General features: G+C 44.4%; 1 protein-coding gene and 1 pseudogene across 7 annotated transcripts; one reads left to right on the top strand and one right to left on the bottom strand.

Annotated features, from left to right (window-relative positions):
• The first annotated feature begins 28250 nt into the window (after positions 1-28250).
• On the top strand, positions 28251-120151 carry ADCY4 (adenylate cyclase 4). Of its 7 annotated transcripts, none has more exons than XM_088469928.1 (26): positions 28251-28304; positions 51646-52012; positions 80233-80430; positions 80515-80679; positions 84223-84372; positions 85024-85169; positions 85314-85425; positions 85537-85664; positions 87336-87494; positions 87580-87712; positions 91380-91559; positions 91997-92040; positions 94874-94951; positions 95033-95102; positions 95988-96085; positions 103079-103163; positions 105100-105237; positions 106450-106536; positions 109389-109573; positions 109789-109873; positions 114151-114309; positions 114454-114600; positions 116588-116695; positions 117317-117431; positions 117529-117653; positions 119305-120151. In XM_088469928.1, the coding sequence occupies exons 2-26, from the start codon at positions 51830-51832 to the stop codon at positions 119455-119457; spliced, it is 3231 nt and encodes a 1076-aa protein (XP_088326054.1). In that variant the 5' UTR covers positions 28251-28304; positions 51646-51829; the 3' UTR covers positions 119458-120151. The 7 variants fall into 7 exon arrangements, with proteins under 7 accessions (XP_088326054.1, XP_088326057.1, XP_088326058.1 ...); XM_088469931.1 differs by lacking the exon at positions 28251-28304 and adding an exon at positions 28644-28663; XM_088469932.1 differs by lacking the exon at positions 28251-28304 and adding an exon at positions 28940-29097.
• A 4289-nt stretch (positions 120152-124440) lies between these two features.
• Positions 124441-124560, bottom strand: LOC148526532 (5S ribosomal RNA; annotated as a pseudogene).
• Between the last annotated feature and the right edge of the window lie 19619 nt (positions 124561-144179).

The following is a 144179-nucleotide window of genomic DNA, read 5'->3' as shown; positions in this document are numbered from 1 at the left end:
ATATATATATATACACACACACATACACATATATCTATATATATATATATATATAGAGAGAGAGAGAGAGATACATACATCTACACATGTCCATATGCTCGGCACTCCAAGTAAGGGAACAAGCGTTCCAGTGCCCTCCAGGATTGGAGCAGCCCAGTACACAAATATCCAAGGTTGGAGACACTCACAAGATTTAGCAGCAGAGATTAAGTGGTCCTTTATTCCTACGTTTTGGGCTCTTATCCCGTCATCAGGGACATACAGCAACTAATAAAACACACATACCCCACATTTTACGGACTTAAGGAGAGTATTCCTATCTGTACTTTTTGAGACTAGAGTGGTAACTATCCTATTGTTTTGAACAGATATATTAACATCCAAAAATTGGATATTCTCACTGCTGATATTATAGGTAAGTTTCACCACACTTCAGGACTGATTGTGTCGGTCCAATAGAGCTTGCCAATCTGCTTCCGTACCCCGCCAGAAGATAAGCAAATCGTCTATATAGCTATAGTACAGGAAAATATCCTTCAGTAGCCTACCCTCATTGAATAGAAGACCATGCTCCACACTGTGCATAAAGGCATTGGCGTACGATGGGGCCACATTGGACCCCATCGCACAACCTTCTCCTTGTACATAATATTTACCATCGAAGAATAAATAATTCCTCTCCAATGTGAGACGCAACAGTGTTAGAAATAGTTCTATGGGAGGACCCACATAGTGTATATTATTAGTGATCAGTTGTCTAACCGCCTCCACACCTGCATCACGTAGAATGCAGGTGTAGAGGCTAGTCACATCTGCACTGCACAAAATCATATTAGATGGCATGGGCCCCATAGCCCCGAAGGACACCAGTAATGTCGTGGTATCCTTCAGGTACGAAGGTATTTTTTGGATACAAGGATTAACTATAGTGTCCAAATATACAGATAGGCTGATAGAGAGACCCCCGGGCAGATATAATCGGCCGCCCCGGTGTCCCTTAATCGCTTGTGTATTTTGGGCAACGTATAATACAGTGGGACCCACGGATGTGCTACAATTAAAGCAGAGTGCAATTCCTTGGTAATACTCCTCTGTTGAACTGCCTCCAATAAGATTTGATCCAATTCTCGTTTATACAATGTGGTAGGATATTTCTGTAGCAATGTATAAACCGTGGTGTCCTGTAGCACCACCACAGCCCCTCCTTTGTCCGCAGAACGGATAATGATGTCATTTCTTTGTGCTAAATCGTGTAGCGCCATTCTCTCCTCCCTGGTTAAGTTTCCTTTGGTATAATTTCCATGGCTACCCTCCTCTTCCAACAAACGAGTGTAAGTTCTAATGGTAGCATTCTGTGTGGTAGGGTCAATATTGGAATGTGATTGCAATTTTCTAAGTTGTAGAGGAATCCCAGATACAGTTTTCATATTCGTGGAGGATTTTCTAAAGTGTACCTTCAGCTGCAATGTACGGTTGAATCGATATATGTCCACTTTCCATTGGGAAGGATCTATCCCCTCCGTTGGCATGAAAAATAGACCCTTAGATAGTACACGTTGTCCCATTGCCGTTAAGGGACAAGAAGAAATGTTAATCACAGACTCCTCTACTTACGTGGCAGTTTTTTGTTGGCATTGCCTTTGGTTTTGCCGCGCCCTCCTCGTTGGCCGATGGTAGGGCTGTACATAGTGGAGCGGGTTTTTCAGCCTAAAGGGAGTGCACTGTCAGCAGAGGTAGAGGGTAATGATTCAGTCTTGCTTGCAGATGTACTGGTACCTTCTATTGTTCTGAACTGATATCTGTCCCGGCTTGGTCACTGAGCAGTGAAGCGATCATTGTGTATCTGGGCGCTGCTTAGCCAAGGGCAAACCCTCCTCTGCTCATAATGGAGCTGGACCTTCTGCAATTTATTTTTCTTAAACATTATCAGTTTCCTTTTGTATTGCTCCATTTGCAAATTTAATTTATCACCCCAGTTATTTTTGGGGTCCTGAATCAATACAGGTTTATGAACTTGTTCAAATGTTGCCATTTTCTCTCTGACAATGTTCAGCTCTTTGGTAGACTCTTCTATTACTAACAAGATCCATTGAACATTTGTTCAATATTGGAATCCATTTCTGGCAGAAAGCCATGTTGTAGCACCCAATTGTAGGCATATTCTAAAGCCACGTGGAAGTTGTTTATTTATATAATAATCAGACAAACTGATTCTATGATACAAATAATCACATTCTCTCTGTCTCATTTTTAACAATTGGCCATAAAGAAATTCAGCTGAGTGAGCCGGGGCATCGTCATCGAACCCCTGTGTATATAATATGCTTTCAGCCTCAACATCTGAGTAGCTGTGTTGTTTTTTAGGGTCAATCTGTGCAAAGTCTAGTGCTCTGAATCCATATCACAATCTCACTCAGTATGAATCCACTGGTTCTAAAGAGACAGTGAGTAGTGGATAAAGGTGATCCCACAAACAAAGTTTAAAAACAAAAACACACTAATATCCGTGTTGATTAAATGGTAGTCCCATATGTCGGCACATATGCATGGATAATGCTGACAGTAGAGAGAAATTATCTTTTGAAAGAGTGCCTTGGTGTTGATTTGATAAATGATGTGGGTATTTATATGTGGGGTATGTAGGGGTCATTCAGACTCGCTCGCGAGCGCAGGATGCTCGCAAGCGGGTTGATGGTGCCGAATTGCGCATGCGCACGGTGGAGGGAGCTCCTTCGTGCGATTGCCGTCGTTATGGGTCTCGCACCAGAGGGGGCGTGCTGTTGATGGTGAGTGACAGCACTGCCAGATGGAGGCATTCCCATGGGAACGCCTACCATCTGAGCCCGGCCCCACTGACATCACTAGTGATGTCAGTGGGAGTGACTTTGGCTCTGATAGAGCCAAAATCACTCCAGGGCTAGCGGTCACCGAGACCCTATCGCAGGGTCTCATCGCAAGCCCGATGGTCGCGATGGTCTTGACCATCGCGACCATCATCATGGACGCTCGCTATAGCTGTGGGTGGTAACCCACAGCTATGCGAGCGTCCATGAGGCCGCTCCAAGTTGAGGGAGGAGGGCCCTGATTCAGAACAAGCACTCTGGTCAGAGCGTCCGGCTCTGAATCAGGCCCTGTGTGTTTTATTTGTTGCTGTATGTCCCTGATGACAGGATAAGATCCCGAAACATAGGAATAAAGGACCGCTTTAATCTCTGCTGCTAAGTCTCGTGAGTGAATCCGACCTTGGATATTGTACATATTAGAGATGTGCGCCAACCCCCGTGTTTTGGTTTTGGATCTGGATCTCCCCTGGTTTTGGATCTGGATTGGGTTTGCCAAAACCTCACCTCCGTGTTTTGTTTTCGTGTTTTGGTTTTGGAGCTGAAATCGCATAAAATGGGCCTTTTTTTGTTCCTACAGTATTAATAGCCTCAATAACATTTATTTCCACTTGTTTCCAGTCAATTGTGACCACCTCACAATATTGATTTGCTCGTCTAGTTTAGGCCCAAAATTTGCACCAAGATAGCTGGCTGACTAAGCTATGCTGCAGCAGTGGGCGGCACAAACACATGGCAGTTCAACTTCAAACATGGCACATCAGGAAACACTTTTATTATTCAAGAGAGGCCTGAGGGAGTTGGAGTATGTATGTTTATTGAAGGTAGGGCAGGGACAGGAAGGGTTGATTGGTAGTAAATGTAATTTTGTTTTTTGATTCCAAAGAATATTTATGAGGGAGAAGGGGAGGGGAGGAGGCATTTACAAAAAAATGTGATACAGTACATTTACATCAGTCCTTGCCACAGAAGAATCATTGAGCATGGCTGCTGCTGCTGGGAGTTGATTTTTTTCATTGCAGAAGGGGACCAGGAAGAGTGCTTTCCAAAAATAAACAATTGACTTAAATAATGCTTTGCAAATCTTCTATAAAGGCATTTCCCAATCTGTACAGGGACAGAAAAAAAAACAGTTAGTGGCCTTCAAACTGCCGTTGTTCCCACTGTCCACTTAACCATATAAGATATTGTGAACTAGCGGAAAAGAGCAGCAAATGCAACATTTCAGACTTAAGGTTTAAGTATTACGTTGTGTCTTTCTTGGGAATTCTTTCTTGAGCGCCATGCCTGCTTGCTGGGAGTTTTTTTTATTCATACCAGAAGGGGACCAGGAAGCGTACTTTCCAAAAATAAATAAACAATTGACTTAAATAATCCTTTGTAAACCTTCTGTTCTGTAACGGAAATTTCCCAACCTGTACAGGGACATTAAAAAAAAAACAGAGTTAGTTAATGGCCTTCAAATTGCCATTGTTCCCACTGTCCACTTCTTAGAAGGTGTGAATGTTAGAATGTAGAAGGCCAAAAATTGGGTGGACCACACATGGCTGATTGATCAACCATGGCGACTGGATTAGTGTCATAAGGAAGAGGAGGCTGCAAACTGGGTGTCATGTTATGAGTTGGCCATATGGGGTATGTTGCTGTTAAGGGATCAGGTTGGTTATCATCAGTGGACACATTATTATAGTTGTTGCTATTTTGGGTTGCCATCTCCTGAAGAATGTTTACCAACAGACAGAGACTACCTACCTATCAGCTCTGTTCTCTGGAGGGAAGCCAAATAGGTGGGAGATCCTGTTCCAACATCTGAAGCTCTTATCTCTCCACATCATCTATTATAGAAGAACAAAAATGGCATCGGGGACATCTAGCTCCTCTTTCTGTACCCTGCTCACCCTTTTTGGACAGGAAGTCCAGGATGGATGTTTTGGAAGAAGAAGGCCTAGCAACAGATGGGAATGGTCATCATCAAGACCTGGTCCCCCCAGTGGGTGTAGTCTGGGAAGTATTGGTTGGCATGCAGGCAGCGGACTAACAAAGGCCTCCATGTTGTCTGTGCTCACTATTCCATATTTCAGCTTGTGATTCAGGTAGGAATAAAGTCGGCTACAGAACACAGTGACAGACTCACTGGATGTCTTAGTGCATTCAGGTCAAATACGATCCATGAATTCCCAGACAGATTCAGGACAGATGAATCCTTTGCCAGGAATTGCCAAAGATTATTACAAGCAAAGGTGGGTGTTATAACCAGACACTTTGAGGGCTGTAACTTTGAACTCCTTTATAGGAAACATGTGAATGAAACCTTTCCACACTGCAGAACATGATGGAGAAATCCCTTGAAGTTCAGCACCTAGAGCATCTTTTTTCATGTTCTCTGAGGCCTCTCCTGACTTTTGTTTACATTTTTGAATAGAACAGTTTTAGAATTTAGGATGTCTATAGGTTTGTAAATAAATATAGGCTTTAGTTTTTTAGAGCATATAACTTTATAAGCTGTTAGGAAAACATTTCTGCTATGTTTAAGATTGAAAAAAAAAAAACTTTTTGTAACCCAATAACTTAAAAAAAGTTTTCATTGCAATATTCATGCAGCCCCTTGACAGGAGCACAGCACACTTGCGCAGCTACACCGATGACAGGTGTGGATAACATGCACACAATAAAAATTGTTTATTTTTTATTTGGGGCAGCAGCCCCTCAACAGACAGGAGCACAGCACCCCTGCGCACCTACGCCGATGACAGTGACAGGCAGATGTGGCTGACACTCACACAAAAAAAAATTGGCAGAAAAAGACAATATATTTTTATTTTTCTTCAGCTCCAGAACTTGGGCCCAGAGCACAGATTAATCACAACTGCAGTCGGGCAGCACTACCTTGCGTTGCCGACTTGCTAGATCTTGTGCGGCTAAGCCTAACACGCACAGACACACAATTATTAGAAAAAAAGACAATTGATTTTAATTTTTTTTATGCTCCAGAACTTGGGCTCAGAGCACAGATTGATCACGACAGGAGTCGGGCAGCACTAGCTTGCAACTTGCGTTGCTGGCTGGATCTTGTGCAGTACTACGGTTAAGCCTAACACAAACGCACACACAGAAAAATATAAAAGACACTGATTGATTTTTTATTTTTTTTAGCACGACTGGAGTCGGGCAGCACTAGCTTGCAACTTGCGTTGCTGGCTGCATCTTGTGTGGTACTGCGGTTAAGCCTAACACGCACGCGCACACACACAGAAAAATATAAAAAACACTGATTGATTTTTTTTTTGACTATATATATTTATTTATTTTTTGGGGGCCCAGATGGACACAGCACCAGCCCAGATGTATCTACAGTTCTCAATCTGCACCAGCCCAGATGGACACAGCAAACATGAATAACACCAGCCCAGGACACAGCAGACAGCACAGATGGATCAGCAACAGCCCATATGGACACAGCAGACAGCACAGTGACAGCTGTCACAGGCACCAGCCCAGAATGGTTCAGCAGTCACCAACCCAGGACACAGCAGACAGCACCAGCACCTCTCCCAGCCCTACACTACCCACCCTCCCTGTTCAGTCTCCATAGCCGGAGTGAAATGGCGTCCGTCGTTTGGTCTCTTATATACTACATTGATCATAGAGACGAAAGCTCGCAAACCGCGATATTTCAGACTCTATCGCTTTGCCTCGGTTTCGATATCCGAGTCAGGCAGGAAACTCCGAGCCTGCTTGGATCCAACTCGGTTCTGCTAAATTCGGGTGGGTTCGGATCTCTGGAAACCGAACCCGCTCATCCCTAATATATATATATACAGTCAGGTCCATAAATATTGGGACATTGACAGAATTTTCATATTTTGTCCTCTATTCACCACCACAATGGCTTTGAAATGAAACAAACAAGATGTGATTTAACTGTAGACTTTCAGATTTAATTTGAGGGTAATTACATCCAAATCAGGTGAACGGTGTAGGAATTACAACGGTTTCTATATGTGCCTCCCACTTTTTAAGGGGCCAAAAGTAATGGGACAAACTAAACAATCCTAAATCTAACTTTCACTTTTTAATACTTTGTTGCAAATCCTTTGCAGGCATTTACAGCCTGAAGACTGGAAAGCATAGACATCACCAGTTGCTGGGTTTCATCCCTGGTGATGCTCTGCCAGGCCTCTACTGCAAATGTCTTCAGTTCCTGCTTGTTCTTGGGGCATTTTCCCTTCATCAAGTGAAATGCATGCTCAATCAGATTCAGGTCAGGGGATTGACTTGGCCATAGCATAACATTCCACTTTTTAGCCTTAAAAAACTCTTTAGTTGCTTTTGCAGTATGCTTCTGGTCATTGTCCATCTGCACTGTGAAGCGCCGTCCAATGAGTTCTGAAGCATTTGACTGAATATGAGCATATAATATTGCCCAAAACACTTCAGAATTCATTCTGCTGCTTTTGTCAGCAGTCACATCATCAATAAATACAAGGGAACCAGTTCCATTGGCAGTCATACATGCCCACGCAATGACACTACCACCACCATGCTTCACTTATGAGGTGGTATGTTTTGGATCATGAGCAGTTCCTTTCCTTCTCTTCTCTTCCCATCACTCTGGTACAAGTTGATCTTTGTCTCATCTGTCAATAGGATGTTGTTCCAGAACTGTAATGGCTTTTTTAGATGTTGTTTGGCAAACTAATCTGGTCTTCCTGTTTTTGTGGCTCACCAATGGTTTGCATCTTGTGGTGAACCCTCTATATTCACTCTTGTGAAGTCTTCTCTTGATTGTTGACTTTGACATCTATACATCTACCTCCTGGAGAGTGTTCTTGATTTGGCCAACTGTTGTGAATGGGTTTTTCTCCACCAGGGAAATAATTATTTTGTCATCCACCACAGTTGTTTTCCGTGGTCTTCCGGGTCTTTTGGTGTTGCTGAGCTCCCCGATGCGTTCTTTCTTTTTAAGAATGTTCCAAACAGTTGATTTGGCCACACCTAATGTTTTTGCAATCTCTCTTATGGGTTTGTTTTAATTTTTCAGCCTAATGATGGATTGCTTCACTGATAGTGACAGTTCTTTGGATCTCATATTGAGAGTTGACAGCAACTGATTCCAAATGCAAATGTCACACCTAGAATCAACTCCAGACCTTTTACCTGCTTAATTGATAATGAAATAATGAGGGAATAGCCCACACCTGTCCATGAAATAGCTTTTGAGTTGATAGTCCCATTACTTTTGGCCCCTTAAAAAGTGGGAGGCACATATTGAAACTGTTGTAATTCCTACACCGTTCACCCGATTTGGATGCAATTACCCTTAAATTAAATCTGAAAGTCTGCAGTTAAAGCACATCTTGTTTGTTTCATTTCAAAACCATTGTGGTGGTGAATAGAGGCCAAAATCTGAAAACTCTGTCAATGTCCCAATATTTATGGACCTGACTGTGATATATATATATATATATATATATATATATATATATTCCACCATATGGATGGCACTCCCATCAATCAAGGTAAAAAGGGGCCAGGGTGCTCAGCTACTGTATTGTCCACAGCACAAATATCCTCCAATGAGCGGCACTCCTCTGGACTAAGGACAAACTAACATTACCATTGTCTCCTGTAGTTTGTCCTTAGTCCAGAGGAGTGCCGCTCATTGGAGGATATATATATATATATATATATATAATATATATATATATATCAATCATATGGTTGCAAGCCCCAGCACTCCAGCTCCAGAGGTAGTAACTTGCTCTGGTGCCCTCCTAGAGGGTCAGCACCCTCACAGTATACAGATGCACAGAGGGAGGCGGCCCTCAGAGACTTTCTAATAGATAGTGAACCCTATCAGGGTAATTTATTGGTCAACGTTTCGGGGACCGTATCCCCTTCCGCAGGACAACAACAATAACAGAACTGGTGTAAAAAAACAGTATTAAATAGAAAATCCAAATGACACTTACCCCTTTCTCCCAATGAAAAACGCTGCAGCCAGGTCCCATCTGCTGTCCTCTGTCCTACAGCTGTGACGACTCCATCGCGCCCGAAGTGATGTCATCGGACCCAAATGCAGCATGGCCCTAGCTGTCAATGCTGGCATCGGCAAGGGGTCGGGGTCGAGGGTGGGGCCCAGAGATATCTGTGTAACGGGCCCCAAGATTTCTGTTGCCGGCCCTGCCTGTCAGAAGCCCAGCACAAGCTGCTCTGGGCCAAGCTGCAGTGGGAACAGGGAGACTGCAGTAACAGTTTGCTCTGCCTGTGTGGGGGAGCGACTATGATGATCTCACCCCCCTGGATTTTCCCTATACTCCTGGCTGAGGGTCTCAACGCCCCCCCCTACTTAGCACACAGTGTCACTGCAATAGAGTTGGAGAGGGTCTGCCCCCTCTGGGACTCTCCTGGAGCAGGTATAAAGAAAGTGGATTGATGGCAGTTTCCATGTCTAATTGGGGGTATTTATTTAAGCAGAAGTTTTGGTGTCTAAACTTAATCTGTTTCTAACTGACAATCATGGCGTGATCTATTTGCCGACAGTTTCTATTGAATTGAAGCTACAGTATTCATATTCATTTACTTGTGCTAGCCTATGGGGTAAAATTTACTAATTGTTGCTTTTCGTTCTAAAACCAAACTGACGGCAAATAGTAGTAAAAAAAAAAAAACATCGAGAAACATGGATTCCGCCTATTTTTCGGACTACTGCAAAATCGCTACAATCCAGCACAATTCAGCCCATTCTTGTTGTTCAAGTTTCATTTTGTAAAAACTGCTAAAGAGCCTGATTCAGAGATGGACGCAAATGCCATCACTGCTGTGATCCTGTAAGCAGCGGCTGTGCAAAAATATGCAAATGTCACTGTAATTTGTATTAAGTCGCCCACCGGCGGCATCGAGGATGTGCTGCTTGTATACAAGGACACAACCATCGATTATAATCAGACTATCAGACTTCTGAGTAACCCTATGGTCACCACGAATGGTCGATAGAAACAAGACGCCTTTACCTTAACAACTGCATATGGGCAGGGCTGGATTAATGGGGGGGGGCGACAGGGGCGGTCGTCCCTGGGCCCCCACACCAGGGCCGTAGCTAGGGTAGTGTGGCTGGTGCCATCGCACAGGGCACCACATGTCAGTGGGCGCTGTTGGGGCCTGCAAAATTTTTGTTTATTAACATTCTTGCTTGTAGTTCCTCTTATTTCATCCCCAGCATCTCCTGGCCTCTCCTGTCTCTTCCCTGGCCCTTCCCCATGAAGCCATGACCCTTTTTTGGGTGTATTATGTCCCTTTGAAAAATGAGGGGGGTGTCAATGCTCTTTCTGGCACCGGGCACCAAAAAGTCTAGTTATGGCTCTGCCCCACACGTAAAGGGCCCCCACACCCATCGAGGTTTAAGTGGGCTGGAGGAGATGGAACCAGGTCCACCTCCTCCGGACCATTTCAGCACGGCGCTGCAGGGAAGCTCTATTTGCCAGGGGGTGGGGCACTAATACAGGGGCATTACTACTGGGGGCATTTGTACAGAGGGCACTACTACAGGGGGCATTACTACTGGGGGGCATTACTACAAGAGGCATTACTACTGGGGCACTACAACAGGGGGCATTACTACTGGGTACATGACTACAGGGGCCACTACTAATGGGGGTAATGCATAGGGGCACTGCATAAGGTGCACCACTCCTGGGGGCACTACTACTGCATAAGGTCCCCATTGTGCATACCCCCAGTTCATCCATATTTAATAGGGCCCTAACATGTTTGTGGCCCAGTAGCCCCCACAGACCTTAATCCGGCCCTACATATGGGATCACAATAGCAGACTATGACACGCTCCAAAACAGTGGCAACACACCTGCGTTTCAGTTGCACCCCCCTCATTACTGCCCATAAATGGTCCCTGACTGTTAATCACTTTGCAAATAAATCCTCTCTGCAACCGGTCACAAGACGATTGCAGCATATGTGCAGTTAAAAAAAACATTGGCCCTCATTCAGAGCCGCTCGTTAGCGGCAGTACGCTCGTTCCGAGCGATGTTTGCACATCTGCGCATGCGTACGCTTTTTAGTACGCATGCGCGAACCAGTCAGTGCGGCCGCAAATCCTTTGTACGCTATATAGCGAGTGCCTGCTATTTTGAGTGACAGAATGAGGCGTATGTGGGTGGTAACAGGGGAAGGTGCTTGAAAATGGGGAGTGGAGATCCGAACGCAGGCGTGCTTAAAGGTCAAAACGGGCGTTTTATGGGTGTGTATATTTAAAACAGCAGCGTCATTGACCACGTCACTGGGTTATTTTATAGCCAGAACTGCACGCAAATTTGTGGTAGCAAACACCAACCACAAGAATAGCGAGCAGTTCATACGCTGGTCGATGTACTCGATTAATCTAATAAATAGCGGACATGACGTAGGATGCGTGCGGCCAGGGGGCGTTTTTAACAAATAAACGAGCGTATGTTTTGCTCGTTCGTTCAGACTTAGAGGTGTGAACAGACTGCAATGTGCGTACGGATCATTTGAATAGCCACCCCTTGTTTTTAAACGAACGACCGCAAATAGCGTCCGGCTCTGAATGAGGGCCATTGTCCATTTGTGAAAACATTGGCAATAAGTCCATCTCTGAAGCAGACCTTAAGTCCCATGCATAGAAAATAATATAATACCATCCTGACATTTCTTTCCTGATTATGCTGCTCATGCTTATGTTCCATCCCTGAAGCTACATGATTACAGCAATGAGTCATGAGTGACCTCTCTGAAGCTCAAGAGAGTTGACAACTTCTTTGAGGTCAGATTATGAAGTTAAGAAACACTTTCATTTGAAGTTTCCAACTAGCATTAAAATTAGTTCAATTCACCCTTTCACTTCCAGTGGTTATGCATCCAGTTATTTCCCAAGACTTTGTGTGACAACAGTATAGGCCTCATTTCTGTGAACCATACTTGCCTACTCTCCAGGAATGGCCAGGAGGCTCCAGGAAACCGTCAACACAGAAAAGAGGGCAAGTCTCCCGCACCCCCCCAGTCACTCGTAACTCCCCGCAGTGGCATAACTTGTGAGTGGTGGGCCCAGGTGCAAAAATTTGCTTTGGGCCCCCCTCCTCCGCCATACTTGCCTACCCTCCCAATTTGGTTGGGAGCCTTCCGAAAATCGTGTGCCGTTCCTGACCTTCCGGGAAGGCAGGCCACCCACCCCTCCTATCCCACCGCAATAACCCCTGCTACCCCCGCAGCAGGGGGGAGCGGTGATGTGATTCGCGTCACTTTGGCCCCGCCCACTGCTTCACAATGCCTTTATTATCGACATTGTGTAGTGGGGGCGGGGCCAAACTCACGCGATTGTGTGGCCCCCGCCACGCCCACAAGTGCATGTCACCCGCCTGGCCACTCCCCCTTGTTCTGGCCATGCCCCCCCTCCGGCCACTCCCCCTTGTTCTGGCCATGCCTCCCCCCAAACCTGCCGATCTGGCTGCTCCCTCCCAGAAGGAGCAGCCAGAAAGTCGGCAGGTATGTCCTCCGCCCTACTACAAGTTCAAAGTGCTGTGGGTGACAGAGAGAGATAGAGGGTGACAGGGAGAGGTAAGAGGTAGACAAAAAAAGGCAAGAAGGTGACAAGGAGAAGCAGTGGGTGACAGGGAGAGATAACAGGCAGTGGGTGACAGGGAAAGGGAAGAGGCAGAGGGTGACAGGGAGAGGTGACAGGGAAAGGGAAGAGGCAGTGGGTGACAGGGAAAGGTGACAGGCCATGGGTTACAGGAATAAGCAGTGTGTGACAGGGAGAGGTGACAGGCAGTGGGTGACAGGGAGAGGGAAGAGGCAGTGGGTGACAGAGGAGAGGGTGAGAGGTGACAGGGAGAAGTAGTGGGTGACAGAGGGGGAGAGGGTGACAGGTATAGTTGACAGGAAATGGGTGAAAGGGAGAGGGGATAGGCAGTGGGTGACAGGGAGAGAGTGATAGGGAGAAGTGACAGGCAGTAGTGACAGGGAAAAGCAGTGGGTGAGAGGGAGAGGATGACAGGGAGAGGGGAGAGGCAGTGCATGACAGGGAGATGCAGTGGGTGACAGTGAGATGCAGTGGGTGACCGACACATTATACCACACTGTAGTGCCCCACACATTATGCTACACTGTAGTAACCCCCACATTATGCCACCTGTAGTGCCCACACGTTATGCCACCTGTAGTGTCCACACATTGCCATCTGTAGTGCCCACACATTATGCTACACTGTAGTCTCCACCCTTTATGCCACCTGTAGTGTCCACACATTATGCCATCTGTAGTGCCCACACATTATGCTACACTGTAGTCCCCACACATTATGGCACCTGTTAGTGCCCACACAGTGTACTCACAAGCCGCATCCACAGGCAGCCGGCAGAGCAGGGTAATGTCTAAATCCCCTTCCCGGAGAGGACCCTGCCGTCATAAGCCAGTGTCCAGCGTCATTCCCTACCATCTAGAGGGGGAATATAACCATGTGGCGAGCGTAGCGAGACCAAGCCCAAAACGTGGCAAGCGCAGCTAGCCCAAAGCGCGGCGAGTGCAGCGAGCCCACGAGGGGACAACTTTCTTCTTTAGGTGGCCTTAATGGGCATGGAACTGCACTTCCACCCTCACTCACGTCACTTTCAGGTTCCTAGCATGAAGGGGAAATTAGCTCTACCGGCAGAGCAGCAGTCACAGCCTCACAATGAGTCTCACCCATGAGGCTGCTCTGCTGCTGGATCAAAGAAGCATGTGATAGGCTCCCCTAATCAGAGCTCAGCCCATGCTCCTCTGACCCCACAGTAGAGACTACTAGGATTTATTACCAGTAGTGCACTGCAGTGCTGAGCCCCTGCGTGTAGCTGCTGGCCAGGTCAGTCACAGCCTTAATGACTGCCCGGCTAGCAGCTGCACTGCAGCCTGCCATACAGGCAGTGTGGACCCCTATATTGCGGCGGACCTGCACCACCGGTAGTACCGCCCTTGACCCCCGGCCTTGGGGTCCGTTGACACAATTTGCACTGTACTGCATCATAGTAGCCCTGTCTGCCGCTAAACTATGCCTGTGATCATTGCACTGTATAGCAGGGATGGTCCATGATGCACAGCCCTCCCATGTGGCCACCGCGCCCCCCCTAAGCTGATCTGCTCCCGTAGGAGGCGGCAGAAAAGTCGGCAAGTATGCTGTGAACACAACTCTATTTACACACTAAGGAGGAAATTTACTAAAGGTCGACTTTAATCAATTAATAAATCGACCAACATTGACGTGTTGTTTCCGGGGCTAAATCGTACATTTACTAACACTTAAAAATCAATATAAACAATAGTGTTAGTAAATAAGTGATTTAACCCTTGAATGGTGATCAATTTGGATCGATCTTTAAAGTCGATTAAAATGCTCCTTTAGTAAATTTACCCCCAAATAGTTGCTTGTCAGACACATTTTAGACCAGCTTGTGCAAACACCCCCATCACACACACACACACCAAAATAAAAAATAGCTAAACTAGTGTGCACATTGGTGAGCCCTCCTCAGTACAGTGCTAGCACAATGCAGCTGCTACATCAGCAGGGGGTCCCCATTTGATGAGTGGAAATCCTTGGCTGGAGGAAACGCTGGGAAAATCCCAAGATCCTTCTCCGTCATGGGCTTGTTGAAAGGGTTGTACCGTTAACCCTAGTACAGCTGCTTCCTTTTCTGGATTAGGGTGTTGGACAGAAAAAATTCCAGATCCCACTCCTGACAGTTGGTTGGCTTTAATGTGCTACCCAAAGTCAAGGACTTTTACTGAAAATGAAAAAGTAGCTAAGAAAAAAAAAATAGGATTATTCAAAATGAATAAAAACAGAGAAACAGGCATATGGCTGGGGACGATGACAATTGGACACTTGTCCTGACAGCTGCTAGCATGGGAGAAGCAGCTCAGTAAATTCTATTGATCTGACCTGCTAGGGAAAGTAGCTTGGTAGAACTGATGGCATGGATAGCACAAATCACAAGATAAATGCTGGTGGGTTGGTTGAGAGTATAATATTTGTTTTGTTGCTGAATAGAGAAGCAGTTTGACAGACATGGGGCATTGATTCAGAGACATACGTACATCTCTAATGGCGGGGGCACTGTGCATGCGTATGACCGGTGCTGTGTGCATGTGCAGAACAGGTCCAGTGAGATCACACGCAGTTCCCCATGGGGAGGGGGGGTGTAGCTGTCTGTGTTTACAGAAAACCGGGATGTGTCTGCCCCATTTACTGAGAGTGCTGAGACCAGTGTCTGCGTTTTCCGATGCAGTATTACTGGCCTGGCAAGCGGGTAGGAGGTGGTCATTCTTAGGATGCAGACATAAGATCTGAGATGCCGGTATTAGCATATTTTTGCATATCACCTGCATCCAAAGACAAAGCTGCTGTGCAAAAGCCAACTCTGAATCAGGCACATAATACACTATTAGGATTTCTATTGTGACAAATATCCTTGATGAACTATCTTAACACTATGTTTAAATAGCATAATAGTACTGTACTATTTCTACCTTTGGTATATTTACCCCCAAATGTGTCTCACTGATGAGTTCTTTTGCAGGATTTAGCAAGCATCTGTTTTTAATGGGTTTGGAACCGATGACATACACAGCAGATTGATTGGGAAATATTACCAGGGTTTTAACCATGAACCTGCAAAGGTTGATTTGGCCTTCTAAACCTGATCCTGCAGCAGTCTTCAAGTACTGTATGGATCCCTTGGATCCTTGCGGGCTTATATATATTTTTTGTTAAAAAATAACTGTGTGAGCCCCCCCCCCCTCCTCCCAAATTGGTCAGCAGCACTAAGGTTTGTAGGTCTAGGCTGCTAGTGGAAAAATCAGGGGCCCAAGATTGTAAATTCTCCACTAACCAGCACAAGGCTTTATCAGGCAGGACAGGTGCCATAATAGCCGAGGAAATATAATAGGGGGAGTCCAATTAGCCGTGGCTAATTACCCGCTCCGGGAAATTCAATCACCGGGGTTTACTCCCTATGTTGTTCAACAGAGGTTGACTTTTGGAAAGGTCCACTAGAAAAGGCTCTCGCAGGACGTTAGTGTGCTAGGAAACCCCAATGATTTCCTGCAGTGTACGCAGGCGCACGTTAACCCCAGGATTAGCGCGTTGTGAAACTGCTATTTAATTGTATAGCATTTCCCCCCAATGAGTGTATTCTGACTTTGCACAGTGATCTCTACCACATTTTTATAAATATTCTTCCCACACCCGTACTCAATGGCATAAAACCTGAGACAATTACTTTGAATGTAAATGTAATACCAGCAGTTCCCCTTTGGCGAGCTATGGGTATCTCCAGGGAGGGGAAATGCGATACGAAGTGGAAATTGAAAGCTGTTGAATGAAAGGGCACTCTGTACTGGGAAAAGCAGGGCACCCGAGAATAGGGTGTAGAAATGTAATACGGGGTGCAGCAGTTTTTAAGCAATATCTACCTGTTAAGCTGCATACACACACACAACGATTTAGTTAATGAACGATTTTAGTAAACGATTTTTTCCCTTGAAAAAATTAACTAAAATCGTCTACTAAAGTTGTTCATTTACTAAATGTAATGAACGATTTTTTAGAACTACAAACGAATTTTGCATATTAACTTACTGAAAATCGTTCAGTTGACAAGTCTGACTGAACTACAAATTACAAACTACAAACGTGAACGCGCAGGAACGATAATCGTTCATCGTTAGACTCAGAAAGTGAACGATTTTTTCAAACAATTATCGTTAAACGATATCGTTTAACGATAATCGTTCAAAACATAGTGTGTGTATGCACCTTAAGAAACAATGCAGTTGTTTTGTAACCTCTTATTATCATTTTTAAAACTGAAACTGTTAACAACTGAGCATTTTTTAATGTTTCTACAATAGGGTGCTGGCCAATTTAGAGTCACTTTCATGGCAGCTCCAAATTAGCAAATCACTTTCAGATGTATGAATACATACCTATTGCATGTCTGTTTAAAGAAGTCAGTTTTTGGAATAAGTTCATTTTATACATGCGTCATAAAATAAACACCAGACACCTTTATCCAGTTCTATAATAATAATAAACGTGCCAATATATTCCCCAGTATTGTACAGTACAGCAGAATAGCAAATATACACACTGATAGAGCACAAAGTAGGTAGGTAACCAACAATGAATCTGCCAGACAGCTGATATATTTAAACATGTTGTTTGTAAATAATCAGGATACTCAAGGGTATGTAAATGGAACAATAGTAAATATACAATGTATTAAATATGTTTTTTCATGGACCACTTAATGCAGTGAAGGTAAGGAGGCAGTCTGATAGAGTGAGGTAAAAGTATTAAATGTAGGTTGACAATTGGAATTGGTACAGTTCCAGTAAAACAGGGAAGATATTATTTAGCAAAAGTTGATAGTATTCACCAGGGCCGTAACTAGGGTAGTGCGGCCGGTGCCATGGCACAGGGCACGGCAGGGGGCACTGTTCAGGACTGACAATTTTCTGTTTATTATCATCCTCACTTGTAGCTTCCCCAGCATCTCCTGGCCTCCTCTATCTCTTCCCTGGCCCTTCCCCATTAGGCTATGACCCTTTTTTGGATGCGTTATGTCCCTATTTTCTGGCACAGGGCACCAAAAAGTCTAGTTACGGCTCTGGTATTTACTGGTGAAATCATCCGGGCCAGAGGCCTGATATGGTATTAATATGTTCTGACATAGTTATGTCCATGTCTAAGTAATCTCTCTGTTCTTAGTTCAAATTTGGGAGATGGGATTCGTCTGATAATTGCTCCTGAAGAACAGGGTAAACAGATGAGGCACAATATAAAGGTCTCATAGTACTGCTGAAATTGGTCAGTAACTGCAGAATGTTGTGTAAATATGGTCCCAGAGCGAGGATCTCTTATGGCATTAATGTATGTTCTCTTTCCAGACTTTAAACACATTAGCAAGCAATTTGCCCGGTTTGTTTCTCCAATAAAAATATTGTTCTTTAAATGATCTAGTTTGTATTTGGTTTGGGACAAAAGAAAATATTCAAATAAGCGACGGGCCTGTATGTGTAGTTCACAATATTTGCCACTCAGATGATCGGCATAGGATCTAAAGGTCAAAGCCACAGATTCCTGAAGATATTGATAGCAGTCTGCATCCTTTCTCTTTCTCCTAGAGACAAGTAATTATGTGAGCCCACATAACCGCCTTTGATGCCTCCCATTAGAGTATTGGATTTTCCCAATGGTCTATGGCCCTCATTCAGAGCCACTCGCTAGCGGCAGTACGCTCGTTCCGAGCGATGTTCGCACATCTGCGCATGCGTACGGTTTTTAGTACGCATGCGCGAACCAGTCAGTGCGGCCGAAAATCGTTGGTACGCAATATAGCGAGGGCCTGCTATTTTGAGTGACAGAATGAGGCGTATGTGGGTGGTAACAGGGGAAGGTGCTTGAAAACGGGGAGTGGAGATCCGGACGCAGGCGTGCTTAAAGGTCAAAACGGGCGTTTTAAGGGAGTGCATAATTAATACAGCAGCGTCATTGACCACGTCACTTGGTTTTTTTTAACTCAGAACTGCTCGCAAAATAGCGGTTGAAAACACCAACCACAAGAATAGCGAGCAGTTTATACGCTGGTCGATGTACTCGATTAATCTAATAAATAGCGGACATGACGTATGGTGCGTGCAGCCAGGGGGCGTTTTTATCAAATAAACGAGCGTATGTTTTGCTCGCTCGTTCAGACTTAGAGGTGGGAACAGACTGCAATTTGGGAACGGATCATTTGAATAGCCACCCCTTGTTTTTGAACGAACGACCACAAATAGCGAACGGCTCTGAATCAGGCCCTATATTACCAATTAAATATTCATTCTATTTGAGACTACAAAAATTGCAAAAATAATTAGCACCACAGGCAAGAGGCAGTCATGGGTGGAGGCATGATCTAGATAGTTATGTCACCCAAGGTCGCATCTTGTACATAAGTAAGCAATGTGTTCACTGCTAGTATATAACCAATTTGGGACAATGGGCCTCATTCAGACCCACTCGCAAGCGGCTGTCCGCTCGCAAGTGGGTCGATGGTGTGCACTGCGCATGCGCACGACGGAGGGAGCTCCGTCGTGCGCATGCGCCAGACGCGACAAGCGAAGGACTTTCCTTCGCTCGTTGTGTCTGATCAAAGGGGGCGTGCTGTCGATGTTGATTGACAGCACGCCCCCTTTGGTGGGCGTGCCGGGGGCGTGCCTCCCAGACGGGGGCGTTCCCAAGGGAACGCCTACTGTCAGAAGCCGGCCCACTGACATCACTAGTGATGTCAATGGGAGTGATTTTGACTCTGATAGAGCCAAAATCACTCCGGGCCTTGCGGTTGAGAAACTCAACCGCAGGCTCCGGCTCGCAGTGGCGATGGTCGCGATGGTCTGCGGCCATCAACCTGCACGCTCGTATAGGCTGTGGGTGGTGACCCACAGCTATACGAGTGTCCAGGAGGACGCTCCATAATTATGGAGGTGGGCCCTGATTCAGAGCGAGCGCTCTGGTCAGAGCGTCCGGCTCTGAATCAGGGCCAATGTCCTATGATCTGCGGAGAGATGGACCTATCAGAAGGGTTAATCAAGTGCCATGGGTCAGTCAGATATTGAAATTATTTAAGTAATTTAATTTTTTGCTAAAGGAGGTCAAAAGGTCTGGCGTGGTGGAGGATACTTATCTAATAGAGCATCATCTACCGCAGTAAAGTCTCCGCCCAAGATTAGACCCAGTATAACCCTGTGGGCCAGAAATCGGGACGGTTCCACGAAAAAGTCAGGAAGGAAATTTGGAGCATATATATATTCAACAACGTATATTGTATTTGGTGAATGAGGACATCAAGAAGGATAAATTGTCTTCCAGGGTCTAAATGCTGATCCAAAATAGTTTATTGTAGGTCACAGCTTAGTAAAATCGCCACTTCCCATTATTTTGTGTGGAAAGGGGCAGAGATGCAGTCATTAATTCAAGTGTCTCTTAAAGTGGAGTCGTCTCCAGACCTCCAATATGTCTCCCGCAAAAATATTACTTGAGCTCTAGTTTTTTTAAGACATGTAGTAATTCTCTTTCGCTTCACAGGAGTGTATAGAAAAGGGTCCTAGACTAGCTTAAAACATAAGGTCTCTAGACAACAAATGTTAGACAGGGACAAAAGGTAGACACAACCAAAAGCTTGACATGGATAAAGATCGACAGGTACAAAAGGTTAACAGTGTCAAGAGGTCGACACAAGAATGATCGACACGAAAATGGTCAACACATTTTTTTATTTCTAGCCCTAATCTTCACCCTAACCCTCCCCTTGGTGCCTAACCCTCCCTCCTGGTGCCTAACCCTAACCATCCCTTCTAGTGCCTAACCCTCCGGTAAGTGCCTAACCCACCCTCCTGGTGCCTAACCCGAACCGTCCGGGTAAGTGCCTAAGAGCTCCTTCTAGTGCCTAACCCTAACCCTCCGGTAAGTGCCTAACCCTAAAAAAAAAAAAGTGTCTACCATTTTGCGTCGACATTTTGTCCTTGTCGACATGTTGTACCTGTCGACCTATATACAGCCATGGTCACAAGTTTTGAGAATGACACAAGTATTGGTTTTCACAAAGTTTGCTGCTTCAGTGTTTTTAGACCTTTTTGTCAGCTGTTACTATGGTATACTGAAGTAAAATTACAAGCATTTCATAAGCATCAAAGGCTTTTATTGACAATTACATTAAGTTTATGGTCTCAGGATGCTTTACTGTTAGCATGACACAGGACAAAGACTTTTGGAGGATGGCCTGGTTTCAAGAAAGGCAGCAAAGAAGCCACTTCTCTCCAGGAAAAAGATCAGGAATAGACTGATTTTCTTGAAAAGGTACAGGGATTGGACTGCTGATGACTGGGGTAAAGTAATTTTTTCTGATGAATCCCCTTTCAGATTGTTTGGGGCATTTGGAATAATGCTTGTCCGGAGAAGGAAAGGTGAGCGCTACCATCAGTCCTGTGTAATGCCAACAGTAAAGCATCCTGAGACCATTCATGTATGGGGGTTGCTTCTCAGCCAAGGGAGTGGTATCACCCACAATTTTGCCTAAGAACACAGCCATGAATAAAGAATGGTACTAAAACATCCTCCAAGAGCAACTTCTCCCAACCATCCAACAACAGGTTGGTGATGAACAATGCCTTTTCCAGCATGATGCAGTACCTTGTCATAAGGTAAAAGTGATAACTAAGTGGCTCGGGGAACAAAACATCAAAATTTTGGGTCCCTGGCCACGAAACTCCCCAGACCTTAATCCCATTGAGAACTTGTGGTCAATCCTCAAGAGGCGGGCGGACAAACAAAAACCCACAAATTCTGACAAGCTACAAACATTGATTAGGCAAGAATGGGTTGCCATCAGTCAGTAAGTGGTTCAGAAGTTGATTGACAGCATGCCGGGGCGATTTGCAGAGGTCTTGAAAAAGAAGGGTCAACACTGCAAATATTGACTCTTTGCATAAACTTATTGTAATTGTCAATAAAACCTTTGACATTTATGAAATGCTTGTAATTTTACTTCAGTATACCATAGTAACATCTGACAAAAAGGTCTAAAAACACTGAACCAGCAAACTTTGTGAAAACCAATACTTGGTGTCATTCTCAAAACTTTTGGCCATGGCTGTACATGTTGACCTTTTCTGGGTCAACATTTTGTTCCTGTTGACCATCTGTCCCTGTCGACCTATTGCCTGTCCATGTCTAAGTTATTTCTGTTCTTAGGTCAATTTTGGAGGTGGTCTTCGTCTGATAATCGCTCCTGAAGAGCAGGGTAAACAGATGAGGCACAATATAAGGTCTCATAGTACTGTTGAAATTGGTCAGTAACTGCAGAATGTTGTGTAAATTGTCTATGGAATTACTGTTTATCTATTGACTGGAACCCAGGTAACACAACCCAGAAGACTGGGAGGTGTATACCGATTTGCTGCTGAAGGAATGGTAATATTTAATGAAATGAAGTATGATGCTTGGTAATATCATCAAAGAGGTTATTGAAACTTGATTTTGAGGAGATATTGACTTATGCAATATATATAGTATTCTTTCAATACACAGTCAGGTGGATATACTTTATATCAATGTAATAATATTCTAAAAAGTATTAATAACTTTATATGCATAATGTATTGTAATGCTATTTTCTTTATTGTGAAATAAAAAGATATTAGACAGCATAGAGAACTTAAAACCAAAAGAGAGAGAGAGAAGTGTGTAATAAAATAAATGTGTCCAAGTGCCTATGTCTGGCGTACCCAACTGCCAAAGGAAAACTTCACATTATAATCTCAGCCTGTGGGCTGACAAACTGATGAACCATAATGTTTATGTTGGGAATAGAGAATAATTCCATGGTAATGTACATTCTATGACTGTCTTTTAAACTTTGGAATTGAAAAAAAAGGTAACAATCTGTTGTATGCATTATAATGCAGGTCAGTTTATACTCATGACCCTCACTTGAGTGGGCCGACGATTTCAGTGATATAGAAACACCAATGAGCAGTAAGATAAAACCACAGCAATTTCCTTAGTAAGCAGTTGTACAACAACTTGGGAAAGGCTGCACACTGTATTTCTGCTTACACTGAAATATATCACAAACCCTGGATTTGAATTTAGCCCAAGTACATATTTTTTTTCACAGCCATTTCAACAGGTCTAGATATTTGGCTCCATAGAGGCTCCTGACGAGTATATTATTGCACTGCTGCAGTACATTTATAGTATACATACCAATTTAATGGTCTTGCTTTATTAATTATACCAAAGTACGCAGAGTCAAAACATAAAATGTTGTACTAGGTAATTTGGGATCTTTGAGGGCTACTGTATAGAAAGCATACCTTATACAAGCAAAGCATTCAGTATATCACACATCCTGCATATAAGTTACAACTTTGTTATCTTAGCTCTTACCAGAAGCTATGAGAATTGATCTGGTACACAAATGCTGGGTACACACTGAGATGACCTATCGGTCAGCAGACTGATCCACTGTCAGAGCGGCCGATTGGAAAGATATACACACACTTACCAATCGGCCGCTCGATATGTCTGGGCTGATATCACAACTTCCCGCCCATTTCAGATGTCAGTGTCAGCAGTCCCTGCAGCAAGTGTACAGGCAGTCGGCGGGTTTGTCCATACACACATGCAGATGCACCGATATAGCATTCAGATATCTTTCAGATAAATCGGCATTGGCTGTGCTGCAAGGCTGACCTAATACAGATATGCACAGCTGCATCCTTGCCTGTAGTGCAGCAAGTCGTGCCATTCGTGTTGCGAGATGGACTCCCACAATCGGAGACGCGCATTTGCGTCTTTATGGGATTGAATGGAAGATGCACTCCCACGATCGGAGACACACATTCGCGTCTCCATAGGATTGAATGGAGATGCACTCCCGCAATTGGGGAGGTGCCATGGTGTATCGTGGCGCATAGCGCGATGCGCGTGTAAGTTTGTGGCGCGATCAGCCACAATGAACCTGGGTGCATCTGTATGTCTGTGATACGACATCGTTCACAGATATATCGGGTGTATACACCCATCCAATGCACTTGCGATATATCGTTCCTTGACTGAATGAACAATATATCGACAAGTGTGTACTGAGCACAACTGTCTAAAATTGCTGAAGGAATATATTTATAAGATTTCCAGCACATGCAGCAACCAAGAATATATTTTCAATGTGGTTTACCTGCTAGATAGCTCATTATACTGTCACAGCTAGAGAATTGTGAACAACATAATACATCCTCAATGCTACTACATATCTGCCTATAATCCTTCTATAGAATTCCATTACGTATCACTCTGTGATTGCTAGCTCTCCTCCTGAAGTTCAAATGCATCACTACCTGTCAGTAGGGCTCCCAGGATCTCATTCAGACCCGCTCGCTAGTGCTGTGCGCTTGCAAACGGCGCGTGCGTGAACTACTCTGTGCGATCGCAGCCCGCTCGCTCGCCCAGCAAAGACAGCCCAGTGAAATGAGTGACAGGAGAGTCCGTTTGTGCATGGTAACAGGGGCAGGACACTAATAACGGGGGTGTGGAGGTGCGAACGCAGGCGTGCCTCTGTGTTTCAACGCTGTTTTTAAGGTGTACATAATTAACAGGCAGCATCATAGTACACGTCACATGCCTGTTTTTTACACTGAAGTCCTCGCAGTGCTTTCGGCAGGGTAAGGAAACCGATGGTGCTCGATGTACCAATGTTTTAATATACTTCCTGGAGATGACGTGCGCTAGTGGGCGTGTCAACATATGCTTATGGGTGTCTGCGATCGCTCGCACAGCCAAAGTAGGTGTGCTTATGCCTTGACGAGCGATCGCTTCCCATGTCGTCACTTTGAAAAATTTGCCTACACTGGATGCGAGAGATCGCATCTAGCGAGCGGCTCTGTACTACATTACACTCAATCCACTATAATATTGATCAGGCACACATGTAGTACAGAAACTAAACTTAGAGGGTAACCACCATATTGTGTATTACTGTATTCATAAAACAGGTCCGATATCAAAAGCTCTAGTAGAGCAAAGGTTAATGAGTGCTGGCAGGGGAAGCGGCAATGATGCACAACAGGCGTGTACTGATCACACACAATGACAGGAAGGACATAGGAGTCCACAAGCCCCCACTCCCTACTGCAACATCATCTAGAGTGGAGGAGGGAGGGGGACAGCCTCTGAAATCTACAGGTTATTGCATATAATAATATCACTTTTGAACAGTAAAAATAGAACTTAAAAAATGTAGATTACTTTAATTTCCCTTATAACACACAATACATGTAAGACCGTAGTCTCTCCTATTAGCAACAAACCAGTTCAACACACCATTAGACATGAGAGATACCTTTAGTTCATCTTACTTTCCCATAAATACAGGCGATGAAATGCAACACAAATGCCATTGTCAATTCTGGTACCGAAGGAGTAAACTGCTCCGTTGAATGAAGGACTAATCACATTTACATGCACGGTTCAGAGACAGACCCTGAATAAGGGGTTTCTTTCTATCACCATAGCTCTGGCACATTATAAATGATGCCAATTATCCCTATATTGTTCTGCTGATACCAAACTTGGCACACTAATAGCAGCTTGCGCAATCAGCGTCCATGCCCTCCCCATCGCAGACCGTTGTGTGATGTTCTCTTAAACAGGATAGAACCCCTCCACCCTGAAACATACTTTAATGCTTATGAAAGAAGGGCACAGGTCAGCTACCACCTTGAGAGGGGTGTGTGAATCAGATGGGGAAATACCCTAAGTGTTGTAGATTAGAACCTTCACAGCTACTCAAAAAATTCCTAAGTTAATTGTACTAGTTTTCTACAACTCAAAAGTGCCTCCAGCCCACCAAGGCTTTTACGTAAGGCACAGATAAGTTAGCACTGGAAGCCTGTATCCATGCAGTGAATGGTAAGTCAATCAAACACACACACCACTGCAATGAAGTCTGATGTAAGCACTTATATAATCTCACAACGATTGGCATGCCCGAGAACAATACAATAGAAATGTGTGGTCATTTGTAAGCCACTTAAACATGCCAGCTACTGATCCATCTGTTCAGCCCATGCTGGACCTTCCCAGCTTGGACACCCATGTGTGGTTACATTAGATAAAGATCCTGTCAATTATGCTGGGCATACATTATACAATTATCTTCTATAAAGCACAGCCCCTGACCGTCTACGTCCACCGCTCAGGTAAGAGAGAGGAGGAAAGAGGGGGGGGGTCAGGGTCTCAAGAACGATTTTATGTTGCACCCCAACTTAGAATCGTTCCGATGCCCCTGCTACGATATACTGTATATTTATATCGCAAAATATTGATCAGACGGACATGCAATTCTGTCCATCTGATGCAGTAATTTTGGACATTTCCCCTGTTCTTTCAGGGGAGGAATAAGGAAATGTCTCCACCCAGGAGGAGGAAGCCAGATATTGCGTGGGGTTGGGTATAATATCCCAGCTGTGGAATGCTGATGGTCAAAATCCAGATGCATGTTGGTAAGTATTCTAACCCTACCACTGACCCACCCCTACCACACCTTAACCGTCCACATTGGCAGCCTAATCGTAATGTCCCCTTTGGCAGTTTATCCCTAACCGTCCCCAACCACAGCCTAACCCTAACCCACCCCTTCGTACCTAACCCTAATACTCACCATCAGGAATCTGACCGTTGGGATTCCGGTGCCGGTATTGTGACGACTGTTGGGATTCTGGAGTCAATATTGTGAACGTTGGGGTGGTCCCCTCTGGGTTACAGACTACACCCCATTGTGTGGCCTTACAGTGTGAAATATCTTAGTGTATGGCCACGAAATCAGCTGGGTTACAGGCTGTCACATAAAATGTCTGTCAGTCCGACAGGCATTTTATCTGCCAGTGTATGCCCAGCATAAGAAGTGTGTGTCCTACATTAGGTCATGGAAAGCAACTGTCTGATTTGTTGCTATGAGTGGCTGCATTTCCAAATTTTATTTAAACAGCTACACCACATACCAAGACATACTGTATAAAATCATCCCTTGAAACCGCAGTGACTAAAAAAATAAATATTTCCCCTATCTTCTGTCATCCCTTTCGTGTACCAAGAGTTAATCCCCACCCACCCACACTGTAGGCCTCTGTGAGCCCTCTTCTGTCCCTGCACTATATAGTTTTCACTGTTCCTATATTCATTAGCAGATGGAACAGACAAAGAATTCTGGGAAATATCTCAGGTCTCCATGTGTGGAGGGACTTTAATTAGTGAAAATTCCAGCAGTGAAAGAATAGAAAAGCAAACTCCCATTGCGAGGGGAATGAAACAGAAAAGGCAGGGACATAGGTGGCTAAGAGCTTTTTGTGCAGGTTAGGCTGGCGTTACAGAATTGCACATACTAGATAGACAATTAAAGCATTATGTAATGCATGTAAATTGAGTCTGGCCCATCTGTGTTAAAAGAGTAGGAGTCAGGTATAATAATAATTAAAAGAAAAAAAAAAACAACAATTATCAGCATACTTGAAAGATTCCATACTTCATATACAGTATGTAGACAGACTATACTGTTGCGGGAAATATTTTCAATATGGTACAACTTTTGAAAATGCATTATTTATTGTGGTCTTGGGGCCTGATTCACTACCAATCGCAACTGTGATTACGCACGCAATTTGCCGATAGTTGCCTTCTGCGCATGCTCGAAGTGTGCGTATCGGCCACTGCGTCATCATAGACAGGAAGTGCCGTTTGTGGGAGGTGACGGGGGGATGGTCGGCGAAATGCAAGCGTGCCAGTGCGTTCGAACGCCATTGCATGGGCGTGCATAAATTATCCACTGTGATGACTTACGCAGCTTGTGTATTCATAGCATGCAACAAAGTTAGCAATTCCTGAGTAAGGTCAGACCTTGTGCAAGTGTGCGTGAGGCTCCGATGTTACTTTATGTTACCGATGGTTTCGCAGTCATGCTGCGACGGTATAACAATCGCAATGAATTAGCATACTATCGCAGTCAGACTGCGTGCGTAATCCCTATTGCAATCGCAGTTGCGATCGGTAGTGAATCAGGCCCTTGGTTTGTTTATGCCTCACATTAACCTATAATTTATTGAGTGCAGTGTTTTTTGTTTTTTTTTTAAATTGTATTGAATAAAAAGATTCTTTATTTCGTTTACAGTATGTAGAAGAAGGACACTTGAAATGGTAGAGAATGCATTGTGACTTCACGTAACCGGAGTAGCAAAAGACACAGTAGTCACGTCTAACACGCATGTACCTTCTCATATTTACAAAACGCAAAACGTTATCTTTAAAAACACTTTGTTACTTAAGTTTGTTTACCCTAGCACCCCAAAAATTCAGAACGGTTTACTTTTTTACATTTTCTTGTGGGTGTAGAAAGTGACTTATGTTATGGTGCACAGGCTAGAAAATAAGAAGCTAACAATGAAATAATCCCCTGAGAACACTGTCCTGTTCTTTGTGTACAGGTTCCTGATGTAGCTCCAGGCCAGCATAAGTAAAACACTGCAAAGGTGAAGGAGTTAACTTCACCAAATATCCTCAGCCTTCTCTGCACTGAAATGGCTGCAATTGTAATCTCTGGTAACCCAACACGCAGTTCCTTGTTGCCTCACCACAACTGCTGACCTTTTCAAGAATTCTTTCTGTCTTACAAAGGGTTAAAAATAGATACCAGATAGGCGCTTTATTTCGTCCTCTTTAAAGCAGCTACTGGTTTTACTTCATTCCAAAGGCCTGTGGCTGTCAGGTGTAGGGCAGATGATGTTTCTAACACCCTCACGTAAAGCTCAGAACCCAGGCCACCTCTCCCTTCCTCACACACTTTCTTTCTGCGCAGGCAAAAGGTAAGTTTGTGAGCGGGGAGCCTATAGAAGGAGTGAGCGAATGGTGGGGGGGGCTGAATTTCAATGAAAGGTAAATGAAATCATAATACAAGATATAAAAATGAATAACAGACAGGAAAAAACAGGATGGAACATGAAGGAGCATGTAGAGGTGATCTGTGACTGGGTTGGGGGAATAGTGACAGACATGCACAGCGAAACTACAGTAGTTCTATGAAGAATAAAAGGAGATAGCTGGAAAGTGAGAACAGGCAGCAGAGATAAGACGGGAAGGGGGAACAGGAGAAATAGGTGGAGAGATAACAGGAAGACAGGGAGCTGTCGTCATTTTCCTTTGGGCTCATTTCCAAATGAAGCTGGTAATTAAAAATCAGCACAGATAAATTGGCTCTACCACGTGGCACTCTGCCACTACTGTCTCTTCAGCACACACTCACCCTCTCTCACACCTCTTCCATGTCCATAACATGCTCATACATCTCCAAGCCGTCTCCATTTCCTACCTGTCTCCTTTTCCACTGGCAGTCTCTCATCTATCCCAAGGGGAATATTGTGTGAAGAGAATATTTTACTTACCTGAGCGTCTCTAACCCATCCACTTACCTGTCTGAGTCTCTCTGCTTTCTTTAGCCTCAGTGGTTCTTCGTCTGCCTTTATAGTATGTCTCCTTCATTTCATGCCATCTAATTAAATCAAATGCCCCAGATAAGGAGATAATTCTGGATTCCCTTTGAGGAGCCTGCACAGCATCACACCTTAATTACCTGCAGGAACATGACCAGCCAGACATACGGTAGCTGCACTGCATTTTACAAGTGTCTTTTTTAACCATTTACCCTGCAAAACATTATTTTGTCAGTTTTACCAGCAATGAATGGGTTTTCTTACTGACATTACATTACCAGCGTCACTGGGCATTCTGGCATGATGTCCTTGTGCCCATCCCAGCAACACATCTGACTCTATATTTTGTGGACACAACATACGATAATTATTATTTGTAGCTTTGTGTTTTACTACACTAAACTAATATATATCTGCAACTTTGTCTGGGACTGGAATTAGAACAGTAAGGAAGGAGTATTGCTGGATTACCAGCATCTATGTAATGAGGTTAGTAAACTGGGAACAGAAAGGCCAGCATGACATGGTAAGGCCAGGATGACTTAGTAACAGACTTGTACTGAAATGCTGATAAAACAATACTAAGTGGAGGAGATAACAGGAAAAGAAACTACGACTGGTGCAGATAGACCACTTATAAACATGGAACAGTGAAATAGCAGAGGAAGGTGCTTGGCAGGATGAAGGTATCATTCAGCACAGCAATAGACTGTGATTTGGAGACAGGAAGAAAGGCGTCCGTCAGTACAGAAATAGCAGATTGGATGATGGAAGTGCATCAGCCGAACTGTGATTACAGTGGATTACAACTGTAATAGCAGAGTTTTCTCCAAGACTGACAAGCAGAATCAGAGCATGAAGAGTTAAAGGATACACAGGAAACCACAGGGAGGGTCAGACTTCAGACAACAAGAAACAAAGATGGAAAATACTAATAAACTCTACTAATGACAACTAATTAGCTGTGGAAGGGAAGGGGTGCTGGTAAGGCAAATAAGGGAGACAAAGAGACTGACAAGGACACACAACACAGGAGGTGAGGCACACAGACAAAATCAAAAGACATGCAGGGAGGGAAATGAGAGTTGACACCCAGAGCAATGTGAGAGAGGTTTGCAAGGAGAAGGAGGGATGAGGGTTGGGGAGGGACTGTGAGCTTTGAGTATTCAGTCTACATACAACCTGGAGGCAATCTCAGAAGAGAGGGAAGGAGAAGGGAAAATGTGAGCCTGAAAGCTGTTACATAGCTGGAGTGTGAGGGACCAAGGTGATGCTGGGAGGACAGGGTTGGCACTTCTATCTTGGTGAGAAGGTGTTGGTTGGGGAAGAGGTTTTGTGAACTAATGCTGAGGGTTCACGTCTGACTCCTGGGAGACCCATGATATTTGAGGACATACTGACTAATTTGGGGCTCTGGATTTGTCATAGTAGTGTAACAGTTCTAACTTACCACATAGGATTTGAGGAATGTTGCAGGAAGAAATTAAAGATCAGAGCTGTTTGAACAAGTGATGAGAATATATCACAGCTTATGGGGAAAGATGAATGACTTGGGTGCGCTCTGATGTTATTCAGGGAACAGATTTCTTATGGGAGATTTTGGCTTAGGAGAGATAAATATTACAGTTATATTTATGTTAATTAGATTTCTGATGTTTCAACAATGTGATGACTACTGAAATATTTAATTAGCTGTGTTCTTCTAATAGCATGGGTCTGCTACAATGCTAAGGGTTTACAGTACATAATTTTACTCTAACAATTGTTCTCTACAGTAATAATGTCATGTTATTGGAATTTTTCAATAATGCTCTAAAATATATTTGACAAATATGTACATAGTATATGCTATTGCTGAATAATAATTCAATACAGTTCTCTGTGAGTGAAATGTATTAACTTCAATACATTAATATAGAAATAATTGAGTATGATGATTTTAGGTACTTTGTTAATAGAGATCATTTATGATTTGGAGTGGCCAATGAAATAGTTATGGTTGTTTTCTGTATCCTTTTAGAGGAATTATTACATTTATTATTGTTTCTTTATATAGTGCCATTATATTAAGCAGCGTTGTACAGAGTTGCTGCCTCATTGGAGCTTACAATCTAAATTCACTACCACCCACATACATTCACACAATAGGTTCCATTTTTGACAGCAAAAACGTAACCTACCAATGCTGTATGTTTTGGAGTGTGGGAGGAAACCGGAGCACATGGAGGAAACCCACACAAACATGGGTTGGACATACAAACTACACATAGATGAGCCCTGGTTCTATCAAACTCATGACCCCAGAGTGTGAAATAGAAATGCTAACCACTGTGTTTGTTGAAATAATAGCTAGGTACAGGATTGGTATAACTAAGCATATTAAAGTATTATGTGGAGATTAAAAGTTTTGTAAAATAATTGCGTGTTTTCGACATTTATCCTATATAATACAAAAATATTAGGAAGGGACAGGTTTTTTTTTTACATTTATCGTGATGAAAGAAAATGATTCAATGCATAGAATGGCAAAGTGGCATTCTTGAGCTATGTATAGGTTTAAAAAGAATGAACAAGAATTAAATAGTGAGTAAACAGTCTGGTAATTTCTGAGGAAGCCAAGAGATAGGTTGCAGCAGGAACAAAACTGATTTTATATAGGATAATGCACTCCCTTCTGTAAATTATATAGTTCAATGAAACTCAGTCATTTTCCACCTGGGTACCACTGGAAGCCCATCTGCATTATTGGTCCCCCCTACATTGCAAAGCAATACACTTAGGGGTAAATTTACTAAAGTGAGAGTTTTTAGAAATGAGTTTTAGAAGAGATGTTGCCCATAGCAACCAATCAGATTCTACTTAACATTTAACTAGCACCTTCTAGAAGATAATAGCTAGAATTTGATTGGTTACTATGGGCAACATCTCTTCTAAAACTCACTTCTAAAAACTCTCACTTTTGTAAATGTATCCCTTATAATCAATATAATTGCTATATGAAAAAAAATATTTAAGTACGCTATGTATAAAAGCAATTCAGATGTGTACACATACATCTAGCCTCCTTGTGCATTAAACAGCTGCTCTAGTAGCGCCATGCTGTGGCGTGACTCTTTAGCACCGAGCATCTTTTCGTGCAACTTTTTGCTTTCGAATGCATCTTATTTGCAAAGTGATGCGAATGGGACACACTAGCAGCTTATGCTGATTTAAATGATAGGCGGCATGCTTATATTCTGTGCGCAACTGCGGGTGTATCTGCTTGCGAAATGCCATGTTACAGTGTCACAGCCGCTGATGCTGTAATATAGCATTTTGCATGAAGATATAACTGCTGTTGCGCACAAAACATAGGCATGCCGCATTTCATTTAAATCAGCATAAGCTGCTTGTGCATCCTCTTCACATCACTTTGGGAATACGATGCATTTTAAAGGGAAAAGTAACACGAAAAGACAATCTGCGCTACAGAGTCACACAGAACTCACGCATTGTGTAACGCGACTTGTAGCGCACGGAGGATATATGTATGTGGACAGAGCCGGATTAAGGGGGGGGCACAGGGGGCGAGTACCCCCGGGCCCCCCTCTCTCAGGGGGCCCCCCAGCCAGAGCTTCTCTGACCCAGCTCTGGCACTAGAGCGTCCAGACAACATTCTCTGCTTACTGCCTGGCCGGCTATCGTAGATGCAGAGGGTGTGCAGGCTTTCATAAAGTTCCCCTGCTCCCTGCACACAGCCATTCTGCACAAAGAGTTACACAGTCACAGCTACAGTAGCAGCTGAAGGGCTTGCAGGGACCACGCCTCCTACAAGCGTCACTGTAGAGAGACGGACCAGGCGGACTGGAGACTGAACATGAACAGTGAGGGAACACACACATCTGAAAGCAGCTGCACTCTGCTGAAAAGAATGTAAAGCAAACTAGTCTGGAGTCTGGACTATGGAGAGGTGAGCACCCACCCCACACAGTAGTGAATGTTACAGTCTGCAGCAGCGCAGGCTGATGCAGAGCTCACTGTGGCAGGGGGGCCCATGTCCCTTACACACTGCCATGAAATGTAAAATCTCATATCCCTGTGTACAAAATGTATTTCTTTTTTTGTACTAATGTTTATGCCCCATAACACTTTAAGGCATCTTGTCACATGGAAGCAGTGATAATAAGTGGATGTAGGTACAGGGAATTGCTGCTTCCTTTATTCTATACTGGCTAAAGGGAAAGTGTGTGCACCTTGAAAGGGAACCCCTTGAAAACATAACTATGGGCCTTACAAAAGTATTTACACCCATGGGCAGTTTAAGAGAGTAGTGAACAGTGTGCAGCTTCTGTGCGGGCCCCCTCCCCCCCTTCTCCAACAGCACAGTAACCCCTGCTATGTGCGAGAGTGTACTGTGCATGCTCAGGTCTCTAGGAACATGGCGTACCCACTATGTTCCTGGAGACTTCTCTATTGCTCATGCGCAAATCTCCAGGAAAATGGCTGCAGTGCATTTTCCTGGTGATTTCTGTCTTCAGGGCAGGCCGACGCAGGACTCCAGAGAGGTAAGTTTAATATAATATGGGTGTAGGGTGTGCGGTGTGGACCCACACACACAATGGGCACAGCCAGGGACCGGTGCTGACAAGAGGGGGAGGGCCCCCTGTCTTAAGTGCCCCGGGCCCCCCAAAGGCTTAATCCGGCCCTGTATGTGGATACATCTGTAAATATGCTATAAACAAGATAGAGTGTATAACACACACACACACAATAGAATGTATTGTACACACACACACACACATGAAAAATGTAACATTGACAATAAAACTAGTCCACATATACTTTCAGGGATAGACTTTTTCATTTTATCAGCCTACTGTGATACATGGGACTAGAGATCCCTAGGATACTGCTTTCCCATTGTGTCTCATTATCACCTGTATGTACAGTCAGTGCCACCTCACCATGACAGAAAATGTTTCAGGTAGACATGAACATCACAGCGAGAACCCCTTAGGTACTAGTACCCCAGGTTGAAAACTACAGATAATATAAGTCACTTTGGATTTCTTTGACCATATAAAATCATGAGAATATAGACTCTGGGTCTCATTCAGAGCCGGTCGCAAGCGCTGAGCGCGCGCAACCGGGTCGATGTTAAGGCCCTGCGCACACGCAGCGGCCGCACTGCGCGTGAGCAAGCCCCGGATCGAGAGAGAAATTCTCTCGCTTTGGAGCTCACTACAAAAGGGGCAGCTGTCGCTGTTGATCGACAGCTCGCCCCGTTTTGTAGGTGGGGCGGGGGGGTGGCTACACAAACGGAGGCGTTCCTGACGGAACGCCTGCCGTTTTGTGGGCGGCCGCACTGACATCAGCAGTGATGTCAGTGGGGAGCTTCCTGCTCAATCAGAGCAGGAAGCTCCCTGGGGCTTGAGGCTGCCGAGACCCAACCTTAGGGTCTCGTCGCAAGCCCTGATGGTCGCGATGGTCTTGACCATCAACCTGGTCGGTCGCTAAAGCTGTCGGTGGTAACTCACAGCTTAGCTAGCGACCAGGAGGCCGCACTTAAAAATAGAAGCAGCCGCCGTCATTCAGAGAGAGCGCTCGCTTCTTGCGAGCGCCTCTGAATGAGGGCCTGTGTCCTTTTATGCAGCATTTCTAAGTATCATTTAATTTAGGGAGTGCATTAGGCCTTCTAAAACACGTCTTCTTTATGAACACTAGAGTGATGACATAAGAACTCACCAATTATAAGTACAGGCATCAGAACTAATTATATAAAAAAAATAAAAACACTTGTGTTTTAGGTGTATGTGTCATTAGGTCTTCTAGGTAAGTTCTTCTACACAGAAGGTGATATTTATGACCTGTAATCTATAGCAACCAATCAGATGCTTGCTTTTATTTTGAAAATTTAAGTTATCTGAAGGTTTCACAATTTATTTTGGTCTCTTGTGGGTTTATTTATCCTTTTGTTCTGTGTGATTAAAAAAGGCTATTTAGTTTTCTTAAAGCAATACAGGCCGTATATTGACTTTAAAAAAAAAAGTTGCGGTTTTCGATCTCTGGAAAAAGTGCAGATTGTTAAATATAACTCTTAGTTTGTATTGCTATTGTTACCTCCATTATATATGTAGTGTGCGGAGTTGTATATTGTGCTTGTGGTATATTAAGTAGTCTAATAAGACAACAAAACCATAGTATTAGTAAAGAATAAGGATCTGATTTAAGATCACGAGTAGAACATTATTATTGAATTTAACTAACATATAATGTATATGGTGCGAAAGAACTAATAACATTTTGATGAAAGGAAATAATGCTACTACTAATACAATTCAAGAAATACAGAATACTAAACTAAATAACATACCCAATATACAGTAATAAACACATTAAGACCACTTAGCCAATACATTAAAGGCATTTGTTAATGAGAGTCAACGCTTGCAAACAGGTATGGGGATGGCATCTATTGGACCCCAGGTGTAAACTTTGTGTTTGACCTGCAGGGTCACTTGACTTTTATTTATGCCAGGGGTAACCTGCTTAAAATTATCAAGAGATAGTTTTTAAGTTTTAAATAATAAAGGGGAATAATGTGACCATGTGGCTAAATCAGAGGTGGACGCTAAAGGCACAGCTGCTGTGTCTTATACGCAGCGGTGGTGTGAAATTATGCAAAAGTTGCAGGAGGCGTCTCCCAGAAAACGGGGTCACCCCTAAACGCCAGCAGCATGTCAATCATTTGGGGCACTGCGAGCGATATGCATAGACAGATCTGCACATGCTCAGTTCGGCTCCTGCACATATGCAGATCTGCAAACATCGGAGATTTACGTAAATATAGAATTTACATAAATCTCTGAATCAGGCCCCATGTCTTTTAACTAAAGCTGCCCAGCATACTTTCTGTTTTATCCCTTACAGAATGCAGGCATTAATAATACTGCTTATAAGCCTGCCACTGTAATTCTCTAACTTGTATTAATCTGGGAGTAATAGAAATCCAGACCTTGGGCCTGATTCAGCATGGATCGCTATTGAAACAGCGTACGCAGGTCGGTCGATGGTGCATACTGCGTATGCAGCGCAGTGCTTATGCGTGAATTAGCATTGCGATCACTCAAGCAGGATGAAAGCCATCGCCGAGTGAGTGTTAGGCTGTGAGCCACACCAACTGTCCTTCCAAACGCTGACCTACATCGCCGGCCAGGACTCACTGGCAGTCGGTGTGGCTCCCCTATTTGAATTTTGGACTGCGCTGCTGCCCCACCTCTGGAGCCGCCACTGATTGGGATATCCAACTCGCTGCGAGTAGCAGCAGTGGATACAAAGGCACCAGAGCAAATCAACATTGCTCCGGTGCGGAGACATCTGATCCGAAAATCAGCTCTCTCTGCGATCTCTAAGGGTGCCCACACACATACCGACTTGCTCCCAATCAGCCAATGTACACGATTTCCCCTGAACTCTCCCCAGGCAGTCGTGGTCATGATTTGGACTTAAAAATGTCCAATCTGACTTAAGATCTATCTTGCAGCCAGTGCATTGTATCCCAGATTGGCTAATCTGACCTACAGCACGGCAGATCTGAAGATGCGAGGTACGCCGAACGGGGACGAGCATCGGCATCGTGATCAAGAGTAGAAACTCACGATTTGCCCATTTTTTACATGATCTGTCGTCACGATTAGTCTAAATCGGCCAAATTGGATGAAAAGTCGGTATGTGTGTGGGCACCTTAACACTGCTGCTTCTCGCAGCAGTGTAAACTAGTACTACGGAGTCTGACTCGGCAGTGCTATGGCGCATGCATGAGCCAACCTCTGACGGAAGGAGCCGGAAGGTGGCGGAGGGATCCGAATGTATCCCTCTTCGCAACCCTGGTCTCATTACCATAGAAAGGAGATGCAGTCCGGGAACAAACGCGTAAGTTTCCGCAGTCAAACTCCGAAAATATATTATTTTCGAAGTTTGATGAATTCAGGTTCCCATACTAGTGTATGGGGATGGTGGGCCTCACTGGGGCTGAAAGGTAAGTTGGAGATATCTGAGATCTCCTGCTTTACTTTTATCATGATTAGACCTGACGCAATTTACACAAGTAGGTAAAAATATTAATGTTCACCTTGTTTTTGTAGAAATTAAGATGTCTATTCGTCATCGGAGGCCATGTGGCTCCTGATGATGAAGTATCCACCTCACCACGGGGGATACTTACCACCGGAGGAATTCATCACTGTTCTGGTGCGGGGACGACTACTCCGAAAAGCAGCTGTCTCTGCGATTAGTAGCAGAAGTACAGAAGTAGCAGCATTACGTACCTTCGTCGTGGCTGGCTTCTGCGCATGTGTGACTTGAGGTCATGCTTGCGCAAACCTGCTGGGGAGCAGAGGCGTCACTTACCTTCGTGACACCAGGTGCGGCAGCTGGGCTGGTCGGAGGTCTTCCGCAAGCCGCGTGCAAAACGAGGGCGTGGCTTAGTGGAATGGGCTTGGCATCGCCCCACGAAGTGACGCCACCTTATATGTGCTAATCTTAGGGGAGTTACCGGCCCCCGTTCTCAGCACACAGTGGGCTTACCCAGCGCTCCTGCAGCTACTGAGGCAGCCCACAGTCTCTCCCATGCCTCTCTCTCCACATTTTGGCTTCTTGGTGACACCATCAGACGGGGTGACACCAAAGTAGCAGAGCATCTCTGCTATTTTGGGGTCACCCCCTTGGATAGTGTCACCCAGTGCGGCCCGCACCCCCCTAGTGACGCCGATGCTGGGGAAGCAGGAGGCGACGGAGGGATCTGCTCGAATCCCTTTTCATATCCCCAGAACGCAATCCCATAGGAAGGAGTAGGGCTCCGAGAACAAGCGCCATCTGAAGATGGTGTTTTTCTCGGCGGCAAACTCCGAAAACTTTGTTAAGCTGAATATCAGGTGGTCCTATGAGACCCCTGATGATGAATGGCCCGTTACCTTAAATATGCAGAAAATAGCATTTCCGCATGTGTAACGGGCCATTTTAGTTATGATGAATAGGCCCCTAAGTGATTATTAATGGACCCCTCATTCTTTATCTCCCATCATCAATTAAGGAAGCGAAACACATTTTCTTTTTTTCAATTGTACACGTGTTCTCACTCCTGCTAGTCAGTAGGCCCAACCGCTTTACTTACCGCATCATAGTTGTTTGCAGGATTACTAAAACATATTTTGTATAACACTTTAAATAATTAAAGTACAGGAAAACCCACTAAAAATTCATTAATGAGGCACTGCTGTGGTTAAATGCTGACTTTTTTACAGTGATCTTGAGTTGCAGAAACGCAAAACTGTCAGTCTTACCTTAGAAAAGTCCTGTAATACTCTCAGTTGTAAATACTTTGATTGTGAAGTTTTAATAGCTTGGTAATGAAGCTCTAATTCAACAATGCCAGTGCCATATCATTGCTTGTTATCTGAATAACAAGACACGACAATTCAATTCTGTTATTAAAATGGTTCAGTAACGATGGTCTTGTACGGAAATGGTAACGTGACAGCCGCACTGCTGAGGATGCACTGGTTCTAGTAACAATGATGAACATGCCTGTAGCACTGCTTTGCAGAAGTCGCTCAGTGACAGGGAAGTGAAGGCGCCCAGATCTCATTAGTGGTATATTATAACTGGACAGACCCTGGATATATCCTTACACGCAACAAGAAACAGACAGGACCTTTGAAACACTTGCAGGGCTGAATACTGATGACCAGGCACCAATAGGGCAACATGTAATATTCCTAAGCAGGTGCACAGAAAATGAAAAATACTGGCACATTTGGGTCACATAATACAGATCTGAAAAAGGAAATTGAATGTAATTACAGAATGGCAGCACATCCCTGAAACGTCAAAGTGGCACAATTGGGGTCATAACATGTTATCTGTAGTTTGTTATTATTACTAAACATGTGTACTTGAAATGTCAAGATTTGCATGTAGTGTAACACACCAAGGGGTAAATTTACTAAGGGCCTGATTCAGAGATGGACGCTAATGCGAACAAAGCTGCGTTTTCGCACTATACGCAGCAGCGAATACATGCTAATAGTTCCAAAGATCACCTGAGCATAGGGACGCCCACTGCTTCATTCTCATCTGCATACAACGTTGCTTACTTGTGTAAATATCGGTAACATCGACGCACATTGAGCAGCCATCTTGCCCTTGTGGAAGGTCTGACCAGCCACAAACACTGCAGCTCTCCTGACACGCCGAGGGCTCTCATGCTGCATAGAAGACCGCAATGGCTAATTTATGCACGCCCATGTAGCGTCATTTAAATGGTCCGACACGCCTGCGTTTTATTAACCACCCGGTTAACTCCTCTAAATGCTGACTTCCTGTGACTCACGTTCTGTACAGATCCCCTGTGCGTGCAAAATTGCAAATCAATCGCAGCACGTGCGCATGCACAATGGCAAACAAATGCATTAGCATTCATCGCTGAATCAGGCCCTAAGCCTCTGCTGACAATTGGGTTTAACTAGAAATTTAAAAATGTCACTGAAATTCAAAGGAAAAATTGGGGTGTTTTATTTTTAATATCAATGCCTTTTTAAATTCCGTGGATAAAGCCGCCGCTGTAAATTTACCCCAAATGTACAATAAAAGTTACCCAATTCCTAATAATACCTTGGTTACAAGGTGGGAAATATACATAGAATTCCACAGATAAAATGGCCATAATTACGCCTGATCTATTGGTAGCCAATGTGGTGGTAGATGGTAGCAGTGTGCAAATGGACGATAGTCCACAGGGATTTGGTTTATTAACCAGTTAGAAACAGGCACAGAATAATACAGTAATAGTAAGGATTCTCCAGTTGCAGCCAGGAGCATTTGTAGGATTGTTGGCTTTGCCAGGTGTGGTATAAACACACTGTATATAGCTTATAGTCAGTGGAGGCAGCTGCATCCCTCCCCGTGGTCACAACCAGTGCGGATTGGATTGGGGACGTGGCATCGGGGCAGGGTGCGTAGTGGCGTGGCCTCACGGGTAAGGGGCAAGGCCCCACAGCCCGAAACCCTGTTTTAGTCACTCTGGGGATCCTGGAGATGCGGACTGCCCCCGGGGACCAGTCTGTGTGCAGTGCTGGCTCCCTCACTGTGTCAGGAGCAGAGTAATGCACGTAATGCTACAGTGGAGCACCCGGCTCCTGTCACTGAGGAGGAGTCGGCACTTTGGTGTTACCCTTCGGCAGGTGACACCCAGGTGCGGCCCGCAACCCTTTTGTGACACCACTGGCCGCGGGGACTGTAATATATGCAGTATCCGATCAATTGGTCGACACTAAAAAGGTCAACATATGCTGAATGTCAACAGTCAAAATGTTAACATGTTCATTAGGTCAACCATCATTCTGTAGACATGTATTTAGGTTTATAAAAAGAAAAAAAGAGAACTAATGGCGCTAATCTACTAGGTGACAGTAAAACTACAATAGAACTGCCGCTCTCAAAAAAGGGTGTTGTGCCCTTTAATAACACAATATAGAAAGAAATGCGGCCTTCAGCCTCACCAGAGAGCGCTGTTCAATTGATTGAGATTCAATTTATATATTAACAATTTTGATAATATTAAAAATAGTTCATATATCAACATAAAAAATTGCCGGCAATGATACATAAAACAATAAAATCAATATAATATCTATCCCACACTTTTAGCAACTATTGTTCCAGGTCGTTGCTAAAAGGACCAGGGTTTCTATAGATCCCACACTTAAAACATACAATGATCTGTGTGATTGAATGTACTCTATTCCAATAATAGACGTTTATAGAAACCCTGGTGGGGGGGGGGGGAATTGAAAGATCTACAGTATTTAGATAGATAGACCGTCAATAGGTCAACACCAACGGGGGGGAGGTTCTATATATAGTGTGTGTGTATATTATATATATAGTATATACACACACATACATTTACAGTGAGGTGCATAAATACTGCAGACTTTCAGATTTAATTTGAGGGTAATTACATCCAAATCAGGTGAACGGTGTAGGAATTACAACGGTTTCTATATGTGCCTCCCACTTTTTAAGCGGCCAAAAGTAATGGGACTATCAACTCAAAAGCTATTTCATGGACAGGTGTGGGCTATTCCCTCGTTATTTCATTATCCATTAAGCAGGTAAAAGGTCTGGAGTTGATTCTAGGTGTGACATTTGCATTTGGAATCAGTTGCTGTCGACTCTCAATATGAGATCCAAAGAGCTGTCACTATCAGTGAAGCAAGCCATCATTAGGCTGAAAAATCAAAACAAACCCATCAGAGAGATAGCAAAAACATTAGGTGTGGCCAAATCAACTGTTTGGAACATTCTTAAAAAGAAAGAACGCACCAGAGAGCTCAGCAACACCAAAAGACCCGAAAGACCACGGAAAACAACTGTGGTGGATGACAGAAGAATTAGGGCCTGATTCAGAGCCACTCGTAAGCGGCAGTTCGTTCGCTCCGAGCGATGTTTGCCCAACTGCGCATGCGTACGGATCGTTATACGCATGCGCGAACCAGTCAGTGCGGACTAAATTCGTGTGCTCGCAAAATAGCTAATGCCTGATCATTTGAGTGACAGAATGAGGCATATGTGGGTGGTAACAGGGGAAGGTGCTTGAAAACGGGGAGTGGAAATCAGAACGCAGGCGTGCTTAAAGGTCAAAACGGGCGTTTTATGGGTGTGCATAATTAAAACAGCAGCGTCACTGACCACGTCACTGGTTTATTTTATAGCCAGAACTGCTCGCAAAATTGTGGTAGCAAAAACCGACCACAAGAATAGCGAGCAGTTCATACCCTGTTCGATGTACTCGATTAATCTAATAAATAGCGGACATGACGTAGGATGCGAGCGGCCAGGGGGCGTAGTTTCCCAAAAAACAACGGCAAGTTTTGTTCGCTCGTTCAGACCTAGAGGCGTCAACAGACCGCAAACAGCGAACGGTTCATTTGAATAGCCACCCCTATTTTCTGGACGAGCGAGTGCTAATTGCGTCCGGCTCTGAATCAGGCCCTTAATTCCCTAGTGAAAAAAAACCCCAACAACAGTTGGCCAAATCAAGAACACTCTCCAGGAGGTAGGTGTATATGTGTCAAAGTCAACAATCAAGAGAAGACTTCACAAGAGTGAATATAGAGGGTTCACCACAAGATGTAAACCATTGGTGAGCCACAAAAACAGGAAGACAGATTAGAGTTTGCCAAACAACATCTAAAAAAAGCCACTACAGTTCTGGAACAACATCCTATGGACAGATGAGACAAAGATCAACTTGTACCAGAGTGATGGGAAGAGAAGAGTATGGAGAAGGAAAGGAACTGCTCATGATCCAAAACATACCACCTCAGCAGTGAAGCGTGGTGGTGGTAGTGTCATGGCGTGGGAATGTATGGCTGCCAATGGAACTGGTTCCCTTGTATTTATTGATAATGTGACTGCTGACAAAAGCAGCAGAATGAATTCTGAAGTGTTTTGGGCAATATTATATGCTCATATTCAGTCAAATGCTTCAGAACTCATTGGACGGCGCTTCACAGTGCAGATGGACAATGACCCGAAGCATACTGCAAAAGCAACCAAAGAGTTTTTTAAGGCTAAAAAGTGGAATGTTATGCAATGGCCAAGTCAATCCCCTGGCCTGAGGGCCTGATTCAGACCCGCTCACGAGCGCTGAGCGCTCGCAAGCTGGTCGATGTTGGCCAAGTGCGCATGCGCACGAGGGAGCCGGCTCCGTTGTGCACAAGCGCGAGACCCGCATAGTGACGGGCAAGCCGTCGCTATGGGTCTGGCTACAAAGGGGGCATGCTGTCGATGTTGAGTGACAGCACGCCCCCTTTGGTGGGCGTGCCAGGGGTGTTGCTGCCCAGACGGAGGCGTTCCCATGGGAACGCCTACCGTCTGGGGCCGGCCCCACTGACATCACAAATGATGTCAGTGGGAGTGCTCTTGGCTCTGATAGAGCCAAAAGCACTCCAGGGCTTGCAGCAGACGAGACCCTACCACAAGGGTCTCGTCGCAAGCTCGATGGTCTTGACCATCGCGACCATCTTTTTGGCCGCTCGCTATAGCTGTGGGTGGTCACCCACAGCTATGCGAGCGGCCAGGAGGCCGCTCTAAAAAAAGAGAGGGAGGGCACTGATTCAGAGCGAGCGCTCTGAAAGAGCGTCCGGCTCTGAATCAGGCCCTGAATCCGATTGAGCATGCATTTCACTTGATGAAGACAAAAGTGAAGGGAAAATGCCCCAAGAACAAGCAGGAACTGAAGACATTTGCAGTAGAGGCCTGGCAGAACATCTCCAGGGATGAAACCCAGCGTCTGGTGATGTCTATGCGTTCCAGACTTCAGGCTGTAATTGCCTGCAAAGGATTTGCAACAAAGTATTAAAAAGTCAAAGTTAGATTTAGGATTGTTTAGTTTGTTCCATTACTTTTGGCCCCTTAAAAAGTGGGAGGCACATATAGAAACCGTTGTAATCCCTACACCGTTCACCTGATTTGGATGTAATTACCCTCAAATTAAATCTGAAAGTCTGCAGTTAAAGCACATCTTGTTTGTTTCATTTCAAAGCCATTGTGGTGGTGAATAGAGGCCAAAATATGAAAATTCTGTCAATGTTCCAATATTTATTCACCTGACTGTATATACTTACATATACGTACTGTACTTATAGATATACACATACATTACACACACACATACATACACACACACTTAACCTTGCAGCATCTGCAGACTGCATGTTGTGGATGGATGGGGACAAGACCTGGCAGGCTGGCACCATGTTATTAAGCTCCGCAAAATGCCGCTATTCGCGTGTCCATCAGAAAACAGCGGGGCCAAATGACACCATTTTAATGCAATCGCATCATATTGGCTGCGCGGGTGCCCCTAGGTGTGGGGGCCCCGGGAAGACCACCCCTGTTGCGCCCCCTTTAATCTGGCCCTGGTTAAATGATCAACGCACAAATGATTAAAACAGAAGAGGTCGACCATTTGACTTCTGCTCTGCGGGAGGTTTCTGTCCTCCCTGAGCTCGCCTTAGGACACCTGCGTTATGGTTTGACAGGTGTACCTCCCCAGTCAAACTCCCCACATGGGTTTTTGTTATTTTATCCATAATCCTTACCCTAACTCTCCCCCTAGTGCCTAACCATAGCTGCCCCCTTCCGCAGCCTAAGCCTCTGCCAAGTTCCTAAACCTCTATGTCGACCTGGTTTGAGTCAACAATTTGTGTTGACCTTTTGAACATGTAGTCATTTTAACTGTCGACCATTTGACCTTGACAACCTATCTAGACACTGTAGATCAGTGACCAACCTCGGTCCTCAAGGCACACGAACAGTCCTGTTTTTTTCTTTTTTAAATTGCAGTTTATAACAAAAAAATAGCTGAGTAATACTGGGTCGGGACAGTATTTGTTAATTACCCCTTTGCCGACCCAAACACTGCCAGTATGCTCATGCACAGTGGAACTGAAAGCCTAGACTATGTAAAAAGTTTCAATATCTTTAAAGTTTACACATGGAAAAATATGTTTTTCCTGATATGGCGATTACAGGAAAAGTATTGCGGGGGTGCTTGTACTAACGCAATTCTTATTACATGTTTCTCCAGAGGCATGTTACTGGTAAAACGCTGAAAATCTTAATGCAAATAGGGGTTTATGAAAGGCAGTAGCAACACTCTTTGATGTATAGGTCAAAGCGATTAAAAATAACCCTATAATCAATAAAAATACCTGTTTTCACTTTGTCATAAATATGCAGGCTAGTCTTTAAATATGTATAAACCACTTGGTGATCTTTATAGCTACCTAGGTCTGTTGTATACAGCTGCTTGCTACCTCTAGGACCTAGATTCATTAGCAGGGTTCACACTGGGCGATATGTCCGTTGTTCAATCGGATGGCTGATATATCACGAGCACAACGGCGGGTGTGTACCCCCGATATATCTGGGAACAACATCGTTAACAGACATATCGCGTCAGCTGTACAGTACAGCTGGTGGCCGATATATCTGCAGATATATCGGCACATCTGGCTCTGTGTATGGGCGGTCGCCGACCACCCGTACACAAGCTGCAGAGGCCTGGCGGTGATTGACATCTTAACTCGGCAAGCAAAATCAAATGCCCGCCCAGTTGTGACGTCAGCAGAACGATTGGTGTATGCACTTACCAATCATTAGTCGGCCAGTGTGTACTCAGCTTTATTGTGCAGTACATGTACCATAAGGGGTTCCTCAGACAAATCAAGGGTAGTTCAAGCTGCTAAATATAACATTCCATTAGTAGTAATTAATAAAACATAAACTAATCAGTTTTTTTTTTTTTACTTTATAAGGAGTGGCTTGGTAAAAATGTACTCAGCTGAAGGGGTGCTTTAATAGCTGTGTACACATAAAGGAATACTTTGCATAACTTAGTGAGCACCCTTCAGGACAAATTGGTAAATATTTAGGGCCTGAATCAGAGGTGCATGTTATTGCAGCCCTGTCTTTTGTTGCAGCCTATGGGATTCTATAGAGACTCCCACAGGCTGCAGCGCTAATCAGTGAGGTGCGGTCAGGTGAGGGAGAGCCTTTCCTGTCATACTTAGGTATACTCCAGAGTTTTGACTATAAAATGTATAAGAAAAATGTAAAGAAAATATAAGTATCTTCTTTCTATTATTCTAATCATTTTTATAGTCAAAACTCTGGAGTAAAAAGTGTATGGCAGGTGAGGCACTGCCTCCCCATCTACCTTTTCTGGACATACCTGATCAAAACACACCAAATTTCCAGCACTATATACTGCTGCACCTTTGTATAATGCCCGCATGAACCCTTGGGTTCATATATGTATCTGTAAATCTAGCTCTGATATTAGCCAGTGCTTCCCCTGCCATTTACCAGACCGCACGTCACTGGCGCTAATCCGCCGCTGTGCACATTAAGACGCACCATCGAACAAAGCACCAGCCCTGAGAAGTCGCAGAATTTCTGTCTGAATATTGCTGCCAGAATCAGTGCAACTGTGGCAAATGATACAGTCGCTTACCCAGAAACGCACCCTCCCCAAAAATGCTTATGTCTGCATCCAAATTCACTCTGCGGCTTTCTGTGGTAATTATTGCGACGCATGCGCAATGCGTCTCAGACGCAAAAAGACGGTTGAGAAGCCCTGATCTAGGAATTTGGCTTTTCAGCACCTCTAGGACAGCAGCAGCAGTGAGGCAGCCTGGGAGGGTGCCGCACTGTAACTGTCAGAGCACATCAACCGCTAGAGCTGGAGCCGGGGGTATACGCTGCACTGCCTGACTGACAAACATTTCATTGACTAGATAGAAAGTTAGAAACACGGAGCTGCGAGCAGCCTAATGAGGAGAGCCAGGATTGTACAAGTCAGGGAACAGAGAGCATTTGATCCCTAGCAGCTTTATCTCAGCAGCAGCCCTCCCTCATTATACCTCCCCAGCTCCTCTCCAAACACGCCGAGACTACTCAGATCAAAGTTCCCTTCCGTCCTTGTATCTCCAGGTACTCGCCTGGGACCAGCCCCCCTCCCAACGAAGCGAGTCACCGCCTGTGCCCCCGCTTCCTCCCAGTCACACACGGCAGCAGTGCCCCGGCTAAGACATGGCAGGCAGGCAGTCACTGGTCTGACCCTGTGCTGTGCTGGGCGCTGAGGACGGTGTGTGGGGCGGGATCGCCGGGCGCCTCTCGCTGCTGATCCTCGAACTTTAGTCTCATCACGCAGTAAACTCTCCGCCCGGTTAAAGCTCAATTAGAGGAGCCAAAGGGCAATACCATTACCTGGTGCAACCACACAGCATGGGCGAGAGCGACTGCCTGTGCTGCTGGCCACACTGAGGGGAGGAAAGAAGAGACTCCGGATGGAGGCGAGTATTTGGGAGCAGGGGTACAGCTAAATCCTATCATTGGATCATTTCCAGGGACACGTTTGGGGTTTATGTAATTGTGAATAAGAGTACGGTAAGAGCTCTCTCTATCTGCTCAGTATTTATTACCCTATATAAAATGCATTCATATAATGAGGGTATAACATGTCCATGTGGGCGCAGATCCTGCTTCTGCTCAGGTGGCTCAATCAAATAATAGTGATTAGCTCATTTGTCTGCTAGTGCTGCATTACTGAGCTCATTTTGTCAACCTTTGAACTGGACTAGTGGTTCCCAACTCCAGTTGTCAAGTACCTCTAACAGGTCATGTTTCTGGATTTCTTTAAACGTGCTGTTGAGCTAATCTATTTTGCAGAGCTACTGGTACTTATCCTACCTGCTTCCATGGACAGAAATCCTGAAAACATGATCTGTTGGGGCAACTTCAGTGCAGAGATTGAAAAACACTGGACTAGACTCTAGTTCAGAATTTCTTAATTTATTTCTAATCTCAAACCCCTTTTTTGTTGTTAACCACAAACTACCAATAGTAGTATACAATTCTATCATACCCCTTTTACACCGGAGCTAAAACCCGGGTTTTTGAAGGGTTAACCCGGGCAGCTCCCTGGAGTAAAAGGGGAGAGAGTTGGATAGCCGGGGTCGAGTGACCCGGCAATCCAACCCAGGTAACTAGCAGGGTTTAACACTGGCATAGCCCGTGAAACCCTGCTGGGAGAACAGCGCACTCCGGGTCACGATGACCTGGAGTCCGCTGCTAGCTGGCCGATTGGTCCGGCTTCAGTGGCACTTGGAGATGACGTAATCTCCAAGCGACCACTTTCACTCCGCAAAAGCCGGGTCTATGCAGACCCGACTGCGGTGTGAGCGGCGCTGACTCTGGAATATCCCGAGTCGGCGCCGGCAAAATTCCGGGACTGATCCGGATAGGAACTTTGTTCCAACTCCGGGTCAGACCCGGAATTTAGGTGGAAAAGGGGTATTAGTCATGCTTTAATATTTTTTTAATGTTAAATTCCCATGCGGATGTTGTATAAATATTTCATATACATAATGCAATATTCTGTTATTTTGTTCTCGTTTTACAAGGCTAAAAAATACTTTGCGTCTGTCAGAGGTACTATTGTCTAGATTAGCCCGCACGTGGCTTCCCCAGTGCTGGTCTATTTTTGCAGTGGAAATCTTTAATTGCTTATTTCCTAGAATTCAAATTTATTTCCATCTAATGTCTTGGCAGGTAATGGTCAACTATAAATATTTAATGCTGTGGAAATGGCAACTAATGGAGATATAGGCCATAGACAAAGTGAAGGATAATTAGGGGATTGTTATGGGTTCAGGGAAACCCACCTCTTGCTAACCTAGATGGATATATACACACACGGTCACACGGGGGGACAATCAGGTAATGATCGTTATCTGGCCATCCTGCATGTGTTGGATGATCGTTATCGAGCATCCAACACATGCATTAACCCATTAACGACTATAACGACTTGCGATTAATGATCGCGGGTCCCTATAGTAAACAGGCTAACCTGGTCGATATCGACCAGGTTGGCCTGCATGCACGGACGATGGTCCATAACGACCATTCGTTCCCGCGCATCGACCATCGTTTGGGGGGCAGAAACTGTCAGATTTTAACGATAGGATCGTTACAGTTAAAATCTGAAAGGTTATCTGACCGTGTGTACGCTGCATTAGAGATATCTAGGACATCCCTTGTTTAGAGTTGCGCAATTCAGCCGTGGATCATTTACATTTTCCAAAATATATACAATTTTGGATCATTTAAACAATTTGTTTTTAATCAAACAGATTCACACTTGCTATAATCAAAATAATTTTTTAATATATAAATAAATAGTGTTTTATAATATAAATGTTTAAAAACAGAGCAGAATATTTAGAACTACAAGTTCAGATCAGGGGCCTATAGAAGATTGTACTGTGAACATGTTCAGAGCGTTTTACCGTGAAATTGAATCTCTAAAGCTGGGCATACACTGTTTAACATTTTATTTGAGAAGCTGAAACTCAACAGATATCGTGGCCATACACGATCAGATATTTCACTGCGTATGGACAAGATATCTGCGTTCCTCCATGGCTGGATTTATTGGTCAGATCATCCCTAGGGCCAGTAGTAATGGCCAGTCCCCACGACCCAATTTTATTATTTGCATTGTTTGGATACAAGCCCTCATTTGGCGATTGTCAGTTTAATATAGTAATAAAACAAGCCATGAGCTATTACATTTTGTTCTATTTTTTAATTATTTATACATATTTACCAAGGAGGACCGTTTACAGGGGCAGTCTGCGCATATCCTGTGCATGAATACTATACTAAAGATGGTGTACAGTACTGTAAAGTAAACATAATTTGTAGTTACTGATACATTTTGGACTGATATTAATAAAGCAAGCATTCTAGTGACTGTCTGCCCCCCCAGCATGTGGTGCACCTAGGCACATTGCTAAGTTCCTTGTGGGAAATTCACCACTGGTTCCTCTCCTGGAGAAGAAACATTTCCCCATTACATGTCTGTGAAGGAACAGGAGAAATGTCGGGCGGCAGGGTATACACTGCCCGAGGAGGTTGACCAACTCTCGGACGTGCTGGGTGATTTCAGCATGTCTGACAGACCGGTAATTATTGCTCAATCGTGGCAATACACTGTATAGTTATCGGCCCAATGATCATAGGCATTATTGGAACGTGTATGCCCAGCATAACTGGTTTGACATTTTTGTGCATATCTTCTCACTATGAAGTGAGTGTTTAAAAGGAAGAGTTGTGTACAGAGAGGTTTCTTGTCCTTGATTTGTTATTATATTTGACAAGACCCTGTAATGTGTGTATTTAATCCAAGTACCACCTACTGTGTATAAATTACAGCCAAGTAACCCCATATCTTTTTAAATGTTGTGTTGTATATGTTTTTATCGGTGCAATAAAGTTATTGGACAGGTGGAAAAACAGCCCTTGAGTCTGTATAAAGTAGCTTTATGGGTACACATACCTCCCTTTATAATTGGTGACCAATGCAATAAATCATTTGTAGGAACTTAATCTTGCCTCTTGTTTGATCTAAGTGTATCATAAGGCTGTTCTTGGAAAATGGTTCCATGTTACAGATTTCTAAGGTTATACACTGTGCAATTATGGGCCTGATCAGCCAATTATTGACTGATTGGGCCCTTAATTGAGCAGTAGATGACTGCACCAAGCAGCAATTATCACTCTGACGGGCATGAGAAATCTTCTAGCAAGCCTAATAGATGTAATAATTACTGCCTGGATCTGGCAGTGAATAGTCCTCTTACCATCAGACAGACAGTGTAGGGCAATGCCAGATAATTGGTCTGGCTGTCTGATGGTGCGTTTGATCTCACAGTATGGCCAGTATTAGAAATAAACCAAGATGCTGCAAAAGTCATGGAAGTTGAATCTCCCTGTGTCTGGACAATCTTCAAGCTCAGCAATTCTGCAACATGGCCGTTTTGTGCCGAACTTGTGACTTTGCAGTTATCAGAATTTAGATTTGCTAATAAATCTGATATGACAAGGGTCAGTTCATTTTGCTCTGTGGTGTGACGGAAGCACAATAGTGGAAAAAACCCCAGGGGAACAAAGAAATGGTGCCAGGAATCCGAATGGAACAGAAGCCCACAAAAATGATGGTGTGTGGGGTATAGGCAATCAATAGAATACCATCTAGTTTTTTTGTTGCCACTTATAAAAACCTGTTGATTTCATTTTGTATCCCCTGGCAATGTTTATTGGTCAGGTGTCACCCACGTGTCATGAAGGGGATGAAGAGAAACAGAAAGGAAAGAGGACAGTGTTGGAATGGGCTACAAGCCAGTAAATTAGGCAACAATTTTTAGACATAAGTGATCAGATGTGTCCTCACTCGTCTTTGCTGCAGTTGCGACAAACAGCCCCTCAACGCGCTTGGTCCAGTGAGACAATGCTAGCACCAGGTGTCTTTTTTTTTTTTTTTTCTGTGTGTTTTTTATTTTTTTATTTTCAGAAATGCGATGAGACTAGGACTGCGATTCAATTGTTTTAGACGCCCCTGCTGGGAATCTATACGAATAGGCGCCCGACTGAGCAATTCAATAAGTTTTCTGTGTGTGCGCTCAATAGTATTTAACGTAGGTATAAGCACCTGGTTTAGCTGTGTGGTTAGGGCACCCAAACAGCTGTATGGGCGCCCAAAAATATAGACTTTGGACACATTTTTTCTCGCACCCCAGGAAGCTACTAGAAGAAATGTGTCCCCTGCAACTTTAGGCGTCTGAACTGAGCAACAATTGAGTTGCTCAGTCAGGCACCTATTCATATAGACATCCCGAAGGGGGGTGTCTAAACCAATTGAATCGCCCCCTAGGATGCAACAGGAGACTGTGCTGAGTAATTTGATATGTAACACTGGTATATCTGTGTACAACGGAGTCTCTGAATCAGCATGGGATGGGCTACGATGCAGCGGTCGCAGCTTTTTTCCACAAGTTCCGTATACAGACTCAGTTGCAGACAGATATACAAGTGTCATCAGCACGGACTCCTGGTGCGTCCTAGTCGCATCACATTGAGACTCATTTTCGGCAAAAAAGATGCCATACGCTAGCGAAGTTGCACGGGACCTGGTGGCTCACTCATGCCAGTCATCTTCTGCTGTATTGAGTCTAGATGAGCAAGGACATGTCTGTATTTAGAAGATAAAACAGAGGAGAAATGTGAATGCCTTTTTAAATCTCTAATTTTCTTTCCCTTTTAGATCCTGTTTTGTTGTGAGACTACTTCATTCGGAATCTTCCCAACATCATGTTGTGTCTATGGAGGCCTTACAGCTGTGTTACTGGACTTTTGTGATGGACCCTGAATTATGTTCCATGCTTTTATACCTGTACTCTCGAGCACCAACTTGTTCCAGGAGCAAAAGACACAGATAGTCAATACAGATGCCAGAGAACAGCAGGGCTCACTTGGGCCCTAATCTCCAGCGATGTACAAGTGAAAAGGAAGGTCTCTTCTATGAGACATACTACCGTCTACGTCAGCAGTATCCAGTAATCCTGCTTCTGTTGCTCATCGTTCTGGCAATATGCTGTGCGCTCATAGCTGTCACCTTCTGCACCAGCCGGGTGAGTGGAGCATTGCCACTTTATTTTACATCCATAGACTTGCGCTATGCAATGCTTTGATCTGCCGAAGCCGATTTAGAGATATACTTATTTTGTTACCCATGTAGGTGAACTTCAGTTAGGGGGTATTTTTGAAAAGATTATGCTGGGCTCACGGCCTTGAACCTTTTAGGGACACTTCGTTTTTAACACATGCACAAAAATGTTTATTACATTTGTTGTGGATGGTCATATGTCTCTTATGCATGTCTAGCATTCGACATGTCCTAAATTGTTAAATTGCACAATCCCTGCATAGTGATTTCTTACAGAAAATTGTTAATGTGAAAATATAGCATCCAAAGATAATTGATTTGTTGCAAAGCAGTTGAAGATTAGTTTGGATTCTGTACTTTTTTGAAGACCTATACCAGGTCAGTGGTCTTATTGTTGTTACAAAGCTATTTCCATAATTGTGTAGGGTTTATATTTATTTTAAACATTCCAGAACACTATAAACTCTACTGAGGTGAATCAGGAGATGGAAACGCCGTCATCTATTTTATTTTTTATCTTAACCCATTCACTGTTAAAAGAATGGTGGGACTCTTCCTTCAGATGTACATTTAAATTTCTAAGGACAAGCTCCACTCGACCTTAGCACTGTAGGAGATTGAATGAAGCTAAAAGTAGATATGCCTCTATTCCTTCTTCTTGCTGTTGCTGCATATTGGATGGGGCTGATCTTGAGGACTAATTATTCTTACACATTTTATGCTTTTCGTTCATAAATTTTTCAAGTGCAGATTTAATCATGAAAATGTATGTATATAATTCTGAATTTTCTTCTTTTTTGAAAATAAGTATTTATTGGTCATAGTTAGAAGCACCTACTTGCTTTTAGATTACACTCTTACAATTGTGAATGAAAATGCTTTTCTTTTTGCACATTTCCAGATGATTTCCTTTGTTGTGTTAGATTTTTAATTTTTTTTTTAAACCTAAGTCTTCTGAAACCCCCCCCCAAAGATATATTGTGTGTTATGTGCGGGTATTATACAAATAAATGGCTGATATTGAGGTTGGAATATGACAATTGCAAAAACTGCCAAAATAGCCTAAGCATAGGGGTGAGTAAGTCCTCAGCAGTGAAGAGGTAAATACACTGTAATCATTCTCACTCGGTACTGGTACATTTGACACTTGTCACTGTGCTGCTACCAGAGGATGGCTTTGCTCTAACCAATTAGCTAATGGTTTACCTATAGTCAAATCAGCTGGAGTCAGACAACTTGACCTGTGTTCACTGGATGCTGGCTGCAGCATGAGCTGGCTTCAAAGTAATGATTAATAGAAACTGAGATGCATTTATTCGCTGTGGGTGCACAAGCTTGTGTTTGGCAGATGGCACTGGCCGTATGAACATTATCCTGTAACATACTGGGTTATTAGTATATGCTGGTTGTTAGACCGCTTCCAATGTGTACCACCTCACAGTTGACCTTTTGTGCACAACTTGTTGATTATTTGTGAAAAAAATGTTGGTTACTGTACATACAGTATTGGATACATTTGTCGGCGTATCATTAAAGATAAGACCGGGAAAGATTTACCATTTCTGATTATATAATTAGATTGGTTGATACATTTGCTTTGTAAAGCATAAGTCAGCCAGGCTGGTGATCTGGTGCATGTGTGCGGATCATCAGTGGGCGGTTATTTACCTGCTGATGTCAGCAACCACTGTACATAACTTTGCTTTTACAGCTGGCTGGGTCTGTTGCCAAAATGACTATTGGATGCCTTTATGAAGACATGACTGGCAGCTAATATGTGCTATTTAAAAAGTAAGTCATTGTCTGCAATGTCAAACACAGTGTAGGACCTTTCTAATAACAATACCAGGTGCTCCGAAAGTCGAAACTGCGGGTATCACACATACCTGCGGAAATGAGTAAGCCTTGTTGCTATAATTTTTAGAGCATATGAAAAGTCAAGTATAAATATTATGCTAACATGCTAAAGCACACACTGCTATAGTTAAAGGAGCACTCCCAGTTTTAAAACTTTTATAAACTTCTGCTTAGTGGAGCCAAGAGTACCGCATGCTGAAGCATTTTTTCTGGTAGAGTTATATCAAACCTTGGAGAGAGATAAAGTGGAGAGCAATAAAGTACCAACTACTCAGCTCCTAGCTGTCATTTCTTCTTCGGGGTCCATGGGGTCCACAGCCATTACGTTGGGGTTATGAATCCCGGTCACCAAACAGTTAATACAAACGAGCTCTCTGCTTCCAGGATGCATTGGGTTTCCTCCTCATATACCCCACCTCCTGCCTCAGGTAGCCAGTTCTTCCTGTTTGGTGTGTTCACCACATAGACAGTGGGACTGCTGGAGCAGTCCTGCAGACGAGTACAAAAAAAAAAAAAAGAGAGTTTTACTCTATCTCAGCGGGTGGTCTGAGCTGTCCTGGAAGCAGCCTTGCGTCTGATTGGAGGCGCATCGGCCACGCGCTGCAACTACCTCCTCTGGCGCCGCACCGCTATCCTTGGCAGGGGCTTTCTGGCCCTGGACTGCAACCGGATCAAGGGGATGGCAGGTAAGCAGGTGGTCGCGGCAGTCCGGCCTCCGGCGGTGAGACTGGCTGGAGGCGCGCTGCAGTCAGGAGGCATGCGGCTTGTTCTCCTAGCCTAGACCGCCGGGATTTGATGTTCCTGACCAGCCGGGGCTTGTGGCGGCGGCCAGGTCAGTTTACCGGGCAGGTCCAAGCAGCATAGGGGAGGTATGCTTCCCCGGCGGCCCCTCCCCCAATCCACACGCTAGTTCAGTCCTCTGGCGCAGTTGATTGTGGATTGTTCCTCCCAGCCTCCATATAGGGCAGCCAGAGTGTATGTCGGTTGCTCTCTGAACGCTGCTCCTACAAGAGGGACGCTGGGCAGTCTCCCTGTATACCTTGCCTACTGCTGGTCTAGGTTTTTACAGGGCTCTATCCTACCTAAGCTGAGGCTGATTATGGTAGTGAGAGCTTATATGCATATGGCTCGCAGAGTATTTATGCATGACATGTGATTGTTGTTTATGGATACTGTTTCTTCTGTAAAAGAACTGTAATTCCTGTATACTGTCACTGTCTCTCCCCTTCCCTTGCTACAGGTGTGTGGGTTGAGAGTAGAAAGCAGCACATATACCCTCAGAACCAGTGGCATAGTGTTATGTCTAAGGAGTCTGAGGGTCAGGTGGCGGGAGCCCCGTTGCTGATATCCTGTGTAGCCTGCAAGGCAGGTTTGTCCCCACAGGACTTTCTACAGAATGGGCTTTGTGGGAACTGTTTCAGACAGCCACCACACCAATTAAGTTTGCCTGTTTCAGGCCCTGAACCTCCTTGGGCATCATTGTCTCAGGTTATGGCTCAGCTGGCGGCACGGCTGGCTGCCCCGGTACCACCGGTTTGGGGTTTGCAGATGCATCCTATGCCCATGATGTGGCCGCCTTGGATGGACCCTGGTGCTGGTAAGGTTATGGCATCATCCTCAGGGGTTTTTCAGCCTCAGGCTGTCAAGCCAAAGCAGCCTAAATCTAGGCGCCATGTACCGCCTTACATGGGTGAGTACTCGAGTGCCTCCTCCGAGGAGGAACAGGCACAGGACTTTTCGCAGGAGTCTAGCTCCGAGGAGGGTGATGATCATTTCCCAGTAGCCGATGTCCCTTTTCTGATAAGGGCTGTAAAATCGGTGTTAAATATCGAGGAAGGGGATCTTCCGCTTAGGAAAGCCCCCCTGTTCAAGCGCCAAAAAGTGGTTAAGGCAGATTTCCCAAAGTCTGAACATTTATCAGAACTTATGGAGGAAGCCTGGGTCCGTCCGGATAAGATAAGCCATTCTTCTAAAAGAATGGCGCTTCTATATCCTTTTCCAGCAGAGGACTGTGCCAAGTGGGAGAATCCACCATCAGTTGATGCGCATGTGGTACAGCTGATTAAACGTACCACTTTGCTAATCCCAGCAGTTTCACTGAAGGAAACCACGGATAGGAGACTGGAGTCTTGTCTCAAATCAATTTTTTCGCTGGCAGGAACGGCCACCCGCCCAGCTATGGCCACTGCCTGGGTAGCAAGAGCTATTGAGGAGTGGGCCAAAACTGTAACGGAGTCTTTACCAGATGCCTCTAAGGAGCAACTGGATATGATCTCCTTTATTAGAGAAGGAGCCTCTTATTTGGGTGATGCCGCCTTGGATGCAGGGATCCTTTCCTCTAACGTTTCAGCTGAGTCCGTGGTGGCACGTAGGATCCTCTGGTTGAAGGATTGGAGAGCAGATGTCTGGTCCAAAAAGGCCCTAGAATTTCTTCCATTCACAAGAGGTGTTCTCTTTGGTCCAGAACTGGACAAAATTGTATCCTCCATGGCAGCCTCAAAGACGGCAGGTTTACCCTCAGCAACCTTGTCTAAATTGCGGAGGGCGTCCTTTCGGGGGTTTCGGCCGCAGGTCAAGGCCAAAGGTCAGCCCTCAGCGAGATTTCCACCAAGAAAGGCAGGACCCAGGAAGCCCTGGCAGAACAAACTTCCTTGATCTAGGGTCCAGGATAAACCAGTGGCCTGATGGGACGGGCCTCCCCCTGGGGGATCCCAGGGTGGGGGGCCGACTGCTTCGGTTCTCAGAGCCCTGGCACCTCATGACGGAGGATGCCTGGGTTCGGGGAGTTGTTTCCCGAGGGTACGCTCTGACGTTTTGGAGGACTCCTCCTCAAAGGTTCTTTTGTGTAAACCCGCAGGTGGGTTCAGAAAGAGCTTTGGCCCTTCAGAAGGCTATACTTGCCTTACTAGCATCAGAAGTAGTGATTCCGGTGCCAGAGAACCAGTTCCGAGAGGGGTTTTACTCCAATCTTTTCTTGGTTCTGAAACCGAATAGGTCATACTGGCCTATTCTAAATCTGAGAGAGCTCAACAAATTTGTTCAAGCCCCCGGGTTCAGGATGGAAACATTGCGATCAATTGTGTTGGCAATGGAACAGAGGGACTATATGGTGTCCCTAGACATACAAGATGCCTACCTCCACATACCAATCACACAGGCTCATCAAAAATGTCTTCGTTTTGCGGTAGGGGAGGAACATTTTCAGTTCCAGGCCCTGCCGTTTGGCCTGTCCACAGCCCCTCGGGTATTCACCAAGGTGATGGCAGTGATGATGGCATGCCTCAGGCGCCAAGGCGTCAGGATTTTGCCTTACTTTGATGACCTCCTGTTGCTGGGGCAGTCCCCACAGCAGTTACAGGATCATTTGAGGCTGACAGTATCATGTCTGTACAGTCACGGCTGGATCATAAACTGGCAAAAGTCGTCACCCTGTCCGGTACAACAGATGTGTCATTTGGGAGCGAGATTGGACTCAATCAGTGGTGCAGAGAATATATCTGCCGGAGGAGAAGATCCTTGCTCTACAATCACGAATACGCAGGTTGCTTCGCAACAGGCAAATATCCGTTCTAGTAGCCATGCAGGTCCTGGGGTCGATGGTGGCCACCTTCAGGATGGTGGAATACGCTCAATTCCACTACAGACCACTGCAGCAATTCATTCTGTCTCGCTGGAACAAGGATCATCGCACGATCAGGTCCCAGCTGCTGCATCTCTCTCCAGAGGTACGGTTGTCCCTGACCTGGTGGTTGCAGACAAAGCATCTCAGGCAGGGTCGCCCCTTTTGGGTGTCGGATTGGACATTAGTCAAAACCGACGCCAGTCTTCAAGGTTAGGGGGCGATGACGGGGTCACACACTTTTCAAGGAAAGTGGTCAGTGACGGAAAGCCGGCTACCGATAAATATCCTGGAACTAAGAGCTATATTCAAAGCTTTCGTGCAGGCTCAGGAAATCTTAAAGGGCAGGTCGGTACAGATACAGTCGGACAATCGCATCGCGGTCGCCTACCTAAATCATCAAGGGGGCACGAGGAGTCGGGCCGCCTTGGCAGAGGTATCAAGAATCCTGGTATGGAAAAGACTCATCTGCCCACGATATCTGCCGTGTTCATTCCAGGAATCCTGAATTGGGAGGCCGATTTTCTCAGTCGTCAAGAGATAAATGCAGGGGAATGGGCCCTACATCCACAGGTTTTTCGGAACCTTGTGGACAGGTGGGGTCTACCAGAAATAGATCTGTTGGCATCAAGAAGGAACAACAAGGTCCCAGGTACGGATCCTGGACAAGAGATCCGAGAGCCGAGTTTGTAGACGCACTGACAGTAAAGTGGCGTTACAAGCTGGTATATCTGTTTCCCCCGTTTGCTCTTCTGCCCAGAGTGGTCAGAAAGATCAAACAAGAGGGCAGCACCGTCATATTAATAGATCCGGCGTGGCCGAGACGGCACTGGTTCACAGATCTACAGTCTCTCTCCATAGACACTCCATGGCCTCTGCCATTGAGACCGGATCTGTTGCTACAGGGTCCCTGCTGGTACCCGGATCTTCATCGGCTATCTTTGACGGCATGGCTCTTGAGGCCTCCGTCTTGAGGGAAAAGGGGTTTTCCGAGTCTGTTATACGGACGATGCTGAAGGCATGGAAACCATCCTCAGCCCGTATATATTATAGGGTTTGGCATACTTTCTTTCAGTGGTGTGAACTGAAAGGGTATGATCCACATAAATTCCTGATATCCAGAGTGCTGGATTTTCTTCAAAGCGGTCTGGAAAAAGGGCTACGCCTGGCCTCTTTAAGGGTACAGGTGTCCGCTCTTTCAGTCTGGTTCCAACATAAAATTGCTCTGAGACCGGATATAAATACCTTTATTCAGGGGGTGTTGAGGATTCAGCCTCCCTTCGTTTCCCCAGTTGTTCCGTGGGACTTGACTCTAGTTCTGAAGGTTTTACAGGCTCCTCCGTTCGAGCCTTTAAATTCAATAGACATCAAGTGGCTAACAGGCTCCTCCGTTCGAGCCTTTAAATTCAATAGACATCAAGTGACTAACAGCAAAGACGGTATTCCTCCTTGCTATGGCATCTGCACGTAGAGTGTCGGATTTAGCTGCGCTTTCCTTCCGGGAGCCGTTCTTGATATTTCATCAAGATAGAGCAGTACTACGTACTAAGGAGGGTTACCTTCCGAAAGTGGTGTCTAAATTTCATATTAATGAAGAAATAGTAATTCCAGCATTTCCGGGCACAAGTCTCTCACAAGGTGAGGCTTCCCTGGATGTGGTCCGTGCGTTGAGAATTTATGTTAAACGCACGAGCAAATGGAGGAAGTCCGATTCACTTTTTGTGCTTTATGGTTGTCATAAGCGTGGCTGGCCAGCCTATAAACAGACACTGGCCAGGTGGATTCGCATGGCAATTTCATTGGCTTATACACAGGCTGGTATGCGTGTGCCGGATTCAGTGACGGCACATTCTACTAGGGCGGTAGGTCCATCATGGGCGGCCCGCCGGGGTGCTTCTGCTGAGCAATTATGTAAAGCAGCCACATGGTCTTCCATCCATACCTTTGTAAAATTTTATGCCTTTGACACTTTTGCCTCTCAGGATGCCTCCTTCGGGCGTAGGATTCTCCTTTCTTCCGAGAGTCAGGAGCGTCCCCGCCTGTAGGGTTAGTGCTTTGGGATATCCCCAACGTAATGGCTGTGGACCCCATGGACCCCGAAGAAGAAAATAAGAGTTATGGTATAACATACCTTTTGTTAACTCTTTTTTTCTTCGAGGTCCCTGGGGTCCACAGGACACCCACCCAGACGCACCTGTAGTTCTGGGGGAGGTTTTTCCATAGTTTCTTCTCTTGAGAGTCTGGACTCGTAAGTATGGGTCTTTTCTTTCTTACCCTTTGTTTGTCTCTGCCTGCTTGAGCTTGGTAACGAACTGGCTACCTGAGGCAGGAGGTGGGGTATATGAGGAGGAAACCCGGGGCATCCTGGGAGCAGAAAGCTTGTTTGTATTAACTGTTTGGTGACCGGGATTCATACCCCAACGTAATGGCTGTGGACCCCATGAACCTCGAAGAAAAAGAGTTAACAAAGGTATGTTATGACATAACTCTTATTTTTTCAAACACAGCCTGTAAAATGACAGGAGCTTATTGGTTGATATTTTGTCTTTCTCCACTTTATTTTTCTCTAAAACTTGATACATCTCCCCCTTTAAGTGTGTTTCTATATAAAAAAAAGTCTCGGCTTAATTAGCTGGACCAAAGTGTAACCAGCCAAATATGTCTGCCTTATAGGTGTTGTGACCACCATTAATACGTACAGACAGTAGTGAAGATCGATGTTTCGAGATATATATATATATATATATATATATATATATATATATATATATATAAAAGAACGTTTTCAGGACAATAATGTAGCAAAATAAAATAAACTGCAGTCACAAATAGATACTACTTAACCCGATCTAAATAGAGAAGATACAAACCCAGTGAGTGACCGCCGGGACCACGAGGCGCTCAAAAATTACGTCACACAGTCTCCCAGCAACACCAACTGTGGCAAGCTCGCTGTCGCCTGGCAACCAGTGACACAGCCGTGGTGCTAGATGCCTGCATCCCGGTAGCACAAATACCCCATTTAATGCCAATGTTTCAGGGGAACTGTTTGTAGTATTATGCCTAAGCAGTACCAGGTCTTTACATATCTTATAATGGAGTTTTGCATTTTTTAAATCCTCTGAGTGCCACTGTTTTTTTGAACCACTGGACTGTATGTACTGTAAGCCTCCATTAAATAAACATAAGTATGATTTCAGAAGTTTATTAGTGTATTATATGTTTAAGTAGGTAGTTTACTCAAAGAAATAGAAACATCGGTTAATATCGATGGACTAAACAATGTTTTGTATCCGATGTTAAAGACATCAGTACTTTCAATGTTTTCTTTCGATGTCCCATCCCTAATAGGAAGCCGAAAGCTTATGTGCTTGCAAATTTATATTGGTTCATGCAGTCCCCCTCCCATAGGCTTCATAGGCATAACCGACATTGCCGTTGCTTCACTACTATAATTCTATGTGCAGTTCCTATGTTAATTTTATTCACTAACAACTATTTTAGTTTATAAATAACAAAGTATTGTTAGTACATAAAATGCACATTTCAGCTGTGCTAAACTATGGCCATATCTAACCTAATAATATAAATTCCAGCTCAAGCATTGCAAAGTACTAAAATTAAACAAAAAAACCCCCATGCAAATATTGCTCTAAAAATAGCAAGCTTGGTTTATTTTCATAAATGCAGCCTAGTGCATAATTGGTGATGGGATAATAAAGGCAGTCCTGCTTCACCTACTTCTATTCTACTTAATAATTGCTATTCAAGTGAATCAAAAAGTTAAAATATGTTTCTTTAACTGATTCGGCATCCTAAAGGAAACAAGTTCTGACTTTGCGGTCTCTGCATTCTTTTTGTTACGTGTTCTGTTTTGTTTTTTTTTTTTTTAGCTATATATTCATTGGAACATTGATTGCATGGTTTTACCCTTTTCAGTTAGTACGGTACAGAGTTTTTAAAGATGGCTGTTCTGTTTCTGGTAATGTTCAGCAAAATGCACCAGCTAGCAAAGTCAGTATTGGAATATATTTTGGCATAACTCAATATTCATTACACCATATGTACGTAACCATATAGTACAGATCCTACTGCACAGGCCAAATCACTTGGTTCCATCGAATACAATTTGTGTGCTTAGACAGTGAGCAAACATGGGGAAATCTGTCAATGTTAACAGTTAAAAATATCTAATCATTGACAACCATTCAGGTGTTGATCGAGATCAGCGTCTTTGTACACACAAATGTTGCAACTTGCGGACAGTTGGGTCTGAAGTCTGGCTGTCAAAATCACAGTGTGTAATGTTATCTGTAAAATGAAATTAAATGTTCTAGACAGCTGGATTCAGTGCTACCATGTAGTGTGACCCCACCCCAACCACACTGTTTGTTTGGTCTATGGTATCAGGAATTAAATAAGCACGCTAATCCATGTATACTCAGTGGGTCAGACTACATCTGGGCTGCACATAGAAATCACTGAGCAATAGAGACTACACAAATATAATGCTAAACTAAATCATTGATAAACCAGGTTGAAATGATTTCACACCCACTGCACCATGTTCTAGCTGTCATGGCTAAATTTCCCCCCATTACAGCACTTCTGAATAGCGGTGGAATGTAAGAATACTGGCCAGATTTTAGGTGGAATTCTGTCTGAGCTACAGCAGCCTCTTTCTGTATCTTGCTCTACACCAGGGACTACCCAAGCAGCTTGAACCATGACTAGATAGAAGTCCTGATTATCCTCTGCAACCACTAATTGCGTGGGATTTACAGTACTCTAGAGAGTAATTTATTCTTTGAGAGAGAGATAATTTTTTCGGTTTGATTTTTGTTAAGCATTTTACATGCCATATATTCTTTGTCCATTTTTTTTTTCAGGAGTGATCATTTGTGACATCTATTGTTCTATTACAGGGATGGGGAACCTCCTGCCCATGGGCCGTATAAGGATGCTTCAGACAGTCACACCGCTGCCCTTACAGCTCCCTGGAGCATCCTGAGGTTGCTCCAGGCATTGCTATAATCACCGGTGATTGTGGCCCTGCCCCCATGTGACGACATGTGGAGGGGGCGTGACCTATCCGGTCCCGCAAATAATGTTATATATATCAAAATGGCCCTCTGCAGAAAAAAGGTTCCCCACCCCTGTTCTATTGCATAAATGCTTACCATTAGTGCTATCTCATTATTTCTTTACTGCTGACTATACATTTATTGATAGTTCCTTCTAATGTCTGTAATCAGATCAAGCAGGTATACTAGTAATTTAAATACATATTAGTAAAATATTAGTAAAATATCTTTTTTTACACCACCAGAGTGAACACAGCGCACAAATAACACAATTTTGTTATAGGATTGCCAACAGAATAATATAATGGAATTTCTACAGAATACATACACAATTTCAATCCTCTAGAAGAAGTGGCCCAGTTGTAGTGCTCACATATTTTTTTATTGAAACCCAAGGTGCGTGCTCCAATCACCTAGTGCAGTGTTAAACCAATCTGGAGTCTTGGGTCTTTGGACCATCTCCAAAAGGAGAAGTGCACCGTTTCTTGCCATCCTCTTGAAGCTAAAAGGCACCGTTGAGGGGAAAAAGGAATCTTTGGGTCCCCCTTCACCGAAGCTAGGGGGTCCTCTTGACATCCCCTTTCGGACGAGAGTGTAAAAATTATCCTTGCCTTGGCCATAAGGCAAAGGTGTCCTACATCACCAGTGCCTTTTCAGGCCCCACTGGTTCTGGCGGCACCAGGGCCACATAGCACCTTGAGCTTCAAGCAGACGGCTTCTTGGCCAGAGGACCAGGTGATGGCCAATCGCCTACAGGCGGCACCTTTAAGCCCCACAGCGTAGATGAGCATCTACACCTGATCTTAGCCAAAAGGCAGAAAAGTTGTAGATTTGACATCTGGGATATCCATTCTAGCAGAAATATGGATCTGTAAGTTTGTATTCTTTAATGTCAGGGTTTACAATAGGTTTTCTCTTTCACTCACAGCAAACTGTACAGGGATCAAAAGTTTAATATCACAACTAAGGCACAGCGACAGACTAGAACTACAAAGGAGATAAAGATAAAGAGAAACATTCCACATTCATCCTCATGCACAAAGTAGAAAAATATTTCCTGAGCCTAACAATGTTTCAGAGCGTTTAATGATTCATTAGGTGGGATATGAATTTGCCTATTGGAGCCACCTGTGACCTATTATACCAGTGGGGACCAGATACAGCCAGTCATGCAGGACTGGGAGTCTTTCTGAATGTTCACAGTATACAGGCAGCGTAGTTCATTTAATTACAAAACAAAAATACAATATACTCTGATGATGAATGGGTGCCAGTAGCTGTGGAAAGGTGTCTCTGGGGAGCTTCAGAAGCCATAGACATGCTCGACATGATGTGTCCAAGTTGAATAGAGGGTGTGATTGCGTCCCAATACAAACAAGTTGAATGTTTGAAGATATGAAATTAATAATTACTCTGTCCCAATTTGCACCCCTTGGGAGGCTTGTAAGGTATATTAAAAGTTGCAAGGCACTCTGGGCAATAAATTGATATTGTGCCATTAAAACTGCACTGTGCCTCTCTTTGAATCCAGCAGTGTGTCTTTGTGTGTGTGTGTGTGTGTGTGTGTCTGTATATATACAGTACATGCCTCCCTACATTTTCAACATTCTCTTTCTTATTAATCCACATTATTGTTGCTTGTTGTCTTCATTTCAGTGAGCTGAACCAATACAGTAAATTCACACACAGAGAAATAGGGAGGGTGGGAGGGTGAACCAGATCAGAGAGGTACTAAATCTACCTAGCATCAGCTAAGACTCCACAAAGTCCTCACCTAACAATCCTATAGGACCACAACTAACATTCTCAATTGTAAAGGGTAAACAACTCCAACACATTAAAAAGGCAATACACAGAGAAGCACCTCATGGTTTAATCTCTTCATGTTTATTTAAATTCAAAACCTTCAGCCCTACTGAGATGAGTGGACGAAATAAAGACTTAGAGCCTAACTCAATTAGCGGCGAAATCGCCCAATAAAATCACCCGATTTCTCCAGCAAAATCTCCCGATTTTTAACAAAAAACAGGAGGTGTGAAAAAAAACAGGCGAAAAAGATCAGCAAATTGCGTCTGTACCTCAAAAAATGGCTGACGTACATCGGAAAATAAATTTAGAATGGTATTATTGGCCGTAATAAAAGTATTTACGGTACTTAAATTGCGTCGGTCGGCGGTAATTTACGAAAAAACTTATAGAAAGCTATTTTTTAATAAATTTTCATAAATTTTGAAAAATGGGGGCAAGTATATTTTCGTGTCTTCAAAGCGCACTTTTAAATACTGTTAAAAAAGCACCTGCTGCAACCACGTGCAATGTTTAAAACACTTGATGCACCCATTTCGCCCCCCAAAATACCAGGCCCAATACATTACATTTTTTTTTTCCTTCAAAAATGTTACTGCATTTTTTGCCAAATTATGCATCTTTCAAAATAATGTTGGGGTTATTTATCATTAGGGGGAGGTCCAAAGGGTTCTGAATAAAATTCCCACATTTTTAGTCAAAAATAGGGATTTTGCATTTTTAATTTTTTTTCACCTGGTCTGAGATGGTGAAAACTTGCGGCCCAAAGAAACATTTGATGTGGCCCAACCGTGTGGGCCCAAATACATATATTACGCGGCCCAGTCACCCCTGCCGTGATCGGAGCTCAGCTACGATCGCGGCAGGGGTGACTGGGCCACATAATATTTGTGTTTAAACTTGGAACACTGGTCTCTGAAGCGATCAGAGGCTTCTCTGATCGCTTCAGAGGCCAGCGTTCCCAGTGATGCAGTTCGTGGGTGCGCGGGTGACGTCATGTGAGCCGCCTGCCCTGCTGTATCTAGTTAGATCCAGTCAGCGGCAGGCGTCTACGCGGGAGCGGTGTTCAGCGGCCAGCGTGAAGAGAGGTAAGTAAGAGAGAGGTAAGTACTGCACAGGGGAGTGGGGCCTGTTCTATACTGGGAAGGGGCACAGCATAAGGGGCAGTACTAGGGACATTACTGGGGGCACAACATAAGGGGCATTACTGGGGGCACAGCATAAGGGGCACTACTGGGGGCACTGCATAATGCACACTACTGGTGCACTGACTAAGGGGCTCTAATACAGGGAGCATTGCATAAGGAGCTCTTATAAAGGGGGCATTGCATAATAAACACTACTAGGGGCACTACGTAAGGGGCTCTAATACAGGGGCTATTGAATAAGGGGCACTGCATAAGGGGCATTTCTGGGGGCACATCATTAGGGGCACTACTAGGGGTGTCACTGAATAAAAGGGGCACTGCCTAAGTGGCTCTAGTACAGGGGGCATTGCATAAGGAGCTATTATAAATGGGGCATTACATAAGGGACTCTTATGCAGGGGGCACTGCATAATGGACACTACTAGGGGCACTGCGTAAGGGGCTCTAGTACAGGGGGCACTGCATAAGGGGCACTACTGGGGGCACTGCATAAGGGACACTACTGGGGGCATTGCATAAGGGGCTCTTATACAGGGAGCACTGTATAATGAGCACAACTACAGTGGCATTGCATAAGGGGCACTACTACAGGGGGCACTGCATTGGTTTTATTAATAATAAACCTTTCAGAATTGCATATAAGACTTTTTTTTTATTCTTGCGGCCGACACACTCTTAAGCTGGCCACACATCTAAAGATTATCTGTCCAACCAGCCAACTAGTTGATTGGTTGGAATGAAAATCTGGTAAGGAATACAATCAGCAATTTGCTCCCAAATGCTGGAAAATGGACCAAAACTGTTGTTTGAACAAATAGTTTAGATCAAACATTTAACAAACTTGTCTGAACGACCATTTTCATCTGTTTTCTGGTATTTAGGAGCAAATTGCTGATCATCATTTACTCCCATTCCTTACCAGATTTTCATTCCAACCAATCAACAAGTTGGCTGGTTGGATGTAAGTTGGTCTAGTGTGTGGCCAGCTTTAGACCTTGAATATTCGGCCCGGTTGGTATTTTGAGTTTGACATGCCTGCTCTAAAGCATCAGACTAGTGCTACAGAGTGACATTGCTGAGAACCAATCAGAGGCCTTATCTGCACAGGTGACCCAATATGTCTGTGAACAATGTAATTCACAGATATATCCGGGGTACACACCCGCCAACATGCTCGCGATATATCGGCTGTTTGATTGATATATCGCCCAGTGTGTACCCAGCATAAGGCTGGACAAACATCCTTGCAAAAGGCTACTTGTCAGCCGAAACGCGTTGGTTCACCGCTCTCAAATCATTACAGGCTTTATATTTCAAACATCGAGCCTGCTGCACACCAGCGCCTGAAAGGACGAAGGGCCTGATTCAGACCTGCTCGCGAGCGCATAGCGCTCGCAAGCGGGTAGAAGGCCGGGCAGTGTGCACGCGCGAGCCCCGGAGCGAGTGAGAAATCACTCGCTCCAGGGCTCGCCACGTTTTGTACGCGGGTCGGGGGGGTGGCTGCACAAACGGAGGCGTTCCAGAAGAAAGGCCTGCCATTTGTGGGCGGCCCTACTGACATCACACGTGATGTCATTAGTGAACTTCCTGCTCTATTAGAGCAGGAAGTTCACTGGGGCTTGCGGTGGACGAGACCCTACCACAAGGTGGTAACCCACAGCTTAGTGAGCAGCCTGGAGGCTGGGGAAAAAAAAAAAACGGCCTGCCCTGATTCAGAGCGAGCGCTTCCAAATAGCGAGCGCCTCTGAATCAGGGCCTAAGTACAAAAGATTTAATGTCGATCCATGGCTGCACTAGCAGCTCACTTATGTGCACCGGCTGGGTCTAGGGAACCTTGACACCCCTGTTCCATAGCCAGGCGTTTTCTCACCAGTTAACTGCTGTTCATACTGAGGCAGAGGGCGGCAGAAACTGCTACTGCTGCAGGAGTCCTTGCTGAGTCCCGGTGGTTGCACCTGACTATCCTATGGTAACAATACAAACCCACTCTGGTGACTCTCCCAGCTCCTTCACTGGGTCTGAGGGTTCCGGCCTTTGGCTATCAGTGTGCTGTTTGCTTGGAGGACTGCGGTTGCAAAAGGGTCCCCGCGGTGGGGGAAACCAGTTCCTATCATCTCCTAAGGAACAAACTGCACATTTTTTCTGTATTTGTTATTATTGATTGCCATTGCAGCACAACTTACCAAGTAGTTAGAGGAACAAGCTGCACATTTATCTGGAACTTTTATTATTGATTGACATTTAAGCACAACTCACCAAGTTGCTAAAGGTACATTTGAACAGTATGGCGTCATCCCTTCTCTACCCCTCACCTACCCCTTTGTGTCTTGTATGTCTGTAGCATGTCTGTACATTATACACAATCACCCACTGACATCTTTTGATTCATTCTACCTTTTTGATTTGTTTTTTAAGTGTTAGTAAATGTATGATTTAGCAACAGAAATACACCCTAGATGGTGATTTATATTAGGGCCTGATTCAGACCCGCTCGCTAGATGCGTTCGCACGCAGCCAAAGTATGCAAATCCCACGATCGCACAGCAAGGCATTAGCCCACTATGTCTTGGCGTGCGATCGCGGTGTGAATTTAGATGCTCACCAGCCTGTCTTAAGACGCCCACTTTCACTTAGCGATACACGTCGTCTCCAGTGTGTGCAACAATCGGTAACATTGGAAACCATACGCAGCACTTGTGGCTGACCATACTTTACCGCAAGCACCGCAAGTATTTCAGTGTGTAATTCAGCCATGTGACGTGTACTATGATGCTCCGTATTAATTATGCACGCCTCTGTAACAGCTTTAAGATGCTCAGACACGCCTGTGTTCGCACCACCACGCCCCCTTTTCGATCGACCATCCCCTGTCACCACCCACAAACTCATTCTAGCGAGGTGGATATGCGCTGCAAGCGAACGCTTCCCTATCGCATGGACTAGTTCGCACACGCACACTGTGGACCTCATTCAGTCCCGCTCGCAAGCGGGTCGATGTTTAGGTCCTGCGCACGCACAGCGGCCGCACTTCGCACGCACAAGCCCCGGAGCTCATTACAAAAGGGGCGGCTGTTGATGGTGATCGACAGCTCGCCTCGTTTTGTAGTCGTGGCAGGGGGGTGGTTTCACAAACGGAGGCGTTCCTTAAGGAATGCCTGCCGTTTTGTGGTCGGCAGCACTAACATCAGCAGTGATGTCAGAGGGGAGGTTCCTGTTCGATCAGAGCAGGAAGCTCCCTGGGGCTTGCAGTTGCCGAGACCCAACCTCAAGGTCTCGTCGCAAGCCCCGATGGTCGGGATGGTCTTGACCATCGCAACCATCAACCTGGTTGGCCGCTAAAGCTGTGGGTGGTAACCCACAGCTTAGCTAGCGACCAGGAGGCCGCACTTCAAAATACAAGCAGCTGCCCACATTCAGAGCGACCGCTCGCATTTTGCGAGCGCCTCTGAATGAGGCCATGTGTCTTATACGCATGCTCACATTGCAAACATCGGTAGGCTACGTGCGAAAGCAGCCTAGCGAGCGTGTTTGAATAGGGCCCTTAGATCAATTAAAATTAACATTTAGTAAGTTTACTCCTAGGACGGATATGTTTTAGTCATACCACACACAAGCCTATATAGGTGAGCGTTTGAGAATATCCATTTTCTGTTCTGATTCCTTATGGTGAGGAAGGTGACCTCACTCACCTAAGCTGCTCCCGAGAATAAATACTAGTGTTCTCCCCACTATTCTTCTATTTGACACAGCAATGTTGGCCTGGGGTCAGCAGGTTGTGTAAGTGTAGAAATAGAACATATGTAAAGTTATATGAGTACTATGTATGAGGGCTCAATTCAGACCTGCTCTCTAGATGCGTACGCTCGCACCCAGTGTTTGCAAATCCGGCACACACACAACAAGGCCGGCGATTGCACGGCAAGGCATAAGCACGCCCACTATGTCTTGGCGTGCCATCGCTTTGTGTATGTAGATGCCCACCAGCCTGTGTCACGCACGTCATCTCCAGGAAGTGTATGTAACCATCGGTACATCGGGTACCATTGGCAGACCATACCCTACTGCGAGCACTTCAGTGTGAAATACAACCAGTTGGCGTGTACTATGACGCTGCCTGTTAATTGTGCACACCTCTGAAACGGCGTTAAGACGCTCAGGCAAGCCTGTGTTCACACCTCCACGCCCCCGTTTATAATGTCCAGCCCCTGTCATCACCCACAAACGGCTTCTCCTGTCACTCACTCTGCTTGGCTGTCTATGCGCAGCGAGCGAATGCTTCCCGATCTCTCGCACTGTTTTGCGCACTGTGATGCATCCGCACAATGCGAAAATCGGCCAGCTACGAGCGAACGCATCTTAGCGAGCGGGTGCTGAATCAGGTCCTGAGTTTGGCCACCCTGCTATATAGGATACCTCCCCACCCACCATGTAACTTTGTTAATAATATGCCCCTATCATGTTTAACACCTCCCACCTTGTCACTTCATATGTAAAAGCCCCACCATTTCACTTTCTATATAATATCCCCCATCATTTCACTTTACAGGCCTGGTTCTGCCCAGGGTTGCCTACCTTTAATATTCTCTTCCCGTGAGAAGCCCGGGTAAGAGAAGCAGCAGGGGGCCGACGGGGGCGGGGCTTGACGATTCACGTCATTAAGCCCCGCCCCCTCGCAGTAAAATTGCCACGATTGGGCACAATTTACATAGGGGGCGTGGCCAAATGCTGTGATTCATGCAGAATCACAGCTTAAGCCCCGCCCCCTTCACGGAGACCCGCGATTGCCGCGGGTATTCTCCTAATTCTGCCCACTTCACTAGGAAGTGGGCAGAATGCGGGAGAAATGCCTACCCTTCCGGGGGTGCGGGGGGTTACCCGAAAAATCGTGAGCCTCCCGCGAAAACCGGGAGGGTAGGCATGTATGGTTCTGCCCCCACATCCAGACTGCTCCACTTACCCTATGTAATCTTCCACGGTCTGTACCGTCCATGAGTCATGGTAGAGCGAGCTAATGGGTTGCCATCGCACGCGTCAGTCTCAGGACTGACGATAGTGCATTATTATATAGATCTACAAACACATTTCTCATACACATTGACACAAACTCCCTAATTGATACACACAGGCTAGCACTCTCTCTCATACACACATAATGGTGCACATACTTACCTCTTCCTGCTATGCAGCTACCTCCATGGTTCATACATGGAGTGACTGCTGTGTGATGTCGCTCATCAAGTCAGAGCACAGCAGAGGCTGCTGATGAGTTCCTGCCTGATCCGGGAACTCCTCAGTATTACTTGTTTCAGCCAGATTGCTCCACTTACTGGTATCTTGTAGGGAGTGACTGACACCAGCCTGATACAGGATAAGGATAGGGTAGGGCAACTAGCTGTTGTTAGAAGGAGCATACAGTGTTGAGTCGTGGAGGGAGACAATTCAGGGAGACAATTCAACACTGGATGATTCTGTACCAATTGTATGGGCAAGCATAAAAGTCAGAGGTCTATTTACTAAGTCTTGGAAAGAGATAAAGTGGATGGAGATATCAATCAATCAGCTTCTACCTATCAATTTGCAGGCTGTGTTTGAAAAATGAGTTAGGAGCTGATTGGTTGGTACTTGATCTCCATCCACTTTCTCTCCCCAAGGCTTAGTTCATAGACCCCATATTCACTGAATTGGAAATGAGAGACAAAGTAGTGCAGCACTGGTGGCAGGGAGTGTGCTCGGGGAGAACAAAAGGTAGAGGACCCTCTCTATGAGAGCTGATGTACTAAAAGGGAAGGGATGAACTGGGAAGGATACCTGGTGGAAGGGCAGCAGAGTTTGCTGGTAAGCTTTAACAAAGAGGTGCGTCTTTAGGGCTCTTTTTTAGAACTTTGGAGACTGGTCGATAGTCTGATCTACAGTTATATGCGCAATTCCTGCTTTCTGTTATAGTACCCAAAATTAGCAGCAGCAGTCCATATATGGCAACTCCAGTCACTTTGTTTCCTCAAAGGGTCATATATGATTCTCTGAAATAGATAACATGTATAGGTCGCACAATTGTTAACTACATTTTTTTTAAATCATTTTAAATTAAGGATAAAACGCATATACATGAAAAAAAAATATTTGAAGCATTAAAACCGTTATATGTGATTCCAGGCTTTGGGGTCTATGTATTAATAAGCCTTGGAGAGAGATAAAGTGGTTGGTTATAAAGTACCAACCAATTAGCTCCTAACTGTCATTTTTCAAACACAGCCTTTAAAGTGACAGGAGCTGATTGGTTGGTACTTTATCTCCGACCACTTTTTCTCTCTCCAAGGCTTAGTGCATAGAGACCCCTGAATTCCTTCACATTGGTCACAGTTGCGACTCAGCGTTCTAGGATGTACACTTGGTTTACTCAGTCTTTTGTCAGAAGACTTCTCTGCACCAACGTCACTCTCCAAGTCACGCCCAACTAGTTTCATTCATTGTGACTTCGTCAGGGGATGGTGCTTAGCGTCCTGATCACAAAGTTCTATACCTTAAACAGCTCATCAAGCTAAATTCTACTCACATGCTCATGACTCATAGTGTGTATTCACACAACACCATTACACCTCACATCATTTACAATCACAAAAGCGTATCCTTTTGGAATCCTTCTTTGTCACCTTCACAAATCAGGACCTACAATCCAAATCTTTAGATAATCAACCCTTCAATATCTTGTTTGATACTGAAAACTGAGCGGTCTATTCATTTAGAAAATGAAGTGGCTACTAAAAGATAATACTATATATCGCATCACATCGATGCGATTTATAGTGATGTTTAGTAGCCATTTATGTACACTTACATGTCCAGCATCTTCCTGCGGTGTCCGGCCCCTCCGTGATCTCCTGTACACAGTGAGAAGACAGACATATCGGGAGCCCAATATGCCTGCCCCGCACTGCGCATGCCCTGGCGTCTGAGAGCAGCAGGTCAGGTCAGACCTGATGCAATGGACACTGGGAAAAGGGGGCGGAGTCAGCGCCAGGTGCCAGACGGACAGCTAAGGTTTCCGTTCCTTTGTGAATCACACTCACCATACAAAAGTATGATGATGCGATCCAGGCATGGAGCGGGGGGGCCACTGGAGAGGTAATACACTTCTCCACGGTAAACTTGCTCCATGAAGAGAAGAGCCCTGATTTCAGCTAAACAGGACTCTTCTCTGCTTCATGAATAGACCCCTGAGAGAGAAGTGATCTTACATTACACCTTAATTATGTAAAAATCAGAGATGATCGGTTTGGTTTTGACTGTTATTTTTGTCAAATTAGTGCATGTTTGGATTTCTCTTATGGGCTATCCAAAACACATGAGACCCAGATAGCCAATAAGATTATATTTGGCACTGTGGACCTGATTCAGGCCCTCCCACTAGATGTGTTCGCACGCTAGTTGCGTATGCAAATTCTGCAAGGCAGGCGATCGCAAGGCATTAGCACGCCCACTATGTCTTAATGTGCAATCGCATTGTGTATGCAGATGCCCACCAACCTGTCTTAAGACGCCCACTTGTGCGCGTCATATCCAGGAAGTGTATGCAACCATCGGGTAACATCGGATGTGATCGCAGCACTTGTGGTTCACCATATCCTGCCGCAAGAACTGTGAGTGAATACTACCAAGTAACGTGTACAATGACGCTGCCTTTTAATTATTCACGCCTCTGAAACGGCATTAAGCCGCTCAGGTACGCCTGTGTTCACTCCTCCACTCTCCTGTTTCTAGGGGCCAGCCTCTGTCATCACCCACAAACGGCATCTCTTGTCACTTATTCAGCGGGACTGTCTATGCGCAATGAGCGAACGCTTCCCGATCGCTCGCACTGGTTCGCGCACGCACATTGCGATGCATACGCATGCACAGAATGCAAACAATCAGCTGGCTGCGTGCAAACGCATCCTAGCGAGCGGGTCTGAATCAGGTCCCATGATCGATGTGAAGGGACTGAGCCTGGAATCACGGGTAAGTGTATTAATGCTTCAAACTATTTTTCTGATGTACGTATTTTATCCTTTATTAAAAGTTATTTTGAAAAAATGTACTTCACAATTCTGTGCTCTGTACATCTTATTTCAGAGAATCGTATATGACACTTTGAGGAAGGGTTTAATGTAGGGGAGCTGCAATTTCAGCAAAGTGACTGAAGCGTTGCAATATATAGCCTGCTGCTCCCCATACTTCTTATTTATTGCAGATAATCATATATATCACCTGGGTGAGAGTGGGCTAGAACCAAGAGACGTTGTCTAGATAGAAGAAGCAGGATTAGGAAAGTGCCTTAATGTTGGTAGTGAAATAGAACGTGGAGTAGAGGATAACTCCCATGCAGCAGATATAAGGGACAAAATTGAGGGTGATGATATCAAGAGAAAGTGAGAGGGGGGAGGTAGAGGGTGGGTTGCTTCTCAGCCAAGGGTTCACTCACAATTTTGCCTAAGAACACAGCCATGAATAAAGAATGGTACTAAAACATCCTCCAAGAGCAACTTCTCCCAACCATCCAAGTACAGTTTGGTGATGAACAATGCCTTTTCCAGCATGATGGAGCACCATGCCATAAGGCTAAAGTGATAACACAGTGGCTCGGGGAACAAAACATCAAAATTTTGGGTCCATGGCCAGGAAACTCCCCAGATCTTAATCCCATTGAGAACTTGTGGTGAATACTCAAGAGGCGGATGGACAAACAAAAACCCACAAATTCTGACAAACTCCAAGCATTGATTATGCAAGAATGGGCGTCCATCAGTCAGTATGTGGCCCAGAATGTGACTGATAGCATGCCAGAGCGAATTGCAGAGGTCTTGAAAAAGAAGGGGCAACACTGCAAATATTGACTCTTTGCATAAACTTAATGTAATTGTCAATGCTTGCCTGCATGTTAGCATCTGGTACACAGGCCACACGTGTTGTTTTACTAAATTTGCCCAGTATTGCTACATGTATGACCAATTGGACTGGATCTTTCTCTGGCATTTTTTTGATATTTAGCTGAAGGCTATTTTGATGTTTTCTATAGAGTTTGTTTTGCTCTATTTGAACACTAATAGAAAAAAGGATACTTCAGTTTTTTGTAGCTGGTGTTGAAATCAAACATTACTTAAAATGTTAATGTTTTTAACACCAAAACTCCTGCAAAAACATCAGTTTGTGTGTGATTTTAAAAAAAATAAAGTATATTTACTATTTTATGAATGTGTACCATAGGAGGCATCGCAGATATATCCTGCGTTGATGGCAGGGGATACGTTTAGGAAGCAGGCGGCCGCAATCCCACCTGCCAGCTTCCCGAATCCTCTATCCCACCTAGGGTTAAATGACAGGCATCTAAAATCTAGACGCCTGTCATTTTCCTGACGCCGGGAGACAGGCGCCCGGCATCCCGATCGATGGGATGCTGGGCGCCGCGAGCGGACAGCTGCTTTAGGTTTAGGGCACCCAGGGGGGATTAGGGTTAGGCACCCCCCGGGAGGGATAGGGTTAGGCTAGGGGGAGGGAGGGTTAGGGTCAGGCATCCCCTGGGGGGGACTTAGGGTTATGCACCCCCCCGGGGGACTTAGGTTTAGGCAGTGGGGAAGGGGGGGTTAGGGTTAGGCATTTAGAGGGGGGAGGTTAGGGTTAGGCACTTGGGGGGGAGGTTAGGGTTAGGCACTTGGGGGGGAGGTTGGTTAGGTTAGTTTATACTTACCTTAGGGACGATCGGGATTTCCAGTGCTGTCTGGCTTCTGCTGCCGGTCTCTGCTGTTTTGACGGGCTGCCGCAGCCGGGCATCGAACTGCCGGTCATGCGGCAGCCGGTTTTTCATACCGAATGCGATGGCAGCATTAGGTCACACTACAGTCCCCTACACCATATACAGGAATGATATGATTGTGCTATATGTCAGAACTTGTCTCCTATAGCTAATACCTTCTTCAGATGGTATCTAAGATGTGGGATGGGGGAATAGGGATTTGAGAATCACCGCACAGATCCACATATGTCTGTTGGAATGTATAAGAGGTATATATAATAAGCTATAACCACTTAAACTGTATTGTGTGGTAATGAAATACCACTGTGGCTGGTGGTGGTGCTACTCAGAGTAAATGCAAGTATACAAAAAGGGGAGGGTATATCAGTTCTGTGAGAACTTCAACCCAAAGATTCTATAGGAGTGCACTCTTATAGCTAAATGTCAATCAAAATATCTTAAAACATAACCTTGATTAATTTTTGCAAGGAAAGAAGATTATAATGGACTTACACAGATTGATGAGGGAAAGGCGAGATATGAAAATATAACAATAAACAATACAACATTAAACATGTATGATAATCATAAAAACACCAGGTCAGAATGTTGCTGAGTATATTCAATAGATACGTGGAGTGACAACCTAGAGTATCAACACCCAGCAAGATAGGGTTCAGACTGTGAATAATGAAGAGAGGAGTAAGGGGATGTAAGATACTGCAGCTAGGCTCTGCTGCTCCCTATCACACACAGGAGTAAGGGGATGTAAGATACTGCAGCTAGGCTCTGCTGCTCCCTATCACACACAGGAGTAAGGGGATGTAAGATACTGCAGCTAGGCTCTGCTGCTCCCTATCACACACAGGAGTAAGGGGATGTAAGATACTGCAGCTAGGCTCTGCTGCTCCCTATCACACACAGGAGTAAGGGGATGTAAGATACTTCAGCTAGGCTCTGCTGCTCCCTATCACTCACAGGAGTAAGGGGATGTAAGATACTGCAGCTAGGCTCTGCTGCTCCCTATCACACACAGGAGTAAGGGGATGTAAGATACTGCAGCTAGGCTCTGCTGCTCCCTATCACACACAGGAGTAAGGGGATGTAAGATACTGCAGCTAGGCTCTGCTGCTCCCTATCACACACAGGAGTAAGGGGATGTAAGATACTGCAGCTAGGCTCTGCTGCTCCCTATCACACACAGGAGTAAGGGGATGTAAGATACTGCAGCTAGGCTCTGCTGCTCCCTATCACACAAAGGAGTGGAGAAGAGGGAGTGAGAGATCTGCTAGTGCTGTAACCCCTGGAAGTAGCAGTCAACAGTGGTCAACGTCATCAACCCTAACTTCTACTATCGGTTGTCTTGCTAAATTGCATCAGACAACCAATGAGAAAATCAATAGGTTGGTATGAAAAACCACTGGGAATGTAAAGAAAGGATGCTGGTACAAGTACCTAAATCTCTGTGAATACGGTATGAGATCACCTTAAAAGAGGATGATTATACATTGGGTATACATATCAATGATATCATTCTAAAATCCTCACAAAGGTAAAGGTGTTCAAACATCATCATGTGATGATAATTAGGATTTAGAGAAAGATATACAGTAGATAAGTGGGGTATAACCAGTTTGCACATAGGCTCTGCTGCTCAGTCTCATACAAGCTGCAGAGGAGAGGGAGTGAGAGATCTGCTAGTGCAGTAATCCCACAAAATAAAAGTCATGCAGTGCTTGTCGTCATCAACCCCAATTTCTGCTGTTAGTTGTCTTGCCGTGCGGTATCGGACAGCCAATGAGGGAATTATAAGGCTGGTATGGGAACCACTGGGTATAGAAATAGTACAATAGAGAAAACACTGGGCCCGATTCAGAGCCGCTGGAGCGGCCGCCAGCAGCGAGCGGCTCTGAATCGGGCCCACTGTGTTGAAACATCCACAATAGTAACTTCAAATCAGCTACTTGGGGCCATATTCAATTTGGAGCGAAAAGTCCGTTATCGGTGATAATTTATCACCGATGACGTAATTTTCGCCATTTTCACTTATCCCCATATTCAATTTCAAAGACTTTTCGTAGGTGCGAAAAGTCTTTGTAAAAAAACGGGGATAAGTTTTTACCACTGTTTAGGTGGTGAAAAAAAGTGCAGAATTGGGGTTTTGGGGTGCAGAATTATAAAAAATAGCCTGCAGCCTTTGGAATGTCCCCTTAAAGTAATCTGTGTAAAAAATTTTTAAAACAAAGTTCCTCAGAACACCCCAAAAAAGGTACTTTCATTTTGGGGGTGAAAAAAATATGGGTGACAAACTTAAAAAGTAGCGAAATTGACTCAGGGGGGGTCCCCAAGTATGCGTTAGGTGTTTTTTTAGAATGCAGGTGGTTGCGGCAGGTGGACTTTTAAAGAATTTTAAAAAATCACTTTAGGGACTAAAAATATGCTTGTACCCCAAATTTGATGGGACTAGTTTCCCCCCCCCTCAAAAAAAGCTAAGTGCTATCCTTCACAACTTCTTCAAAGCCGCATTTATGTACCTGCCGCGGCTGTTTAAAGACACCATTTACCTTCAGCAGGCTAAATCGGGGGTACCCATAGTGATCCCCCATGTCAGACCATCTTTTGGGGGGTGACAGGCTGATTTCCTCAAAAGTGACATGACTTTTTGATACTTGCCTTTCCACCGGGTCCCGTTTTCGCTGATTCCTAATTGAATACGGGGATAAGCGGGCACGCGCCCGATACTTTATCCCAGGAAAAAACGGCGATGATGGCGAAAAATCCGACCTCTGACTTTTCATCTCAAATTGAATATGCCCCTTAGTAGCTGTAATGATCGCTTTACTTGAATACAAATGAAACATAGGACCTGTGATCTCAGGTCTACTATATGCAGTAAAGATAGCAATGACAATACTATATCATAAATAATCAGACTGCTGTATTAGTGTAGTACTACAGGGTTAATAGTAGTTGAGCAGGGTCACTTGGTATAATGAATATAAACAGTGCCGTTGGGGTACAAAAGTAAACGGAGTCAAATAGCCTATGGTACTGGGAGGGTTAAATTATCCTTTCTAATATAAGCCACCTCTACACAATCATAGTGACCCACTGCTGCACTTTCTCAAAAAGGCATAGGTATACATAAATGGTGCATATAATAACAAGACCTGGTGTAGGGGTATCCCGCACTGCGCGGTCACGGGGCACCCTGTATCTGTTCCGACGTGCGTTTTGCCTGGAGGCTTGGCTAATCTCCGTGATCAAGCCTCCAGGTGGGTACACTTTGGCCGATTTATTGGCCAATCACTTGATCAGCCAATATATTGTGCCCCCGTTGGCCAGTGTGTATAGACGATATATATCTGTGTACTGCACAGCCGATGGACAGATATGTCTGCAGACATATCTGTCCATCGGCAGGTGTGTATGGGTGGTCTGCAGACGGCCCGTACACACATAGCGGCAGCTGCTGGGAAGGGGCGGGACAAGCTCCCCTGTCCGATGGGACACGCCCCCGAGCCACCTCCAGCCCAGCCGGCCCTGCTGCAGCATGCACATGATGGCAGTTAAATGTGTATGAACGACCATCATCTACAGATATATCTGCAGATCAATTGATCTGCAGATATATTGCAAGGTGTGTACCCACCTTAATGATAGAACAGGGAAAGATTCCTTGCTAGATAGTAATAAGATAAGATAGTAGCAGTATATTAGCTATAACATAACATCTGTAAATACAATTAAATACATTTTAGATCTGTAGTGCAGCGTTAGTTAAAAAGGTTACATTAATAAATGCTAATTATCCAGACTATTGTGCACATTGGTATCAAACAACATGTTTGTGAACATATACTGTATATAGGGCCTGATTCAGAGCCGGACGCTATTTGCGCTCGCTCGTTCAGAAAAAAGGGGTGGCTATTCAAATGAACCGTTCGCTCTTTGCGGTCTGTTCACACCTCTAGGTCTGAACGAGCGAACAAAACTTGCGGTCGTTTTTTGGAAAACTACGCCCCCTGGCCGCTCGCATCCTACGTCATGTCCGCTATTTATTAGATTAATCGAGTACATCGACCAGCGTATGAACTGCTCGCTATTCTTGTGGTTTTTCCTGCCAATATCTTGCGAGCAGTTCTGACTATAAAATAACCCAGTGACGTGGTCAATGACGCTGCTGTATTAATTATGCACACCCATAAAACGCCCGTTTTGACCTTTAAGCATGCCTGCGTTCTGATCTCCACTCCCCGTTTTCAAGCACCTTCCCCTGTTACCACCCACATACGCCTCCTCATGTCACTTAAAATAGCAGGCATTCGCTATTTAGCGAACAAACGATTTTCGGCCGCACTGACTGGTTCGCGCATGCGTATTACGATCTGTACGCATGCGCAGTTGTGCAAACATCGCTCGGAGCGAACGAACGAGCGGCCGCTTACGTGCGGCTCTGAATCAGGGCCATAGGTCGTATCCTAGAGAGGAGCAACTAAAAGTCGGCAAGTATGCAGTGTATAAATAAAGCTGTCCAGTATTTGTGGACTACATGCAAAAGCAGCCAGTATTTACCCTGCATGCAAAAAATATATATTTGCACCCATTGCAATACAACATAGTTTCTCCTCCTTTTTTTTGCTTTGCTGTCAACTTTAAATCAACTCCTTGATGTGGAGAAATTACTGTACTGACTATGTGATTGAAGCAGAATGTTCCAGGGTTATGTAGATTTATACTTGCTACATTTTGTATATGTGTATATCAGGTTAATCTATAATATGCAATCAAAGTTGTTGACTGTACACATCAATATTATCAATGTGAATGAATAAACACTGCAGGTGCTTTAAGCTACTTCTAGTGATTAGTATGTTGACACAATGCTATTCTGTTTGTTTATAGACCTTCTCGAACAACGTGGGATTCCTAGTGACTATTTTCTGTGCACTGGGAGTATTCACTATACTCTTCATTCTGGTGTGCATAGAAACCGTGCTGCAGAAGGGTATGCAGTTGTTGGCGGTCATTATCTGGGGATGCTTGGTGGCTATGGGCTATGCATTCATATTCACCAGCAGCATTGTCACTCCATGGGATCAGGTGAGCTGGATAAGCAATGCAACAAAAAGCAACTAATACACTGTTCTCCTTACTTTAACATACTTTGTTTGTTGTTGGTTTTAGGTTTATTGGACGCTGTTTGTGATTATTAGCCTGTACACCATGCTACCGTTATGCATGAAGTGGGCCATCTTTGCAGGGCTTAGCTGTTTGGTATCACATTCCATCGTACTTGGTGCCTACGTGTCTACATCAAGTCATCCGCTTGCAGGAAGTTTTGCCGTGCAGGTAGGAGATTCTGCACCTAAAACTAAAACACAAATGTTTGTATGTCTCCAGCAATGCCCATGTCTTCCAAATAGCTACATAGATTCCAGAATATTTCACGTAATAGGACAGATTAGCATTAATCCAGTCTTTGTAATGTAGATACTGTTTTTATTGTAATTGCGTAGAATATTCTGCTTAGAGATACTATAATGCAGTGGTTCCCAAACACTGCCCTCAAGGCACTGTAATAGTCCATGTTTTAAGGATATCCATGGCTGAGCACAGATGGTCAAATTAAAAATGACTGAGGTACTAATTAATTCACCTGTACTCAATCATGGATATCTTTAAGACCTGGACTGTTAAGCTAGCCACACATCTAAAGATTATCTGTTCAACCAGCCAACTAGTTGATTGGTTGGAATGAAAATCTGGTAAGGTATGAAAGCAAATGACAATCAGCAATTTGCTCCCAAACGCCGGAAAATGGACAAAAACTGATGTTTGAACAAATTGTTTAGATCAAACATTTAACAAACTTGTCTGAACGACCATTTTCATCTGTTTTCTGGTATTTAGGAGCAAATTGCTGATCATCATTTACTACCATACATTACCAGATTTTCATTCCAACCAATCAACTAGTTGGCTGGTTGGACAGATAATCTTTAGATGTGTGGCCAGCTTGTGCCTTGGGGACCGGGTTTGGGAACCAATGCTATAGCGGATATATGTGTGTGTGAACTGTCAAACTTTGTCCCCATAAATTCTACTGTTTATAGACATAAAAAAAAAATAGTGATTAATCGATCACTATGATTAACACGTGACCAGTAGTCACTGCACTTTTTCCTAGTGGACAATAGACCTGAAAGCCGTGTTCTTTTATGGTATTTCGGCAACGTGCAAAAAGTGCACTGAGTACAGAAAGAGTAGTCAATGAGAACTAGAAGTAGAGAAGGTTGCAAACTGCAACTTGCTCTACTAGTCATAAATGTATTTATATAAAAATATATGTATATGTGACAATGCTATAAGCTGAATGCTCTCTCTTTCTCTCTATATATACAAATATATATAGATATAGAGAAAGAGAGTCTATATATAATAAAATCTATCTGCAGATGGAGCAGTGACAGCCGAATGGGGGGGGTGTACACTCCTGCCAGTGTTTAGAGCCTGCAGTCCTGCTATAGCCATGGGGAGGGGTAGGGGACAGAGATTATAGAGAAATGTGGTAGGTGGGACAGATATGAGAGCAAGAGATAGATGAAGGGGGATAGGGAGACAGAGAATAGACAGAGGTGGGGATTAGGGACAGAGATGGGGAGGGGAAACTGAGATGAGAGAGAACCTGAGAAGGGGGGACATAGATAAAAGAAAATGGGAGGATGGGGATCTTGGCACTGTTGGGCTGAACAGTCTTTCCTCCTGCAGACTGGGGGACTGCTGTAGCCACCAAACAGTATTCATCCTCCGAGGTAAGACATGGACTTCCATGTCAGTGGTGACTATGCGTTGTATTATGCTGTTTACCTCCACATTTCCCTGTCTAATTGCTTTCTTCAGTGGTAGCGATGTTGTGGACTGACAGCAGCTCCCTTTCACTGCCACAAATAGATGGAAAAGCAGGGGAAGAGAGAGAGGGGGAGATGGAGGGGAGAAGGGTGGAGGGAGAGAGAAAATGGGGAAGGATAGAGAGGGGCAGACAAACAGAGACGAGGAAAGGGGAAGAGAGAGAGAGGGGATAAGTGAGGGGCACAGAAAGAGAAATGGGGAATAGGGTGCGAGAGATGGGGGAAGTAGGGGAAAAATAGAATAGACTTTTACTGCTTATAACAAAACGTACACAATAAAAGTATCCGAGTGTCTTTTTATTTTATTTTACATTTTTTATCTATTATTTAAGATGTTTTAAATTTGTTTTACAAGATACTGCTAAATATTGGTTCAGAAGCCATTTTTACATTTATATGTTCCCTTTGTTATACCTTTATATCTTTGCATTTCATTATGTGCAGCAATTATATGATTTTGTGTCTGCTCTGTAAATGAGCAAGTAAACACTCAGCAGACAAAGCATTTATCAATTGTACTGGAGTGAAGGATTGAACACCCAGATATTGCTGCATTATTTAATTAAACTTTTATATAATCTTTGTTATATCTTGGTCAATCTCAAACATGTATTTACTCTCCTACACAAAACGAGAGTATTATCATTCATTACCCCTAATTAGAGCCCTTAATAATCCAGGGTTTGCAATTTAGGGGTATACATTAAAGTTCAATTAGAACAGGGGTAGAGTACAAATATATCATCCACTATACACAATAATATAAATGAATCTCAATAATAATGATGATGCATAAACTAGGATACCAATGAATGCCATATTGGCTTTTACGTTCAGTGTTTTCGTTTATATGTTTATTTGTTGATTTGCAAACTTAGGGCCTGATTCAGCAGTGCCAGATTATCGGGAATCTGCACGTGCACATGACCCATTGTGCGAGTGTGCAGAATCGGTCCTGCTTAGTCACATGCAGACCTTTCTATGCCTCTGCCCGACTAACAGACAGAGGCACTTAAGGGGCGGTGCGGGGGCGGCTGGGGTGCCCGGAAATGGGGGCGTCTCTGCCCCGTTTTCCAGGATTGGCAAGCCCATGGACTGCATCGACCAATGCAGTGTCCTGGGCTCACAAGCCAGCCACCCCGAGTAAGCTGAGGTTTACTCAGCTGGCTGGTGGCCTGGCGCCGTCCATCATCGCAACCATCGTCCTCCTTCGCACTACTGGGATCGCAAATGGAGCAGGGGGCGTAATACACCTCCTCTCCTGCAGCATTCGCATAATAGCAAGGACGTGATTGCCTGCGTGCAGCTTTGCAATTGAGATCCTTGCTGAATCACCCCTTTATTTCTCAACATATTTTTATTAATATGAGTGAAAATAGCATTCTATAGAGAAAATGAGATGTCAATATCCCGACCATGGGGATTCCAGCGATCAGAATGCCAGCACGGAATCCCGACACCTGTCAGAATCCTGGGTTAGGGGGAGGGTTAGCGGTCGGCTGAGGCACTAGGGAGAGGGTTAGGGTAAGGCATTAAGGGGAGAGGGGTTAGGTTTAGGGTGCGGGGAGGGGTAGGTTAGGTTTAGGCACTAGGAGGGGGGTTAGAAGGGGGGGATTAGGACACTTACCGACAGGTGTCGGTATCCTAACCCTATCCCGAGCGCCGGCATCCCTTGCCCATACCGAGAAAACAGCCTTAAATGGAAGCCATGCATACTGATGGACTATTTAATTTGCCACCTAGCACAAAATGCATGGCTCAGCAATCAGAGTGCAGCTGTTTTCATCAATAAAAAGACTTTACAAATAACTAGCACTGTTACAGGTAATAGGATAACTGCATGTGCATCAAGATTTGGCTAATTTATTTAATACATTAGGCTATTAAAGCATGTAACCACAGGTCAAGTTCCTTTGTGAATTTAAGTAGATTTGTATAATTCAAGTAAGAGTACCCTTCTCAGTGTCGCTGTACCTTTCTGCAGATTATCGCAGATGTGGTCATCTTGCTGTGTGGAAACGTGGTTGGAGGCTATCACAAGCGTGTCACAGAGAGTGCATTAAAGGACACCTACCATGAGGCCATCAACTTTATTAATTCTCGACGAAAACTGGACTCACAGGAGAGACAGCAGGTGTGGTCAAACGGGTCAAAATGTTTCCAGAGATGGTAGTCACCCCCATTGCTGTGTGCTTTTACTCTACACTCTGTGATGCCTGTTCTCTAAGTAAATCCTGACAACATAGAGGGATGCTGCTGTCCTTTCTGCAGATGTCGTGAATAATAGAAAAACAGTCACTTCTATGGATTACAAATGTTTACATCTGAGTACAGCTCAGTAGGACACTGCCGAGGAATCACACTAAATATTTAAATGTACAAAAGAAAATACTATCCATTGCTTTTACTATTGCAGTGTGAGATTACTTGTATGTGTTTTTGTTTTTAATGGATTCTGTCGTGCATCCCACTGTGGATTAGTTTCAAAACAAGTGATATCATGCATGTGGGTGGTGCTGGTTAATTATTAATTAACTGTATTCAGATTGGATTGCCAAAAATATCAAAACAGTACAATGTGATTCTTGCCTCTGATTAAACCTCTAAAAGACCTATAGACACCGAGCAGCATCCAGTGATTACTGTAGCTTCTATGTAGATATTTCTTACTGTGTCTGTGCATTGTACATTGTTGGGTTGGACAATATTTATTTGAATTAGCACCTCTATTGGCAGCTGATTTCCTTTGTGACCCATTCAAACAAGTTTTTCCTCTACTTTCCAGGAGCAGTTGCTTCTTTCAATCCTGCCACAATATATTGCAACAGAGATGAAAGAAGAGATAATAGAGAGGCTGAAGGAGAAGAGGCCACAACCGGAAAATACCAATAACTTCCATAATCTTTACATCAAGAGGCACAAAGATGTGAGGTGAGTCGGCATCTCTGACTTTACAGTGTGTGATATGCTTGTGTTATGGTGATTCATTTATTTCCTAGTGAGATGCTAATATTTTTATTGTATATTGTCACAATAATGAGACGACATTTAAAATATATATATCATGTGTTGCAGCATCCTCTACGCTGACATTGTAGGCTTCACATTGCTCTCCAGCGAGTGCTCCCCCAAGGAGTTGGTCCTCATGTTGAATGAGCTTTTTGGGAAGTTTGACCAGATAGCAAAGGTAGGTAGTGAGAGTTATCTGGCAGTTGCATTGGACGTCAGTAAATAGGTGGCCATAGGTGTGATATAAATAATAAATGGAAGAATTGAGTCACTTTTTCTTCATCTGCAGGAAAATAACTGCATGCGCATCAAGATATTGGGTGACTGTTATTACTGTGTGTCAGGGCTGCCGGAATGCTTGCCAGACCATGCCAAGAATTGTGTTCACATGGGGTTAGACATGTGCCAAGCGATCCGGTGAGAACATGCACAATATCCTTTTGTTTTACATACATTTTATTTTACACACACTTTTACAGTAGAGTCCAACCCAGGCCCAGTAATGTATGCAGTTACCTTTATTACCAGGGCCAGTAATGTATGCAGTTACCTTTTATACCAGGGCCAGTAATGTATGCAGTTACCTTTATTACCAGGGCCAGTAATGTATGCAGTTACCTTTTATACCAGGGCCAGTAATGTATGCAGTTACCTTTATTACCAGGGCCAGTCTTGTATGCAGTTACCTTTTATACCAGTGCCAGTAATGTATGCAGTTACCTTTATTACCAGGGCCAGTCATGTATGCAGTTACCTTTTATACCAGTGCCAGTAATGTATGCAGTTACCTTTATTACCAGGGCCAGTAATGTATGCAGTTACCTTTTATACCAGGGCCAGTAATGTATGCAGTTACCTTTAATACCAGGCCCAGTAATGTATGCAGTTACCTTTATTACCAGGGCCAGTAATGTATGCAGTTACCTTTTATATCAGGGCCAGTAATGTATGCAGTTACGTTTATTACCAGGACCAGTCATGTATGCAGTTACCTTTATTACCAGGGCCAGTCATGTATGCAGTTACCTTTTATACCAGGGCCAGTAATGTATGCAGTTACCTTTAATACCAGGCCCAGTAATGTATGCAGTTACCTTTATTACCAGGGCCAGTAATGTATGCAGTTACCTTTTATATCAGGGCCAGTAATGTATGCAGTTACGTTTATTACCAGGACCAGTCATGTATGCAGTTACCTTTATTACCAGGGCCAGTCATGTATGCAGTTACCTTTATTACCAGGGCCAGTTATGTATGCAGTTACCTTTATTACCAGGGCCAGTCATGTATGCAGTTACCTTTATTACCAGGCCCAGTAATGTATGCAGTTACCTTTATTACCAGGCCCAGTAATGTATGCAGTTACCTTTATTACTAGAGCCAGTCATGTTTGCAGTTACCCCCAACTGTCTAATGTTTTTTTGTTATTAGTTTTCTCTTTTTATATGTTGTACAAAAACATTGCATGTCATACAATGTACAGGTAATTACTGAAAGGCAAAATTGATAAATATAGAAAAGAACACAATATTGGTCACTTTAGACATTTGTAATTAGGGACCTGTGTTTAGACCGTCCAACTTGTGCAGCTGGTTAGGTAACCGTAAAGCAGTTTTGAAGGTGAGACAGCATGCACCACCCATCCTCCTATTCCCTATGATGTTGAAATGGAAGATACCTACCTACAGACCTATGCTCAAATGTGTTTTCAACAAAGGAATGTAACATAGCATACTGTGCTGATTTAGTTATGTAAATACTATACAGTTATTGCTGGTAGACCACTAGTTCACATTCTTTGATTCACAGAAATGTCTAAAGTGGGTTTAAATCCTCTTTAAACATAAATAGTGTATCAAAATTATTAAATATGGGATGGTACAGAACACACAGATGCATTAAGCAATGGAACGAGAAAAACTGCACAGAGCACAACAGGACTGGTTTCTGGTAAAAATGGAACTAGTATGAGATCTGTTGGAATTTAGCTGCACAGAAGGTGGACAAACCCAGATGTCCTTAGCTGAAATAGACTCTTGTTCACATTCCACACACTGAATTAAAGACTTGTTTTCATTGTTTCTCCAGGAAATTGCGCAAGGCCACAGGTGTAGATATTAATATGCGTGTTGGAGTGCATTCAGGAAATGTACTGTGCGGGGTCATCGGACTCCAGAAATGGCAGTATGATGTCTGGTCACATGATGTAACTCTGGCCAATCACATGGAAGCAGGGGGGGTCCCAGGGTAAGATCATGAAAGTAATCTATTACCACCTGTATTATACAATGTGCTGTATCATTCCATATTGTTTCACCCACTTGTTTTGTAGGAAAGTACACATTACAGATGCCACTCTGTCACACCTTGGAGGTGAATATGAGGTAGAAGATGTAACACATGGACAGAGAGATCCCTACCTTAAAGAGAATAACATAAAAACATATCTGGTCAACGACCCCAGGGTGAGTCACAGATGTCTGGACTCCTAAAATTTTGGTTACTTTAAAAGCTGCCTCCAGGTTTTCACATCGCAGACCACAATTGAATAATCAGTATTTTGTTTTCCTGCAACATAACTGTTTTATATAGATTTATAGTATTTTGTGGACTATTTAGTTTCTTCATTTTAAACAGATTGTACTATTACATATCATACAGCTGATGTATTCCTTTACAACCCAAAGGACATGATTTTATTTCTTTTCTTTCAATGTTTGTTTATTTGTGTTTTGATCTGAAGCTAACCATTAGTGATGCCTCCTACACATGACAGTGATTGGTTATGGTTGGAGTCATCCTTTTTTGTTTTTTCTTGTTTTCTTTTAATCTTATATAAGCACACAGAGCAAAAATATACCATGAAAAGCAGAGAAACCCATGTACACGCATGCATGAACTATAATCCAAAGTGAATGCAAAAACAAATTAGGAAAACAATATTTAGGAGCAACTGAGAAAGCTTTTTGTAATAAGCATATTTATCTAGAGCAATACATGGTTATATACTGGAAGTTCATGCACAGTGGCAAGCACAAAAGTAGGGATTACTAATAAGAATAGCAAGGTCAGGGAGTACAGCCAGCATTAACATGCCAACACATAGCAATTAAAGTCTGAGTCAAAGCTACTGTACATATTTTCAACTGTGTGGTGCATGACCCTTTTGCTGGTGTGATTCGAGGAAAAGGAGGTTTATGCGACCAGAAAAGACTCTATAATGGAGCACTCTTATAGCCAGATGGAATATTATGTTGCATAAATTATAACCTTTATTATCAATTCAAAACAATGTTAAAATTTACTCACAAGACAAACACCAAAAGAAGATGTGATTAATACACAATGAGGGTATGAGGGATTGTCACTCTTGGGCCGGCAAAATATAACAACAGATAATTACATACAAAACTATATATATATTAAAAAATAATTAAAAATACACCCAGGATCCAGATATTGTAAGATTATTTATGGGTCACTGTACCATGTACGTTACTCTACAGTAGTAGAAATCAAAGTATCATAAACTTCAATCTGCACCATGTATTACAGTGCAAAAAGGAGAAAGTCAGGGAGGTGGGATCTGTTATACACTAAGGGCCCAATTCAGACCCACTCGCAAGGCTGCGTTCGCTCAAAGCTGCCGATGTTTTGCAATGTGCGCATGCTTATGCATAGCAGTGCACGAACTCGTCCATGCGATCGGGAAGCTTTCGCTCGCTGCGCATAGCAAGCTCGCTAGAATGAGTGAAAGCACAAGCCATTTATGGGTGGTGACGGGATGGTCGATGAAAACTAAGGTGTGGTGGTGTGGACGCAGGCATGTCTGAGCATCTTAACGCCATTTCAGAGGCGTGCATAATTAAGACGCAGCGTCGTAGTACACGTCACATGGTTGTTCTACACACTGAAGCACTGGCAGTGCTTGCGCCTAGGGTATGGTCGACCACAAGTGCTGCGTTCGCTTCCGATGGCACTCGATGTTACCGATTGTTGCATACACTTCCTGGAGATGACGTGGGACAGTGAGTGCTTGTCTTATGACTGGCTGGTGGGCGTCTAAATACACACCGCGATCGCATGCTAAGACATAGTAGGCGTGCTAATGCCTTGCTTTGCGATAGCGGGATTTGCATACTTTGGCTGTGTGCGAATGCATCTAGCGAGCGGGTCTGAATCGAGCCCTAAGTTCTGCTGCTCCCCATCTTGCCACAGGTATTGGTTGGGAAGTGAGAGACCTGTGTTGTACAGCATCCCTAGAAACAACAGTCAGTATAGTTTCCCTGGTACAGCTGTTCGTTTCTACTTTCTACTGTCTTGCCCTTTAAGGCATAGGACAGTAAATGAGAGAACTACTAGGCTGCAGATGGGAAATTACAAGAATAAATGCTGTTCTGTATTAATACACAATCTTTGATAAATCTTGATCAGCAGAGAGTACCATCATTGATAAGCATATAACATTTGATTGCTATTATCTATAATAAAGTAAAAGTTATCAATAAATAGTTTGAAATAAATACATAAAAGTGCAAGTTCAAATATAGCAGCAAAATAATTAAAAAGTGCGATTGTTGTTTAATTCATTGTAGCAACTATGTACATACATAAAATACTCAGCATGTATCACTGCCATGGAAGATGTATCTTTTATGAAGTGATACCTCCATGAATGTTTATTTATGTATGTACATAGTTGCTACAATGAATTAAACAACAATCACACTTTATAATTATTTTGCTGCTATTTTTGAACTTTATTTATGCTACTATTTGCTATAATTAAATCACATCTGCACTTTATTTCAAACAATTTATTGATAACTTTTACGTCATTATAGATAACAGCAATCAAATATATGCTTATCAATGATGGTACTCTGCTGATCAAGGTTTATCGAAGATTGTGTATTAATACGGAACAGCATTTATTCCTGTCAATCAAAACAGTACCTTTGATATATGTCTTTTTACTTTCCTTTGACTTTCCTATAATTTCCCATCTGCAGCCTAGTAGTTCTCATTTACTGTCCTATGCCTTAAAGGTCAAGACAGTAGAAAGTAAAAACAAACAGCTGTACCAGGGAAACGATACTAGCTGTTGTTTTTAGGGTTTGCTGTACAACATGGGTCTCTCATTTCCCATCCTATACCTACGGCAAGATGGGGAGCAGCAGAAGTTAGTGTATAACAGATCCCACCTCCCTGACTTTCTCCTTTTTGCACTGTAATACATGGTGCAGATTGAAGTTTATGATACTTTTATTTCTACTACTGCAGAGTAACGTACATGGTACAGTAACCCAAAAATAGTCTTTCAATATCTGGATCCTGGATGTATTTTATTATTTGTTTTTTGTTTTATATATTTTTGTATGTAATTATCTGTTATATTTCGCCGTCCCAAGAGGGACGATCCCTCACACCCTCATTGTGTATTAATCACACCTTACCCTCTTATTTTGGTGTTTGTCTAGTGAGTCAATTTTAACATTGTTTTGAATTGATAATAAAGGTTATATTTTATGCAACATAATATTCCATCTGGCTATAAGAGTGCCCCACAATAGTCTTTTTTTGGTCGCATAGACCTCCTTTTCCTCAAATCATGGCACCACCACAATCCCCTTATAAATCATTTATCCATGATATATGGGAATATGTGGAGATAGCATTTTTTCAAATTGATTTCTCAATTTGAGAAGTAGTTTTACCCGTGTGGTAGCTTTCCCCCCTCTCTCTCCCTTTCATTTTCACTTTTGCTGTTGTGTCTGTTCTTGTATTACAAGTTAATTGATTTCCCAGTTGGAGAAGAAGTATATGCACTGATTTACTGGCCAAAAGTCTCTTAAAGGTCACAGAAGATGGCAGAGATTAGATACCAGTCTACACCAAAGAGGATAACGTGTCTGATGTGTTAAATATCTCATATAGACATCTATTTAAGAAATGGCCAAGTAGCCAGTAGAATATATTATCTATTTCTAGTAGTCCTTTCCGTGGCAGCATCCACAGCAACTCTGCTCCAGAAATAGCTTGAGCCGCTTGCTGAGTCCTCGTAATGTTATTGGTGAACAGGAACATGCTCCCAACAACCAGGCATAGACATAATGATGTCTGTTCCCATAGGCTACTGCCGACAGCGAGGAGGATGACATACTGCCAACAAAGTCTGCCGAGGTTACCAAGACACGAGCATCTGTTCGTATGACGCGCTATCTGGAGTCTTGGGGGGCTGCTAAGCCATTTGCTCATCTAAGCCACAGAGACAGCCTAATACCAGAACCCCTCAGCACTTCCCGCAATACGGTGAGAGCCCACAAATGGTTAATTTATATTTTGAACACTTAATGTACACTGTGATCAAAGCGGAATTTTAGAAGTGAAAGTATGGTAAATGGAAGTGAATGCCCAGTCTGGCCTCCGAAGCTGCCGGAACTTACTTTTCTTGTGAAAAGTTATAGAGATACAGTGTAAAGTGTATCTCTATAACTGAGTTAGACAGGTGGCAGATGCTTATGTAAATAGCTCGCCCACTATGGCTTCTGCATTGGAGACAAATTTGTTTGTGACAATTGATCATCAAGTGCCAGTATTACATTCCGGCTCATTTCGGCTACTGAATATACACACATTTATGTATTTCTACGCTTTGCTTTTCTTTCAAATCTCAGACAAATGCTGCAGCTGCTTATTTACATTTTATATGCCATACTAATATTACATTTATCTTTGTTCATTTTTAGGACCTCCCAATGTCTCCTATATCTCCACACGGGATTAATGACAAGTAAGAGCCAGAACCTACTACCCTTATGCCACTTTGTGCTTTCCACAGGCCCCTGTAATGTGAACTAGATGATCATCAGGATGATCTTCTCCTTGGCCTTTCTGTCCCGTGTCTCCTTTCCCTCCTCTGTTCCTGTTGTACAGATGTGTCCACATACATCTTACTTCCTTGCGCATTAAACAGCCCTTCTATTCGGTAGCGACGAGCGTCATTTCGTGCAACCTCTTAACTTTAAATGCGTCTTATTCGCAAAGCGATGTGAGTAGAACGCATAAGCAGCTGGCACTGTAACGTTGCGGCATATTTTAATCAGCAGTAACTGCTTGCACATCCTATTTGCGAATAAGAGGCATTTGAAGGTATAAAGTTGCACAAAAAGACACTCTGTACTACAAAGCTGCATGGCGCTCACGAGTTATGTTTAACGCGATTTGTAGCGCATGGAGGTAAGATGAATGTGGACACATCTGTACATATTTATATTAGAGATGAGTGGTTCGGATTCTGTGGAATCCGAACCGGTCCGAACATTGGGGATCCGAGTCCACCCGAACCCTGTTCGGGTGTTCACCGCCTGACTCGGATCCCCGTTCGGGGCCGAACGGCGGCCGCCTGATGTCGGATTCTCACTAGAGAATCCGACATCAGGGCTCCTATTGTGTAGGGCAGAGCGCTGTGATAGCGCTCTGCCCTACACAGACACAAACACACAGCCGCCAGCGGCAGCTGTGTGTTTGTTACAGCAGCCAATGAGAGTCACACAGACTCTCATTGGCTGCTGCACGGAGGGAGCCGGCTGGAGCTCACACATGAGCTCCGTCTTCCGGCTCCCTCCTCAGCGTGTGACAGCAGAGCGGACGGCGCGGGAGCGGGGATACAGGTAAGTTTTTTGTTTTGTTTTTTACTTGTGCAAGGGCCGAGGGCGCTACTGGGGGGGTCTGCTACTGGGGGTGCGGGGGGGCCATACTACTGGGGGGGCCTGCTACTGGGGGGGCTATACTACTGGGGGGGTCTGCTACTGGGGGGGGGGCTATACTACTGGAGGGTTCTGCTACTGGGGGGGTCTGCTACTGGGGGGGCCATACTACTGAGGGGCCTGCTACTTGGGGGGGGCTATACTACGGGGGGGGTCTGCTACTGGGGGGGCCATACTACTGAGGGGCCTGCTACTGGGGGGGGCCATACTACTGGGGGGGGCTTACTACTACTGGGGGGGGCTTACTACTACTGGGGGGGGCCATACTACTGGGGGGGGCTTACTACTACTGGGGGGGCCATACTACAGGGGGGCTACTACTGGGGCAGCCTACTACTGGGGGGGGCCTGCTACTGGGGCAGCCTATTACTGGGGGGGCCATACTACTGGGGGGGCCATACTACTGGGGGCTGCTAATGGGGGACATACTACTGGGGGGGCCTGCTAATGGGCATATTACTGGGGGGCATTCTACTGGGGGCACTGCATAGGGGACCCTACTATTAAGGGGACTGCATAGGGGGCACCACTGCGGGGGGCATTGTGTAAGGGACACCGCTACTGTGGGCATTGTGTAAAAGGGGCACTACTGTGGGCATTGTGTAAGAGGGTCACTACTGTGGGCATTGTGTAAAAGGGGCACTACTGTGTGTTGTAACATAAATAAGAGACACTACTTTATGGTGTAATGTGAATCAGGCCCTATGTGCGGTGTAATGTGAATAAGATTGTGCACTGTGACTCCTTGGGCCGTAGCCCACTATGTAAACAAGTACTGTGATTCTGCTGGAGGTACCCCACTGGGTGGGTGCACTACTTTTCATTTCTGCCACTGCTGTGTGGCAATGTGTCATAGATGTGCTTTATACTGTGGTGTCTGTGTCGTTGTGCCGCTGCTTTGTCGCTTAGTAACCAGTCAGCTCACTGCAACCTTTGGCCAATAATGTTGAAAACAATATTATAAGCTGTGATATGGTCTAAATTGACTGGAAATTAATGTTATTGAGGTTAATAATACTCTAGGAAGAATAAAAAGACCAATTTATGTGATTTTAGCTTTTTTTGTCAATTTTTGTAAAAAAAAAATTCAAATCCAAAGCCAGTCACCGCAGTTTGGCAAATCCAAATCCAAAGCCGGACGACGAATTAGAACCAAATCCAAATCCGGCAAAAATGGTCCGGCGCACATCCCTAATTTATATGTCCTGCTTTGTGCTTCAGCTCATGCCTCTCCTGCTTGCCACGTCAGCTCTAGAAGCATTAGTCATTTTGTCCTTTTAGATTGGTTTGCCCTTTGAATTTTATAAATAGATGTACAGTTTTAATAATGATTCTCCCTCCATAACCTTTTGTAAAAAGAACCCCCAAACATTAAACTGGGATGAAATCCTCCTCTATATCGGCATATTTAGTTCTTCTAGTACACAAGGCAACAGCTGCCAGTTGGCCTAATATCACAGTGTGTGGTTAATATAATGGGCAAAAGTAATTTGCTTGAAATTGATCTGATAGTTATTGGCCTTGTTTGGGTGCTAATGGCCATGCTTACAAGGCCTATAGGTATCTAGCAAAATTGACCCATGTATATCCAGTGTACCCATGTATACCCATCTAATGCCCAGTGCTTGACAATTGGCAACAAACACAGTAATAAAACAAGACTGAGTATTAACAGACAGAAACATTAGGAATCCTGCTGGCAAAATGGCAATTTATAGAGAAATAGAACATACTTTTCTCAACACTTAATTTATACTACAACTATTTCATTATTCATCTTTGTTCTATTCCTTCTTCTCTTCTTTTCATCAATTTGTTCTCTTTTCCTTTTTCTCAGTAACTCTCTGTTTATTCAAGGTCTCGTTCACCTAGAGAGACACACGAGCCAGCAAATGAGAACATCTTTAATATCCTGGAGGAGCTCAACTCCCAAAGGTACTGAGGTTTATTTCTTGGTGTATTTATCTGTAAAGATCCAGCTGTGTTCTACAGTGTCTGTGTTTTCATCCCATTCAGGCAGTGGAAAAAGTCTGATGATTTTAACCGGGTCACTCTATATTTCAACCAGCAAGCCATAGAGAAAGAGGTAAGGGTGCTTTTATCATTGCTGATTAATTCCAGAAGTCTTTATGGCCTAATAGAAAAATCATAGGAAATATATATGATGAAACTGTTTAGAGTTGAGCAAAGGTTATCGGTGATTTAGAGGCATCTGTGTCACAAGTATAACCCCAGGATTAGTGAAAAATGAACTGATCACAGTATTGGTCATGTGCATTTGATCAGGGTCAAAACTCCTATTGAATTTATCCATGTGTGGGTAGATTTGAAAAGGGAAGGGGACCTAAGTGCAACAGAGTAGTGATGCAAACGTCCTAGTACAATTAGATTGTAAGGCAAGGGTCTTCATACATCTAGCCTCAATACTCCATGCGGCACTCCATGCTCAATACTCCAATACTCCATGCGCCACAAGATGCCTGGTGCAAGTGAGTTGCGCCAAGCAGTGTAGCGTTTTTTTTTCCGCTCAAATGTGCCTATTAGTCGCAACAACACTTGTATATCTGTGTGCGACTAAGTCTGTACAAAGGAACTTGGCATGAAAAACCGCTGCTGCCGCTGCATCGTAGCACCTCTTATACAGATTCAGACTCCGTCTCACATAGACATACAAGCAATATCAAATTACTCAGTGAGGTCTCGTGAAGTGGGTTTGTCGAATCGCATTGCAAAATTCTAGCGAAAAAGACGCAAAACTGACACTCAGCGCAAGCTGAGGCAGACAGGAGCTGGTGCACCGATAAGGGCTGTTTGTTGCGACTGCAGCAATAGTGTATGAGGACACATCTGTAGTTTAAATGAGTACAGTTATTATGCACGGACATTTTGGTGCATCCGTATGGAAACAATTGTAGCATGCATTGAAAAATAGACAACAGATGAAAGGTCTGATCTGTGTTGTTGTCCACAGTACCGACTTTCTGACCTACCTTCCTTCAAGTTTTATACCGCCTGTTGCTTCTTCATCTTTACCTGTAACTTCATTGTCCAGATGTTGGTGTCTCCCAAGTAAGTGATGAATGCTCTGAGTACATGTGAATTAACACAATTCTAGTTATTTATCTGTGCGTATTTTTGTATTTCTTCTTTAGGGTCCATAGGGATCCACAGGGATAACTATGGGGTGTAGGTGGTTGGAGCTAACCAGGCAACAAACAGTCAAAAGCTTTAGCTCCCAGGATACCCCGCCCCCAGCCAAAGGCAGATAGTTTTGCGTTTGCTGCCAGCAGGAGCTGATTGCACCTTTAGACAGGGGAACTGCATTAGGCAGCCCCAAGCTTTATTTTTATTATTTCTTAATTTTTTTTTTAGAGCAAGCAGTGCTGGGCGCCTGCGCTACTGCTCCATCTACCCCCGCCGGTGCCGCAACACCGGTGAGTGGTCGGTGATTACTGTGGGCGCCAGTGGGGCTCAGCTAGCCGCTCCATTGGAGACCCAGGGCTGTAGCTGGACAAACGGGGAGGCAGGTAAGGCAGTCCTTACCTCCGGCTGTGAAGACCAGCCAGAAGACGCTGAGATGGGGCATCTGGTTCGCACTCCCACAAGACTACCGGGGCACTTAAGTCCGGCATCGGGGACCTTTGTAGAGGCCAGTGGCCCCAACGGTTGATACAGCCGTGGGGAGGTAAGCTCTCCCCCGGTTGCCCCTCCCCCAGTTCAGACCGCGATCCTTCATCGTGGTTTCCCGCATTATATGCATTGTATGTGACTAGTGCTAGCTCTGCTGTAGTGATATACTGTCTTAACTTTCTGATTGTCAGTTATCTCTCCCTGCTGCTCTTTCTTAACCCTCAACTACCAGGTGTGTAGGGGTTTATTATTGCTTCACATTTACTTGTATTTGTGAAGGGTGTCACATTTGCATTACTTGCTGTACATTTCTTGTGTACTACTTTCTGGCTATTATCTCTAAAGTCAAGGGTAATAAGGAGGCTGCGGCCCTTGTGCTGGTTGCATGCAGATCCTGTTCAGTGGGCTTGTCACCTCAGGATTCGGTAGTCACTCGCTGGGTCCTGGCCCTCCAGGATGGTCTGTGTGCTATTTGTTATGTACCACCTCACCAGTCCACCTCGCCAGCCCCTGTCCAGGAAGCTTATCCCCCATGCTGCCTCCCACAATGGGGTATTCACAGCTGTTACATCCTGCTATGTCTGTACCCCCTATGCATCCTCCTTGGATGGATGTTTTTGCCCACTCAGTTCAGAATATGGCTCAAACTTCTGACGCCTATCAGCAAATGTTACAGGCGGACAGACCATTAGCTACCAAAGCACATAGGCAGACTGTATCATCCTCTCAGCCCACCCAGCTTTCAGAGTCTGAAGCATCATCTGAGGAGGCAAATGATGCACACATTTCTTCCCCGGGGTCCCCCTAGGGTGAGGAGGACCGTCATTTGACAGTGGATGTCCCTTCTCTAGTGAGGGCGGTTAAATCGATCCTGAACATAGAGCATGAGGAACAAGCCCCCAAGCCTAAAACCCCAGTGTTTAAATGCCAAAAGTTGGTTCTCTCAATCAGACCAGCTCACTTAGCTCATGAGGGAGGCATGGAGTACTCCTGGTAAACTGTTCCAGATGTAATAAAAACTAGTGTTTTTTTACCCTCTCTCCCACCTGGCGAGTGTACTAAGTGGGAAGCCCCCCCTACTGTTGATTCTCACTTGGCACACTTAGTCAGAAGCTCTACTCTGCCTATACCATCCACATCCTCCCTTAAAGACGCCACAGATAGAAAACTTGTCTCAAGTCCGTTTTCTCGCTCTCTGGAGCTATTATTCGTCCGTCTATGTCCGCGGCCTGTGTAGCTAAGGCTATCGAAGGATGGACAGATGCGCTTGAAGACTGTCTGCCATCAGACGCTACCAGGGAGCAACTGGCCTACATCTCCCTATATCCGGGAAGTGGCCTTTTATTTTTGTAGAAGCTACATTGGATACTGGACTACTTGCTTCTAAGGCATCTGCGACCTCGGTAGTTGCTCGCTGGGTCCTTTGGCTACGATCCTTGAAAGCGGATACGGAATCCAAGAAGGCTCTCCATTCCTTACCTTTCTCTGGATACATACTGTTCGGCGCAGAGTTGAACACACAGTGGCTACCATGGCAGCCTCAAAATCTGCTTTTCTGCCATCAGCAGCTGCCCCTGACCCTAGGCCGTCCTCCTTTTTGGTCCTTTCGCCCCCAGGGTAAGGTAAAAGGACAGTCCTTTCCCAGGCAGCCTAGTTCTCACAAGACTGCCAAGCTGTGCTCCAAGCAACCTTGGTCGGCCAGACGTCCAGCTTCCAAGTCTCACAACAAACCCTCTCCGTCTGATGGGGCGGGCCTCCTCATTGGGGATCCCAGTGTGGGCGGATGACTTCTTCGATTTGCCAACTTCTGATGTCAAACAACAACGGATGCCTGGGTCCAAGAAGTGGTCTCTCAAGGGTACGCCCTTACCTTCCTGAGGCATCCTACACAGCAATTTTTTTGTACAGGTCCCCGATCAGATCCCATCAAGGCCCTGGCCCTCCAGGAAGCCATTCACTCCCTGCTGCGTTCAGGTGTAATAATACCGGTTCCTTCGGCTCATCAAGGAACTGGTTTTTATTCCACTCTTTTTTTTTTTTTTTGGTTCAGAAGCCCAACGGGTATCATCGGCCTATTCTGAATCTCAAATCCCTCAACAAATTTATCTGAGTGCCCAAGTTCCGCAATGGAAACTCTACAATCAATTGTCCTGGCATTGGAGCCTGGGGATTTTAAGGCTTCTCTGGACATTTAAGATGCATGACTGCATTTCCTATTACTCCAACCCACCAACAGTTCCTACAGCTTGCTGTCCTGCAGCAACATTACCAGTTTCCAGCGCCTGTCAACTGCCCCTCTGATCTTTACCAAAATAATGGCAGTCACAGCGGCCCACCTCAGGCGTCAGGGAGTCAGAATCCTGCCATACCTAGACAACCTCTTAATTTTGGCACATTCACCGGCTGATTTACAACACCATCTCCAGCTGACCATTGCCTGCCTGCAAGCACACGGTGGGCTCATCAATTGGGGAAAGTCCTCCCTGTCTCCCACACAGTGGATGGTACATCTGGGTGCACTCCTGGATTCGCAAATACAAAGGATCTTTCTGCTAGCGGACAAAATTTCATCACTGCACTTGTGCATGCGCAAGTTGCTCTGCAATCGAAGGGTATCCATTTACTCAGCAATGCAGGTACTGGGGTCCATGGTATCCACCTTAGATATGGTGGAATACGCCCAGTTCCACTCCAGGCCCCTTCAACAACTGATTCTCTCCCGGTGGAACGGGCAGTATCATCTGATCCAGTCCCAGATGATCCTCCTCCCTCCGGAGGTCCGGCTTTCCCTCTCACGGTGGCTGCAGACATTCCATTTGGACAAGGGTCGCCCCTTCTGGAGTCCAAATTGAGAGCTGCTCACTACAGATGCCAGCCTTCGCGGATGGGGTGCGGTAGCTGGTCAACATAGCTTTCAGGGACGGTGGACAACCCAGAAAAGATGCCTGCCCATAAACATCCTGGAGCTTCGAGCAGTGTACAGAGCGCTCACTCTGGCGCGAGATCTCCTCCGGGGCAGGCCGGTCCAAATCCAGTCCGACAACGCGACTGCGGTAGCCTACCTCAACCATCAGGGAGGCACAAAAATGTCGGGCTGCCATGCGGGAAGTAGCACACAACCTGGTCTTTGCCGAACATCACCTCCTAGCAATCTCGGCAGTGTTCATTCCCTGAGTCCTCAGCTGGGAAATGGACTTCCTAAGTTGTCAGGATGTACATGTCAGAGAGTGGATTCTCCACCCGGATGTCTTTCAACTCCTGGTGGACAAATAGGGCCTACCAGACGTAGACCTCACGTCACAGCCACAAGGTCCCAGGACCAGAGACCCCTCAGCCTCCTTCGTGGACGCTTTGGTAGTCCGGTGGGACTTCAGTCTCACATGCCTCTTTCCTCTGATCTCCCTCCTCCCGAGGGCTCTCTGAAAATTCAAGCAAGAAGGCGGCACAGTGATACTAGTGCAGGGCCCTTGCTTGCACCTGGACCTACCTCATCTGTCTTTGACGGAGTGGCTCTTGAGTCATCCCTCTTAAAAGCCAAGGGTTTCGCTCGCTCTGTGGTCCAGTCATACAAAGACGTACAAATGTTGCACATCAAATTGATCAGCGTAATCTACCTAATCTAAGTAGTTTTGTTGCTTCCAGTTATGCAAATAAAATGCACATTTTCAGCTCAAACGGCGCACTGCTGTTGCGCCTGTAATCGGGCTAATGCTGCAACTTAAGCAACAGTGTATGAGCACACAGTATATGGCATAATATTCATTGTATTGTAGTTTATTCTGTTATTATAAGGTGCAAGGCCACAGGCCCAGTCAGGGGTTGGCTGGCAACTTTCTGTCTGGGGGGCAAACACAAGCAAGTGGCCCTTGCGCATTGCAATATAAAAAATGGGTGTGACAAAACCCCGGTAGGTGTGGTTTATCTAATGTGGGTGTGGCTTAAATAGGCAATGACATATTGTTCTGTCCAAAAGCTATAAACAAATATAATACCTACGATTCTCATCTGACAAAACAGAGACTATTGTAGTGACTACTACTAAAACAGAGCATTCCTTGAACTGTATACAATACAGAAAGGATTCTAGTAACTGATATACAGCACAGCGAGCATCGAAAAAACCCAAATAAAATACTGGCACCATTTTAGTCATCAACATACAGGAGAGGATTGGGAATTTAGTGTGTCCGTGTAAAATATTCTGAAAGCACCTGTGTACACCTCCGCATTAAGATCCACATGGGCCTGGAGCTGACATATAAGAAGGGCCTATTGTGTGCTGCCATAGGAGGTGTTACCAGCATGGCGGGGGTGTGACTAGTAATGTGGGAGCCAGAATCTACAGCACATGCGCGGGTCTCCGGGAAAATGGCGCCCGCGCCTACTTTCCTGGGGACATCTTTTCTGCGCATGCGCAGATCATTGGGAAAATGGCACAGTGAGTGTTTGCTTCTCTGAAGTGCCAGTCCGGCACTGCTTAGCAGCACTTCAGGAATCGTCGGAGAGGTAAGTATGATTGCCTGTGTGTGCAGGGCCTGTCTGAATATATATATTCGCCATTCTGGAAGTTGGGATGCTGACGCTTACATTACCGGTCAGACTCATGGCGCCGGCATCCCGCCTGTCTGGATACCGAAGGTAAGTAGTGGGTTGGGGGAGGGTTAGCTTTAGGGGTTAGGCACTAGGGGGAGGGTTAGGCACTAAGTGGGGAGGGTTAGATTTAGGTTGCGGGGAGGTTAGGTTCAGGCACTAGGGGGGAGGTCAGGGTTATGCACCAAAGAGGGAGGGTTAGGGTAGGGAGAGGTTGGCATAAGACCAACAAGTGTTGGTATGTTAACGCTAAACGCTGGGATCCCTTACACAACCCATATAAATAATAATAAAATAAAATAAAAATAAAAAAAATATATATATATATATATAGTAATACACACACACAGTATATATATATATATATATATATATATATTTCAGCCTCAGTCTGCAGCGCATTGTATGTACCTTAACATTGAATACTCTATATATCAGCAGCAGTCTGCAGGGCTGCCCGCTCACCTCGCCAGCTCCTTCGTGGAGCTGCTCAGCTGCCTGTAGCTGCACTGCTGGTTCCTGCAGGACGCGGTAACAGCGGGGCTGCAGTGGCACCTTTCTGAGAAGCCGCGCAGAGGAGGCACCGGGTCACTAGTGTGCAGCGCAGGGAGGTGAAGCAGTCCACTGCGCTGCCATGTTTATGCAATATATGTCGGCGGCAAACTTTGCTGTGGCTGGGAGGGGGGGGGGTCGAGGCTCGTCCCTGGGGGCGGGGCTTCAGACGTCAAAATTACAGGGTGCGGTTTACAATAACTGGATAGCTGGGAGGAAGGCCGACTATTCTCCCTGTATGCTGGGTGTGCTGGTGGCCCCACAGTAGTAGAATTGTACCGGCCCGGGGGCCAGATGGCACCCTGCCCCCCAGCCCAGCCCGCCACTGGGCCCAGTGCTTTCATACAGGTCATGGATATCTGATCTGACTGCTAATATCTGTATAATTTACAGTAGTTTGTGCATTATACCTTTTATAATGCATACATTTTATTAATGAACATTGGAATGAGGATTTCCGTACTCATAGATTATACAAATAATAGCATGGATATGTTTATTATAAAATATACTAAAAGTCATTACAATACTATCTGATTAGAAAAAGTCTTAGCATAACTTGTATATCGTATGTTTATGTAATATAGAGGGCTTAAGGAGGGTACACACCTGAAAGATATATCCGCTGATCCGGTGTTCAGAAGATATATCTTTTGATGATGGTCGTTCATACACACTGAACGTCCATCAACTATCTGGCAACCGCGGGTCCCCCTGGCAGGAAGGATGGTCGGGGCCGCGGCTGCAGCTGTGTGTGTATGGGCGGTCTGCAGACATATCTGCCCATCGGCTGTGCAGCACAGCCAATGTGATATGTCTGTGAACGGCGCAGTTCATAGACATATCGCGGGTACACACTTGCCGACGGCCAGCAGATATATTGGCCAGTCAGTTGATCGGCCAATATATTGGCCAGTGTGTACCCAGCATTAGTTTCCATAATAAATCAGCTAATATACCAGAAGTCGTAATATAAGCAGTGTATGAAATATTTTTGTTGTCACAGCTGATTACACTTTCTGTTTAATCCTTTTAGAGCCACTAATTGACTTTTCATGCATCTCCTGTCTCACATTGTGTTTGAAGAGTTCCCATTGATTTAAAACCAAAAAACACAGCACTCACGTCACACCCACACAAACAACCAGTAGCTTTGCTTTGGATACTGTTTAAATTAAATCAGTTGTAGCTGACTATTGCTACTAATCCTGATAACGTAGCTGCACCAGGATTTTAGGGAAATTCTGTAAGCATTCTATCCGTGCCCTTATATCTTTCTTCTATACCCAGGAACACAGCCCTTGGCGTCTCCTATGGCATTTCATTCTTTTTATTCCTGCTCTTCCTCTTTGCCTGCTTTGCTGGGCACCTGTCGGTAAGTACACTAGTTTCCACAGCCTGTTGGTACTATATTTGAACTATTGCTCATCTTCTAAATATACAACATTGACACTTGAAATTACGCAACATCAATTTAAATTTGTCTGCAATTAGCCATTCTCCAGCAAATAAGCCTTAACATATACATTGCCTAAATTCTCAGTGTATTGATAAGCAGCATTCTAAAAAAATTGGTAGAGCGCTCAGTGGTTACATCCACTGTGTGTACATCTCAGGCTCACTAATATTCTACACCAAACACAAAGTAATTTGTCTATATGGAAAAGTACAGTGGTTATATACATGCTGCCACAATACCAGGACCCCAATCTACTGTATTACGGCAGGATTATTACAGATGAATAATATTTTGGGAAGGGTTCTGGATGTAGGTAAGGGGATTAGAAGAACAACGGAGTGGTAAACAAGCAAATGTATTAACACCTCATAAGCACTTACAGCAAATCCAGCAACATGTACATGTATATCATAATATTTGATCTACATTGGGGAAATACACAGAGAAAATAACACATAGGGCTAGGAGGTCATTAACCTAATTTTCAAAACCTCTGTTTACAGCTTCAGTAATTATCATTACTTTACTGCATTTTAACACCCAATTACCAGCTGCTACTGTAGATGTGTTTCATGCAATGATGCCGGTATGAATAGCTTAGCATATGATAAGAGTATGTGATGTATTAAATCATTTGTTTTTAAGGGGTTTGTCCCCCTAATTGTTCCCTTCCTAATTGTGGTTAGTGCAGGCATGTGGTTCAAAGTTGAATGCAATTACTGTGGATCTCTTCTGTGTTTTAGAGCTTAATTGGTAGCTTGGAAAAGCCGAGTAATATAACACCACCATAAAGGGAGTGAGTTTTGTAATTGGGCTCAATTGGGCACTAGGTTTTTACGGCAATTATAATAAAAGAAAAAGTGGAAACCCTATTTAAATTTACTTTTTATATAACTGTAACGTGTTGGGTTATATCATTTATTTATCTTATATCTACATGACCATTTCTAGTTTTACTATGGTCTCTAAATGCCCGTTTTAAAATTGAGATTGTTTATACAGATGTGTCCACATACATCTATCCTCCATGCTCTACAAGTCGCGCCACACAATGCAGGAGTACGTGTGCTTCGGTAGCGCCCAGCGTCTTTCGTGCAACTTTTTATCTTCAAATGCGTCTTATTCACACAGTGATGCGGATAGCTAGCACAAGCAGCTTCTGCTGATTAAAATGATATGCAGCATGCTTATATTCTGAGAGCGACTACGGGTGTTACTGCATGCGAAATGCTACGTTACAGTATCAGCGGCTGTAACACTGTAACGTAGCGTTTCACATGCAGATACACCCGCAGTCACACACAGAATATAGGTAAAAAGTTGCACAAAAATACACTCGGCGCTACTGAGTCACGCCATGGCATGTCACAATTAGAAGGGCTGTTTAACACGCAAGGAGACTAGATGTATGTGGCCATATCTGTATATGCAAGATGTTTAAACATAAGAGACCTATAGGACCAGATTTAACATTGGACATAAATCCATTTTCTCCTCGTTAAAACGTAACTTGCATAACTTTCTGACACACTGCTCATGCGTACAATACACACCCATCTCAAAAGTCTTGTAGCTTGCATCCACCTGTACTTGCTGTAATATCTACATAATTGGTTCTAAGTTGCACATGCCACATATAATAAAACTGTATAGTCACTTGTTTGTACTGAAAAGCCACATTGTTACATAACTGTAAATCAGGCCATAAATGACTAATCATGTTTGCATGGGAGTCATACAGAAGGTATACATCAATGTTCCCCCTCGATTGAGATGTTATAGCACTAATGTGTTTCATGCACAATCCACTTGCTTTAATAAGGTCTATGTTGTGTATTTGTAATTCCAACAGAAATGTATCCTCAAAGGACCTCAAGTCTTGCACTGGGTTCCCTCTCTCTCCTCTGCCATCTCCAGCCGGCCCTGGTTTAGAGTGCCCTTTGGAATCCTGATAATATTCACTGTGTTATTCATGGCCGTTTTCAATTTGGTAATTATTCACGTGTGTGTGTGTGTGTGTGTGTGTGTGTGTGTGTGTGTGTGTGTGTGTGTGTGTGTGTGTGTGTGTGTGTGTGTGTGTGTGATTTGTTTTCTGTGGGTGGAGTTGGAGTATATAATCATTAATGAAGCTAAAACACACTAGGTTAGGTGAATCACCTCATATTGTATAATCTACTTTTAACTTTAAATTGTATCGAAAATATAAATGTAAATGTAAGAGAAGTACTGGTTTGTGATGGAACGATGGTTTGTGAGAGAAACCACACTATAGTAAGTTATATGGGAAACGTTTGCAGACCAAGGATTAGTTGAGACTCAGTAGAAGAAATCACTAGTGCTAGCCCCATACTATATGATCCCGTCATTTGTACAAGATACGGCCAAATGGAGATATTACTACCATTGTACATGGGTGTATGTTACTGTGGATGGAACTTATGGGCTGATAGCCATTCTCTTCCCATCTTATTTTCTAATATGCCCCATAAATTATATTATTTGGGGGCTTATTTGGGTCCCACAAACATTGCTGTGTGTGGTAATTTTTGCACACTCTATAATGATTTTGCAGCATTTATGGCCAGCGTAACTAATAAAAGCTACAATACAGAGGCCTCTTCTTCATGCAATCATTATAGACATCAGTCTGAAGAAGGGACTTCTATACCCCAAATACTGGTCCATTCTGTTGCATTAATAAGCATTAAATCGGACCTATTCTAGGAGTGCTTCAGTCTGCTGAACTAACCTGAGAAAAAAAAATAACAGTTACCTATATACAAGTAAATAATACAAAGTAGTCACAAGACATTTGAAGGGTTATTTAACATATAATTTATATAAAACTTTTGTTGAGCTAAATAAGTTGATCCCGCATCTATAGTTTTGAGCATAACAGGCCAGGCACATCTCAGTGACCGTAAACTGTGCTGATATCTGCTTGTGTGTGGCCTCAAATATAGTCATGCCCGTGAGTGATCAGATAGAAATCTATTGGATCATTTTCAAGCATGTCAGGAAATCCAGTTAGCAGATATCCCTTGTCGGCCTGTTTGTGTGTTTTAGAGCTAAAAAGTCACCTGCTACTTGTTCTCCTCACTCCATCTACCACGGCAAATCTTTGGATCAGCAGACCCTATCTAATTTTATTAGGATGATTGGTATTCAGTGACGCTTATCTGATGTATGCCTTTTCATTCAGTTTTTTGTATCAGATGACTGTCCATGGGTCTCATCGAATACATCTGTAACTCCAATCATAGACGCTCAAGGGCTGTACAGCCTGCCGGTCAGTAGATACTGTGCGGATTGTTTTGAGTAATGGTCTAGGGATATGTAAATAAAATTGTGCTTTCTCACTTGTCTACATCCCCCAGTCATTCTGTCTTGTGTCATAGAACATTACACAACACTGCTCTGTTACCATAATGCTGTTCTGTGATATTTTGTTACTTATAACACCATGGGCCGTATTCAATTTGGAGCGAAAAGCCGTTCTCGGCGAAACTTTTTCACCGATGTCATTTTCGACGATTTCATTTATCCCCGTATTCAATTTTAGCGTCTTTTCAGCGGTGCGATAACGCAATGCAGTAAAATAGGCGAAAAAGTTTCGCCTATGAATACCCGGAGGAAAAAAGTGCAGAATTGGGGTTTTGAGGTGCAGAAACCACTCCGCCCCGTTTGTACAACCCCCTTGACGCAGACTACGTAAAAACGCATAAGAAAACATAAAGGACACCCCAAAAAAGCACTTTGAAAATGTGGGCGAAAAAATTAAAAGTGGTGGTACTAATTCAAAAACCAGCGAAATAGCCTTTGGGGGGGTCTGCAAGTATGGGGGAGTTTTTTTTTTTTTTTTTTATTATTATTGCAGGTGCTTCCTGAAGGTGCGTTTTAGTGCTCACTCTAGCTCCGGCGGCAGGCAGGGTGCCAGAGCTAGAGAGGGCAACTTTGTGAGCGCGCGCATCCGGAAAAGGGGCGTGGCCATGAAAAGGGGGCGTCTCTTTCTGGGGGGCAGGGTGCTTTTTGCCCTCCAGAAGGAGGGCAGGGCGCCGCGCACCGCTAAAACAGCCTAGCGGGAACGCTACGTTTTTTAGTGCACTTTAAAGCTTGAGTTTAGTGATTTTGTACTATGCTTGCACCCATTTTTTGTACCCCAAATTTGATGGGACTACTTATTTTTTATTTTTTTTTAAATTGCAAAATGCTATTCTTCACCTCTTTCTCAAAGATTGAAAAAAGCTGCTACCGAGACCATTTAAACACCCCAAATACCTTTAGCAGGGCTATTCGGGGGTACCCATAGTCATCCCCCATGTCAGAGCATCTTTTGGGGGGTGTCAGGTGGATTTTCCCCAAAAATGACAGGACTTTTCGCTGAAATCCTTTTTGCCTGGTCCTGTTTTCGCCAATTTGAAATTGAATACGGGGATACGCGGGGTCGAGCGCAATAACTTTTCGACGGCAAAACCTCCGATGACGGCAAAAAGTCTGGCAATGGACTTTTCACTCTAAACTGAATACGGCCCCATGTATGCTATCATGTTTATCTCTCCGTATTGTTGTATGAACACTCTACATATATAACTAGGGGCCCACATTTTAAACCAAACCACATTTAATTCAGTACTTACATGCGATCCAATGCCAGGTTTGACACTTTCAGTATTAATGATTCTATTATAATTGAAGCATTTGCTCATCTTTTCAGTGTAGTGAAGGCAGGAGAAAAGTATTTCATAATTCTCAAAAAGCATTTACCTATATTCACTCTAGGTCAGGGGCTTTCTATGGCCTCCAACATCCATAGCTCTTCTGTACTGTATGACTTTTATAAATCATAATCAGCCTGTGATCCATTATTTCTAAATTTGTAGAGACCCATTTTGAATAATCTTTTGGGTTATATTGTATAGTCTTATATCCTTAATATTTCAACCATATATCCATAATTGTTATTTACTTTATTTTATTTTTTTCCATTCTTCCTGTTGACCATGTAGCACATTAATGGTCAGGGGGAAAAAAGTATGGCACATTTAATCTATGTAACCTCAGCTTGTTATCTTGCCTCGTGTCTCTTGTCTCTGTTATCTGCTGAAAGGTTGACGTTGATCAGTAGAGGCTTTAAAAAAAATATATATATATATATTTATATATATATATATATATATATATATATATATATATATAAACCATTTTAAATATAAAGGCAAGTTTGATTTTTTTAAGTGTAAAGGTCAGAATTCTACATTACGCAGGCACAGTACACACTGGTGTTTTTAATGTCGGCGCTCATGCCTAAATGTTATATTGTCATCATAACTTAAAAAGTTCATGGCTTTTAATGCTCACAGCTGATGATTATCACTTAATACACTCAGGGGGAGATGTGTCAAACCTTCGAGATAGATAAAGTGGAGAATTGCTCATAGCAACCAATCATCTCCTAGCGGTCATTTATCTGGCACAGTATTGCCAGATACTGGTTGGCTGCTATGGATTAACTCCAGTTTATCTCTCTCAAGGGTTTGCTACATCTCCCCCTCAAAGTAAAGGACTGCTCAAATATAATGTATTTCAATTGAACCGAATTTTTTAGGTAATGCTTGGACTTGTCAGCTTTGCAAAAACCATTGCATCGACTAAAAAGCTTGTGTGCAATTCTGTTATTTCATTTGGAGAAAATGAAAAGCATCCATGTAGCAAAATCCTAATAGTAGTTTAAGACATGAATGTTGCTTATGTGTCACCCTTGTCTGTCTGCCCCTCCCCTATAGATTATATTTTTAAGGTCTCACGTGCAGGGCCCTCTTCCCTCATGTACTTTTCCTTTCCTTACCTTTGCTATCATCTTTTCCCCGTTGGTATCCTTTTTGCAATTAGTGGCTCTGAACCTGTATGTTGCTCCCATCAACTAGGGTACAGGTTCAGCCATCCCAGTTTTTCTTAGATATCACTATATTTGCATAGATGTGTACATATTGACTGCCGGGTATATATAGTTTATGTCCTGTTACATTTGTACTGTACTTTGGTGCTAAATACTCTTTGTTACCACCTATAAATAAAGGACAATATGAAAAAACAACAGTATTATAAACATTATGTTGATCTTACTCGCTCTTCTCTTTCTAGTATTACATGTATTGCTGTATTCTGGGGCTCTTGGCTTGCTCTGCCTTCCTGCTCATGAACTTTGAAGTGAAGCTGATCCTACTGAGCATTGCCCTAGTGATATATAATATCATCTTCTTACACACTCACAGCTGTCTGTCTGACTATTACATGAATTGGCTCTCTGTAAAGCAGAACATTTCCAGGTATGCATGAGTCACTGTCCTTGTGGTACACTAGGCTTCTGTTCTCTGTGTGGCATTTTGGCTGTTGAACTACAATCCAAGAATAACCATAGAATAATGTGGGGCATGCTAGGAGTTCTGATTCCACACCAGCCATATTGCAAATGTTTAGTGTGGAATAGTGCTCATGTTCTTCAGATTGGTACATTTATACCTTTTGGTTCTCTCTATTATAGCATTGGAGTTCTGAAAGAGCCGAAAATTATGGGCAGCATTGCTTTGTTCATCTTCTATTTCACTCTACTGGCGCTGGCCAGACAGGTAAGTGCTTTCCAGCAAGCGGATGGAGCCTTTGGAAAGGAAGGGGTTAATTGCAGTAGGTTGTACACCCAGGGCATAACTTATGGTTTGTTTGTTTTTTTACGTTACCGCACTTGAATTTGCATTGTGCAACTGGATATGCCCATCATGATAGTGTATGAGTATGTATAGTACGTGTACCTGGAATTTAAATGGTGAAGCCATTTGTACACCATGATGAGTGGAATGCACTCCTGCAAGGCACCTTAAGTAAATGGTAATATCACGAACCTGAATCAAACCTTTTCTCCCTTTTACTTTGCTACTTGTTTAATAACAATGGAGATGGGCCATAGGAACACATGTAGATGGTACATAGATTGACTTTGCACCTAAATTGCATGTAAAGGATGCATTTTGGGCTCACCAACTAGACCATATCTCATCTGACCGATATCAATATCTCTTTCTGCACATTGTAGCTGTGCACGTCATTGTATGACCTCAAATGTGATTTTTAACTCTCGCGAAATTTCAGGCCATCCCCATGACTTTATTTGAGTAATAACAGACGTATTATCGCTTTGTTTTGTAGGATGTATTATGGAGCGTGGTGTAGCTGTCATGACTCTTTTGCCGTTAATTCCCATAAAAGTCAATTAAATTCTGCTTTTGTTTTTTAGAAACAAACATAAAATCTAGATGCTTGAAAGCGGTTTTCTTTTTTACAAGGGAAAACTTGACTTTTATATTTTTTGTACTTGAAAATGAGTATCTCCAGTTTATAACAATGTGACTGTTATTAAATTGATTGTCCACACTTGGACAACTTCCCTATACTCCCGGCCAATGTTATTAAATGGATTGTCCACACTTGGACAACTTCCCCATGCACCCGGCCAAAGTAGAACTAAAGCTTCAATATACTCTACAAGGGGATGTAGTCAGCATCCCAGCATGCGCGATGCCGACGGTCAAAATACCGGCGCCAGAATCCCAACAGCGTCGTCAGGGGCTGGCTGGCAACTTTTAGCCTGGGGGGCAAATGCATGCAGGTGGCCCTGGCAGAGGAGTAGCGTGTAGCCAAGGTGCCCGTAGCACATGCGTGCTGTGGCATCACCCCCCCCTCAAGTGTTCCAGGGAGGAGGCAGGTCCATATGGGATTAATGTAAAGTAAAAATAAAGATTAGGGGCAGCCCCCAGTAGTGGACTCCCTCCCCCCCCCAATACACACAAGTTATTGAAAAAAAACATCGCTCCCATTACCCACTGCAGGAGCCGGAAGATGAAGCGGCTCCGGCAGTGGGCGCAGCAGCAGTCAGTGAGAGTCTGACAGACTCTCATTGGCTGCCACTCAAAACAAACACACAGGTGCCGGCGCCGGCGGCTGTTTGTTTGTCAGTCACTGCGTAGCGCTGACGAACTCCATCTGGTCAGCGCTACACGCGCGGTGCAGGCTGCTGTGTCACAGAGACACAGACTGCCCGCGGCCCGTATGGCGCTGTGGCCCGGGAGGCACATGGCACCCTGCCCCCCGGCCCAGCCCGCCTCTGAGCGTCGGGATCTTGACTCCCGTATCCCATCCGCCGGCATATCTGGGGTTAGGTTTAGGGTTAGGCACTAGGGGGGAGGGTTAGGGTTGGGCACTAAGAGGGGAGAGTTAGCTTTAGGCATCGTGGAGGTAGGGGTTAAGGGTTAGCGTTTGGGAGCTTACTTTGTAGTGTCGGGATTCTGACTGTCGGGATGCCACTGTCTGTATTCTGACAGGCGGCATGCCGATCGACAGGATCCCATACCCATCCCCTTTACTAGATAGTATGACTGAAATACTGGTACGATAAGAGTAGTAGTTATATCTACAAACAGACCATTTAGGTTAATTTTAAAGATTGGACAAAATGCACTTATCCATGTTTCCAGCCTTCTTACTTGTGAGATGGAAATTGCATCTGAGATGTATCCATGCAGTTTGATAATATAGCTGTGAGAGCTCTCACATTCCCACCCCTTCCCTATTTACTACAAATAGTATTTGCCAGACAGCTGTTTTTTGCTTTTCTCGGCAAGCAGTTCTGCAAAGAAGCGGATCATTCATTTTTTCTTGTTTTAATTCTAAAGGACTAAAAGGAGCAAGAAAAAAAATAGATTATCATATTGTGAATTGGATAATAAGATGTTCAGCATTATGAGAGCCTTCTTTACAAACCGCTGATTTATAGCTGATTTCTACTTCTATGCAGAAACTCTATTATCTTTAATATTGCAATATGGAAGTACAGATAAAGCTACAGAGTATTAGGTGTTGATATATTTTTGCATATAATTGTGTTATAGTCCACCTCAGTGGATGCTACCACCTACAGTGCCTGCCTAGCCCGTCACATTTCCTAACTTGATTGAGAATGTTCATATGAACAACTCCATAGGATACGCAGCCACTACTGCCCATTATAAGAGGGATCTATCTGTCTATGTATCTATCTATCTATCTATCTATCTATCTATCTGTGCTGGGTGTGTGTGGATATATATATATATATATATCAGTCAGGTGCATAAGTATTGGGACATTGACAGAATTTTCATATTTTGGCCTCTATTCACCACCACAATGACTTTGAAATGACACAAACAAGATGTGCTTTAACTGCAGACTTTCAGATTTAATTTGAGGGTAATTACATCCAAATCAGGTGAACAGTGTAGGAATTACAACAGTTTCTATATGTGCCTCCCACTTCTTAAGGGACCAAAAGTAATGGGACAAACTAAACAATCCTAAATCTAACTTTGACTTTTTAATACTTTGTTGCAAATCCTTTGCAGGCAATTACAGCCTGAAGTCTGGAACGCATAGACATCACCAGACGCTGGGTTTCATCCCTGGTGATGCTCTGCCAGGCCTCTACTGCAAATGTCTTCAGTTCCTGCTTGTTCTTGGGGCATTTTCCCTTCAGTTTTGTCTTCATCAAGTGAAATGCATGGATTCAAGTCGGGGGATTGACTTGGCCATTGCATAACATTCCACTTTTTAGCCTTAAAAAAATCTTTGGTTGCTTTTGCAGTATGCTTCGGGTCATTGTCCATCTGCACTGTGAAGTGCCGTCCAATGAGTTCTGAAGCATTTGACTGAATATGAGCAGATAATATTGCCCAAAACACTTCAGAATTCATTCTGCTGCTTTTGTCAGCAGTCACATCATCAATAAATCCAAGGGAACCAGTTCCATTGGCAGCCATACATGCCCACGCCATGACACTACCACCACCATGCTTCACTGATGAGGTGGTTTGTTTTGAATCATGAGCAGTTCCTTTCCTTCTCCATACTCTTCTCTTCCCATCACTCTGGTACAAGTTGATCTTTGTCTCATCTGTCCATAAGATGTTGTTCCAGAACTGTAATGGCTTTTTTTGATGTTGTTTGGCAAACTCTAATCTGGTCTTCCTGTTTTTGAGGTTTACATCTTGTGGTGAACCCTCTATATTCACTCTTGTGAAGTCTTCTCTTGACTGTTGACTTCGACACGTATACACCTACCTCCTGGAGAGTGTTCTTGATTTGGCCAACTGTTGTGAAGGGGTTTTTCTTCACCAGGGAAATAATTCTTCTGTCATCCACCACAGTTGTCTTCCGGGTCTTTTGGTGTTGCTGAGCTCTCCGGTGCATTCTTTCTTTTTAAGAATGTTCCAAACAGTTGATTTGGCCACACCCTAATGTTTTTGCTATCTCTCTGATGGGTTTGTTTTGATTTTTCAGCCTAATGATGGCTTGCTTCACTGATAGTGACAGCTCTTTGGATCTCATATTGAGAGTCGACAGCAACTGATTCCAAATGCAAATGTCACACCTAGAATCAACTCCAGACCTTTTACCTGCTTAATTGATAATGAAATAACGAGGGAATAGCCCACACCTGTCCATGAAATAGCTTTTGAGTTGATAGTCCCATTACTTTTGGCCCCTTAAAAAGTGGGAGGCACATATAGAAACCGTTGTAATTCCTACACCGTTCACCTGATTTGGATGTAATTACCCTCAAATTAAATTTGAAAGTCTGCAGTTAAAACACATCTTGTTTGTTTCATTTCAAAGCCATTGTGGTGGTGAATAGAGGCCAAAATCTGAAAATTCTGTCAATGTCCCAATATTTATGCACCTGACTGTATGTATGTATGTATATATATATATATATACAATTTATTTATTTTTTAAGTTAAGCATTGCACAATGATGTAGTCATTTTCAATCCCTCTCATTTCATCATTGTCAGTCAAAATGTTATAACTGTCCATAGAATGAATTTTACTGTCGCCTTGACTTTCTGTGGAAAAGGAAGTTTAAGATGGAGCGTGAGCGTATTGAAACCATGGAGAATCTGAATCGAGTTCTGCTAGAAAACGTCCTTCCAGCTGATGTAGCGCAGCAGTTCATCGGACAGAACCTTCGGAACGAGGTAACCAGGCAACAGGATTAATTCTATAAAAGCTCAAAATGACTGTTCTTTCTGTACTACAAATATTTAACTATAATTTGTTTATGAGTTTCTGTCATTCCTCCTTAGTACATTTATATGTTAAGCATTTTTTTCCCCCTGCAGGACCTGTATTACCAGTCATATGACTGTGTCTGTGTCATGTTTGCATCAATACCTGACTTTAAAGAATTTTACACAGAATGTGATGAAAACCATGAGGGCCTGGAGTGTCTGCGTCTACTTAATGAGATAATAGCAGACTTTGATGAGGTGAGGAATAAGATGCCAATCTTAGGCTTAGCTTGTTTGTTGATAGAATAGTGATATAAAGGCATCTGGAAAGGAGATAGGAATATTTCACTTGTAAACTAAAGCTGTGATGGGTATTACATCACATCTGGCCCCTGGGCACTTTAATGGTCTGCATTTACAATAATGCGTACAATTGGAGCTATGTTTATAATAAATGTCATTTGCAGTTCCATCCTCTATACTGTATATATAAAGTATTGCTTGTATTTTATGTTCCAATTGAACTATTGATGAATATTTTAATAGTCTCCTATTCCTGTAATAGCACTTCTGCAATTAGCTGCCTAAACATTGTCACAGAATGGGAGCAACTATTGAAGCCTCCTTCTTATATTTATACTGTATTAGTGCATTAATATATGAGGAGCCTTCGTACATGACATGCAATAGATTATAAATGATTTGCTCCTCTATTCCAGTGGTTCCCAAACTTTTTCAAATCATGGCACTTTAGACTATCAGCATTTTTTCAAGGCACCCCTGTGCCACAAGTTTCTTATTGAGAAATTCAGGAAAAATGACATGAAGTAAATTGTGCTTATATGTCACCCTTAGGGTCAGTTATGTGGTGGTTGACAGGGCTGCGCTTCTTTTTGTCTACATATTTTTTAATTGGCGGCCATTAGCACTGGTTTTGCCTATCACGCTGACTAAAAATCATTTTATTTGGTACTAGACCACGAACCCGAGGCAGGGGCGTTTTAAGAGAGGAGGGGGCCCGTGTGCACTCCATGTGTGGCACCCCCTCCTCTCTCCCTGGTGGCTGGCAGCCGACTGATGCGGCTGGCCAGCCACCGGAGCATTAGTAGACTCCGGGCACTAGAGTGTGCCGGAGTCTACTACGCGTGTGCAGAAAGCCGGGAAAATGGCAGCGGCGGGCATTTTCCGGGGTTCTGCGCATGCGCAGTAGACTCCGGGCACACTCTAGTGCCCGGAGTCTACTGCGCATGCGCAGAACACCGGACAGTGGCCACGGCGGCCATTTTTCTGGTGTTCTGAGCAGCAGTGACACCTGACGCGGGACCTTGGACAGGTAAGTTTAAAATAAATATGAGTGCAGTGTGTGCGGTGCGGGGCCCCCCTGGACCCGGGGACCCGTGTGCCCCGCACACACTGCACCCATTATAGATACACCACTGACCCGAGGCACCCCTGCAAGTGCCCTGAGGCATACCAGGGTGAGAACCACTGCTCTATTCAGTTCCTGATGTAGAAGTCAATATGTGTAATTAAAACATTGCTTGTTGCATGAGCTGCTAGGAAAAGGTGCAGTATTTATTTACTAGACCCATCATTCAGCTGATAAATTATAAATCTCAGTCTACTGTCGCTGTAATCAGATGTTGGTATCTAAATCCCATTACATTGCTACTGTTCCTTCACTGCTGCTCTCATCTATTTTTTGTTTTGTTATTGTTTTGTTTTATTTTGTTTTATGCTTTTTAGAGAGGTGAAATTTATCTTCTACCTTTTTCAGACGGATGCCACCGCATCTATTGCTTAAGATGTCTGCATATCTACAAGATGCACAATGTGTTTTCTCCTCCCTTCAGTATGGCTGCTCCCTACTTGTGCTGTCACTTTCCTGTCACACTCTGCCTCTAGGTCTTTCATGTCTACTTCTGTCTTTTTACTGGTACTATTTTCTGTATTCTCTCTCTCCTTTTCCCGCCCTTTTCCTTCAGCTGTCACTTTACAGCATATTTTTATATTTTTAACCTGGGAGGCGTTAAAGATGAAGGGGGTAGTTGTGTCGGGGGTGTAGGCCAGGTTATGGGCATGAGCCATAAAATGCCCCTGGTTACTCTTCATCATGGAAGTAGGAAGTGATTTATTTAAGGGTTGCTTACTGTCCATGACTGTTGCTGATTATAGGATGGAATGATGTGTAACTGGGTTTCAGCACATACTGCATGTAAGTTGTTTTGTGTTTGTTTTTTTACAGCTACTTTCAAAACCAAAGTTCAGCAGCGTAGAGAAAATTAAGACAATTGGCAGTGCATACATGGCAGCAACAGGGCTAAATCCCACATCAGGCCAAGAAAACCCACAGGTATTATCCTTTACATCCTGCCACAGCTCTATGTATTTCTAGTGGGAGGAAGTGCTGGGCTTGTCTGCAGCTATTCCATGACCATCGTTCTATTAAGTCCTGTATCTACTTTTTTAAAATCTAATTTCACACACCCAATTTCACATGTTTTTGATGTGACAGACTCTTTGGTGATAACAAAGAATAGAGGTGGCCTATTCTATTGCTATCACGTATAGATCCAGGTTGCCTAAAACTGTTAGTGAATGCTGGCAGGCATCCTCTGTCCTTACCAAGCCTGCCTGCCTTTGAGGAGATGCCCTAATGACATCACAGGATTTGCCTGTAAAGCAGATGTGACATGCACGTTTTATTACAAATTTACAGCATACAGTTTCAAACTCTATGGCTCAATCATGGGGCAGGAAACTTAATAAAGCTGCTTCTTACCCTACTGTACCCCCAATACTATATTCATGCTCTGCAGGGAATGTCCTTCATCTTTAATATGGGATCTCCGAAACAGCCCATCTATTAGTAAGGGTAAAATTTCTAAAATTGAGAAAGATACTGCTTGTCACCACACAGATATGTCTACATGTCCAATACATGCTTTGTATGTGCCTTCTATCTCTCTGTCAGGATGGAGACAGGAATTATAATCACATAGGCATCATGGTGGAATTTGCATCTGCATTGATAGGAAAATTGGATTTAATCAATAAGCATTCATTTAACAACTTCAAGCTTCGTGTGGGTGAGTTAAACTGTGGCCATTGGTTACTGCTCATGTTGTATATGTAGGTGCATTTAGTTAGTTTTCACTGCATCATTTTCTGTTTACCTGTTTCAAGGTATTAATCATGGACCTGTGGTTGCCGGAGTTATAGGAGCCCAAAAGCCACAATATGACATCTGGGGTAACACTGTCAATGTGGCTAGTCGCATGGACAGCACTGGCATACTAGGGAAAATTCAGGTAGCCTACTACTTCATATACAAGAATATATTATGTCAGAAGTTCAGTATATGTTGACACTATCTTGGTTTTATTGGCTTGTCTTGACATTGTTATTATTTTCAGCGGCTCCAGAGGTGGGGATGCAGTGTAGTCCAAAATTCAAATAGGGGAACCACACCAACTGCCAATGGGTCCTGGACGGTGATGTTTGGCAGCATTTGGGGTGGCAGTTGGTGTCTCTCCTCTATTTGAATTTTGGACTGCGCTGTAGCCCCACCTCTGGAGTCGCACTGGTAGTATGTGAACGAGGGTTTGGTACGGTATGCTGAGACTTGGGATTCCGGTGGTCAGAATCCCTAACCTCCCCCTCCCCGCGCCCTAAACCTAACCCTCCCCCAACCCCACTACTTGCCTTCGGGATGCCGGTGCTGGGATTCTGACAGGTGACGGGATTCCGGCGACGGCATTCTGAGCACTGGAGTCCCCGCGTTCGTTGTTATGACCGCATCTCGTGAACGTAATATGTATACTAGTCAGAGAAATAAAATGACAGAGTCTCAGATTTCCAGTGTTTATGTCTATTTATGTTCAGATTGTATGTTAGAATTTGTAACTAATTAATATAACATTTGCACTATACCACAGTAACCAATCAGACACTTGCTTTCGCTGTCAAACGTGCAGTGAACAGATAAATTGCTGATAGCAATGCAAAATTTTACAGCTCAATGCAAAATGAGTAATTGAGGCATAATGCCTCTATGCAATTTAAATAGTGCTGTTATTGTACTAAAGTCTCCTTAGAACATGCTGCATTATTAAACAGTGCTTCAGTCCTATTACTGTGCTAGTGCATTCTTTTCAATTCTCTCATTATTCCAGGATGCACTTTACCAGCAATTGTTGGGACAACTGTTCTCGCTGTTTTATTTATTGTGAAACCATTACATATCTGTGTGTACAGTATATTTATATATGTAGAAGGAATATGGTGTTAGTAAAGTGTAAAATTGTACCTGATCCGGCTACTGCAAGCAGAGCTATGATCTCTCTGTTCCATGTAGGTACCTAAAAAACTTATATTTGTTTGAGTCTCTCTTAAGGTGGGTACACACTGAACAACCATCATCTGCCTGCTGCAGAGGGTCCCGGCCCCCTCCCCGCAGCTGCTGCTGTGTGTGTACAGACTGCCCGTACACACATGCCGATGGACAGATATGTCTGCAGACATATCTGTCCCATCGGCTGTGCAGCGCAGCCAATGCGATATGTCGGTGAATGACGCCGTTCAGACATATCGCTGGTACACACTGGCCAACGTGCAGCAGATATATTGGCCGATCAGTTGATAGGCCAATATATGTGTCAATGTGTACCCAGGATTAGTAAATTTGTAGCCAAGATCGAATTGCTGCTGAGTTACAGATACATTTCCCTTTAATGTGGTTGGACAGCTTTTCACACAGTGAAGGTGATTGATATTTGTACACAGAATTCAACATGGAGATAACAAACTCAATGAAATTTTGCAGCGAATTCTCAGCCCCATAAAAGGTGTTACCTGTAACAGCTGCCTGTTTCCCTCCTAATAGACACCCTCAGGTATGCTGTGTGATTACATGTATTAATAAGGTTTATTTCCTTTACATCTGTAATCCTTTTCCTTTAGGTCACTGAAGAAACCAGCAAAGTGCTTCAGAAATTGGGATATACCTGTGAACGACGAGGAGTCATTAAGGTCAAAGGCAAAGGTCAACTCTGCACCTACTTCGTTTCAACCGATATGGCACGTTCCAGTTCCCAGGGAAATGTTCTGAATTAGGTTTTGCAAAGGCAGCTGCACTTAACAGTTTGAGAAGTAATCTTTTAGACATTCTGTCTCAACTGATAGAGGAGGACAAAGCAATTGCTGAAGTGAAAAGCTCTAGTTTGTAGACTTTATCTGGAAAACTTACAGTACATTCATGACAAGACAATGCTGTTAGGAAATATGGCCAGGCATGTACAAGCGAGGCCAGCCACAGACCAGGATGGATGAATAAGACAAAATTACCCTGAGGTCTTCTTTTCAGAATGTATGAAACAGAGCAGACTCACGAAGGACTGCCACACAACACAAAATGAGAACCAAAACACCTCCGGATGTATTGTTGGATTTACAAAAACAACTTTATTGCACAGTGTTGTATATACTGTCATACAGAAAATGCTAATATTAGCAGCCTGAGACCTGCCAAAGCGCAGTGCCATGCCTCCCCCTAGTGGGGACTGCGTGCACTGCTACTTAAGAAAATATTTTATGTATTCCGTCTGTGATTCAATTCACGGATATGAAAATAACTGGAAATGTAAAAGTGATAGTGAGCGAGCTGGGACTGGCCCACAGAGTAGGAAGAAAGTGTTTTCTGTACTATAGCACAGCACTACACATACTGTAATGTAAATAGATATATTTATACACAGCAGCATCAATCCCATTGTATTTATTCATCACAATAAACTATTGTTAATAAATCCTACTTTTGTATTCTTGGAGACACCACAAAGAACAAAAATGAATAAACGTACTATGTTATTTAAGGGATAAAAAAACACATTACTACAACTGCAATTTGTCATTCAAAATTGTTTTGACCAATGCAAATAACAGTATGAAGAGACGTTTTCCCCTTGTAAGCACATATCATTTTGCATTCATTTATTTTGTGTCCACATATACTCAATAAATGAGCCCTCCCCACTTCCTTTACTCGTTTCACAGGAAAAGCATCAATCAGTTTAAGGAAATCCCAACTATATCATCTCATTTGTTTACAGTGCATTGTTGGTATACAATACTATTTACAATAAAAAATGTATTTTACTGATGTTACATTACGTATCTGTACTTCTCCCACTCTTAAGAAAATGAATAAAATCCATAGTGTCACAGGATTTGAAAAACGGTAATTGAATAGCTTCGGGCATTAAACCCGGACCTTTGGCCGCACAGTAAATACTGTGGCTAGTAATATTCACGAAAGAAAGAGTGTGAGTTACTAGTTTACTTTTGTTTCTGTGCACACAAATCATATGCATCCTGCATGTCTGCAAGACCATGACAGATGTGCAGGAAGGGTCAGCACCAGCCAAAGAGCATGAGAGTACCTGATCCAGAGGCTGGCTGCTATCTTCAAAGGGGACAGTCAATCCAACTGGGCCAGAAGGTGATGTCTATTATGTGATTAGAGGGTGGTACTATCTGCGCCCTCTGTGGTACTGTTAATGCTCACATGGCACTAGCCACACCCACACAGCGCTGAATATGAAAACAATACTGACAACACCACCACGGCTTTTCACAATACGCCGTTCATAGATTTACAGCCCCAGGCCCATGTGCCCCTTAATCTGGCCCTGTGAACAGTATAGGAATGTTAAAGGTAGTCTAGAAACAGGAGATAGTTGCCATTGTTACCTATTAAATTGATGTAGAGATTATAGAAGTTGTTATGCACGCAAACATTTTTATTTCACTGGTATATTTAGGTGGTGGAAGAAAAAAATGTTGCTTTATTTAGCGGTTAGCTCCTACAAGTCCCTTAAGGTATAAGGAATTATGCTCCAGTCTGATTTATTCTTTTTTGTGGACATGGGTGTATATATCTGTCACAGTCCTTCATGTAAGCAGCTTGTGACATCAATGCGAGTGCTCCGATTGGTCAGAACGTGGGAGCTGCTGTTCATTGACTAATCCCATTCAGTGCAAAGACCATTTCCACAAGTGACCTGTCAGTCGTGTCAGGCTCACCATTGGAGAAGTTCACTTGTTTAAGGGGTTTTTTTTTTGCTCAGCACTCTGAGCATGGTAGATTCTGGCTTCATGCCAGAATCTACTGCGCATGCGTGGGTCTCCGGGAAAATGGCGCCTGTGCCTTTTTCCCAGGGACGTCTTTTCTGCGCATGCACCGCCATTTTCCCAGTGATCTTTTGCTGTGGAGCAGCACATCCGGAGTGCGGAGAGGTAAGTATTAACTATGGGTGCAAGGTGTGCGGTGTGGGCCCCCCTGGACCCAGGGGCCTGTGTGCACCGCACCCCTTGCACCCATTATAAAGACGCCTATGCCTCAAGGCACCCCGACAGTTCAAGTTTTAGAGAGATCCATGGTTGAGGACAGGAGGTTAAATCAAGATATTAAGTCACCTGTGGTCAAGCATGGATATCCTTAAAACCTGTACTATTCGGGCAACTTGAGAACCAAGTTTGGGAACCTCTGCTCTATACCATTGTGTCGCATAGGTATGTACCTTTTGTACTCCTGACATGACGTAAACCTGAAGTATATGCTAGTGATGTGCAGAGAAATGCATCTCTAGATGTTAATATGATTTTTCTCCTTACATACACAAGGAGAATGTCATATGTTAATATGATTTTTCTCCTTACATACACATATAGGTGCACAATAGGTCCAAATATAAATGAGCCCTTAAATCTATTATACTCTAGTGCAGTGATTCCCAACTCCAGTTCTCAATGCGTGGTCTCCAGATCTCCTCACAGAATCATAAGTGAAATAATTAGCACCACTTGTGCATCTTTTAAAATGTGTCAGCCATTTGGGGTAATTGCTGCTGTCAAAAGTTGTCATTCATCCCAACTCCATAGCTTTGTCACCATTCTCTTGACTGCTGTTGAGACAGGACTAATGTCTGTTTACCTGCCACCGAGGAGAGCTGCTCATCGTTCATTAATTTGTATGTGGGGGAGGGTGTTTGACCCCTTGTCAATGACCTGCTAGGGTTGGGGACACAACCCCTCTGAGACCTGGTTTTTATCTTTGAACCTCCTGCTCAAGATGTCATCCATTTCCAAGCCTATTAGAATCATCTAAAAGTCTTCCGCATGGCAGTGCCCAATCTTTGGGTTGGACTGGGGTAGCCAACCACTGCTGAGCCTACCAACAACAGCAGTAGTGGCCGCCACCACTGGAAAGTAATTTTCTTAAATTAGTGCTGACAAAATGAACATGTCATTATATAAAAAATCATATATGTAATCTTCAGCAGACGCTTAACATTATTTTTTTTTATTGCATAAAATACAAATTGGCATTGCCTCCTGCCTTGTGTAATTAAAAGCAGAGCAGGCGAAGTGTGAGAATGTAGGGGAGGAGTGCTAAATGGCCCGCTGGTGTGGTATAATTAAAACAGAACATTGAAAGGAGGTCACTGTGTGATTAAGGGGCCTACTGTATGTACCAAGCTGTTTTACATAAAATTATGCAGAAACTCCAGTATCTGCATAATTTTATGTATTGTACCTGTGTACTAATGGCACAAATGCAGGAGATTTCACAGAAATGTCAGGCAAAGGAGAGTTACAGGGAGGGTGAGGGCAGGGACCCCGAGGGAGAGTTACAGGGAGGGTGAGGGCAGGGTTATATATATATATATATATAATATTTCTAAAGAGGTAGCATCTAGGAGGAAGGCATGTGGACAGGTACCATTATTGTGAAGTGGAATACTGGCTTGATATATATTTGTGTGTGTATGTGTATGTATTTACATATATATATATATATATATATATAAATACTGCGGCACTCCGGGAATTAACTCCATTTTATATATCCAAAAGATGCATAACCAACGTTTTGGGGTCACATGGCCCCTTTGTCAAGGTACACCTTGACAAAGGGGCCATGTGACCCCAAAACAATGGTTGTGCACCTTTTGTATATACAAAACGGAGTTAAATCCCGGAGTGCCGCAGTATTTATTTCCTTTTACCCTCTCTCCTCTGAGGGCACCCGGGTACTGGATAACTCATGGATGGGATGAGTGCTGGATCTCTCTTGGACTATATATATATATATATATATATATATATATAAATGGAAAACAGCGGCACTCACGGGGCTGGATAAAGAAGAGTCAGGTACACAATAGATGTATGTGATCGACGTTTCAGTCGGTGAGGACTTTTATCAAGAACACAGAAAGGATACAAAGTACAAACCTTTTATAGGACTGTGTAGATGTGATGAAGTGCTGCACGCGCCCATCTTGCCAGTCGCCGGATGAATGACGTCATCAGCGTGCGGCCGAACAGTCACAGTGCACGTGGTGACGTTCGGCGTGTGACGCAATGTACGATGACACTCACTTCCAGGCGTCAGCTGCAAGTCAATGGGTGGGATTATGTAAATGAGATTCATGGACACAAAGTATACCATCATTATAAGATGGACAGTACTGTGATGAATATTATAGTGCATAGCAGTGAAGTAGGAGCATCCAACTAGGTGAGCAGGATGCTAGACAAATGAAACATAAACATAAATATGGCTATGTGCATGTGATATACTGAAAACCAAAATAATAATAAATAAACAATAATACATCATAAATAATAAATAATACACTGCAATCATCAGACTATACTGTTAAACAAGTAGGTCATGTGGCATATTCTAGGGTAAGGTAATGCAAAACACTAGCATCGCATAGACTAATGAACACGTGGGGTAGGGCATATGTTAGCGTGAACATGTCTATACACTGTATATAAAGTGAATAGAACATGAGAAAATATAACATACATAAGTTATGCCCTCTATTGAGGACAAACTGAAAACGAATAAATAAGTAAACATAATAAATGTAGATGTGGGAGCATTCATAACTAGCTCAACAGGACCAATCCGGAGTGATAGCCTAAGATGTGCTGCAGGCAAGACCACGTAAAGGGTATATAAGATCATAATGACAAAACCAGGTCAAAGGAGGAGAGAAATGGTGAAAGTCCAATATTATATTAGATTTACAAAACCTGGTATTCCAAGGGAGTCACCCACCCTAGTACTAACCAGGCCAAACACTGTTTAGCTTCCAAGATCGGACGAGATCGGGCTTATCCAGTGTGAGTATGTTAGTAAATCAAGAAAAGGAAGAATGAACCATAACCTCTCTAACAGGAATCACCTAATGAATAGGTCATTGATCACTACCTCTTGGTGGTAACTTAAGCCAGAGACACGAAAGGCATAAACCAGAAAGGAATGTATACTTATCTCGACTTAAAAAGGAAGAAGAATAGGCACAAAGCACAAGATTATTAAGTGCTAACTAACGTGAAAAAGCACCAGGTAGGGAGACAACAAAATCACCATTATATCAAACAAGAGATAGAGATAGAAAGTGTCCTTAAGGCTAGACGAATGATAAAGAGGTCAAGATAAAAAGTCTATTTTAGAGAAAACAAGCAAATGATAATGTCTCATTGAGACCCAAAGGAGCAACAGTATTCATATCGTGGATCCACCGTGCCTCTAGTTGTAATAAACGTTTGTCTCTGTCACCACCTCTTCTCATTGCCCTACCCCACGTGTTCATTAGTCTATGCGATGCTAGTGTTTTGCATTACCTTACCCTAGAATATGCCACATGACCTACTTGTTTAACCAGTATAGTCTGATGATTGCAGTGTATTATTTATTATTTATGTATTATTGTTTATTTATTATTATTTTGGTTTTCAGTATATCACATGCACATAGCCATATTTATGTTTATGTTTCATTTGTCTAGCATCCTGCTCACCTAGTTGGATGCTCCTACTTCACTGCTATGCACTATAATATTCATCACAGTACTGTCCATCTTATATTGATGGTATACTTTGTGTCCATGGATCTCATTTACATAATCCCGCCCATTGACTTGCAGCTGACGCCTGGAAGTGAGTGTCATCGTACATTGCGTCACACGCCGAACGTCACCACTTGCACTGTGACTGTTCGGCCGCACGCTGATGACGTCATTCATCCGGCGACTGGCAAGATGGGCGCGTGCAGCACTTCATCACATCTACACAGTCCTATAAAGGTTTGTACTTTGTATCCTTTCTGTGTTCTTGATAAAAGTCCTCACCGACTGAAACGTCGATCACATACATCTATTGTGTACCTGACTCTTCTTTATCCAGCCCCGTGAGTGCCGCTGTTTTCCATTTTTATTCAACAGGTCTTCTCTACCTCAGATGGCACCTGGGCAAGTATTTTTGGTTATTATGGAGTGCCGGCCTCAGTGACTTTATATATATATATATATATATATATATATATATTGTGACAAGGTCTGGCATCATAGTGGAAGGCAGGTATATTTGCCCTAGATTCCTGGTCTTTTGAGACCTCAGGAAGATATTTGTGTTAGGAGCTTTTTGGGTTATTAGCTTAACAGGAGGTTAATTAGGGTTTTCAGCTGTGTGGCCGTATTTTAGTGCTATGAGACTGAGCATTACAGAGAGACTCTGCCTGGGGAGAGGACAGCCTTTCGTGTCTCTGTGAGAGAATCAGGTTGATAAAAAGCAGGTAAACTAAACCTGAAAGAACCTTCTTATACTTTGTTTATTAGTGAGCTAAGATCACTTCTGTATAGCTATTGCCAGATTGCAAGGTGTTTATTTCTGTTTCTTTTTGTTTGTTTTGCCTAATAAAACTGGCGGAGACCAGTTGCACCAGACCAGTGGACTTTGTGTGATTTCTCAGCTGCTGTGCAGTGCTATCTACCCCAGGAGATGATACCAGTTTCCCGACCTTGCTACATGTGGTGGAGAATTTGGGCATCAATGGTCTGCGCATAGGTGAGGACAGCAGCAGCTTTGAGAGTTCTGCAGAAAGCAGGTCTCTGGACTCTTGCTACAAGCGACAGCAGTACAGCAAGAAGCCTCAAGGGTACAGCAAGAAGCTACCAGGCAACATCAACTGGAGATTGAGGCGATATGGCGGCAACACCAACTGGAGGTTGAGGAGGCGCGGCACCAACACCTAGAGGTTGAGGAGGTCTGGTGGCAACAGCAAGAGAACTGTGAGGTCCTAAAAGAGGTGGTGAAGCATCTTGCAGCACGGCCTGGAAATGCTTTCCAAAATGTTCAAAACAGCTCCATAAGGGCAAGCCATTTCCTTCAAAAATTGACAGAGACTGATGATGTGGAGATGTACTTGACTGCCTTTGAGAGAATGGCCGAGCGGGAGAGTTGGCCTAAGGATCAGTGGGCTGGATTGCTGGCCCCCTTTCTCTCCAGCAAGCCTCAAAAGCATACTTTAACTTAAGCACGGCGGATGCTTTGAACTATGAAAAGCTGAAAGCAGAAATTCTGACTCGCCTGGGAGTTACCTTGTCGGTCCGAGCGCAAAGTGTGCATCGCTGGGTGTACTACTTGGACAAACCTCCCCACTCACAAATGCATGACCTAATTCACCTGACCAAAAAATGGTTACAACCAGAGACATTAACTGGTCCTCAGATGGCTGAAAGAGTTGTCATGGACCATTACTTGAGGTCCCTGCCCACGGCTTTACGCAAGTGGGTGAGCCACGGGGATCCTAAGACAGCTGACCAGATAGTGGAGATGGTGGAAAGGTATCTGGTGGCAGAGGAACTGTTGTCTACGCCTCAGCAGCCCCCAGATCTACGACAGCACACTTCAGTGAAACCTGATAAGACTGTTCCGTGGGAAAAGGGTCCTGTGGGCCTGATTCAGAGGCACTCGCAAAAAGCGAGCGCTCGCTCTGAATCAGGGCGGGCGCATGTTTTTTCAGTTGCGGCCTCTTGGCCGCTCGCATAGCTGTGGGTTACCACCCACAGCTATAGCGAGCGGCCATGATGATGGTCGCGATGGTCAAGACCATCGGGCTTGCGACAAGACCCTTTTTGTAGGGTCTCGTGGCCGCAAGCCCCAGAGAGCTTCTGGCTGGAACGCCTCCGTTTGTGAAGCCACCCCACCGCCACACCTACAAAAGGGGCGAGCTGTCGATCAACCTCGACAGCCGCCCCTTTTGTAGTGAGTCCCGGAGCGAGCGCTTATTGCGCTGGCTCCGGGGCTCGCACACCACGCGTGCGCACTGGGTCACCATCGACCCGCTTGCGAGCAGGTCTGAATCAGGCCCAGTGAGTGCTCGGTTTAAAGATGGGTCAGTGGGGCCAGAAAGGTCTCACATGCCTAAAAGACTTGACAGTTATGTGATTAAATGTTTTAGGTGTGGTATGCCAGGACATATTGTTGCTAATTGCCCAGTTGTTCAAGAACCTATGCAATGTGATGCTGTCTTTTACGTCGCAGAATGTCTTTCTTTGCCAGGTTAGCCTATACCTTTAACTTCAACTGAGTCAGAAAAACAAATGTGTGAGGTGGTTATGGGAGGTAACCGGGTAAAGGCATTGTTGGATTCAGGAAGTGTAATCACCCTTGTGAAAGAGTGGTTGGTAAATGCTTTAAAGGGCCAGCGAACCACTGTTGGTGTAACTTGCATACATGGTGACAACCATTATTATAATACTGCTGAAGTGAATGTTGAGACCTCTTGTGGTTCAGCTGTGGTTAATGTGGGAATGGTCCCTTCCTTAGAACATGATGTTATAATAGGGAGAGACTTCCCCCATTTTTGGAAATTGTGGAAGTCCTGTGAGGTCGCAGAGTCAAACAGTATAGAGCCAGTAGACCATCCTGGTGATATGCTGGCAGCAGGTGTAACCCCGTAATCCTCAGACCCTTGCCCTGTTGCTAGTATGGCTGGGGAAGTGGTAGATGATGAGGAACAAAATGAGGTACCTCCTCCAGAGGAGGCAGAGGTGATAGACATGGAGGAAAGCATACCTCCCCTTGAAGTGAGAGAGGATTTCACCTTGGGCTCCACCTTGATGAGAGCCAGAGAAAATGTGAAAGTTGTTAATGGAAACCCATTAAACCCAGAAAGCAGGCTTCCGTTTCCACACATGGCCCTTAACAATGAGCTCTAATATAAAGTGACAAAAAGGGGTGAGGTTAACTATAAAGTATACCAACCAGGCAAAAAGGATGCCTGAACAAATTTGCCATGTTAACCTTATCAAACCCTGGAAAGATAGGTTATCTCTGTTAGCTGAACCAAGCCCACCAGTAGCGTCAGTCCCCTTGGTTCCAGAAGTAAAAGTGTCCAAAACCCTGTCAGCTGCTCAAAAGAATGAGGCTAAGGAGTCGTTTATTAGGAACAGAGATTTGTTTTCAGTACTGCCCAGCCGCATGGCCATAATAAAGTATATCATCATTACAGAGCTTAGCGCCAGGGGGCGGGGCTTAGCGTCGGTGGGGGGGTAGTAGCGGTGGTCGGTCGGCGCATGCGCGGGCTCTTAGTCGCGGTATTTTTTCCGAAAATACCGTGACTAGAGTGCGGATGGGATCCGCAGGGACAGAGCTTTATCGCAAGCTCTGTCCCTGCAAGGGATTTATAGTAAATCCCTGTGATATTACCTGAATTCGCAATGCGAATTCACTCGGTAATATCACACTACAATCCGCATTCAATATGCGGATTGTAGTAAATAGAGCCCTCTGTGAGAGAATCAGGCTGATAAGAAGCAGGTAAACTAAACCTGAAAGAGCCTTCTTATACTTTGTTTATTAGTGAGTCAGGATAACTTCTAAATAGCTAGTGCCAGATTGCAAGGTGTTTATTTCTCTTTCTTTTTGTTTGTTTTGCCTAATAAAACTGGCGGAGGCCATTTGCACCAGACCAGCGGACTTTGTGTGATTTCTCAGCTGCTGCGCAGTGCCATCTACCCCAGGAGATGGTACCAGTTCCCCGACCTTGCTACAATATATATATAAACACAGTATATAACATTACTAAAGCAGACTAAATAACAAAGTGTTCAAATTGATGGAAAAAGAGGAATTTCATGAAATCTTTAAAATGTCATAAAAAAAATAATATAATAGGTAGAATTGGCAGCGGCACTCGCAGGACTGAGAATAAGAGAATGACACCACACTGGGGTAGTTCAGTCCAACGTTTCAGTCAGGAGACTTTTAATATATATATATATTTGTCTTTTCAGGGCCTGTCTAGCTGTGATGGCTTATAAGTCCCATCCAATTGACAACGTGTGCTGGGACATGTAGTTTCATCACAGCTGGACAGGCAGTCAGTAAGCTGGTTGCACATAGAACACCCAGGCTTCTTACCTAGGGCTCCAGGTCATACTGTGACAGTAGTGCGGCGGCTGCACGGTCCAGGATCACAGTATGATAACTGTCAGACAGCACTGGATCGCTGGGAAGTGGAGCGGAGGAGGATGAGGAGGTGCCCTGCCCCCGGCTAAATCCCGCATCATGAGTCTTGACTGGCATTGCCCGCACTGCTAAGGAGTGGTTTTGTGCACAAATGGACCACTCCTTCTGACACAGCCACACTGTGCCCCCGCAGTGGTTCCCTGGCTGGAGAACAAGCTCCATACACACCACTGCACTACCGCTTCACTACAGTGCTGCTCTGAAGTACTGGCTAATGGCACTATGAAGCACCCGCTAGCCCCAGCAGATGACCTCTTCCTGTTTGCCTTCCATAGTGGAACACAAATCCGGGAAATGTGGCAGCCGATGTCAGCCGGCCCAGCAGGCAGTGCCAGAACTTTCCCTGTGGCCCAATCCACCTCTGGTCAGAGCTAAGTAGGAGACATCCATCTTTACTGTATCATTCTCTCACAGTAACAAGATGGCGCTGAGCATGCGCAGTACTGACTTCTGCAGCAATCTTGGATCAGGGAATGAAGCCTCTCTGGAGGTACCTTAAGCATGGAGTCTGCGCAGTGGAGCACTCCAATATCAACACGTTTGACTCAGAATCAGGCCCTATGCCCGACCAATTGAAGCAGGGGGAAGGATGAAAAAAGCTGGCGGTTGGGCAACAGCGGAGGTAGTATGGAAGGAAAGCAGATCTAGTGAGGAGGCTGAGAGCAGGAACTGTCTGAAAGATGGGCACCAAAGGCACGTACCCAGTGCAGTCGAGAGCTCAAAAGGGCCCCGGTACTGGGGGAGTGGCCAAATCCAGATGTGACCATGCCGCTTCCCAAAAAACTTAGAGAAACTATTATGTGTGGCAAAGGGTGGTGGCTTCAGGGAAGGGGGAGCGATCATCAAAATGGCGGCGTCATTTTCCCAGTGATTTCTGCTGCCCTGCAGCATTGACCTGGCGCTGTAGAGCAGCACTCGAGACTACGGACAGGTAAGTATAACAATATATGGGTGCAAAGTGCGGTGTGGGCCCTCCTGGAACCAGGGGTCTGTGTGTAGCGCATACCCTGCACCCATTATAGATACACCATTGACACCAACTGATCGTTGTTAAATGTGTTGTTTAAGTTATGATGTACACGATGTACACAGTGTAGGATGTCTTGTGCTATATGACTAGTATGCTATAAAACACGAGTGATTTACAGTATGTTTGTGCATTGTATTTTGGCTGTGCTGTGACCTAGTACACTCAAATGTAACATCTTAGGTTTGTGTTTTAGTATATTTTTATACAAATAAAGTATACATTTTTATTAATAAAAAAAAATGACAATATACATGACTATCACCTTTTTTATGTAGTGTGATATCTGTGCGATAGAAAAAAAATGCAAGAAAACTACTTTTTTGGGAACTCCCCACAGGATATATGTAAGCATTGTCGCTGATTTCTATTGGGATTCCCCCATTTCTGATCGCAATAGCAGCCCCCATAGAGTTCTATGGGGGCTGCTATATTGTGAAATTTACCAAGCTCCAAAATGCAAAGCATTCCTGAGCTTGACTCTAATGCCATTGTAGCCTATGGGCTACAGAGATCGCACAATTTGGGAGAGGGACCTGTAGGATCACTCCCTGGCATTGGCTACTTGCACATTCGTGGCCTGATGACCGTGCAGCAGTAGCAAACCAGGCCAGATCGCATTACAAGTGCGATCATTAATAAATGGGGCCCAGGTGCTGAAACAGAAAAAGGGGTTGTACTAAAAGGATGATCATAGAAAGGGATGATCAGGATGATTGCCTGCAGTTCACCTCCAATACACTAGTGACAGTGACAGTATGTTTTAACTAAGGGGTCTATTCATAAAGAGTATGAAGTGGCTCACGATAAACATGACTTTATATCACATCACATCGTGCAGGGAGAGGTTACAGCGTCCTCCTGCTGCTGCTCCAGGACAATTTGTTACATTTCCAAGTTTTTTTTTGGTAAACATATTTTTTTGCCCATTATTGATTATATCTCATCGTAATAAAACTACTTTCACCCACATGTACTCAAGTACCAAGTATGTCAAGTTTCCCCCTCCAACATTCTCTCACTAAGGACCCCATTTATTAATGATCGCTATTGCAATGCGATCTAGGCATGACATTACCGTTCATGATCTCATTACACTATGTGATCATAGTGCCCCGATGTATCATCTGGCACATGCAGGTACACGAGCTCAGTAAGGAGCCCATCCCTGCGATGTGCCGATTGGCTACCGGGGCTGCTGTGCATGCGCAGTCACGCTGACTGCACATGCATGGCCGCCATTGCCGGGGAGGGTTCTGGAGGAACCCTCCACTGTCTAATTATGCACGCTGTAGCCCATAGGCTACAGCGGCTAATGCCATCTTCGGGATGTTGGTAATTTTGGCAACATCGCATCCCGCCTAAGAAACCTATGGGGGATGCGGCTGCCTGCAGTAATGGAGGGATCACAGCAGATATCGGAGATACCTGTTGTGGTCCCTCCTTCATACATCTGGGGGAAACTTAATATTTGTGGTTAACTCCCAAAAACTGGTGTTTTCTGAGATTATACCTCAAATAGACAATGATTAATGGGCCCCTTATAATCTTTTCTCCCAATATTACACTTTCCGCTACGGTTGCATCTAGGTTCTCTTCAGTTGACTGTGACATCATCATTTACTATCCACGTGGACATCTATTGGGAATAAAAAACCAGTGGCGAGCGAAGTGGAGCGAGCCACTATGCCCAAAGCGGGGTAAGTGAAGCGAGTCCTCGAGGGTACAAGTTTCTACTGTTGGTGGCCAGATACTACATTTGAGACAAAATAACAGCGCTGTCAGGGCATGGAACCGCACTTTGCTGGATTATCAGGCTCATTTGCTGGACTCTCACTACGGCTCCAGCGAATATGCATAGTGATCCCCATGTGGAAAGATGTGGGTTAAACAACGTCCCCCTCACAAATCTGTATGAGGTTTTTCATTATATAACACCCCAACCGAAAAAAAAAAGAGGCAGAATAAGATGGAACCAGTAGCTGGAATTTGGGCCTAATTCAGCAAGGATCGCTATTCCGCTGATACGCAAGCAAATAATATCAGCGGTGATATGCAAATAATTGCATTCGCATTGCGATCGTAGCCTCACATAAGTACATCCACTTCCCCTTTCTCACACCAATATACTTTACCAACATAGCAAAATAATTGGTAACATTAGGTAACATCGGACCCATACGTACAGTTAAGGCAGGTCAGACCTCACTCAGGCACTGCTAACTTCAGTGCACGCTATGAGACCTCAGACTGCATATGGCCACGTAATGGATAATTTATGCAGGCCCATGCAACAGCGTTCAGACGCACTGGCACACCTACTTTCGCCCGACTACCCCCCATCACCACCCACAACCGTCACTTTCTGTCAATCACTCTGCAATGGGTCTGCGGGGCCTCTGGCACAGTACACAGTACTTCTAACCTCAATCCAGTACATTGGTTTGGCTGTGCCAGCTATCTGCCTATCACTGTGACACAGTGAGTACCATCTAGTCCGGTGACCAAAGAGGCGCCTGCCCCAACCAGCGGCACAGTAAGAACCAACAAGCAGGCATCTCTTGCTTCTGATTCCCCCACACCATTAGGGGAGATACTAGGGTGAAGCGTTCACGGCAGCAGCACAGCACTTTCTAAGCAGCTGACAGATACTATCTTAACACTGTGGTATTGTGCAGTGAAATTAGCACTACACTTACAGAGTTCCTGTTAAGATTCATGGTCTGGACTATTTAACTATAATAAACTCTCCCAAGTAAGTGATACCTTTACCTACTAGGGTATATATACCTGAACCTCATTGTGGAACATTAATTGCGGACAATGAGCCTGATTCACTACGGATCGCTATTGCGATCGCAACTGCGACTACGCACGCAGGTCTGCTGCGAAAATATGCTCATGGCAGCAATCGCAAAGCTATTATAGAGACGTCCATCCGTAATACCTTGCAATCCTGCGTATACATCGGGAACATCGAGTAACATCGGCCCTTCATGTACAATTACAATAGGTCTGACCTTACTCAGAAATTGCTAACCTCGTCACACGCAGTAAGTACTCAAACTCTGTATGCCATCGCAGTGGCTAATTTATGTACGTCCATGCAACCGCGTTCAAACGGACTGGCACGTCAGCGTTTCTCCGACCACTCCCCCGTCGCCAACCCCAAGCGCTTACATCCCGTCCATCCATCTGCGATGGCATTGTATCTGCGTGAGTGATCGCAGTGCCAACTCACACACTGCGGTATCGCAATAGCAATCCATGCTGAATCAGGCCCATTATTTCCTTGGAGTGGCAATTCAGTCCCGGAATACACTTTGGATTGTATGTATTATTTATATGTTTCAGATAATTAGAGAGACCAACATTAAATAAATATTTTATAAAACACTCTCTGAGTAATTACTATTATGACCAAAGCTCCTCTTTTTTGTCCAATATTTATATGATGAGTATGTAGCAGCACTTACTGTGGGAGATGGGGAGGCAATCGGAAAGCCGACTGCCTAAATACCGGCAGCCGGCTTCCCGACTGCCTTATCCCGGCAAGGGTGAAATGCCGGGCGTCTAGATGTAGATGCCCGCATTTCCCCGACGCCGGGAGACCGGCGCCCGGCATCACGATCGTAGTAGGTTAGGGTTAGGCACCCCCGGGGGGGACTTAGGGTTAGGCACCCCCCCGGGGGACTTAGGTTTAGGCAGCGGGGAAGGGGGTGGTTAGGGTTAGGCACTTAGAGGGGGGATTAGGGTTAGCCACTTGGGGGGGAAGTTAGGGTTAGGCACCCCTAAGGAAGGTTAGGGTGGTTAGGTTAGTGGATACTTACCTATCCACGATCGGGATTTCCAGTGCTGTCGGGCTTCTGCTGCGTCGCACTCTGCTCCTGTCGGGCTGCCGCTGACGGGAATCGAACCAATTCCGGGAGATGGCGTGTGGAATGGTATTAATGTGACTGGTGGTAGAGGGCACCTTCTATCATAATGATAACTTTATCATTATCATCTAAAAAGGGCAGCTTGGATTCAAAAGGTGCATACACACATTACGATTTTTTGAACAATTTAACTATAACGTCGTTATCATTAAATCGTTTATAAAATCGTTCATCTTTTTATGGTGAACGATGAACGATTATTGTTCATGCGCATTCACGTTTGTAGTTCTTCGTCCATTCTGACTGTCCAACAAACGATTTTCGTTCAGAAAATTGTTCATGTTGTGCAGTATGAACGATAAATGATGAACGATTTCCATTCACTGTATGCATGATTAAAAAATCATTAATCGTTCATGAAAATCGTTCATTAATTTAGTAACCAACGATTTTTAGTGAACGATTTCAAGAGAAAATCTGAACGAAAATCGTTGGTTACTAACATCATTGTGTGTGTATGCGCCTTTAGAATTAATTAGCAGAAACTTGGCGGGACTGTTCAGACTCTACTGGAGCCTCTAGTTAAGCTTACTCGTGGTGAGTGAAGCTGTTATGTGCAGTGAGCCAGAGAGTCTGAGGGCAGGATGTATCCTTTGTAGCATATTGCATATGATACATACCGCCACTTATCGCATTCATAGTGACATATATTAATGCCATATGCATGTATAATTGCGATTAGAAATACAAAGAACAGCTGTTCCAATAAGACAGGGGAAAAAGATTCCCGATGTTCAGGAATATGCGCGGACCTGTACTGTGCATTTTCACTATGGGTCTGCGATATTGCTGGCAGTTCGGCAGCAGACTATCAGTTATTGACATTCTGCTGCCATCTTTGGGTGGGAAGGGGCAGCGTCGGCCTCCATTCCCCAACTCAGAGGCATGTTGCAGCCGTTGTGGGGAAGTGACAATGCCAGGGTCTCCATCAGCTGACAGATTTCCTGGCCTTATATGCGGGGGTCACTTAACTGTCCAATAGTAGCGCAGTTGATCCCAAGTTGCATTCTAAAATGCAACTTGGATTAGTACTGGATGCAGGAGGCAGGAAGCTTCCTGCTGCATTACCATATTACAGTTATCGCAGCTTCTACAATGTTAGGAGCTGCAATAGCTAGTGCTTCCTCTGCTGAATCAGGTCCCTAGACCTTAGGGCAGGGGTTCCCAACCACAGTCCTCAAGGCACACTAACAGTCCAGGTTTTAGGGATAGCCATACTTGAGCACAAGTGACTTAATTAGTACCTCAGTTATTTTGATTTAACTAAAAGCAGGACTGTTAGTGTGCCTTGAGGACCGTGGTTGGGAATCACTGCCACATCAAACTTTACGAAATGACATACACAAATACAGTGGTGGCCAAAATTGCGGACACTGGGCCTGATTCAGAGCCGGACGCTATTTGCGAACGGGCGTTCAGGAAAAGGGGCCGGCTGTTTAAATTGAGCGCTCGCTCATTGCGGTCTGTTGACGCCTCTATGTCTGAGTGAGCGAACGAAACATGCACTTGCTATTTTGTAAAGACGCCCCCTGGCCGTTCGCATCATACGTTATCTCCGCTATATTAGATTAATCGAGTACATCGAAAGGCGTCTGAACTGCTCGCAATGCTTGTGGTAGGTTTTACTTCCCGCAATCACTGCGAGCAGTTCAGGCTAAAAGACAACCAAGTGACGTGGTCGATGACACTCCCTTACTAATTATGCACACCCATTAAATGCTTGTTTTGACAGTTTGGCACGCCTGCATTCTGATCTCCACTCCCCGTTTTCAAGCACCTTCCCGTGTTACCACCCACAAACGCCTCATTCTGTCACTCAAATTAGTAGGCCCTCGCTGTTTTGCGAGCGCACGAATTCCAACCGCAATGACTGGTTGGCGCATGCGCATTACAACCCATACGCATGCACAGATGTGCGAACATCGCTTGGAGCGAGCGGCTCTGAATCAGGCCCACATTTTGAAATTTGAATGTTTTTCAACTTTGAATGCTTATAAAACCTGTTTCACTTCACGCAGTGCAATGATTCATATATCAAATGAAAAGAAATTTAACACAATAAACAGAGGTCAAATATTTGCATTACAAGGGAAGTTATGCTAATTTCAGTCAGAGAAAGAAGCACAGATGCGTGAGATTCAAGAAGCGGATTGACTACTACCAGCTAATCGGAATCGTCATTCTGAGGACCAATCAGCTGTCATTTATGAGCAGATGCAAGGTCATGTTCAAAGGTGGGAAAGGTCAGATTGGCTGCTTCATTTTTCAGAATAAAGTTGGTTACTGAAGTGCAATTAAGGTTGGATGTTTGTGTGTTTTGTTTAGTGCTATTGATGGTGTAAAAAATTAATACAACAATGTCGTCCAGGCAAAGTGGTGACTGGTCACCCAGGAAACAATCCAGGATTGTGGTGTTACGTGAAAATGGTCTTTCGTATGCAGCAATTGCGAGAGAAGTTGGTGGGAATGTGACAACATCAGGAGTACGAAAGTTTTGTTTACGCTATCAGGAAACACAATCTATACAAAACAAAGAAGGAAAAGGATGGAAAAAGTGCATAACAGCTATTTTTGATAGGAGAATAAAACAAATTTGCGTCAGGGACAGATGGATGTCATCTACGGCCATTAGCAGTGACCTGAGTGCAAATGGTGTTTTTGTCAGTGCTAGAACGGCACGGAGAAGACTAACGGAGGTTGGCCTAATTGGTAGGATTCCCCTAAAAAAGCCACTGCTGAATAAAGAGCAGCTGCAGAAAAGAATACAGTGGACAAGAGAACACATTGCATGGACAGAAGGTCAGTGGAAACAAGTGATATGTAGTGATGAAACTAAGATATCAATATTTGGTAGTGATGGGAGAAAATATGTGAGACGTCGCATCGGGAAAGAGGTACATCCAGATTGCATTCAAGCAACAACAAAGAATCCTACAAGTGTTATGATCTGGGCATGTATAACAGCAGACGCTGTAGGCCACCTTTGTCATAGATGGCACACTGAACAGCAGAAAGTATATTGACACCATCCTACAACTAAAACTTCTACCTTCTATCAGGGATCTTTTTCCAGATAATGCCCCATTTTTTTTCCAGCAGGATTCGACTCCCTGCCACACTGCACAGACATGCAAACAGTGGTTCATGGAGAATGACATACAGGTGCAGGGATGGCCAAGCAACAGCCCAGACCTGAATCCCATAGAACATTTGTGGTTCCGTTTGAAAAAACTGGTACATCTGAGGCATCCATCCAATAAAAGACAATTAATTGAGGCTATAATTGCCTCATGGCACCACATAATAAAGAAGGAAGAGCTCCAAACATTGGTTGGCTCAATGCCACGTCGCTGTGCTGCTATCTTGAAAAATAAAGGATACCCAACGAAATACTGATAGGACAGTAACATCATAAGTACACAGGGATTTTCACCCTAAGTGTTGTTTTCACTGCATAACTTCCCTTGTAATGCAAATATTTGAGCTCTGTTTATTGTGTTCAATTCAGCATTACATTTCCTTTCATTTGATATATGAATCATTGCACTGCATTAAGTGTAACAGTTTTTATAAGCATTCAAAGTTGAAAAATATTCAAATTTCAAAGTGATCGCAATTTTGGCCACCACTGTACATATGTAAACGTCACATACACAGATATAAATTAGAAAAAAAATTATAGATTAAAAATCTATTTTACAAGATTAAAAAACACAAAATATTTGCAAATTCAAAAAAGGCTTTAAAAAAAAAATTTGGTTTGGCAGCCACTTGCCATGGGAAGAAGGTGCAGATATGGAGAGGGAGAGAGGCACAATGACAGTGGAGAAGGGGGAGAGCTGGGTAAGGTGCAGAGTTATAGCTGGGTAAGGTGCAGAGGGATAGCTGGGTATGGTGCAGAGGGATAGCTGGGTAAGGTGCAGAGGGATAGCTGGGTAAGGTGCAGAAGGATAGCTGGGTAATGTGCAGAGGGATAGCTGGGTAAGGTGCAGAGGGATAGCTGGGTAAGATGCAGAGTTATAGCTGGGTAAGGTGCAGAGGGATAGCTGGGTAAGGAGCAGAGGGATAGCTGGGTAAGGTGCAGAGGGATAGCTGGGTAAGATGAAGAGTTATAGCTGGGTAAGGTGCAGAGGGATAGCTGGGTAAGGTGCAGACTTATAGCTGGGTAAGGTGCACAGGGATAGCTGGGTAAGATGCAGAGTTATAGCTGGGTAAGGTGCAGAGGGATAACTGGGTAAGGTGCAGAGGGATAGCTGGGTATGGTCCAGAGGGATAGCTGGGTAATGTGCAGAGGGATAGCTGGGTAAGGTGCAGAGGGATAGCAGGGTAAGATGCAGAGTTATAGCTGGGTAAGGTGCAGAGGGATAGCTGGGTAAGGTGCAGAGGGATAGCTGGGTAAGGTGCAGAGTTATAGCCAGGTAAGGTGCAGAGGGATAACTGGGTAAGGTGCAGAGGGATAGCTGGGTATGGTCCAGAGGGATAGCTGGGTAATGTGCAGAAGGATAGCTGGGTAAGGTGCAGAGGGATAGCTGGGTAAGGTGCAGAGGGATAGCTGGGTAATGTGCAGAGGGATAGCTGGGTAAGGTGCAGAAGTATAGCTGGGTAAGGTGCAAAGAGACAGCTGGATGCGGTGCAGAGGGATGGCTGGGTAAGGTCCAGAAGGATAGCTGGGTAAGATGCAGAGTTATAGCTGGGTAATGTGCAGAGGGATAGCCGGGTAAGATGCAGAGGGATAGCTGGGCAAGGTCCAGAAGGATAGCTGGGTAAGATGCAGAGTTATAGCTGGGTAATGTGCAGAGGGATAGCCGGGTAAGATGCAGAGTGATAGCTGGGTAAGGTGCAGAGGGATAGCTGGGTAAGGTGCAGAGTTATAGCTGGGAAAGGTGCAGAGGGATAGCTGGGTAAGGTGCAGAGGGATAGCTGGGTAAGATGCAGAGGGATAGCTGGGTAAGGTGCAGAGGGATAGCTGGGTAAGGTGCAGAGTTATAGCTGGGAAAGGTGCAGAGGGATAGCTGGGTAAGGTGCAGAGGGATAGCTGGGTAAGATGCAGAGTTATAGCTGGGTAAGGTGCAGAGGGATAGCTGGGTAATGTGCAGAGGGATAGCTGGGTAAGGTGCAGAGGGATAGCTGGGTAAGATGCAGAGTTATAGCTGGGTAAGGTACAGAGGGATAGCTGGGTAAGGTGCAGAGGGATAGCTGGGTAAGATGCAGAGTTATAGATGGGTAAGGTGCAGAGGGATAGGTGGGTATGGTCCAGAGGGACAGCTGGGTAATGTGCAGAGGGACAGCTGGGTAAGGTGCAGAGGGACAGCTGGGTAAGGTGCAGAGGGATAGCTGGGTAAGGTGCAGAGGGATAGCTGGGTATGGTCCAGAGGGATAGCTGGGTAAGAGCAGCGTTATAGCTGGGTAAGGTGCAGAGGGATAGCTGGGTAAGGTGCAGAGGGATAGCTGGGTAAGATGCAGAGTTATAGCTGGGTAAGGTGCAGAGGGATAGCTGGGTAAGGTGCAGAGGGATAGCTGGGTAAGGTGCAGAGGGATAGCTGGGTAAGGTGCAGAGTTATAGCTGGGTAAGGTGCAGAGGGATAGCTGGGTAAGGTGCAGAGTTATAGCTGGGTAAGGTGCAGAGGGATAGCTGGGTAAGGTGCAGAGGGATAGCTGGGTAAGATGCAGAGTTATAGCTGGGTAAGGTGCAGAGGGCTAACTGGGTAAGGTGCAGAGGGATAGCTGGGTATGGTCCAGAGGGATAGCTGGGTAATGTGCAGAGGGATAGCTGGGTAAGGTGCAGAGGGATAGCTGGGTAAGATGCAGAGTTATAGATGGGTAAGGTGCAGAAGGATAGCTGGGTAAGGTGCAGAGGGATAGCTGGGTAAGATGCAGAGGGATAACTGGGTAAGGTGCAGAGGGATAGGTGGGTATGGTCCAGAGGGACAGCTGGGTAATGTGCAGAGGGACAGCTGGGTAAGATGCAGAGTTATAGCTGGGTAAGGTGCAGAGGGATAGCTGGGTAATGTGCAGAGGGACAGCTGGGTAAGGTGCAGAGGGACAGCTGGGTAAGGTGCAGAGGGACAGCTGGGTAAGGTGCAGAGGGAAAGCTGGGTAAGGTGCACAGGGATAGCTGGGTATGGTCCAGAGGGATAGCTGGGTAAGGTGCAGAGGGATAGTTGGGTAAGGTGCAGAGGGATAGCTGGGTAAGATGCAGAGTTATAGCTGGGTAAGGTGCAGAGGGATAGCTGGGTAAGGTGCAGAGGGATAGCTGGGTAAGGTGCAGAGGGATAGCTGGGTAAGGTGCAGAGTTATAGCTGGGTAAGGTGCAGAGGGATAGCTGGGTAAGATGCAGAGTTATAGCTGGGTAAGGTGCAGAGGGATAACTGGGTAAGGTGCAGAGGGATAGCTGGGTATGGTCCAGAGGGATAGCTGGGTAATGTGCAGAGGGATAGCTGGATAAGGTGCAGAGGGATAGCAGGGTAAGGTGCAGAGTTATAGCCGGGTAAGGTGCAGAGGGATAGCCGGGTAAGGTGCAGAGGGATAGCCGGATAAGGTGCAGAGTTATAGCCGGGTAAGGTGCAGAGGGATACCTGGGTAAGGTGCAGAGGGATAGCTGGGTATGGTCCAGAGGGATAGCTGGGTAATGTGCAGAAGGATAGCTGGGTAAGGTGCAGAGGGATAGCTGGGTAAGGTGCAGAGGGATAGCTGGGTAAGGTCCAGAAGGATAGCTGGGTAAGATGCAGAGTTATAGCTGGGTAATGTGCAGAGGGATAGCTGGGTAAGATGCAGAGGGATAGCTGGGTAAGATGCAGAGGGATAGCTGGGTAAGGTGCAGAGTTATAGCTGGGTAAGGTGCAGAGTGACAGCTGGGCAAGGTGCAGAGGGACAGCTGGGCAAGGTGCAGAGGGACAGCTGGGCAGGGTGCAGAGTTATAGCTGGGTAAGATGCAGAGTTATAGCTGGGTAAGGTGCAGAGGGATAGATGGGTAATGTGCAGAGGGATAGCTGGGTAATGTGCAGAGGGATAGCTGGGTAAGATGCAGAGTTATAGCTGGGTAAGGTGCACAGGGATAGCTGGGTAATGTGCAGAGGGATAGCTGGGTAATGTGCAGAGGGATAGCTGGGTAAGATGCAGAGGGATAGCTCGGTAAGGGCAGAGTTATAGCTTGGTAAGGTGCAGAGGGATAGCTGGGTAATGTGCAGAGGATTAGCTGGGTAAGGTGCAGAGAGACAGCTGGGTACGGTGCAGAGGGATAGCTGGGTAAGATGCAGAGGTATAGGTGGGTATGGTCCAGAGGGACAGCTGGGTAATGTGCAGAGGGACAGCTGCGTAAGATGCAGAGTTATAGCTGGGTAAGGTGCAGAGGGATAGCCGGGTAATGTGGAGAGGGATAGACGGAAAAGGTGCAGAGTTATAGCCGGCTAAGGTGCAGAGGGATAGCCGGGGAAGGTGCAGAGGGATAGCCGGATAAGGTGCAGAGTTATAGCCTGGTAAGGTGCAGAGTTATAGCCGGGTAAGGTGCAGAGGGATAGCTGGGTATGGTGCAGAGGGATAGCTGGGTAAGGTGCAGAGTTATAGATGGGTAAGGTGCAGAAGGATAGCTGGGTAAGGTGCAGAGGGATAGCTGGGTATGGTCCAGAGGGATAGCTGGGTAATGTGCAGAGGGATAGCTGGATAAGGTGCAGAGGGATAGCAGGGTAAGGTGCAGAGTTATAGCCGGGTAAGGTGCAGAGGGATAGCCGGGTAAGGTGCAGAGGGATAGCCGGATAAGGTGCAGAGTTATAGCCGGGTAAGGTGCAGAGGGATACCTGGGTAAGGTGCAGAGGGATAGCTGGGTATGGTCCAGAGGGATAGCTGGGTAATGTGCAGAAGGATAGCTGGGTAAGGTGCAGAGGGATAGCTGGGTAAGGTGCAGAGGGATAGCTGGGTAAGGTCCAGAAGGATAGCTGGGTAAGATGCAGAGTTATAGCTGGGTAATGTGCAGAGGGATAGCTGGGTAAGATGCAGAGGGATAGCTGGGTAAGATGCAGAGGGATAGCTGGGTAAGGTGCAGAGTTATAGCTGGGTAAGGTGCAGAGTGACAGCTGGGCAAGGTGCAGAGGGACAGCTGGGCAGGGTGCAGAGTTATAGCTGGGTAAGATGCAGAGTTATAGCTGGGTAAGGTGCAGAGGGATAGATGGGTAATGTGCAGAGGGATAGCTGGGTAATGTGCAGAGGGATAGCTGGGTAAGATGCAGAGGGATAGCTGGGTAAGATGCAGAGTTATAGCTGGGTAAGGTGCACAGGGATAGCTGGGTAATGTGCAGAGGGATAGCTGGGTAATGTGCAGAGGGATAGCTGGGTAAGATGCAGAGGGATAGCTCGGTAAGGGCAGAGTTATAGCTTGGTAAGGTGCAGAGGGATAGCTGGGTAATGTGCAGAGGATTAGCTGGGTAAGGTGCAGAGAGACAGCTGGGTACAGTGCAGAGGGATAGCTGGGTAAGATGCAGAGGTATAGGTGGGTATGGTCCAGAGGGACAGCTGGGTAATGTGCAGAGGGACAGCTGCGTAAGATGCAGAGGGATAGCCGGGTAATGTGGAGAGGGATAGCCGGAAAAGGTGCAGAGTTATAGCCGGCTAAGGTGCAGAGGGATAGCCGGGGAAGGTGCAGAGGGATAGCCGGATAAGGTGCAGAGTTATAGCCTGGTAAGGTGCAGAGTTATAGCCGGGTAAGGTGCAGAGGGATAGCTGGGTAAGGTGCAGAGTTATAGATGGGTAAGGTGCAGAAGGATAGCTGGGTAAGGTGCAGAGGGATAGCTGGGTAAGATGCAGAGGGATAACTGGGTAAGGTGCAGAGGGATAGGTGGGTATGGTCCAGAGGGACAGCTGGGTAATGTGCAGAGGGACAGCTGGGTAAGATGCAGAGTTATAGCTGGGTAATGTGCAGAGGGACAGCTGGGTAAGGTGCAGAGGGACAGCTGGGTAAGGTGCAGAGGGACAGCTGGGTAAGGTGCAGAGGGAAAGCTGGGTAAGGTGCACAGGGATAGCTGGGTATGGTCCAGAGGGATAGCTGGGAAAGGGCAGAGTTATAGCTGGGTAAGGTGCAGAGGGATAGCTGGGTAAGGTGCAGAGGGATAGCTGGGTAAGGTGCAGAGGGATAGTTGGGTAAGGTGCAGAGAGATAGCTGGGTAAGATGCAGAGTTATAGCTGGGTAAGGTGCAGAGGGATAGCTGGGTAAGGTGCAGAGGGATAGCTGGGTAAGGTGCAGAGGGATAGCTGGGTAAGGTGCAGAGTTATAGCTGGGTAAGGTGCAGAGGGATAGCTGGGTAAGATGCAGAGTTATAGCTGGGTAAGGTGCAGAGGGATAACTGGGTAAGGTGCAGAGGGATAGCTGGGTATGGTCCAGAGGGATAGCTGGGTAATGTGCAGAGGGATAGCTGGATAAGGTGCAGAGGGATAGCAGGGTAAGGTGCAGAGTTATAGCCGGGTAAGGTGCAGAGGGATAGCCGGGTAAG

Source organism: Taudactylus pleione, unplaced genomic scaffold (assembly GCF_031769625.1).
Source record: "Taudactylus pleione unplaced genomic scaffold, aTauple2 ptg000095l, whole genome shotgun sequence".
Classification (NCBI taxonomy): domain Eukaryota; kingdom Metazoa; phylum Chordata; class Amphibia; order Anura; family Myobatrachidae; genus Taudactylus; species Taudactylus pleione.
Note: the sequence above shows the minus strand (reverse complement) of the source record. Positions and strands in the feature narration are given on the sequence as shown.

Bases quoted from the DNA above. Each gene is read 5' to 3' on its own strand.
- ADCY4 (XM_088469928.1), top strand. From the start codon at position 51,830: ATGCCAGAGAACAGCAGGGCTCACTTGGGCCCTAATCTCCAGCGATGT. The intron at 87,713-91,379 runs GTGAGTCACAGA...CTGTTCCCATAG, and splicing joins ATCTGGTCAACGACCCCAGG to GCTACTGCCGACAGCGAGGA. The intron at 117,432-117,528 runs GTGAGTTAAACT...ACCTGTTTCAAG, and splicing joins CAACTTCAAGCTTCGTGTGG to GTATTAATCATGGACCTGTG.